The 142,500-nt window shown below is 37.7% G+C and overlaps 3 protein-coding genes across 5 annotated transcripts; 1 reads left to right on the forward strand and 2 right to left on the reverse strand.

Annotated features, from left to right (window-relative positions):
- Positions 1-21,644: 21,644 nt before the first annotated feature.
- On the reverse strand, positions 21,645-87,437 carry TEKT5 (tektin 5). Its single transcript, XM_074280537.1, has 7 exons — positions 86,782-87,437; positions 83,036-83,119; positions 79,318-79,388; positions 76,056-76,199; positions 67,614-67,836; positions 26,072-26,226; positions 21,645-22,054 (listed from the first exon to the last, which is right to left on the reverse strand). Exons 1-7 carry the CDS (start codon positions 87,343-87,345, stop codon positions 21,838-21,840), a joined length of 1,458 nt encoding a protein of 485 aa, XP_074136638.1. The 5' UTR covers positions 87,346-87,437; the 3' UTR covers positions 21,645-21,837.
- A 25,734-nt stretch (positions 87,438-113,171) lies between these two features.
- Positions 113,172-123,717, forward strand: NUBP1 (NUBP iron-sulfur cluster assembly factor 1, cytosolic). Its single transcript, XM_074280542.1, has 11 exons — positions 113,172-113,314; positions 113,387-113,491; positions 114,135-114,268; positions 115,076-115,144; positions 118,336-118,368; positions 121,017-121,107; positions 121,579-121,733; positions 122,253-122,363; positions 122,666-122,768; positions 122,951-123,034; positions 123,399-123,717. Exons 1-11 carry the CDS (start codon positions 113,296-113,298, stop codon positions 123,455-123,457), a joined length of 963 nt encoding a protein of 320 aa, XP_074136643.1. The 5' UTR covers positions 113,172-113,295; the 3' UTR covers positions 123,458-123,717.
- TVP23A (trans-golgi network vesicle protein 23 homolog A) lies at positions 120,930-139,864 on the reverse strand. Of its 3 annotated transcripts, none has more exons than XM_074280539.1 (8): positions 139,650-139,864; positions 138,051-138,130; positions 126,969-127,005; positions 126,039-126,128; positions 125,701-125,829; positions 125,205-125,333; positions 124,656-124,752; positions 120,930-121,084 (listed from the first exon to the last, which is right to left on the reverse strand). In XM_074280539.1, the coding sequence occupies exons 1-7, from the start codon at positions 139,776-139,778 to the stop codon at positions 124,693-124,695; spliced, it is 654 nt and encodes a 217-aa protein (XP_074136640.1). In that variant the 5' UTR covers positions 139,779-139,864; the 3' UTR covers positions 120,930-121,084; positions 124,656-124,692. The 3 variants fall into 3 exon arrangements, with proteins under 3 accessions (XP_074136640.1, XP_074136639.1, XP_074136642.1); XM_074280538.1 differs by having other exon boundaries at positions 126,861-127,005; XM_074280541.1 differs by lacking the exon at positions 125,701-125,829 and having other exon boundaries at positions 126,861-127,005.
- Between the last annotated feature and the right edge of the window lie 2,636 nt (positions 139,865-142,500).

Below are 142,500 nucleotides of genomic sequence, written 5' to 3' on the forward strand. Positions count from 1 at the left end.
GAAGGAAGGAAGGAAGGAAGGAAGGAAGGAAGGAAGGAAGGAAGGAAGGGAGGGAGAGACAGAGGGAGGGAGGGAGGGAGGGAGGAAAGAAGGGAGGGAGAGAGAAAGGGAGGGGTAGAAGAAGGGGGAGGGAGGGGAGGGAGGGAGGAAGGAAGGAGGAAAGAAGGAGAGAGGGAGGGAAGAAGGAAGTTTTGGTGTAGACATTCCCCTAAGGCAGGTTTGGGGCCTGCTGATTACTTTCAACCTGGTTTAGCCTGTCTAAAAGCATGTATATGCTAACTGGAGGCATAATAAACCTAAGGTAATTTTTTTTCAGGGAGGGAAGCACTGCACTAGCAGTTGAGGAAGATCAGGAAAGAAGGTTCCCATATAAGGTGTCAGACAGAGTTAAGAAAGAAACAAGGGATTTTTAGCAGCAGGAATGAGGGGAAATGCACTTTAAGCCTAAAGGACAACCAGAATTGGGTGTAAAGGTTCAGAACTATGTGAGGAAGAAGACCACTTTGGCTCAATAGTAAGATGTGGGAAACAAGAGTTGAGAATTTTGAAAGGTTGAAAAGCTCCATTGGAACAAGCAGGTGAAGATTTAATAGCTAAGTTGAGTTTATCTTTGATCTTAGAGGCAATAGGAGGTCATTGGAATTTATTGAGTAGGGGAGTGAGATGGTTAGATCTGAACTTTAGGAAGTGATCCATCCCTCAGACAAGTGATTTAAGATAAGAGAAGCATCTAAAATGAGAATTGGGTCAATGGGACTTTGAATGAACACTTCTTCCCTTGGATAACCAAGAGCCTCTCATGGCAGTCTACCTACCTGCACTACAGTTAATGCAGCTTTACTGAGACCTACCTTCTCCCTCAGTCTCAGCCCAACTGTGGCTATAGCAATACTGTCCCTTGGGACAGTGATGCCCTACTTCCAACTGATATTATCCTAAGTATAAATAACTCCTGTTTTGTTTGATGTCCTCAAATGAAATATTTATAAACCCTATAACGTAACACCTCACACATAGTAAGCACTTAATATTTATTTCTTCTCTCCATGATTCTGTTGTCTTTTCCATAATTACTAAAAATGTATCCTGTCTGAGGTATGGCTCAGGTATATATTGGAGTGGGTTGAGGTTAGAGGGGGAAGATAGGAATGTATGGAGGTAAGTACCATCTATTTTTCTAGCCACAATCACTCATGGAAAAGAACAGATGATGAGCATTGTGCCTGCCTAGGACTTTTGCCTTCGAGAGCACATGGGGTACATATATAAGGATATCAATACAGGGAAGTTCTAAAAGAGGCAAGTTGAGAAGTAGAAAGTCTAAGGAAAGATATTTGCCACTAGCATCTGTTGACTGATCCTGTAGCTAAACCACCTGCTGGGAAGGAAATTTTGCTGTGGGAGCCCAATGAACAATCCTGTCTCTGTGGGCTGCGGCTCCCACCCCCTCCCACGAAATATGTCTTCAGAACAGGGCTGAGTCTGTCTCCCTGAAAAGTGATTAACCCCTTAGGGTTCCATGCTGCCTCCAGCTAAACTTCCTCATCCTTTTTCTGCAGCCCATTCCATAGATGAACAAAATAAGGGGTTGAGACGAGGAGTCAATGTGAGGACAGAAATTTGAACAGGTTCTCCCTTGTTCTGAAGTATGAAAAATGGAGGAGGGGTGGTTGGTGAAGGAGTAGCCCAGAGATTTGGGCCTGAGTAGGGCAGATTATACGTTGCATCTGGAAGCGATAAACCAGCAGGGTGGTTTGGAGGAGTGAATAGGGGGCTGCCTGGGGTTTGGCCAGGGTTGCCAGTTCAGGCCTCAGCATGTGAGCTGTGTTAATTTATGATCTGAAAGATACAGAGGGCCCTGGTGCTGGGAGGGGGGTTAAGATAACTTTACTCCCCCACTTTTTTCTCCTCCTTCCCCCTTCCCCTTTTTTATGAGAAGTTCAGGATTCTTGCCAAGTTCAGAATCCTGAGAAACAAGTAGAAGCTTGTCTTGGATCCAAGTGTAGTGATCCTGGGGATGGGGACTGCTTTGGGGGAAGAACTGTTTCACTTTGGGATGGACCTTTATCTCTCTGTGACTTCTCTGTCTTCTTCTGATGTTCTATGGCAGGAACGGAGAGAAATGGCTCCAGGTGGGAAGGGGTAAGGGTCAGGACCTGGATTGTGAGATCGAGTGTTCTTGGTGCTGTGGAAGAGGAATTTTGGCAGGGTCCTCGAAGTTACTCAACTATTCTTCCCCCTTCCTCCCCTCTCCAACCTTTGTTTCCCCATGGGTGGAGATAGGACAGAGAAACAGTGTGACGTAGTAGTTAAATGTGGCCTCTGATTCATGACAATGTGTCCCGAATCTGCCTGCTTAGTGGCTATATGATGTTGGGCAAATTAAACTTTTCAGCTCCCTCAGCAACCAAAAGACCAACATCTGTACTGGCAAAGGACTGTACCAGGTTCTGGTGAGACAGGGAGGGAGGGAGAGAGACGGAGACAGACAGAGACAGAAATAAGAGACACAGAGAGAGACAGAGAGATTGGAAACTTATTCAATTCCTCTTTAGATCAAAGCCATAGCTATCTTGCTTAGCAAAGTGGCTGACATACGCAAAGTGTTTAATACATACTTGTTTGTCTGGTTGCACAGGGGTAAAGAGCTCTCCCTCAGAGAAGAGGGATGGAATTTGGATACTTTAGACCATAGATTCTTACCCTCTCTCATGAACCTTAAAAAAACAAGCCCTACGTTTCAATATAACTGACTTCACTTTGTTAATTTTAGACATTTTATTTAGGCATTTAAAAATATTTTTCCGAGAAAAGCTTCCTAGGCTTCGCCAAACTCCTAAAGGGGTCTGTGACACAAAAAAAGAACTGATCCCCCTGCTTTGAATGTCTTTCTGCATTTTCATGCAACAAATTCAGCCAGGAGAAAATTGTGTGTGTGTGTGTGTGTGTGTGTGTGTGTGTGTGTGTGTGTGTTTATTTGGGGGGCAGTGGAAAAGAGACTGATCAAAATTCAACAGTGACCCCATGGAGACGACACATTTCTCATCAATAGGTCTCTGGTGGGGAATATAAGTTGGTGCCTGTGGTAGTAGTAGAAATAGCCACTGCAGCAGTTGCAGCTAGCATTTATAAAGTGCTTGCTATGTGTCAAGCATCATGCTAGGCCCTTTATAAATCATATCCTCACAACTCTGGGATGTCATTATCAACCCTATTTTATAATTGAGGAAACTAAGGCAACCAGTAGTTAAGTGATTTGCTTAAGGTCACACAGCTAGTAAACATCTGAAACTACATTTGAATTCAGATAATCTTTACTCCAGTCCTCTCAATCTATCTATTTAGTTACTTCTGTCTATTACTTTCCCCTTTCTTTAGAATGGCCCTAATAAGTCCCCAACAAAGCTATAAACTTACTGTGCTTAATGTTCTCTGCTATGATTTATTACTTGCTATGTAAAAAAAAAAAAAAATTGATGTACTTTTGATCCCCTTAGTTGCTATTACCTCCACTCTGAAATTTTCATGTATTTTAATCTATTTTGTACATATTTATCTTATCTTTCCCTATAGAATGTAAGTTCTTTGAAGATAAGGACTGTATCATTTTTGTCTTTATTGTCTTCAGCACCTGGCAGGTACTAGGTGCTTAATAAATGTTTATTGATTGATTGATTGATATGTTAAGACACAGTCATCCTTCAAGATCCAGAAAGACTTCTCCATAGTTCCATGGATGTTTGTTTTCTTCTCTAAATAGGATTTTAAGCTCATTGAGGTCAGGAGTTTTATATCCCACAAGCAGCCCTGTCATGCACACAATAGTAGCTCAAGCTGCTCTGGTTGGCTGGAGATAGAATGTGGCTGAAGTGGGTTTGGAAGCTCAGAGGAGTTCTGGGATACATACCTTCCCACCCCAATGTCAAGGCTTAGACAGGAAATCTCGGGCAAGAGTTTGTCGTGTTTTCCCTCTTCATGCTGAGATCACCATCTTCAACACTTCATAACTTATAGCTGGCTCTGGAAAGGGCTGGAAGCGGGAGCAACATGGCAAAGATCTCTTTTGAACTCACCAGAATGCCAAACTCAGACCCGGTGTGTCTGGATACCTCCAGGGGAATTCCACCCTCACCCCATCTTCTTCCCATCACTTCCTTCTCATTCCCTGAAACCAGACAGGCTCCAGCCCACCCAGTCACCTGTGACCAATCCTGGCACGTGTCTCTGCGAGCCAGGGACACGAGGAGTGCCAGAAATTCCAGACCCCTCACGTCTGCCTCTCAACCTAATTTCTTTACCAGATTTAGACCTAGTTTTTCCACACTTTCTCAGCACTGAGCAAAGGAGAGTGTGTATATTAGGGGAAGGGGAATGATTCTTGGGCTAAATCGAGCCAATACCATCTTTTATTTTAGCAGGGATTGGGAAGGGATTCAATATCAGACTCCAGAGTTACCCCCGAGTTAGTATACATGTAACAGGTCAATCAGAGCTGGACATCAGAGCCAACAGAATTGAGGGATGACTGCCAACTCTGGAGTTCCTGGCTAATGTTATCAGCCTTGGTGAGACAGCCCTAAGCCACAAGGACACAGGTAACAGGGGACTGCTGAGCATTTTCTCCACATGTAGCAGTAAGAAAAAATTTCAGTGTAATAAAAACCACTTGAATTAGGGTCAAAAGACCTGAGTTTGAGTTCTGGTGCTGCTATTTACTTGCATTACAACATTTTTTTGGACTTGAAAGAGTCTTCAGAAATGATCTAATGCACTCCCTTGTTATTTCAGATGAGGAAAGTATTAGCTATTCCCTCATCTTGCACCATTAGTAAGTCACTTAACAGCCCTGCAGCTCTGTAGGCAACACTCTAAAATTATACTAAAAATATCAATAGAAAGTGATTCCACCCAGGGAGTTCCCTATAACAATAAAATCACGTGCCCTGAATCTTCCCTTTTCCCTTGTCCCCTCTCCCCCAAAAGACACTATCTCAGCTATTTCTGCTCTCTTTTTTGTAAAAATAAAATAATTCGGATATGTGATTTATAAAGTCCTATGGAATTCTAACATTCTGTAATTTTGGATTGAGGAGAGAGGTAGCACAGCACATGGAGTTCTGGGACCTGGTAGCCTGCCCTACATTGGTGTCCTTAATGGAAGGGGCTCATCATTTGTTAAATCCCACCTATGACACTCATTGAAGAATCCTGGACATATCCCTAAGCCTCAGTTTCCTCACCTGTAAAATTGTGGGATGGAGGGAGAGACTAAGTTTATCTAAAGTCTGAGTTTTCTAGCGTTATAGGATCAGTAAGCCTCTAAGGAGGAAAAGACTAAGCAAATTTACCTAAATGGTCAATTCAACATGAATTGTCTGTCTCTGTGATCCCCTGAATGATTGGTTTGGCTGTCGGCAGACCACCCCTGCTCTGCTTCTCTTCCCCCCAGGCACACAGCTGTTCGTTAGGCAGGCTTGGGTTTCCTTCCCAAAGGGGGAGTACTCTAATATGGCAGATGGAAGGTTATAGGTGTCCTCTGATTTAGTCTCAACAGGTGGTCATCTTTCTTCCAAATTGTTACGACCTCTATGGGTACCTGATTACTCCCCCTAATCCCCACCTGCTTACTCTGTGATCCAGTACTGCTGGTATTCTTGTTTCTCACACAAGACATTCCATCTTTGGAATTGTCACTGGCTGTCCCCCACATCTATAGTGCTCTCCCTTCCAGCTTCCTTGACTTCTTTCAAATTCCAGTTAAAATCCCATCTTCAAAATAAAGCCTTTTCTGATTCCCCTTAATGCCAATGCCTTCTCTCCGTGATTATTTCCAGGATGCGTGTGTTGTTGTTCAGTCATTTAGAACACTAGCTTCAGGATCTCATTTGGAACTTTCTTGGCAGAGAAATAGGAGCAGTTTGCCATTCCCATCTCCAGCTCATTTTACAGATGAGGAAATTGAGGCAAAGAGTTAAATGACTCACCCAGGGTCACACAGCTAGTGTGATGGTAGATTTGAACTCAACTCTTACTGACTCCAGGCCCAGCCTTGTATCCATTGTACCACTTGGCTGCTCTGTTTGTACTTAGTGGTTTGCATAGCATCTGCCCCATTAGACTGTGTGCTCCTTGAGAATCAGGATTGTCTTTTGCCTCTTTTTATACCTCCAGGGCTTAGCACAGTGCCTAGCAAAGAGTGTGCAGGTATTTGATAAATGCCTATTGACTGGTTGATTTCCCAGGGTCACACTTAAGGCCCTTCCACAAACTATGGATTTCCTCTCTGCTTAGCTTTGGAACTCCTGGGCAGTTCTGTAGGTGTGCATAAGCTTAGTAACAAAAAATTGTGGGGGAGTAAGGAAGGGAGGACTCTTCCTGGAATCTAGAGGCAGAGAAAGTGGGAGGTAGGAAGTACAATTACTTCCCCCCTTCCCCGGGGCGGGGGGAGACTACGAAAAGGGAAAAGATGCCTTCTGGGAGGCCCTTTCTGGGAATAATAACCTGACTTGGGATTTATGAGAAATGTGGATGCTGGGAGTGGAATCCTGGTTCCCAGACAGCTCCATGTGTCAACACAAGCTTCTCATCTTCTGGGGTGATTTTTTAAAAATAGGTTTTTATTCATATCTTTTGTTTCTATATCACCTAAATTTTTCCTGTATTCTTCTCACTCCCTCTCCCAGAAAAGTCATCCCTTAAAACAAATAATTTTTTTAGAGAGAGAAAAATTCAGCAAAACTAATCATTACAATGAAAATATCTGATATAAGCAATGTTCCATGACTGCAGACTGCTCAGACTTTGCAAAGGAGTAGGGAGAGGCATTTTCTCAGAGTTAATATTATTATGAGATTTAATTATCCTCCTCCACTGCAATAAATAGAAGATGGAATAAAAGTTGATTTTTTTTTTAATAACCAGTTTCCCATTTCTAACTGGATGTTATACAATAACTGAATCTTGGAGCAAGAAGGTACTTAGGGCATAGGAAGGAAGACTAGGTCATTGCATTCTGTTTTCTTCCTCCAGACAGGATCACAAAGAGCCTAACCATGATTAATAATTCTTACACCTGCATTCACATTTATTTTATTGCTGTTATTTATTTTTAATATAAATTTAAAAGCATTTATTTAGTATTTACTATGTGGCAAGCACCTTGGTAGATGCTTAGGCAAAAAAAAAAGGGAAAGAAGGAAAGAAAAAAGGAAGGAAGGAAGGAAGGAAGGAAGGAAGGAAGGAAGGAAGGAAGGAAGAAAGAAAGAAAGAAAGAAAGAAAGAAAGAAAGAAAGAAAGAAAGAAAGAAAGAAAGAAAGAAAGAGAAAGAAAGAAAGAAAGAAAGAAAGAAAGAAAGAAAGAAGAAAGAAAGAAAGAAAGAAAGAAAGAAAGAAAGAAAGAAAGAAAGAAAGAAAGAAAAAGAAAGAAAGAAAGGAAGGAAGGAAGGAAGGAAGGAAGGAAGGAAGGAAGAGAGAGAGAAAGAAAGAGAGAAAGAGAGAGAGAGAGGGAGGAAGGGAGGAAGGAAGGAAGGAAGGAAGGAAGGAAGGAAGGAAGGAAGGAAGGAAGGAAGGAAGGAAGGAAGGAAGGAAGGAAGGAAGGAAGGAAGGAAGGAAGGAAGGAAGGAAGGAAGGAAGGAAGGAAGGAAGGAAGGAAGGAAGGAAGGGAAGGAAGGGAGGGAGGAAGAAAAGGAAGGAAGGAAGGAAGGGAGGGAGGGAGGGAGGGAGGGAAAGAAACGATTCCTTCCAATAGGGAGCTTTTTCAGTTTGTGAAAAGAAGGGAGAAGCAATTCAAATTAACCAATAAGACATTTCCCAATCCTATTTTTAAAGACCATCCTACCACCCCTACCACCAGGGGAGATCCCGGGTCTCCAAAGAGACCAATTTTATTCCCTTTCTGGTTCTATCACTCACTAAGTTAAGTTACTTCCAAGCTACTAAGTATCTAAGACTGGATTTGCTTACAGTCCTTCCTGCATTAGCCACCTCCTCAGCGGACTATACTAAAGAACAAAAAAGATCAAGATGGAACAGAACTGAGATGAACAGATTCTCTACCTTAATATTCTATTTTTACAAATAAGTACTGATGAGTTTTCCTCTCTAAAGTTACCAATCTTTGACTCTTTATTAATCTTGTATGGACCTATTTAAACATCTTCTCCCCCCTTCCTCCTATTAAAACATAATCTTCTTGAGCACAAAGACTATATTTGGTTTTCTTTATATATAGTGCACACAGTAAACACTTAATAAATGCTTGTTAGTGGACTAATTGATAGTAGTTACCAACTATTTGGGAAGGCAGGATGTCAGACCCCAGGGCATAGATGGCACAGTGGATAGAGTGCCATACCTGAAGTCAGGACGATTCATCTTGGAGGATTCAAATCTGGTCTCAGACATTTATTAACTATCACTTTGGGTAAGTCACCAGTTTGCCTCAGTTTCCTCATCGTAAAAGGAAATAGCAAATCCAAATGGCACACCAAGTAAAACGGGGTCACAAAGAGGCAGACATACAGCTGAACAGCATCGTCTCAGAGTCCAGTTTCTTGGACATGAAGGTGTCTGAGATGGGGTACAGCAGAGAACAATGACCAGTTAAGTAGGCAGATTAGAAAAGCCTTTTCTAACAACACTGCCCCCCATTCCCATCACTGATGATGTCCAAAACTCAGCATCCCTGTTTTAATGAATCCAGGACTGGCGAAAAGGACCGGACCACAGCCCAGTTGGGACGTAGCCTGGATGGGGTGAGGCTGGGCAGGCCACAGATGGCACCTCCCCTCGCATACCCCACTCTAGACAGCTTTTAGCCAGACAAGGAGCTCACGCGTGAGTGCCAGCCAGTGCCAACGCCCTAAGTCGTTCCTTTGGGAGGGGAGGGAATTCCAAGCAGCTTTGTTGGGGAGAACTCTGACGGGACACAGAGGATTTCGTTCTTCCATCACATTCTGGGACACATGACCCAGAGGGAGAAGGAGGGAGGCGGGGGCAGAAATGGGAGTGCCTGTGGGAGGGTCTCATAGAGCCAGATATAGAGAGATACCAACTCAGCCTTAGTCAAAAAAAAAATGTTCTGTATGTTTAAGGGGAGGGGGGCAAGGCCCCAAAATAGTCAATTGGGAATTTTAATTGCATGTTTTGCACCTGCCTCTCCCATCCTCTTTAAGTCATCTCCCTCTCCTAACCCCCTCCTCTCAACCCTTTCCCTGTCTTGCCCCTGCGTATGAGGGGAGACTTGTTCAGCGTGCTCTGAGAATGCACAAGAACAAACAGCCAGCACTTTGTTTGCTGTGGATGGGCTGACATTTCTGGGCAAGGCCAAAAATGCAGCTATCTCATGCTGGACTTTCTGTCGCCCTGTCCTGGCTAGGCTGGAAAGGGAGGAGTTATTTAGCTTTGGGAGGCAGATATTCCCACCCTGCCTACTTCTTCCTTTCTCCCCTCCCTCCTCCACCCCACGAAGAGCTCTTTCAATCAGCATACAAAAAAAAAAAAAAAAAAAAAACAGTAGGAAAAAGACCCCTCCCCCATCTCTGAGCTAATTTGGAGGATGGGGGTAGAGAAGTGGAAAGAATTACTCTGAGCCAGAGAAGTCTAAATCGAGATCCAGTAGTCTTTCTGAGGTACCATACAGACAAATCCTCTTGACTCCCCAATCTACAACTTTCCAGAAGTTCCTCCTCCTCCTCCTCTTCCTTTTCTTCTTTCTTCTCCTCTTCCTTCTTCTCTATTGTTACTTATATTTCTTACTGCCTTATTTTCCTCCATAGGATTCTTTAAAAGAACTCATTTGGATAAAAAATGATTAAACAAAAAAATGTTAAGTACTTACTACGTGCTAGATATCATGAAGCACTAAAGATATAAAGAAAAGAAATTGTTCCAGCCCTCTAGGTGAGCTTGGGTACGGTAAGGAGTTAGACCACTCGTGAAAAGATAAGCAAATACAAATAAACACTAAGTAAGGGCCTTATATCTAGCTGGAAGGAAATTAGAAGGCCGTCTGGTCCAATCCCTCCATTTTACAGATGAGGAAACTGAGATCTAGAGAGAACTTTTCCATGGTCACATAGGTTGTAAGTAGCAGTAAGTAGACATGTTGAAAGCACAACCATGTCTTGTGCTTCCAAGTTAAATGCTCATTTTACTGTATTAAGGTAACAAATATAATCAGGGGGGCAGGGACCTTGTGGGGAGAATCCCGTGGACCAAATGAAGATGATGGACCTTGGTCCTGGGCCCTCCAAAGGGGGCTATTATGTAATTCCATTACAGTAGGGCCCAAAGGATCCCTTGGCCCTAACTGGAAGAGGAGAGCACAGCACTATCCCCCCGTCATACTCTGGGAGTCATCCTGGCCTCCTCACTATCTCTTACACCAGTCCCCCCACCTCCCCATATTGTCAAGGCCTTGTAGAATCTCTCTAGTATTTCCCCCTCCCTCCTCTGACCCTGTGACAGATCTGGTGCTGGTCCTCCTCACCTGGATTATTGTAATAGCCATTGGGGATCAGCCTGACTCAAATCTCCCTTCACTCCAATTCATCCTTTATTCATTCACTGATTATGTCATTCCTCAGTAAATTCCAGTGGTTCCTAATTACCTTCAGGAGCAAATACAAAATGTTTTAGTATTCAAAGTCTCATAACCCAGCCCCTAGCTACCTTCCCAGTCTTCTTACACCTTACTCTACACTATTCTACCCAGTGACCTCCCCACCTCCTGGCTGTTTCATCAACCAACCCATTCCATCTCTCAGCTCTTGGCGTTCTCTCTGGTTATCTATCCTCAATACAGGGAATGCTCTCCCCCTCTACTTCCTGACCTCCCTGGCTTCTTTTAAGTCCTAACTATAACCTCAGCTCATCTAGGAAATCTTCTTGGACTACATTTAATTCTAGCACTTTCCCTTTTAAAATTATTTTTTTCATGAATTTAACCTACACTAGATTGCTTGCTATCTATGGGAGGGGTTGAGGGGAGGGTGAAAAATTTGGAACAAAAGGTTTTGCAAAGGTGGATATTGAAAACTATCTTTGCATGTATCTGGAAAAATAAAAAAAAATAAAAATTATTTTCTATTTATCCTTTATATGGCTTGTGTTGTATATATTTGTTGTCACATTGTCTTTCCCATTAGATTGTAAACTTCTTAAAGACAAGGACAGTCTTTCCTCCCTCATTCCCCCCTTTATTTTTTATTCCTAGCACTTAACACAATGCCTAGCCCATAATAAGCATTTAATAAATCTTTATTAGATTGAATTGAATTAATGACAGGGGAATCAAGAAAAATCTATTGTATATTGCTTTATACACACATTTATGCATATGTATATATAAAGCATACATACTATAACATATATATATATTTATATGTATACCTTATGACAGAGATGACATTTGTGTATATATCCATCTTCCCTATGAGAATAAGAATAAAGATTGTTTCATTCTTTGTATTTGTATTCCTAGCGTCTTAACACTGTATCTGGCAAATTGTAGGTGATTAATTAATGTTTGTTGATTGGTGGTTTAATGGCACTTGAGCTAAACTTTGTTCATATAAGATTTGATAGAACTTTGAAAAGGATAAAGTGCCATAATGGAAGAATCTGGGGAAATTGCTTGGAGAATAGAAGGAACTTTGGGTCTATTCTGCCTTTAATTTGCTATGTGATCTTGAAAAAAAATTCCTTTTCCATCTTTGAGACAAGTTTTCTCATCTGTAAAATGAATAAATCAGATCAGAGCTTCTTAATTTTGTGTGTATGTGTGTGTGTCATGAATGTGTCAGTCTGATGAAGCCTATAAAACTCTTTTCAGAATAATGTTTTTTAATATACAAAATAATTAGGATTATAAAAAGGAAGCCAAGCATATTAAAATATAGTAATCAAAACATATTTAAGGGAAAGCATTTATACGTCTATTATGTCTATTATGTGCCAAGCCCTGTGCTAAATGATTTTTTAAAAATATATATTATCTCATTTGATCTTTACAACAACTCTTCAAGGTAAGTTTTATAATTTTATAATTGAGAAAACTGAGGTAAAAAGATTCAGTAACGATAATGATAATGATGATAACTAGCATATATATAGTACCTACTATGTGCCAAACATTGTGTTAAGTGCTTTACAAATATTATCTCATTTGATCCTGATAATAATCCTTTCAGGTAGGTGCTATTATTATTCCCACTTTACAGATAAGGAAACTGAGGCAAACAGGTTTAAGTAACTTGCCCAGGGTCACACAGTTAGCAAGTACTTATCTAAGGTCACATTTGAACTCAGGTCTTCCTGACTGCAGGCCCAGTGCTCACCGTTCATAAACCCCAGTTCTAGATCATAAACTAGATGAGCTTTAGGGTCCCCTCTGGCTCTAATATTCTGTTACAGTACTGTTGCTCCTAACAACCATTGTACTTAGAGGGAAAAAAAGCTCTTTGTGTGTGTGTGTGTGTGTGTGTGTGTGTGTGTGTGTGTGTGTGTGTGCCCAAGGCAAGGAATGATGCCCAGAACCTAGATCTGGACCTGGACCTTCTTCCTTCACCAAGAAGCAGCAGCCAAAGGAGCCATAAGGACATGGGCTGAGCCCCAACCCAAATGTGTTTTCCATTAGCCTCTGTTAGTGACCCACCCTAGCAACCTCTGCCAGGCTATTTTCAGTGAGAGCTTAACCTTCTCCTTTGAGCTGAGGTGCTGTGCAGCAGAGAGAAAGCTCAGGCTGGCCCATCATTCCATTGGCTCCTGAACTCAAATCCTGGAATTTAGAACAAATTTTAAAGACGATTCAATTCAATACTATAGGTCAAAGCTTCTTAAAGTATAACTGAATGTGGGGGTCATGAAGTTATGATTTATTATCAATAAATGTTTGATTTGTATACTTATTTCATATACTTATATATCCAGGGAACTATAAAAATTTCTCAGGCAAAAAGGAGTCACGAGGGGAAAAGTTTGAGAAACTCTGCTGTAGATGAGGAAACTGATATCCAGAGACACAAATTGACTTGTGTAGTTCACCAGGACTCCCATCCCCTCTTCTTCTCCTATACCCTCCCTTCTTCTCTCTCATCTCTCCTCCTTTTCTCTCTTCCTCTCCCCTCCCCTTCTTCTCTCTTTCCCTCCCCTCCCCTGTTTCCCTGCTCTCTCTCCTTCTTTCCCTTTCTTCTCTCCTCTGTCCTCTCTTTCCCGTTTCCTCTCCTCTCTTTCTCTTTCCTGGCCTTCCTCTGATATCATTGTGATCAATGAGAATACTATTCTCATTATGCTGATTTTATTTCACATCATTTCATGTAATTCCCCCCCCATTTTCCTCTAAGCTTTCTATTTTTCATTTTTATGACACTATAATATTCTTTTACGTGAATATATTGTGATTTAATGAGCCATTTTTCAATTGTCAAACATATACATTATTCCAATTTTTAGTGCTAAGATGTTTTGAAATATTTTCAACAAGTATCAAAATTAAAAAGGAATTTTATGGAAGAACAGAATCTCAAAATTAATCTCCTGGGTTATCCAGTCCAATTTTTATCTGAATCAGTCACTCATCAAGCATTTATCCAGTGCCTACTGTGTGCCAGATGATGTGCTATGCATTGTAGCTAAAAGCACATAGAATCAAACAATCCCTACTGACCAGGAACATTCATTCTAATGGAAGAGACAGCAATATCAACAGTAACAGTAACTTCCATTTACTTTGGCATTCATGGAACAGTTTAAGATTTGCAAATGACTTTACATGCATTATCTCACTCAGTTCTCATCACAGCGATGAGGAAACTGAGGTACAGCAAGATTAAGTGATTCATCCCAGGGTCACACAGTTAGTACAAGTCCAAGGCAGGATTTGAATCCAAATCTTCCTGACCCCCAAGCCCAGCACTCTATTCACTGTGCCATTTTGCTGCCCAATTCTCATAAGCACAATCATAATAGCCAACATAAAGAGCTGTAAGATTTTCAAGTGGGCAATAAAATAAGTAAAAAGGAGTAACAATTTATCTTTATGAGAAGTTTCCATTCTAAAGGAGAATTTGGCACTAATGACAATAGCTGACATTTATATAATACTTTAAGATTCCCAAAGATATTTACATGCATTATCTCATTTGATCCTTACAACAACCTGGGAGATAGGTGCCACTATTGTCCCCATTTTGCAGATAAGGAACAGGCCGAGTCAGAATTTAAACTCAGAATTTCCTAACACCAAATCTGAAACTCGAGCCATTAACAAGTACCTATAAAAACATATAGAAAATAAACACAAAGTTAATAAATACAAAATAGTATGAAAATGAGGGCACTACCAGTGAGGAGGAATAGGAAAAGCTTCATGAAGAAAATGATATACGAGCTGCACATTAAAGGAAGAGAGAGATTCTATGAAACAAAAGATGGGGAATGTACCTTGCTTTTATTTGTTTATTTTAATATCTGAAGCAAGCAGTTGACTAGCCTCTTGAGAGAAATCATAGCTTCTCAAAACCAATTGCTTGCCTTTTTGATCACTTTAATTACTAGGAAAATTTTCCTTGCATTATGCCTTAATTTACCGCCCTGAAATTTCTAGCCATTGATTTTCTATCTGGAAATAAGAAGAATAATCTCATCCTTTTTTCCATATAATAATTCTATACATACTTGAAAAGATCTCTCTCTCTCTCTCTCTCTCTCTTTCTTTCTCTCTCTCTTTCTCTCTCTCTCTCTCTCTCTCTCTCTCTCTCTCTCTCTCTCTCTCTCTCTCTGTTTGTCTATCTGTCTGTCTCTTTCTGTCTCTGTCTCTCTTTCTCTCTCTCTCTTTCTCTCTCTCTCTCCTGAAGATACCTATCCCCAATAAGTCTTCTCTTTTCCAGATCAAAAATATCCAATTCCTTCTGCTCCTTTTATTAGAGTGAAAACTCCCCTGAGTTATTATTGTATTGTGCTTTCTAGAGCCCCAATCTGGGGTACCAAAATATACCGTCTGGAGTAGCTCCCTAGGGGATCTTGGGACCAACCTGAGTCCTTGGTCTTAGTGGAGGAGTGATGAGGTGAGAACCCACATGGATGGTCAAACATGGGCCACTAGCAGATTGCTCCCGTAATCATCTCCAGAGCATGCTTTACATCCCAGGCAGCTACCCTCAAGGCATCAGAGGTACTCAATGCAAATATCTTATCTTTTTTTTTTTTTTTTTTGCTTCAACATCTACACCTTCCTCCCACTCTCAGTTTTCTATCTCCCCTTCTTGCTAATCAAATAGAGATTAGCATTACTTTTAGAAAAGGGTATGATAGAAAATTGTTTCCCTTCACAGGTCTAACAACAGCCTTATATCTTCATGATGCCCCTTTTTGTATCTGTCTATAGAAAAAAAGGAGAAAGCTTTAATTTAATCTCACACAGGTATAGGCTATGGGTGAGTGGCTTCCTCAATTATGTGGTCAACTCTTTTATGGAACAACGCTGGCAAAGAAAACCAGATTATCTTCATCAGGAGACAAAACCCATCATAAAAGTACAGAAAACAAATAAAGCAGACTTAAGAATAAATGATCCCAATTTGCCAAGCAGTGAAAATACAGGACAGAGAAAAAAAAATAGAAACTACACTTACCCAACTCATGTGGCAGCAAATTCTGTCTGGACAAGTCATGTTAACATGACATGATTGGGTTAATGAGTCAGATAAGGGTCATTCATGATTACACTCTGTTCAGTAGAAGTAGAAGTAGTGTTCTTTTCTTGCAATCTGTCATTGATATTCTGAAGGCATCTTCGTCACAGAACTCCAAAGTTCCCCAGCACTGCTTCCATCTTCTATGATCCTTAGTTCCTTCTTCCAACTCAGAAAAGGTGTAATTTCCATAACTTTAGATGGAAATGACATTTTTACATTTAATTTTTGTTTTATTTTTTTCAGCTACATGTAAACAATAAATTTTTACATTTTTTTTACTTTGTTTCATACTCTTTTTCTCCCTTCCCCCCATATTGAAAAAGCAAGGAATATGATATAAATTATAAATTTTATATATATATATATGTACATATATATATATACTGTACATTCAAAACTTTTATATTAGCCATATTGCAAAAGAAAACAGACATAAAAACAATAATAATAAGAAAAAAATTTAAGTATTCTTTAATCTATATTCAGACTACATTAGTTCTTTCTCTGGAAGTGAAAAGAATTTTTCATCATAAATCCTTTGGGATTGTTTTGGATCATTGTATCATTATCCAGAATAATTTGGTTTTTTTTTCAATTATTCAGAGTTTGACTTCATTGAAGTGCTCTTTTCATTCATATTATAGTCATTGTGTATAGTATTCTTTTGTTCTGTTTATTTCACTCTGAATCAGTTCACAAAAAAAAATCTTTCCATGAGGAAAAGGGACCCACATGTACAAAAATGTTTGTGGCAGCCCTTTTTGTAGTGACAAGAAACTGAAATTTAGTGGATGCCCATCAGTTGGAGAATGGCTGAATAAATTGGGGTATATGAATGTTATGGAATATTATTGTTCTGTAAGAAAGGACCAGCAGGATGATTTTAGAGAGTCCTGGAGAGACTTACATGAACTGATGCTGAGTGAAATGAGTAGAACCAAGAGAACATTGACAACAAGATTATATGATGATCAATTCTGATGGATAGGGTTTTTTTCAACAATGAGATGATTAAGGCCAATTCCAATGATCTCATGATGAAGAGAACTATCTCACTTAGAAAAACGACTGTGGGAACTGAGTGTAGATCACAACATGATATTTTCACTCTTGCTTGCATTTTGTTTTCTCTTTTTTTCCCCTTTTGACCTGATTTTTCTTGTGCAGCAAATAATTGTGTGTGTGTATACATACATATATTGGGTTTAATATATATTTTAACATGTTTAACATATATTCAATTATTTGCCATCTAGGGAATAGGGAGAAGGGGGGGATTTGGAACACAAGGTTTTGCAAGGGTCAATGTTGAAAAATTATCCATGCATATGTTTTGAAAATAAAAAGCTTTAATAATAAAAAAACCTTTCAATGTTTTTCTGAGTTCCTCAGATGTATTTATTTTTTTTTACTGTACAACAAAATTTTATTATATTCATAGGCTTTTGAAAAAGACCTTATGTTTAATTACTCCAGCTATCTTCCCAGTGATAGACACCAACTGCTTCTAGTTCTTTTCTATCACAGGGAGTGATTTTATGAATCTTTTGGTACATTTTGAGCCGCTGTTTCTGTTTTTGATTTTTGAACCAATTCACAACTTCACTAACAATGTCTTTCCTATTTTGTTTTGTTTTAATTTGCATGGATTTTTCTTGGTAAAGCCATCCAGCCTTTACAAATCATCCTTTCATTAAATAGTTTAGAATTTGTGACTCCATTTGAAGTTTTCCTAACAAAGCTGCTGGAGTGATTTGCCATTTCCTTCTCCAGCTCATTTTACAGATGGGAAACTGAGACAAATTTAAGAGCTTAAATTAGAAAGGGTCACACAGCTAATGAGTATCTAAGGTCAGATTTGAACTCAGGAAGATGAGTCTTGCTGACTCTACACCTGGCACTCTATCTAGATGCCCATTGAATTATGATTGGTGCTAAATAAAAGCTTGTTGAATGAATATTCAAAAGGATCAGACTTCAGCAGTGATATGATTGAAATCACAAGTCCATCTTCATTTTCTTGTGAACATCATTCCCAGATTCTTCATCTACTTCCAAATTTTCCTGATTATCCTCCATGCATCCCCTAAACTCTGCCTCATGGTTTCCTTGGCTTTCTTCAAGACTTAGCTAAAGTTTTACATTTTGCAAAAAAGCCTTCTCAGGTCTCCTTAGTCTTAGTCCCTACCTTATGAAATTACTCCATATATGTGTGCATTATATATGTTTGTTTGTATGTTGTCTCTTCTATTAGGCTATGAGCTCCTTGAAAGCAGGGACTAGAATTTTTCGCTTGTTCTGTTTTTTTGTTTGTTTGTTTGTTTGTGTATTGTCTTTCTATATATCCCTGGTGCTTAGCACAGTGCCTGTCACATATTAGATGCTTAATAAATACTGACTGATTTACCAGATATTAATGAGCATATTAGGGGAGAAAGAGGGCTATGTTGTATTGCAATGAATTATCTCCTTTATAGGGAAAAAGGCAAAAGCTAAGGAGGTGACAGACATCTAAGGAGATTTAATCAAACAGCAAGCATTTATTAAGTGCCAACTCTGTGCCAGGCACTTTGTTAGGCAAAGGAGTCTAACAAAGACTAATCAGAGGAGCTTATATTCTATAGGGAGAAGCAATCAATACACATAAAAGTGAACAAATGAATAAGGATTTATTAAACTACTGTGCTAAGAATTGGGGATATAAACACAAAATTGAGATAATCTCAATGTTAGTCCTCAAGGGCTAATCATTCTAAGAAATAAATGGCCAGAGAGAAGTGAGAAAATATAGAGACGGTAAATACAGACTAAGAGACATTGATTGACATGTTCTTGGATTACTGTTTCCCAAAGTGGGATGGGGTGAGGTATATTCTTACCTGTGACTTAACAGGAAGATGATTGGAGAGTAATTGCTTGGTGAACCTGAGGCTACCTCAATGGGGTAAAATGGAATATAGGGTGCTGGGGCAGGGGATGGAGTACCTGGATGGAGGTAGAGGATGAAGTTCGGCAGCTAGGCCAGACTTAAGTGATAGGGACTATAGCTGTTATTTCATTCATATAGGGAACTCCCAGGGGAGAAACCTTCCTCTACCAATGCAAGTAGGGCCCATCTTTGCAATTGAAAGTCTTAAGTTGCCTAGAGCAATGTGTACTTAAGTGTATTGAGTCCCCAAGTTCACACAAGCATATGTCAGAATGAGAACTCTAGCAAATGAAATTCAGGCCTAATGAAGATTCCAATAAATGAAAACTCAGGAGACTCGGTGGATCGAATGCTAGATTTGCAGTCAGGATTCAAATCTGGGTTCAAATCTGGCCTCAGATACTTATTAGCTGTGTGACCCTGGGCAAGTCACTATTTGTCTGTTTTTTCATGTGTAAAAAAAATGATTTGGAGATTACAAACCACTCAACATCTTTGTCAAGAAAACCCCAAACGGAGTCATAAAGAGTTAGAAATGACTGAAATGACTGAACAACAACAAATGAAAAGTCATTGCAAAGTAAATGTAAGGTAACTTTAGTAGAGGAGGTACTAGCAGCAGGAGAGCTCATGAAAGACCTCACATAAGACAAGTACTTGAGATGAGTTTTCTGGGAATCCTGTCAGTCAGAGGTGAGAAGGAAGAGTATGCCAGGAATGAGGCACAGGTTGTATAAAGGCATGAGAGGAGTTGGGATGTCTTGTCTGAGGAAAAGCTAATTTGTGAAGGGTTTGGGAAAGGGAGAAGAGGCAACAGTAATACATAAGCCCAGGAAGTTAGGCTGGAGCCAAATTGTGAAGGACTCTCCTTAAATGTCAAATGTCAAACCAAAAAGTTTGCATTTTATTCAGCCCTGGAACATTTTGAGCAAAAGAGTGGCATGGTAGGCCCTGGTCTTTGGGATTATCACTTGGGCAGCTTTATGGAGGAAGGGATTGAAAGATCTTGGAGAGCTGTCCCAGAAAGTCTTTACCCAAGAAACAGTTTGTTCCTCAAAGCACAATAGAAAAGATTGTACTTAAGCCAAATGGGGAAACAGGTCAGTTGGGAAATTCTCCAATTTTTCTCCCCATTTATTTTCTGTCCTGGCAGGACACCAGAACTGGATTGTGTCTGGGACTTCCTTTTATCAACTGGCTTTTTTCTCTCCTCTGAAAAGATAGAGAAAAATATCGTCCCATACCCACTGAATTAATTGCCAAAGGGGGAAGGGGGAAGAGGAGTATATACCAGATTAGAAGCACAGAATAATTTCCCAATTCTGTTCCTTTCTGACTTCGTTATTCACTTCTTCACTTCTCAGGTCCCCAAATTGGGAAATTATTTTCTGTCCAGTATTCCCTAAGGAAAGGACCCCTTGAATATGTGGTCATGCAGACCCTATAAGTACAAATCCTACAGGAAGTACTAAGGGGGGCGGGGGTGGGGATGTGGAAATATAAAGCAAAGGTCTGGCTCTCCAAGAGTTTACCTTCTATTTGGAGAACTAACACTAACACACATGAAAGAGTAAAATAATAATCTAAGGAAGTAAGAAATTAAGTATCAGAGTGAGCCATGTATTGTAGACAATAAAGGACATTGGGAAAGGGCCCATCGCTCCTCTTCAGTTCCCCAACAGTTTCTGGAACCAGCCTAAAAAGTCACAAAAAGTCATGATGTCCTTTAGAAGGTCAGGGGAGACGCACCAGTGGGCCAACTTCCAGTCTCATAGTATATAATAAATAAGCCTAGAGCCAACATATATAGATAAGAGTTTGTTTAAGCTATTAAAGCTTAAAACTGTACTAAGGCTTTGAAGACAACATATTGCAAAATATGTTATCTCATTTCTCATTTGATTCTCATACCAACCCTGTGAAGTAAATACTATTACTATCCCCATTTTTTTGGACAAGCAAACTGAGGGTGAGAGATATTGAATGACTCACCAGAGATCATAAAGTTGGTAAATGTCTGAAGCAAGATTCAGATTTCAGGTCTTTCTCACACTGAAAAATGGGTTTTAGAAAAGGTTTATCAGCTTCTTTTCCCTAGTAACTCATGGAAGAACATAGAATACATCAGATAAATGTTTGGTTTTTTTTTCCTTTGGGGTGTTTCCAAGTAACCAGACAAGGCAAGGAAGTGTTGTCCAACAGGGGCTGGGAACTACCTGAATTGGAGATTTATAAGATGAGGTAGGATAAACTAGCTAAAATAAGTTTCTGTTCAGAGACAATGAAATGGACAGGATTTTTTTTTTTTACATTCTGTCTGTGATTTTATTTGTCAATTAAATAATATATTTTCTCTCTTTCCCATCTCCCTACCCTTTGGGAAAAGAGACTGAGAAGGAAAAACAAAACTTTGTGACAAATATGCATAATCAAACAAGCTAAACTCCCTCTTTGACCCAGTCCAAAAATATACATCCAGCTCTGCTTCTTGAGACCATCCCCTGGGGGGAAGACAGGGTGCAGCGAGGGAAGTTTGCATACTTTAGCGTTGGTCTTCCAGAATTGTAATTGCTTCTTAAAGCTTTCAGGGTCCAGAGGCTTTCTCCCACAGCTTTGGCCTATGCAGATTATCCTTTCTGTGGATCTCTTGGTATTTAACATTTACAGGCCTCAAACTGACTTCAATTTAACTTTCCAGCCTGATTCTCTCCCCACCCCAATCAGACTTGTACCATCTGTTTCAGGTCTAGCACCACCATCACCCTGGATTCCATTCTCCTCCCCAGCCTTCCTTGAAACATCCTCCCAAAAAGACTCGTACCTGCCTCCCCACAAACAATTCATCCCCCTCCCTTTTGTCCCTTTCCATCTCTAAACTGCTGTGATTACATGAGTGCAGGAGGTCCCTTCTAACCCCAGAACCATGCAAAATTCTGCCAAAATCTTTGTGGGGACATTGCCCTCTCTCATGGCCCGCCCGCCAGGAAGTTGGCTCTTTAAACAAGAAATAAGCTCCAAAAATGTGGTTTTCGTATATTTATTTGACTTTATAAATATTTTTTATAATGGGAAAAAAAGTGAAGATTTCTTTTTTTTCTGATTTCCAACTTTTTGTCACATATTTAACAGGTGAAACAAGGAATGGACCGCTATCTGTGCGCAATGAGGAAGGGAGAAGGAGGAGCAAGTTAAAAGTACAGTGGGGCTCAGAGATTCAAGTGTAACCCACGAGGCGAGGGGTGCTGGGAAAGGTCTTTCGCATTGCCATACATTTTTCTTTGTCGAGGAAGAGAGAGTTGGCCTTGACAGAAACGTCATGTTCCAAACGAGTCTTGGTGAGGACCAGAAGATGCAGGGTATCCTGCGCCTCACACAGTCGCATCTTCAGCGTCTTCAAAGTGTCATCGATGGTGAAAGTTTCATTCACTAGCCTAAGGCGAGGAACAGAGGACAGGGGGTGAGCCAGGCAGGGAAGGGGTGATGGAGAGGGCACTGGCTCAGGCGGGTGATATATTGCAAACAATAAAGGCCATTATCCCTGTGGAGCCTTGAACATCACTGCACCTCCCTGAAATTGAATTAAGCTTCCCCATTTGTAAAACTGGAGGACGGGGATGGAAGGGGGAAGGCAACTTGGCTGGCTTCTCTGAGAAGCCTTTCCATCTCTAAGTCTCTGCTCCTATGAATCTAATACTCTCCATCTCTCAACAAGAGCAAAGGAGAATACAGCTAAGGCTTCTTAAACTTTTTCCACTTATGGCCCTTTGGCATCTGTGACCCCAGGTATGTAGGTACATAAAGTAGATATAAAAACCAAATACAGATAATGTCATAACTTCATGACCACCCACATTCAGTTATGATACCCACTCTGAGGTCATGAGCCACAGTTTAAGAAGCTGGGATATAGACTATATTTGGGGGGAATCTGAGTTAGACGTCCAGGTGAATTTACCCCCTCATGTGTCTCTGTTAGACTGAGATGACTGAGGCTGAGAACTCTCTATCCTTAGAAATCACTGTGGACAGCGCCTCACTTGGAGCCTGAGTGATGACCAAGACTTGCAGGGGTGGGAGGGGATCTAAGATAAGGCACGTGGGTATAAAGCTCAGAATAAGAAAGCACCACCTCTGCTTGGATAACTGCAGGCACTTAACCTCTCAGTGCCCCAGCCTCCGAGCTGTAGGGTAGGTGCTGCCGACCTTGGTAAGGGGAGTTTCCCTATCAGTAGTTTTCTTTTAAACCAATGACATTTCAGGGCAAGTTTCCCCCAAAAAGCAATGGGGCTGAGTCAGATGTCTAAGCATTTTGGCTGAGATGAGGTGAGAGGGGGAATGGCAGGGAGGAGGCCCTGGGACATCCATTCAGAACAAAATGGCCAAAAGCTGGGAGAGAGCAAACTTTAGGACCTGGATAATACACAGAATGGCCAATTCAGCTGATGGATAATCTTGACTCTTTCCACCTCTGTGTGTCCCATGAGGAGACTGGGATGGCATTTCTCTTCCACCCCGCCCTGTTTAGAAGAGTCCCCTAGGAATTCCTGCGCCTTGGAATATAACCCATCAGGAACTCCGGAAGCAGGGACTGTTTCCTACCATCTCCCCTCCTCCCCCAGCCTTGTTTCTGCCCCACCTCCATATCCAAATTATTTCAGAGGCCTGTCAAATGCACCTTTGCAACATACACTGACTACACTGCCATCATTCTAGGCCATCAGCTCATGCCTGGTTATTGTGATTGCTAGCTGCTGGGCCTGACTGCCTTAAATCTCTCCCACACCAATTCATCCTTCAGTCATTAAAGTGATTTTCCTAAAATGCAAGTTTGATCATGTCTCTCACACACACACACCGCTCAATAACCTCCTGTAGCCGCCAGGAACAAATACAAAACGCCCTGTTTGGCATCCAAAGCCCTTCCTAACCTGGCCCCCTCCTTCCTTTCCAGCCTTCTGACACCTTACTCCCAGCATCTTCAATCCAGCATCACTGGCTCCTGACTGCTCCACAAACCAGCCACTCCATCTCTCAGCTCCAGGGATTCTGACCCCAGGACTAAACGCTCTGCCCCCTTCTTTCTACCTACCGACCTCTCTGGCTTCCTTTAAGTCTTATCTGAAAAGCCCAACCCCTTTCAATTCCACCACCCTCCTTCTGTTAATTATTTCCTGTTTATCTAGTATATAGCTTGCCTTGCATATGTTTGTTGGCATGTTGACTGTCTCATTAGATTGCAAGCTCTTGGAAGGCAGGGATAGTCTTTTTGCTTCTTGTACCTTCAGCACTTATTGAAATGAATTCAGTTCTGCAATCCAGTTACAAATTACCCTTCCAGAGAAAGCACTATAGGCACTTGCCAGGTTCCTCTTTACAGCCTCAGTTGAGCTCACTCCTAAGCTTAACTAGATGTCCTTTGCCCATTTCCTTTTGGTCCTACAATTGGAAGCTTCGGAGGGGAGCTCAGCCATAGCAGCATTTCCTTTGGAACAAACAGCACATAAACTGACAAAATGTCTATGAAAAAAACTTCTGGCTGGTCTCCCCCAGGGAATTTGCCTTAACCATCACTGGGACCCCTTTTCTCGATTGCCTGCAGAGTAGTCAGTGCGTTATGCCAAAAAGCAACAAACACAGTGAAGTACAGAAACTGGAACTGAGATCAGGGGTTAATAGAAGCAGCTCAGAGAGAGAAAGGAACTTTTCTCCTATGTGGGCCTGGTTACTTAATCTCAGGAGGCCAAACTGCTGGCCCCATTCCAAACATGTCATGGAAGGAAAGAGACCATCCCAGGTGGAATCAGACACCCATCCAAAAGGGAGCCCTCTCCCTCACGGGCTTTCCAGCTTTCCATCTGGGCAGGTACACACACCACCCCAAATGTCAAGACTTTTCCACTTCCCACTGTTATTAAACCTTTGACAGGAAATAGCAGAAACACTGCTAAGGGTTATCTCTTTAGGCATCATTCCTATCAGGGGAGCACAGAGTATTTTTTTTCAGAAGCTCTCCATGCGGCCTCATTTATTTCTCCGCCCTGTGACTCTCCCCGGTCTCTGACTGTACCACACTGCCTCATTCCTGGCATTCTTGCTCCTGCATCTGCAGTATGAGGAAAAGAAGTACCACGAACCTGATCTGCTGGGATCTGGGAGCTTAAGAGCAGTCCTGAGAAGAACGAGAAAGGCAACTCTGAGATCGGGAGCGTGGAATCTTCATAGGGGATTTCTAGATCGAGTTCTAGACTGAACCCAAAGTTCTGAGCTTTGTCTGCCCCAGTCAGACTCTGATTTAGTACGTGAGACACCTGGAGTCCGGCTCACAGATCATAGATTACAGATGACACATGTGGAGTTGGAGCTGACCCTAGAGGATCCCACTCATTCCATAGATGGGGGATCCCAATGTCAAATACAATTAGTCAATCAAATATTTATCAGGTACCTCCTCTGTACCAGGTTCTGTGCTAAGCCTTAAGAATACAAAGAAAGGCATAAAACAATCCAAGCCCTCAAAGACTCCCCCGTCTGCTGAGGCTATAACCCATAAAAATGCATTTTTACAAGACATAAAAAGAAGCTGAAATGCAGGAGGAAAGGGTCATGTGTAGGGGAATAATGATGTGAAGCCTAGACATATACAACCAAGTGGGAAATGATGAGATGGCTGTCCTGGGGTGCGCTCATTACTGTCCATCCTCTACCCATCTCCAGTCAGAGGGAGGGAAGTACTTCTAGGGGCAGGATGTATCACATGAGTATTACGTGGCAGTGGTGGGGCCTGAACGTAGATCCCATGATTGCCAAAGCATCATTCGTTCCGCTGAACTGCTCTTCACATTACATTTCTGGATCTCAATTTCTCATGTCTCCAAAGAATAGTCTAACCATATAGAAGTCGTAGAAGCTTGATGAAATTAATGGAATATCTTTTAAAGCCACAACAATGTTTGATCCCACATTAGACCAATATGATTTTCTCCATTAATGAAGGAAAAGAGAAAGCTCTAAAAGGCCTAATTTGTAGCTTTCTTTGTCCCCTACCTCCACCTTCCTGCCTTCAATCCCACCCAGTTCTCTCATTCCTTTTTTCAGGTTAGTAGCAGCTTTCTTTCTCTTTCTCTAATAGGAAGGGGGAACACCCATTGGGGAACTATTTAGATTATTTGAAGCACTCACAATTACAAACATGCACATTTTTGTGGGTCTGAAAATTGGCAGCAGAAATCAGAAGTTCAATGGATAGATACTCTGATCTTATTCTGAAGAATCTCACTTTCTAAGGAATTCCCAGGACTTACTACCCTTAAGAAAAGTTGTTGTCTGACTTTGGGTGCCCAGGAACTCTAGAGGTGCTTTTGACTTCCCAGTGCTGGGCCATGCTCCCTCCTCCCATATATAATCCTCTTCCATATAGCCAGTCCTTGCAGCCACCCCCTGCCACTCACTTGCAATGAGGGATATCCCGACAGAGTTCTACATTAGGGCGCCGGGTCCTGTGATGAAGCCTCGTCTGAGCCACCTTCAACGGACACTCCTTGGCCATGATGGCCCTCTCCAAAAGCATGATGGTATTCTCAGTCTGAAAGATTTGCTGCAGTGTCTGGACAAACAACAAAGCCTCATTAGAAGCAGTGGCCTCTCCTCACTTCATCTCTTCTCTTAAATCTCCTTTGCCCCTAATTATGGAGCGTTTAATAAATAAAAATCTCTAGATCTTTTTTTCCACAAGATATTTTACTGTTAAATGGTTTTTTATTTCCAAAATTAATTTTAAAGATTTTATTCATATTCATACACACACACACACACAGAGGTCATTTCTGGATATTACCCATCTCCCCACTAGGTGCCATCGCCATTATCCTCATCTATGTCTTGACACTGGACCCTCATGATGCTGGAGGAGAGAGTGAGGCTAGAGACTGCAAAATTTGCAAAATTCATTTCAATTGGGAGTCAAGACATCACTCTTCTGATGCTTTTGAGATTGAGAAGGGGGACCAAAAGTCCCTGACCGAGGGGTCTCAAAAAATTTGCAGGCTTGGACCCACCTCCTGGTCAAGGAACAAAGTTTATTAAAAGCAACATGATGCTATTACTGAACCTAAGAGAATCCAGTAAAGAGACTGAAGCAAGGAGGTACACTTATTCTGCTTTCAATTGTCAATATGTTAATTCTATGATCCAAAGGTTAGGCTAGGAAGTAATCTCCAGATGATTAAGGGTGGTCTTCAGATAGATTGGGTGTGCTCAGTTTCCTGAGGCAGATTCCAAAGCCACAAGACCAAGGACACATTTAAACAAAAGCCCCAGGGTCAGGGGACCCCAAAACCACATTATATCAATGTTCTAAGTCCCTCTGCAGAATGAAGGACAAACACCTTCTCCTTTCCTTAAATGTTCTTTCACTTCTAACAAAGGATAACCTTTAAGCAAAACCAACTGATACATCACTTTTGGTCTGACCACATATGTACCATTCTACCCCCATAGGCCTCCATCTTTCCAACAAAAGGAGGTTGATACATTTCCTCTTTTCCTTTCTGAGGCTGAGATTAGTCATTATAATCACAGAACCATTGAGTTTTGTTTTATATTTTCTTTTTGTTTCCATTATTGTAATTCCAAAGCTATTTTTGGTATATAGTTAACTAATTTTGACTTATTTTCTCCCCTAAGAACAGTTAGTCCAAACATTTGACTTCTGAGTCATTCTGTAATTTTGAAACAATATCACAACTGATAGGAAGGTAATAATAGAATTATCTTCTGTGACTTTCCAGAGAAAACATATGAGACCCCTTTTCAAGGATGAAATTACATTTCTCTGTGACCTTTATCCACCCAGTAGATCTCTTTGAGATACACTAAGCTTAAATCAAGGTAACAAATATGAAGGGGTTTTTTTTGAAAAGGTAAAAAAATATGTGAAGTATTTAAGTAAGGTTAACTAACAAAATATTCTATTTATATCTATCTACACATCAGGAAATGCTTCATCCTATGATGAAATTCCCTTAGCCTGTTCCACTTCAGATCAATTATATCTACATTTCTGAACTACAACCCTAAATGGTCTCAGATTTTCCATTCCTGATTACAGACTTTGCCCATCTAAAGAGGACTTTTCTTTGTGAGGGCCATGCTGAGGAACTAAGGGAGAAATTAGGAAATTTCCTAGAAACAAACAGCTACTGGGGGGATGTGGGAGAAGGAGCAAAATATTTCCCAACACCATTCCAGGAGATTGATGAATGGAGATTGAAATGATGATTTCCTGAAATTATGCTGTTTAAGATCTAATACAGAGGGTTGCCAGGGAAGAATTGGTCAGACAGAAGCAAGAACTGGCTTTATCAATGAAGAGGAGGAGAGCTGCTGAATTCCAACCCCAAGAGCCAGCACAGAAAGCAAAATTGTATAATTTATCCTCAGTGATCCCTGCTTTTTTCTCTTTTCTCTTTGCCTCTGAACCCTCCCAATAGACTCCCAAGATCTTATCCTAGGAGCTGATTGTATGAGACCCTTAACTTTCTAGCCCGATCCCTATATTTCAATTTCTTTTCTCTCCCCATGCCCATTAAAAATATCCTGTTCTACTGGGAAGCGAATGTAAATTGTTAGCACTACTATCTATCTACCCAGGTTACTTATACCTTCGGAAGCTAATAATTAATGTGCAACAAGAAAATGGGATTTACACACATATATTGTATCTAGGTTATATTGTAACACATGTAAAATGTATGGGATTACCTGCCATGGGGGGAGGAAGTGGAGGGAGGGAGGGGATAATTTGGAAAAATGAATAAAAAAAAAAATATCCTGTTCTAAGTTACACTTAATTGTCCCTATTCTAATCCTTATTTTTCTATTCTATCTCATTTATAAATTGAGTTGGATGAGGGCAGGAGTACTTATCCTGTTGTCTGCAAATAATTGGTTTCCTTGGGAACCCTATAATTTTATACATTTAAAAACATTATTCTTAAAAGGGATCTATGGGCTTCTTCAGATTACCAAGGATTCCATGATACAAAAAAAAGGTTTTATACCCTTAAACTAGACAACCTTTATTGTTCCTTTTAGTTCTATATCTCATACCTAATAGACAACTAAACTTAAGAGTCAGACAGACTCAAATTCAAATCCCCACCCCACACACTGTGTCAAGTCATTGGTCAAATCATTGAAAGGTCCATCACCTCACATTTCTCATCTGTAAAATGAGAGTGTTAGATTCAATGGCGACTAAGATCACCTCTACTTCCAAATACTAAATAACAAAATCTAAATAAGACTATGATACCACGAAAAGATCTGATACAGAGGGGCAGCTAGGTGGTGCAGTGGATAGAGCACCAGCCCTGAATTCAGGAGGACCTGAGTTCAAATCTGGTCTCAGACACTTAACACTTCCTAGCTGTGTGACCCTGGGCAAGTCACTTAACCACGGCCTCAGGGGAAAAAAAAATTTTTTTCCTGACAAAATTTCCATTTTGGAAAATGGAAACAAAGAGAGGTTAGGTAAGCAAATCACACAGGGAGTCAATGACAGAATGAGGATTTGAACCCATCTCTTTTGACTATAGAACCAGTTGCCATTGTATTAGGATGAATAGAGTTGGATTTCAACAGACAAATAAAGGCAAGGAAAAACATTCCTCAATACTTAATTTATTCAGGCTCTTCACCAGAAAACACCCTGATGTTGGGAAAGATTGAAGGCAAAAGAAAAAGGGAATGGCAGAGGATGAGATGGATAGATAGCGTCATAGAAACAAAGAACATGAGTTTGGACAGATTTCAAGAGATAGTGGAGGAAAGAAGGGCGTGGTGTGCTATGGTCCATGGAGTCACAAAGAATTGTCCATGACTGAATGACAACATGAACAGCAGAGCATTCCTCCTTACTCAATAAACTCTCCCAGTACCTATCACCTCCAGAATCAAATATAAAGTCCTCTCATTGGTATTCAAAGTCCTTCAAAACCAGTCTTTCCAGTCTTCTCACACTTTACTTTTCCTCCAAGAACTCTGTGATCCAGAGATAGTGACCTCCTCTCTGTTCCCCACACAAGCCACTCCATCTTTAAACCCCGGGCATTTTCATTGTGTCTCCCAGAACTGGAATATTCTTCTTCTTCACTGCCCCACCTTCTGGTATCCCTGGCTTCTTTCAAGTTCCAGCTAAAATTCTGTCTACAGGAAGCTTCTCTCCAACTTTCTTACGGCTAGCTCCTTCCCTCTGTTATTATCTCCAATTTATTCTGTATTTATCTTGTTTGCAAATACTTGTTTGCATTTTGTTTCCACCTTTAAACTATGAGTTCCTTAAGACCAGGGCTTGCCTTCTAGCTTGCCTTGTAATCCCAACTGTCTGACACATAGTAGGCACTTGATGTTCACTGACTCACTTCCCCTGGAAGAGTAAATGGGTGAGAACACTGTTCCAACAGTCATGAAGGCTGCTAAAGCAGGCGCTATAGAGGGCTTGGAGCTTGGACAGACACTGGAGATGTCACTTCCATCCACTGACTGCATCCAGGGCCAACATCTTGACTGTGTCTTATGAATGCCTCTGGAAGAGAGACTGATGATTTTGCCCAGAACTGCCTCACTTAAATCCAATCACTCACAAGTCATCGTTCATGATGTCATTGGTAGTATGAGGAATAAAAATGGTGAATATGGGATCAGAAAGAGCTGAGTTCTAATCTGGTCTCAATTACCAGCATGTGATTCTGAGCAAGTCACTTCACCTCTGCCTCAATTTCCTTATCTATTAAATGACAATAATAGTAACACCTGCTCCCCAAGGTAATGGTGAAGATCAAATGAGATGCTTGTAAAATGCTTTGGAAAACCTTAAAGTGTGGAAAAAAAAAGTTTTGTAGGGGTGAATGTTGAAAAGTATCTTTGCATGCATTTTGAAAAAGAAAAAGCTATTATTAAAAAAAAGTCTGATTTTAAAAAGAGCTGTCAAGAGTACTACCACTGGGGCAGCTAGTTAGTGTAGTGGATAGAGCACCAGTTCTAAAGTCAGGAGGACCTGAGTTCAGCTCTGGTCTCTGACACGGAACACTTCCTGGCTGTGTGACCCTGGGCAAGTCACTTAACCCCAGCCTCAGGGGGGAAAAAAATAATACCATCTCACCATTGGAAGGAATTAAAAGGTCATCTAGCCTATTTTATATATAGGAAGTTGAGATAGAGGGATTAATTAAGTCAATTATTTGTGAGAACTTGGATGGTGAAATGTGATCAGGAGGAGCCAGAATTGGCTGTGTCTTGGAAATGAGCCTTTTTATGACAAGGTTTCTTGAATGGTGGATTTGGGACAACAATTCATTTCAAGAGTTGTTATGTACTTTGTGTAATTCACTATACTAGATGAAATTATTGGAAGTAATCATAACAATTTAGCATTTGTGAACTTTTAGCTTTATAAAAATGCTTTATTTATACTAAAAAAAAGAGAAAACCTTAAAGTGCTACACAAATGCTAGCTCTCACCATCATCATTATTATTGTGACCCTAGAATAATGAATCAGAACCAATGGGTTGAAATGACAACAAATCAAATTCCAACTCAACACGAGGGAAGAATATTCTAACAATGAGAACTGTTGGGCAGTAGCATTTCCTAACACTGGAGATGTGGGCTATTTGTCAGAAATGACATCAATAGATTTATTAATCAAGAAGAATGGTCTCTTCCAATCCTAAGGTTCTGTGGGCATAGGACAGAGGTTAGGGATGAAATAGACAGTTGGAAGTCATCTATATAGAAATGATAAATGAAGCTGCAGTTGATGAGATTGACAAGTGCGTGTTGCAAGAGAAGAAAAGAGGACCTAGAGGAGGAATACTTACATATCAGGGGTGAGACAAAGAAGAAAGGCTCTTAGAAAAGGAGCAAGATTACTCAGGGGGATGTGAATTTGGCCACTGCTTCTTGCTGTCATTTCATGATGAACCACCGACACTCTCAGACCTATGAGTGCCCCTTTGAGGGGCCTTCAGCTGCTCTCCATAGGAAAGTGAAGAATAATCTCTAACAGTTCAGTGTTGGCCGAAGAACAATGCAAAACTACTGTCCCAGAATCTAGTGGGGGGAGGAGTGGCAGTGATGGGATTAAACAGACCTCTAATTCATCCCAACTTCAGAGAAGGAAGACAGGGAGTCAGGAGGGTGAACTGTTTCCCTTCCCCCACCCATTCATCACATATCTGCCAGATCATAGTCCAGATCCTTTGCAGCTAAGCTAGAGGTGTTTAATGGGAGTGTTTGGGAAGTGGAAGGCACTGAAGATGCTAATTTGGAGTAATGGAAGTCAAGCAAGCACTTAGTAAATGACTCCTATGTGCCAAACACTATCATCAGGGATTGGGGATACCCTCAAGGAGCTTGCATTCTATTGGGAATTTTGGGAAGACAACTTACACAAATATTATCATTCACAAAAGGATACCAAGAAATATGGACAGAAAGGATAGTATTACCTGGGAGAATCAGGAAAGGCTTTATAAAGTAAAAGATGGGGTTGACTCTTTCCAACAATGAGATGATTGATGCCAGTTCCAATAATCTTGTGATGAAGAGAGACAGCTATACGCAGAGAGAGGACTGTGGGAACTGAGTATGGATCACAACGTAGCATTCTCACTCTTTTTGTTGTTCGCTTGCATTTTGTTTTCTTTTTTTATCAGATTTCTCTTGTGCAGCCAGAGAATTGTATAACTATGCTTATACATATTGGATTTAACATATTTTAACATATATTGGATTGCTTACTATCTAGGGAAGGGGATGGAGGAAAGAGGAGAAAATCTGAAAGACAAAGTTATTCAAGGGTCAATGTTGTCAAATTATCCGTGCATATGTTTTGAGAATAAGATTTATTAAAAAAAAAAAAAAAAAAAGATAGGATTGAGCCAAATTTGAAAGAAATTACATATTTTTAGATGCACATGTGAAAAGAGTGGATTACATGCTTGAGAAACGGCTAGTGCAGTCACAACATACAAGATGTTATGAAGAACATCAAGAAAACCAAAGCAGAGCAATATATAAGGTTGAAAAGATATATAAAGTCTTTTAAAAACCAATTAGACACAAAATAGAAAAAAATATATTTATTTCTAATATCAATAGGTAGTCATTAGAGTTTATTGAGTGCCATAGTCAAGAACTGAGCATTAGGAATAGCATGTTGGCACCTGTGCAGAGAATAGATTACAATAGGGTAAGACTTAAGGCAGGAAAGTCATAGGCTATTGCAATCATACAGGCAAGAGGTGATGAAAGCTTGAACTGGGATGAATGCAAGAGAATTTAGGACAATGGGAAGGATAAGATTTGGCAACTTGGATATGCAAGGTGAGAGAGAATGAGTAATAAAGGATAATACCAACATGGATTTCTTGGAAAGATGGTTTTACTCCTGATGAAAATATATAAATTCATAAGAGAGGTGGGCTTTGAGGAAAAGAGCATTGAACCTGCTAAATTGAGAAAACTGATGGGTATCAGTAATGAAAACACCTAAATCTGTCCACATGTCTCTACCCCAACTTAACCTCTGAAGAAGAAAAATATAACTTAAAGAGTGGAATCAGAAATATGGAGTACTCCAATCAAGGCTGAAACCTCCAGTTAATTAAAGAGTTTAGGATCCTGATAGATTCAAGTCTTTTGCCAAGGTTTAGATATGGCAAACAAAATTCAGGAGGCTTAAAGAGGGACTGTGATTTACCCTGAATCACTGTAAGATCCAGGTCCTGGTTCCCAGGTTAATATTCTTTATATAGCACCATTTAAAAATTATTTTCGAGCCTTCCTGAGACATTTTTGAACCTCTCTTTTTTCCTTCATGTCTTCTTTTGCTTACATCCCAGAGCTCCTCTAGCACACTAACCCATGTCTTCCTAGGTTATATATTTGCTTCCTGAAAAATTCAGTTCTGGATCCCAGGTATTACTTATCTTAGTGAGATAGCTAACAAGACTAGGGACCTAACCTTTGGTTACTTTTCATTACTTTCCAAATCACTTACCACTAACCTCAATTTAAAGCCCTTCAGCCTCTTTGGCTTCCTGGATTTGTTGATTCATTACAAGAGAGTTCTAATTTGTCTTTTTTTTCCCCTTCCCCATAGTAACTTAATGCAGAGTCTGACATACTAAATCCAATAAAATTAAATAAAAAAATTATTAAATACTTTTTAGTATATAAAGCATTGAGAAAACAAAAGACAAAAAAAGATAGTTCTTTTCTTCAGGAACCTTACATTCTCTCCCAAGATATATGTTATACACATAGATAAGTAAATATAAAGTATTTTTGGAGAGAGAAAACACTACACCAAAACTGGGAGTATTAGAGCAGGTTCCATGGAAAAGATGGCACCTGAGTTAGTTAGGTCTTGAAGGAAGAAGTCTAAGAGCTTTTCTCTCTTAACCCTTATGTAAAAAATACATACTGCAGGTCATCACAATGAGTTAGAAAATCTTCTGGTGGTCTGATTTATTTACAAAAGAAAAGAAAATCTCAATTTAGAACAATACTTCTAGGTAAAATAATTATGGGAATTAGATACTATTATTATCCTTATTTTACAATAAGGAAACTGAGGCAAACAGGGTTAAATGACTCACCCATAGTCACACAGCTAGTAAGTATTTGAGGCAATATTTGAATTCAAGTCTTTCTGATTCCAGATTTAGCACTTTATTGACCCTACTACTTAGCTGCCACGAAATTAATGGAATTAAATAATTACATTAATGTAATATTTCTCTTGAGGACAATGGTATTTAAGAATGTCATCTGAAGAGAACAGATTTTAATGCAAAGGAAATTTGGGGTCCTGGAAAAGTTATGTGGAATAGTTTTTTGGGGGGGATTCGAAAGATAGTTGCTGAGTTTCCTTTACCCTCCCTCTTGCATGAACCAGGCTGAACCCACGCCACTTGGGGTACAGCCTATTGGTTAAAAATTTCTCAGGCAAGAATGCCCATATCAAAGATGCTGGGTGGACTGACAAATACTCAATGGGCACACCCTCACATTCCCCATGGAGTTTCCCTGGAAACAACTCTAGGTGAGGGGAGAAGGCACGAGGCTCGATCAAAGTACCACAGCCCTAATATAGAAGAAATATGCATCTCTCTGTGCGCTGTTGTCCAGTGTTTCTTTCGGCAATGGGAGAGCAAACCCTTGGCTGGGACACCAAAGTGTTCCCCATCTGGAATAAAGAAAAGTGGTATTGACATTTTGGGGGAAAGCATCCTTGGTGAAGTGCTGCTAAGGGCAGAGCCTGTGATAAGACTAGATTTGCTTTTCTCCACAGACATGGGCAGGGCCACCTGGGGAAACTCAGAAAGCTCCAATCCTAATAACTGGGGGAAGGGTGGCACAGCACTGGACCCTGAGCACCTGAAATAGTGCCATTATCAGCGGCTCCTTTTCTTTTTTCCCCTTCTCTCTTTTCTTAATTCAATAATCTTACTAAAATATTTATTAAACACTTACTATATGCCAGGCACCATGCTGTGTACACAGAAATAGAAAACATACACACAGAGTAAATGTGAGGTAATTTGCAGGGGAAGGACTGTATGGGGGGTAAGTTAAGAATGGGGAGCAGGTGACTAACTTTTTTTCTTTCCCTTCTCTGTCTCTTTTTTTGGATTAGCCTACCCAGCCTCAGGTTTGCTCCTGACACACTCAATTTATGATTGTTCAGGCCCCTCAGACTGAGGGGTAAATAGGTTAGTGTTCTCATTGGCTGGAGTTTTCCAGCCTCGGCACTCCAGAATAATGCAGACAAGATGTTCCACTGGGAAATATGGAACTAAGGAAATGGCATTAATTCACTCATTGGAGCCAGCCCTACAAATAAGACTTTAAAGTTTCCAAAGCATGGAACCCGATCGATCCCAACAACCTTTATGAAATATCACAGCACTTTGTCTGCTTCTTGTATTAATTATATTTACCCCACCAAACTGTAAGCTCAGCACAAATGCAGCTAACAAATGGTAAGAAAAGAAACATGATCATCTCTATTAAAGAACTGATAAAACAGAGGCTCAAAGAATCCAATCGACTCTCCTAGGTTTGCACAGCAACTAATTATGGAGCTGGCTGTAGACCCAGGTTTCTTGCTCCCCTTCGATTACACTGGGGTGACACTACATTAAGATGCTCTCTTGGCTTGGATGACTCACTTTCAGACCTGGGCACACTAAACAAGTCAACTCCAGGGGGTGTTGCCATGGCACACATACCACTGATAATCAGCTTCACTCCACCTTTTCACACTTTCTCCTTCCCCCCAACACTTGTCAGCTTATTTGTTGCTCTTAACAATAAATACTATGATTCAGTCCCTGGAAGTCCCTGGAATGCTACTCCCAAGAGCTTGCCACAGGCCTGATGCAAGGGCTATTCACTGATAATGGGCAGGATAGGGAGGCCTGAGAGAAGAGAGCAGCATTTGATCTTGACTTGAAGCAGTTAAGAGTTAGCTCATTTAATCCCAATTGCTTTGCCAAAAAAATAAAAAAAATAAAAAACTTAAAAAAAAAAAAGAATTGCACGTTTAAAAATAGAGTTCAAACACAGTTAGCACAAAAATTCAAACTGCAGTCTGGCCAACCTTAAGTTTTGATTTTGACAAAACAAACCCTTAGCAGAAGCCTTCCCTCCAGGTCTTTTGAGTCCAGAAGGTTTGAGTTGTGAGGGTAGGAGAACTGTGACAACTTCCAGAACTTGGTTCTTCAACTGGGACTGAAAAGACATCTATATTCTTGAAGTTTTGATGGCAACAGTAGCAACAATAAAATTCTCATAGGGAATTCTCATGAGATTTAGAACCAGGAGAGCACACAGAATAAGAGATTTGGAGCTGGAAGAATCATTAGAGGTCATATTCAATATTCTCATTTTACAGAAGGAAACTGAAATCAGAGAGATGAAGAGTCACAAAGATTTCTAATAGAACAGCCAGGACTCCAAAAGTACAGCCAGGGTATCTGGCTTTTCTCATCCTGTCAGGCTAAGGTGACACTACACACCTGGCACTGTTCTCAGTGCTAGGTGATTTAAAGATCATTAGGACACAGACCCTGCCCTCACAGAGCTTACAATCTAACAGGGGAAAGAACAAGTTTTAAATCCTGTATCAAAATGGATTAGTTTGTGTGACCCTGCGTAATAAAGATAATATTATTAGTAATAACAGCTAGCATTTTATTTAGCATATTATTTCATTACCTTGTTACAACCACCCTGGAAGGTAATTACCATTTATTTTTCCTGCTTTATAGATGAGGAAACTGAGCATATAACAAGTCACTTTTTCCCCCCCAATTACATGTAAAGATAGTCTTCAACATCCATCCAAGATTGAGTTCCAAGTTTTTCTCCCTCTTTCCCAAGACAGCAATCTGATATAGACTATACGTGTAGAGTCATGTTGAATATATTTCCATATTAGTCATGTTGTGAAAGAAAAATAGGAACAAAAGAGAAAAACTTTGAGGAAGAAAAAACAAAATAACAAAGTTTTTACAAAGTGAAAATAGTATGCTTTGCCCTTCATTCATACTCCATAGTCCTTTCTTTGGATGGGGATGCCATTTTCCAACAAGTCTTTTGGAATTGTCTTGGATCAATGTATTGCTGAGAAGAACTCGGTCTATCATAGTTGATTCATTGCACAATCTTCTTGTTATTGTGTACAATGTTCTCTTGGTTCTGTGCACTTAACTCGGCAACAATGTATATATAAGTCTTTCCAGGTTTTCCTGAAATCTGCCTGCTAATTGTTTCTCATAAAAATACATTCATATACTTCAACTTGTTAAGCCATTCCCAAATTGGTAAGACATCCCCTCTATTTTCCAGCAGAAAAGAGTTGCTAGAAAAATGCTATGAAAAATATAAATAGGGAAAGATCAACTGACATCAATTAACAAATTTTAATTTGGAGCTTATTTTAATTTTAGCACTATGTTGTACACTATGGAACTTATAAATTAGTATGAATTTTGATGATGATGAAATTGAAACTATTTCCACTCATATGAAAGAGTGTTCCAAATCACTATTGATCAGAGAAATGCCAATTAAGACAACTCTGAGGTATCATTACACACCTGTCAGATTGGCTAAGATGACAGGAACTAATAATGATGAATGTTGGAGGGGATGTGGGAAAACTGGCACACTGATGCATTGTTGGTGGAGTTGTGAAAGAATCCAACCATTCTGGAGAGCAATCTGGAATTATCCCCAAAAAGTTATCAAAATGTGCATACCCTTTGACCCAGCCATACTACTACTGGGCTTATATCCCAAGGAAATACTAAAGAAGGGAAAGGGACCTGTATGTGCCAAAATGTTTGTGGCAGCTCTTTTTGTAGTGGCTAGAAACTGGAAAATGAACGGATGCCCATCAATTGGAGAATGGTTGGGTAAATTATGGTATATGAAGGTTATGGAATATTATTGCTCTGTAAGAAATGACCAACAGGAGGAATACAGAGAGGCTTGGAGAGACTTACATCAACTGATGCTGAGTGAAACGAGCAGAACCAGAAGATCATTATACACTTCAACAACGATACTGTATGAGGATATATTCTGATAGAAGTGGATATCTTCAACATAGAGAAGAGCTAATCCAGTTCCAATTGATCAACGATGGACAGAATCAGCTACATCCAGAGAAGGAACACTGGGAAATGAGTGTAAACTGTGAGCACTGTTTTCTTTTGTTTTGTTTTGTTTTTCTTCCCAGATTATTTTTAGCTTCCGAATACAATTCTTCCTTTGCAACAACAACAACAACAAAATTCGGTTCTGCACATATATATTGTACCTAGGATATACTTAATAAGATGTTTAATATGTATGGGAATGCCTGACACCTAGGGGAGGGGGTGGAGGGAAGGAGGGGAAAAATTTGGAACAGAAGGGAGTACAAGGGATAATGTTGTAAAAAAAAAAATTACCTATGAATATGTACTGTCAAAGAAAATGTTATAATTATAAAAATTAATAAAAAATAAAAATAAATAAAAATAAATAAATTAGTATGAGACACATCAAGAAACTCACAATCTAATTATGAACAGAGGTGACTGGGAATATGAGGCAATACAGGATAATGGTAAAACAAAAGGTGCAAACAACAAGTATGAAAGGAGTTCAGAGAGAGCTTACTTCCAACAAAAATGGTCAGGGGAAGCTTCACATAGCAATAGTGTGCATTTATATCCCTCATTTGATCTTCACAAAACCTTAGGAGGTTAGTGCTGCTGTTATCCCTATTGTACAAGAGAGAACTCAAACAGGCAGAGATGTAGCTTTCCCAGAGTCACATAGCTTGTAAGTGGTCTGAGATTAGATTTGAACTCAGACTCCTGATTCTAGGGCTAGTAGCACCTAGATTCATGGAGAATAAATATTGAGCTGGCCATGAAAATTAGAGAGGATTTCAATAAGTGAGGAGAAGGGAACAATTTGTAAGCAAAAGAAATAGGAACAGCACAGGAGCAGGAACGGCAAAATATAAAGTATGCTATCAGGATAGTCAGTGAACTAGTTTGTTTAGGGGAATGGGGGAGTTCTAAAGTTGAAAAGATAAGTTGTAGCTAGACTGAAGACGACCTTTGAAACCAGACTGGATTTGGGGGCAGTGAAGTGGTACAATGGATAGAGTGCTGGCTCATCTTCCTGCACTCAAACTGAGCAAGTCACTTAACCCTCTTTGCCTCAGTTTCCTCATCTGCAAAATGAGCTGAAGAAGTGGCAAATAATTCCAGTATCTCTGCCAAGAAAACCCCAAATGGGGTCATCAAGGATTGGACAGGACTGAACAGCCACAAGAAGGATTTGGGGGTTGTCTTAGTTAGAGACATTATTATTAGGATGGAAGGAGAATTGGATTTGAATCAAAAGTATAACACTCCTTTGTGCACAGAAACCAGATTAAATTGTTAAATGAGGAAAAATTAAATGAAATTATAATTAAATAAAAATATAATAAAACAGATAATGCTATCAACATATGGTAGCAGAGATCTTGAATTTGACACTACTGAAAGACCTGGCTTCGAATGCCAGCCTTCTCCTTACTACCTCTTCTGATCTTAGATAAATTATTTCACCCTTCGGGGCCTCAGTTTCCTTTTCTGTAAAAATGAAGGGATGAGACTAGATGAGTCCTTTCTTAGATCAATGATCGCGACTTCCTCCCAGCCTTGGGGGAGGGGAAAGAGATAACACACTTTGAAAGAACTAGATTTGGCCAGGGGAAGGGGGACACAAGTAAGGAGAAGGTGAAACTTCAGAAGGGAGGAGAATCTGCAGAGCAATGGGGCCTTGTTACTCTATAGTCCAAAAAAAAAGCTGACTAGGAGGAGAATCTGCAGAGCAATGGGGCCTTGTTACTCTATAGTCCAAAAAAAAAGCTGACTCCAGTCAGCTGTGGTTCTCAAAGTGTGGCAATCCCTGACCGCTGCTCTCCCAGGCCAAAAGCGACCCCCTCTCCCTCACTGCTCACACTCCTAAGATGGCCACCCAGGTACAGCTCTGGGTGGTGCACAGAGAGGTCTGAAGGGCTGTGGCTCCAGACAAGTGTCCACACGCCTGGCATGCACACCAGCAGGTTCAGAGCCGTGCTGTTTGCCTTTCTTCCTCCGATGCCCTTTATACACAGACTGCAGTGGTATACACGCGTCTGCCCCACCCCAACACAGGGGTACTCCCCGTGCCTTCCCCCTGCCAACGTCCCGATGTATTCTGTATATATCTTTCTTGCCCATCCTTGGGTGCATGCTGTCTCCCCATTAGACCTTGAGTTACCCGAGGGCAGGGACCAAGTTTCTGGCCTTTACAGGCTCGGCACACAGTAATGGTTTAATAACTGCTTGTTGACTTCACACACACACTCCACCCCTTGTGTTTTGGATAACCTACTGTCCACCCTAGAATGCAGGTTTCCACCTGGGAGGATGTTGCCCAGCCCCTTTCCCCCCAGACCTCAGGTGATGTGCTTCCAGGGATGTGGTTAAGCTAATTCTGCAACTCCTGGCCCAGGTCCCCATTTCTTTTGAAACACTGTCTTTCAGAGATGTACAAAGAAGATGAGGATTTAAAAAAAAAAAGAAAGAAAGAAAAGCCTCAGGGGTAAGCACCTCGGGAGGCAGAGCAGAAACCTTTTTATAAGTCACCCGTTCCCCTGGCACGTGCTCCTTCCTCGCTGGCAGGGGCAGGGCTGCCCTGGGCTTGTTGGGCCTGGATTGGCAGAGGGGATCACCCCATGGGAGGAGCAGTGGCTCACCCACAACAGACTCCTGCACAGACAGAAAGACCCAGAACCTGGCCTGGCAGAAGTACGCAAAGTGTGGACACCCTGGGTTCCTGGAACTGAGAGACAGGGACATTTGAGGGAGGCCTTTAGCCAACAGTCTGGCATCGTGCCCTTCCAGGAAACAGACAGGAGTTTGTCCTGCCTGGTTTTCTCCATCTACCTGGCCCTGCCCAAGCAGAGGGGATACTCTCCAGGAGAGGGTGGTCCACCAGCCTTAACTTTTACCTTAAAGAGTCAGATTACATTGTATTAAAATAAAACTCTGCAACGGCTTTTTAAAAGAAACTTTTCTTTCCATTTTTCTCCAGATCTAACTCTCTCTTTTCCCCCGTAGCGAACAGCCAGTCTACTTTAAAACAAACAGCTCTGCCTTCCATACCACCCTAGGGACAATCTGTAAGAAGACAAAAGACCTTCACTGTTGGTCAGACAGTTGGTCAGACCAATTCCCTTGGTCTACTCCTATTGGGGAGTTTGACATTTGTTTTCTGTTCTTTCCTAACGCTTTGCCTGTTAGGGTGCAAATCTCTGAGCTCAGCAGCCTGTAGGGTTTGCATCCAGAAAGATTCATAGCCACTCATCAGTATCAAAGTCTAGCACAGGGGTCCTCAACCTGCAGTTGGTAAGCTAGTATTTTGAGAAAAGTGATTTCAATCTAACAGGTTTCCTTTACAATCCACTTTACAATTCACTGCTTTAAAAATATTTTGAGAAGAGACCCATAGGGTTCAGCAGATTCCCAAAGGGCCCATGACCTTTAAAAGGTTAAGAAGTCTAGCATGTAGCTTTAGGACTTAGCTTATAAAGTTTACTTTTCTTGTCTCCTGTATTCTTGTATTTCAGTCCCATACTAGCTGCCAACAAAAAGTCAGAGGCCATTGCAGAGTCACCATCATCAACTCATAAGTAATGTTTTTGCCTTTCTTTTTTGAGCACTTAGCATTGTGCCTGAATTATATTTCTAAATAAATACGTGTTGATTAGTAAGCATTTATTAAGTGCCTACTGTGTGCCAAGCACTGTACCATGTGGTGGGAATACAAAGACAAAAACAAAAAGAACCTTATGTTCTCTTAAGAACAGATGCAATTTGTTCTTGGAAAAAGTTATGCAGGATGTATTTCTTTAAATACATGGTAATGAGGGCACTGGTTCCTAAGAAATCAAGAAAGGAAGATTAAAGGAGGCAGAAGTAGCACTTGAGTTGATTTTTGAAGGAAACTATAGAGTCTAAGAAACTGAGGTGAACAGGGAGAGCATTCTCCACCTAGGAGACAACTAAGGCAAAGGCAGGAGGCAGGAGGGCCTGTGGGGAGCAGCAATAAGGCCAGTCTGGCTGCTACAGAAAAGTAGTATGTGAGGTGGATTAATGCATTATCAGATTGTAAAGATAGGCTGGAGCCAGACTGTGAAGAGCTTTAAATGTCAGCCAGAGGAATCTGGGTTTTCTCCTAAGGGTAATGGAGTACTCCTAAAGCTTCTTGGTCAGAGCTGTGCTTTAAAGCTATCAGTTTGACAGCTGTGTTGGGAATGGATTGGGGGGAGAGAGAATACCTCCTTTCCATTTATGAGGGGCATCAAGTCTCCTTTTTAAGAATCAGGATACCTGGAAAGACTTACATGAACTGATTGCTGAGTGAAGTGAGCAGAACCAGGAGAACATTGTACACTGCAACAGCAAAATTGTGTGATGATCAATTATGAAAGACTTGGCTCTCCTCAGTAATACAGTGATCCAAGACATCCAATAGACCTCTGATGGAAAATGCCATCTGTATCCAGAGAAAGAACTATGGACGGAATACACATCAAAGCATACTATTTTCACTTAAAAAAATCATTTTTTTGTTTTTTTGTTTCTTATGGTTTTTCCTTTTTGTTTTGATTCATCTTTCATGTCACTAATATGGATGAAAAATGATTGTGCATGTATAATATGTATTAGATTATTTGCTGTCTTGAGGACAGGAAATTAGCCTAGAATGAGATGATCAGTGGCTCTAGTAAAGAGTAGCAAGATACAATTACATTCTGGAAGAATTGCAAAGTAATTCCAATATGCGACATTTAAAGTACCATAGAGCTGGATAACACTTTAACCTTTTTTTTTTATCTTATGTGTATTTTTTCCCTATAGGTCTTTCCCCCTCCCCTTTTTAAATAAAAACAGATGTCAGAGGAAAAAAATAGGATGAGTTTGAAGAAATTCACATTGCATCCAAATTTGTTGGAATTTAACCAATTCCGTAAAGCAAGTCTACTTTTTATTCATTATATCTAACCTTCTTCCTTATGAAACTCAAAAGCTCATTCCACTTAGCCTGGTGCCTGGTACATAGTAGAAATATTATAAATATTTATTAACTGACTGATTCATCTGCAAATATGGGAGTTGTGAGCAGAATAGTACTAATATTAAGGGTTATCAAATCACCTCTGTTCCTACTCTAACCCGGTACCATACTATTTCTGACAAGTTAAGAAAGCCTGCCTGGACCCTATGTCCTGCTTCTTCCTGTCCAGCTGAAGAATGGTAGTGTCAGGATGGGTGGAGTCTGGCAGCTTCCTAGGGGCCTCCTACCAAGACTCCAACAATGTGAGAAGCCCACTTTTGGCAAAGAAGTAGTACTTATCTTTCAAAATTGTCTTTCTTTACATTATTTGGATGACTGTATTATCCTTCCAGTTCTGCTCCCTTCACTATACATTAAATTATTCATCTCCCAAAATTCTTCAGTATCCTAAGACTCAGAGTTGGAAGAAGCTTCAAAGGTCATCTGCTGCATCCTCCCCAGTTTTAGAGAGAAGACTGTTTAGGCCCATGAGACTTAATGATTTGCCCAGGTCATAGGTAGTAAAGACAGAACTCAGATTGAATCCAAGTCTTCCGACTTGGATTCCAATACCATTGGGAGAAACAATGTCGTGTTGCATTCATACATAGCAATTTGTTCACTCATTGCCCACTCAAGGAGCATTATTTTCAGTACTGGCACAAAATGTCCTGCTCTAAAATTTTTGTTTATATAGGGCCTTTCCTTATGTCTTTGACTGCCTGGGTGTATATCCCAAGAGTTTTACCATAGGGCGAATCAAAAAGAATATGTAAAGTTGGCTGACTTTTTAAAATTATAATTTGTAATTGTTTTCTGGAATGATTGGATCAATTCTCTTCTCTTTGAACAGTACATTTGAACTGTGCCTGTATTCTCACAGCTTCTTCAACATTTATTGTTTTTATCTTTTGACATCTTCATTAATTTGATGGATGTAAAGTGAAAACTCATTTTCACTTATATATCTCTAAGTATTAGTACTTTGGAGGATTGTTTTTGTGATTGCTGCTCACTTGTATTTCTTCTTTTGAAAAGTGTTGTTATCTTTTAAGGAATGGCTCTTATCCCTATTTCAGGTTCCTACAAATTTTAGTTATCAGAACTTTATCAGAGATATTTGCTATGTAGATTTTTCTAGTTAACAGCTGCTTTTCTCACTCTAGAAATTTTGATTTTTTTATTCTGAAGATTTTATATAATTGATATTGTCTATTTTATATTTTACAATCATCTTTATTCCTTGTTTGATTAAGAATTCTTCCTCTTAGCCAATGCTATGTAAGAATGAAGGAAATAAACATTTCTTAATTGTCTGCCATGTGCTAAGTACTTTACAAATATATTTGATTCTTGTCATTTATAGTAGTTGTTTTCTGTCACAAAAATAACGAATTAGCACATACTGAACCACTACTCCTTGGGGAAATACAGGGTTAGGTTGCTGTGGGCCTCACATTTATTTTAGCTCTTTCTACAGTGGCTCCTGTACAATTAGATAGATTTTTTTCTCCCTTTTCCTAGATGCACCATATTGATAATTCATTAACATTGATCTCATAGCAAATAGCATTGTAACTCATGCCTGAAATAAGCATATCTAACACATATATTTTCTCTGTAAGGCATATCACTGCCTTCTTGAGCTTAGGAATACCAGCCCTACACTTATGGGTAAAGTTATCAACAAAACAGCAAAATTACCCACATAAAATACAAAAATGTGGTACTGAGTAGAATACAAAAAGGATACTTAAGTTATGAGAGCTAAAACAAAAAAGCAGAGCTTCTCTTTGTTGAACCTCAACAGGGCACACATGTATGTACATCAAGAGACACAAAATTTTTAACACTGAATCATAGAACACCATGAATATTAATTTTGGGCTTACAAATTTTAATAAGTAGGTAAATTCACAAATATGGAATATGTGAATAATGAGGATCAACTGTATTACCTCATTTCACCTCACAAAAATTCTGAAAGGTAGGTGCTATTAAACATTATTTTCATTTCACAGTTGCAGAAACTGAGGCAGACAAAGGGTTAAGTGATTTGCCCAGGGTCATACAATTAAGAAATCCTTAAAGGCCAAGTTTGACCTCAGGTCTTCTTGACTAATGGTTTATCTGTTGTGCTGCTTGGCTTGTCTAGGAGTAAGGTACTTTTAATCTGATCTAAATTTTTTGCATATGCTATGAACTTTAATATTTACATAATATATCCATTTGGATAATCTATTTTGTTAAATGACGCAAGATATTGGCCTAAAATTGATATATGTGTGTGTTTTTTCTTAAATCAGGAAAGCAACATGATCATTCTTGTGTTTTAGGAATATAATTTGACAGCTTTTGAAAAATGAATTAGAGATTAGAATCAGAGACAATTAGAAGTCCATTTTCAATAGTTCGGGCAAGAGGTGAGGAGGGCCTAAACCATGGTAAAGGAGAGATTTGGGAGAAAAGAAAAGGGCACAGATGTGAGAAATATTTTGGAGACAGAATGGATGACTTGGAACTGATTGCAGACTGAGGATAATGAGTGAGAGGGAAGAGTCAGGGATAAAACAATTTAATCTCAAAAATAGAAATTAAGTAAACTATGAAGGAATTACAAAATAAAAAAATCCCTTGGGACAGCTTGGAAACACTATGGATTATCTAAAGAGCAATATATACTTTGTGTCACAAAATAATCTCAAAAAAATAAAGAAGACATTATCAAACAACTTTTATGAGACAACTATGGTACTGATATAGAGGGAGAAAAACTATACATCAAATATATAGACAAATTTCACTAATGCATATTGATTTTTTAAATGTAAAAGCAGCATCTTAGTGAAAAGTATTTGCTATATCCAAAATAACTAAAAACAAACAACAAAAAAATAATTTCACTGTAATAAAGTTGAATCCATACTAGGGATACAAGAAGAATTTAACATTAAGAAAATGATTAGCATCATTGATTATGTGATATGATTTCAATGACATCGGGATTCTCCAACAAGAGAATTTTTCAACCAAAGAAAATTGGCTTCTCTGTAATATAAGACCAGAAAGAATTGCCCATGATCACATAAACAGAATGTGGCAAGACTTGAATTTGGGATGTCCTGATCTGAGATCACTTCTATATCCACTGTGCTGTGCTGTATGTCATTAATTATATAAACCACAAAACAAAATTTGTCATCAAAAATATGATTTTATCAATATACAAAAACTTCTCTGACAAAACACAACATTCAATTACATTATAGAATCTAAAAAGCATAGAAAAGCCTATTTTCAATACATTCAAAATATATATCTAAAATAAAGAGTTATCACTTATTTGCAATGAAAAAATACAGGAAGATTTCCTAGTACAAATAGGGATAAAGCTAACATAGTTCACCAAATACTAGCTAAAAAAAAAAGAGAGAAAAAGGCACAAATATTAACAAAGAGGAGATAAAATTGTTCTCAGATGCAGATTACCTGATGACCAAAAGGCAGGGTATTTCCCCTCACATAGGCCTTCAGAGAAGGTTGGATGATCATTTGTCAGGAATGTTGTAGGAGAAATTCTAATCCAGGCATAAGTTGGATTAAATAGCCTTCTGAGTTTCTTTCCAACTATGATTATGGGATGCTGAAAAATGTCTATTGTTTAGATGATAGTAATTTGGACAGGCAGTCACTGAGTTGTTAATATATGTGCATCTTGAAGATGGGCATTGCAAGTGGGCTCTGCAAAATGGACAATGAACTGGGCACAGAATTGATCTAAAGAAAAAAGCCTGGCTAGACTGCTTTTGGTGAATATTGCAGCATTTGCAATCATCCCAGGTAGTTAGTTCCCTTACACAAAAATAATAGCCAACATGTATATACAATACTATGAGATTACAAAAGTATCATGTTACCAACTGCCTATTGGTCACTTCAAGATGGATATCCCAAAGACACCTCAAACTCAACATGTCTAAAAACTAATTACATGCAACTACATATGCAATATTGAACTGGGAGTCTGGAAGACCTGCATTCAAATTATGTCATAAATATTTACTAGATATGTGACTCTGGGCACTTTACTCTCCCAGCCTCAGTTTTTCCTTATCTACAAAATGGAATAATAATAGTACTTATCTCACAAGGTTGTTGTGGAGCTCAGTAAGATAAAAAATGTAAAATACTTTGCAAGTCTTAAAGCACTATATAAATACTAACTTACATTAATCTTATTTGATCTTCACAACTTTGTGAGAGAAGTTCTATAATTATCCATTTAATAAATGAGAAAACTCAGCTCTGAGATATGATCTTCAATAATGGAAGAAATATCCTTTTATCAATGAAATCACAGATCCATCAAAGTACCATAAGATCATAGGCCTAAAGCTTAAAGAGACCTCAGGGACCATCTAACCTCATTCTTTTATATTAGTAAGTTTGGGTTCATCAGCTAACAATGAACATTACTTTGAGAAAACCAAATACAAACAATCTGAACTTTAAAAAACCCCAAAAAACAGAACAAGCAATTCACATTACAGAGAGTCTTTAGGAAATGACGTTTCAAATAGCAGTTTTCCCACCGCAGCTGTGTTCTTTCAGATCATTAACTGCTTGGGTGAATAGCTAGCACAGGAGCCTTAAGCACTCAATATATATTTGTTAATGGATTTTTTGACTAAGAGATGGAGAAACTTTAAGCTCAAGTATTAAGAGCCAGGGGCAATCGAAGACCTGTCAGTAATGAATCAGAATACATTCCATAGCACTTCAAGGTCTACAAAAGTTTTTTTTTTTTGTTTTTTTTCCCCCCCGCAACGACCCTGTGTATAAATAATATATCTATTATTATAAGGGTTTTGAGACTCAAAGATGTAAGTTAGGTGGCTTACTCAGAATAGGACAACTAGTAAGTATTGGGGGTAGGAATTAAATCCAGGTCTTTTGACTCCCAATGCTGGTATTCATATATATCAGGAAAAAGAACCAAGATCAATTGGAAAATATTCTAAAGTCAAAGAGAATTTTAGATCTGGAAGGAACCTTAGAGATTATCTCACTTATCATTTATTATATCATTATCTCTTTTACTATAGCTAAGAATGTTGAAACCATGAGAATTATAAAAAATTGATTTCCCTCCAACTTTTCAGGAAATCTGCTGTAGAAAATGAGGCATATCAGTAATTAATTATAACAACTCACTTATTGACAATGAAGACTTGCAAAGTCTTTTCCTCAAAACAACATTGTGAGTCAGGTAGTATATTATTTTACCTCATTTTTATATATTAGGAAAGTGGGGTTCATAAAAGTCAAGTGAATTAACTGGGACCTACACAGTGTCAAAAGGAATACTTGAATCCAAATTTAACTTGACTCCATGTCTAATATAAACTATGCACTGTATCACAAAAAGGTGCTTTTATATACCTATAAATTATTTGGGATCATTTAAAAATGGCCTTTAACTGTCTACTATAATGGGCCAACAAAAGAAACTGAGCTGAAGTGAAAGATGGGTTCAAATCTGTTATATAATCCCACTCTATTCTCCTTTTAACCTGGTCCTTAGTAGGATCAGGACTTAAGTCATTTAAGGTTCTCCCTAAAAGGAGATGAGATCAGGGCTACAGGAGACTTGGTCAATTTTCCTTTCTCTACCTTCCACATCTGATACTCTCTACAGCAGCAATTTACTGAGTCCCTGATACCACCCTATTCCTTCAAGTTAGAATGAGGCCTTTGTCAGCTCCCCATCTGACCAGGTTCTGTGTATCTAATCTTCCAGGTAACTTAATGAAATGGGTAATTTCTTTTTCCCAGAAGAATGTCCCTTTCTGAGGATCAGAGGGCATGAGTTCCAGACTTAGCTCCAAAACTCCCTGTTATGACCATTGACTGCTTTTAAAAATGTTTAACTTTAATTATATATTTTGTTTTCATATCACCTTTGTACATCTCTCTCCTTCTCTTTGCCCAATGAGCCATTCTTTGAAACAAAAAATTATTTTTAAAGAGAAGGGAAAAAACAAATCATGTTGTCAAAACTAACATGTCACTGGAGTCTGACAGTATAGGTGATTAATATTCCACACTTATAGCCCCTCACCTTAACAAAGACAGACAGGAGGTACTTTTTCTCATCTCTTCTTCAGAGACAAGCTTGGTAAATATAAACTTCTGCTCGTTCACCTTGTTTTTCTCATCCTTCTACAATTTCTTAGCTTTCTAATTTTTAAAAATGCATTTTCAGGTCACTAGTTCTTATTCTATTTTATTAACATACATCTGTTGAGATGTGATATTTTCCTCAGAGTTCTGCTTTAGCTGCATCCCAGAAATTTTGGTATGTTGCTTCATCATTATCATTTTCTTTCATGTAATAATTATTTCAATGATTTGCTGCTCTTGACCTATTCATTATATAGGATTTCATTCTAAATGTATTCATTTGGTTCTCTGTGTTTGGTTTGTGCTCTTCCATAGCTTCTTAATCATAAAGCCTGTCTCTCTGTATCTCAGGGATGCTTTGGAACACCAATGAGTTCAGAGTTAAAAGTATTCTATAGATATCAGAGGTCATTCCACCACTCATTCCCACTGTAAGAAACAGCCTTTGTCCAGTGAGGCAGCTGGTTGTACTATAGTAAGGACAAAATATCCACCCTGGGTTAATGCCTTCAACCTCTGAATCTTCAATTACACAGGAGCTCTCATCTCCATCTTCAAGAATATGTTGTGATCTTGGAGAGGCAATAGACCATTACCATAAGAAATAAAGTTATAAGTCCCCCAAAGCAGGCTCACCTCACACAAGGCAGTTGCTCCCTGTGATCTGCAGCAAAGAAAGAGGAGGGAAGAGGTAACTGTGTAGAAGATTGGAGGTTTGGGGTTATTAACTTGGGATCCGTAGGCCTCCAGAGAATTTATGGACGGGTTTCAGGGCATTGTTGAACTTAAATGGAAAAAAATTACATTATTATTTTTGATATAATAGGTTTTCTTTGTAATTCAATGTATTTTATTTTATGCATTTAAAGATAATGTGGCAAGAAGAGATCCTTAGGCTTCACCAGATTTGTCAAACAGGGTTAAGAATCAAGATCATAAACTGGGAGAGCCAGGTGATAGAGGGAGATGCTGAATCTTATGTCCTGAGCTTTGACCAGGCTATCCCTGAGAATCTTCACATTAGTAAAATTTCAAAGATTATTTTGTTGTGTAATTGTTTCAGAGTTTTGTGATTCCATGGATTTTCTTGGCAAAGATACTAGAGTGGTTTGCCATTTTCTTCTCCGGATCATTTTGCGGATGAGAAAATTGAGACAAACAGGGTTAAGTGATTTGGCCAGGGTCACATAGCTATTGTCTGACATCAAATTTGAATTCATGGCTTCCTGACTCCAGGGCTAGTATGAGAGAGAGAGAGAGAGAGAGAGAGAGAGAGAGAGAGAGAGAGAGAGAGAGAGAGAGAGAGAGAGAGAGAGAGAGACTGAGAGAGACAGAGACAGAGACAGAGAGACAGAGACAGAGACAGAGACAGAGAGACAGACAGAGACAGAGACACACAGAGAGAGAGACAGAGAGACAGAGAGAGACAGACAGAGAGAGAGAGAGACAGAGAGAGAGACAGAGAGAGAGACAGAGAGACAGAGACAGAGAGAGAGAGAGACAGAGAGACAGAGAGAGAGACTGAGAGAGACAGAGACAGAGAGAGAGAGACAGAGACAGAGACAGAGACAGAGAGACAGACAGAGACAGAGACACACAGAGAGAGAGAAACAGAGAGACAGAGACAGACAGAGAGAGAGAGAGAGACAGAGAGAGAGACAGAGAGAGAGACAGAGAGAGAGAGTGAGAGAGAGAGAGAGAGAAGGAGGGAAGGAGGAAAGGAAAGAGGGAGGGAGGGAGGGAGGGAGAGAAAGACTTACAGTGTTAAATAGAAGGAAACTTAGAGATCGTCCTCTCATTCAAAAATTAAGGAAAACTCTTTTCTTCTGATCTGGACCTTAAAGGTAAATTGTAGGCAGTGATTGATTTTCCTTATTTTACTTCCTGAAGAGAAGGCTTGGAGCTTAGAGAGGCTGAAACTCTGTTTTCTTTAGGATTGGGGATCCCGGAAGTTGTGGGCTTCTTCTCCTCCTGTTACTTCCTTCTCTTTTTTCCTCCTCTTCATTTTCCTCTTTCTCACTCAACAGGGCCCAGCCCACACGCCGCACATGGCAGCACAATCCGGATGGGTGATGACTGTCCAGCAAGCTACTTTAAGTGTCTGTTGGTTTCACAGTGATTTTTTTTAAGTCAAAATATTTTTTTCAATCAATGGTCTTTGCAGCAGCTGGCTAACAGGGAACAAAACCTGGGGAAAGTCAGGGCTGTCAAGTGTTTCCTCTGCACCCATTGACATCCGGGGAGAAGAAGGGGAAAAGGAAGAGAGGGAAACAATTTCCAGATTTGCTTCAGATGAAATTGATCTCAGCTCAGCAGAAAAGATCTTTGCATATTCCAGATCATTGCCTGGATGGAATAGAAATTAGCCTAAAGGTTTTATAAGGAAAAAATGTGCTGGCAGAGTTATCTGCCCTGTAAAACAATCTGCCTACGTGTTGTCTTGTGACTAAAGATTGAGAGCCCTTAATGCCGCTGAATTATTTTGATGTGGAAAAAAGGACAGAGTGGTGCCAGCGGGGTTTAGACTTCTGGATTCTTTGTGCAATCTTGCATATTTATTGTTTTCCAAAAATGCATAAAGCCAAGAGGTTTCCAAGGAGATGCCTGGCTCAGCATCACTTTCCCGGGAGCTTCTTTGATGCCGAAAAGACCAATTTGGAAGTCTGAGTTCTTTTCACTGGATCAAATGCTGGGAGACTGTGCAATATCAGGAGACAGGAGAGGTGTACGGAGAGTTGGGAAACAGAGGGTTAGAGGAGAAGGAGAACAAAAACTAGACTTCTCACCAAAGAGTTAGGAACCTTAGCTGGAACTTCTGGTCAAATGCCAAGCAACAATACCAGTGGACATCGTCCAGCTCAGCTCCTGATGGCTCTTCCTCAGAGCTGTCTCAGCTATCTCCAGGACCATGGTTGCTTGGGGGAAAAACCCCTTTTCACGCCCTTTCCTGACTTCTCATGTGGAAAGATTGTCTAGGATAGAAAAGATCGACTTGGAATTTGAAAGGAGGCACTTTTCTCTTCCCAGACATTGTTTTGTGTCAGGTAGGATCCTTAGAAGTCATTGAACTATTCATTTCCATTGAATAAGGAAGCAAAGAGATTTAGCCGAGGCTCACATAACTAATAAGCAAAGCCAGTCTTGAAACCAGGTTCCCGAACTGAGTCTCTCGTTCTTTCTTCTATGCCTTATGGTGTTGAGAAGTAGGGAAGGGAAGAGAACAAACGGATTACCTTTTGCTTGCCAAAACACTGAGGCATGGATGGTGATGGGGCAGAGAGCCATTTCATAGAGCATTTGAACTTTTGAAAATGACAAATTTAAGATCTATTCAAGGCTAGTGAACAACAGCTCATCAACCTCAAGCAGGCAGGTATGAATCCAGATGTACATATGAATTAAATGGCAAGATGCAGTGGGAAATCAGAACCCATAAGTCAGGACAGGTATAGGAAAACTGGGCAGGTTATGAATGCATCAGAAATCAGGAAAGTAGAAAGATAATCCAAGTGAAGAAAGACAAGATATAGGAAAACTAAAGATTGATCAAGATAATAAGGAATAAGGAGATGTAGAAGAAAGGACTGTGCAAAATGGGCAGGAGAATACATATGAGACATCAGCCTCAGAAAGACCTTGATTCCAAAGCAATCTTTTATCACAAACTCCCAGAATCTCAGACATGGAAGAAACATTAGCGGCCATCTAATATAAGATAACATGGGATACTGGATTTGTCACATTGGATTTGAAATCCAAAGTCCTAAATTCTAGCTCTGCTACTCATTGGTTCTGTTACCTAGTCAATTTTTGTGGCTAGATTTCTTTCAGGTTGCTTATTTGCACAGTGAAAGTAATAATACTTGAACTACCTACATCTTAACACTGTTTAAGTTTTAAAGCACTCTACATAAATGTGAATTAATATTGTTATCTGGACCAACCAAAGCTGAGTTCCTTTTATGGAAATCCTTTTATGGCATCTACAAAAAGTAGTCAACCAGTCTAGAGATAATAGCTAGGTTGTGCAGTAGACAAGAGTAATGGGCCTGGAGGAAAGAGGACCCGAGTTCAAATGTGGCCTCAGATATTTAATAGCTATGTCACCCTGTGCAAATCCTTTAGCATCTGCTGGCCTAAGTTTCCTCACTTCTACAATGGGCATAATAATACTGCCTCCCTCTCATGGTTGTTAGGAAGATTAAATGAGACACATTTGTTAAATGCTTTGGACAGTGTTTAGCACACAGTAGGCACTTATTATAAATGCTTGTTTCCTGCTTTCACAATCTACCTGCCTTTATGGCATATTCCTAAAGATCAAAGCAATGGGGAACTTGGTCTATTCCACTTCTGAAAAGCTCCAATTGTTAGAAAGTTTTTCTTTATATTGAACTAAAATCCACCTTCACTCCCCTTTCTTAGTATTACTTTTAGTTCTGTCTTCTCAGGCCATGTAGAACAAATTCAACACTTCTTCTACTTGATAATTCTTCAAATAACTGAAGACATTGATAATTTCCAGTCCTTTCCCTAGTTTTTTGTTCTCCAAACTAAATATCCCTATGTTTTTAACCTGATTCCCCCTGTAAGATAGTCTCAAGACCCATCATCACTCTAATTCTACTCCTCTGGAAACCCTCCAAATGGTAATGCCCTTTGTAAAATGTGACATTCAGAAAAAAGACAATATTTTGGATAGGATTTGGCTAGGACCAAGTATTGTGAAAAATACTGCTTCCATCAGTTTGCACATTCTATTTCTATTCACATAGCCTAAAATGGCATTAGCTTTTTTTTGACTGCTACAACATACTGTTGACTCTTATTAAATTGTGGTCTACTAAAACCCCCAGGTCTTTTATATATTTACTGCTCCTGACCAATCACTCCCATCTTGTATTAAAACTGTTTTGTTAGGATTCCCCATGCCTGTTACAGAAACACACTAAGATCAATCAGGAAAATCTCAAAAGGTGCTGTCAATGACCTGGGTACCACTGATCCTGTGACATGAATTAGCCACCATCACACTTTTAGAGCTTTATTGTACCCAGAATCTTGGGCAGCTCAGTCAACACCATAAACAAGACTTCTGTGACATGTAATGCAAGAAATACACTAGATTCCTCCCATGGCTACACTATTTTGCTAGGAAGAAGTCTCATCTAACATAAGAGTCTCACTGTCCTTGTAAGACAATTAGCTATACTACAGGAGTATGACAAAAATAGTTTTTAGCCTTGATTTCTTCATGCTTTTTTCTGTAGGCTACTTTAGAAAAAGCTAATGCACCACTCATTATTATTGGCAATCACAATTCACAAGATGACCTTATCTTGGGAAAAAGCCCTAGTCATCCTACCCTAGAGATAGCTTCTTCAGATTGTTGACAACTGAAGTGGGTATATGACAGCTCCAGAGACTACTAAAATGTCAGGTAAGTCATAAAATTGTTGTAGAGTCAGTTTAAGTCTCCCTATACAGCTAAGACATAGTAGAAGGATTTGATAAAGGATAGTAATATACTAGGATCACCCTGGAACTTGGGGTCGTGGTGTTAGAGCACATATTGCCTTGTACCTTTTTCTTCTCCTCAAAGATTAATCTTTCTGAGTTCAAATCTGGCTTACAACACTAACTGTATGACCCTAAGCAAGTCATTTTATTCTGTGTCTCTTAGTTCTCTAATTTGTAAAATGAGCTGGAGAAGGAAATGACAAACTGATCCAAGAAAATCCCAAATGGGGTCACAAAGAATCAGACTTGACTGAAAAAATGACTTAACAACAGCAGCAGCAGCAGCAGCAACACTAATATACAAATATCAATAGCTCAGGGTTAATACACAGGGCTCTGCTACAGAAAACACTGGTAAGTGAATAAAGTCCTTATAAATAGGGTCTGATCATCCTTACCATGTCAGCCTTGCCTAAATACACTCTAGCTTGTCATTGTTTTATCTAATATATGTCACCTGGAAAAAGATACTTCAGAAGTGGACTAACTAGGGCAGAATGGATCAGTCCCTAAGACCCCAGTTTTTTCATCTACAAAAATAAGAGAATGTGCTCATTGATGGGAGATTTTTTTTCTTTCAGAAAAAAATTTCTAGTCAGTAAACCCCACTATATCACTGGGCAGTTAAGTGGCACTCTAAATGAGAGCACTGACCATAGATCAAGTTAAAATTTGGCCTTAGATACTTGACACTAACTATGTGACTCTGGGCAAGATTTAACAGAAAAGACTATAATACCCAAAAGGAAGCTAAAAGTGGGAAAGAGAAAATAGAAGACGTTATCAGTTTGGGATGTGATAATGATGATGGTGCAGTTGACACCAACCAAATCAGAGGAAATTTTTGTTCCTTTCTCCAGAGAAGTAGAGGTAACTAAGAATAATGTAAAATTTATTCAGATCCCAAATGTTCCACACCTCATCAATAAAATACATTCTCTCTAAATTAAGGATTTTCTGCCAAACAAAAACAAAACCTTGTCAAATTCTTTGAAAAGTCTATATAAAGTATAGTTGATGGGTTTTTCTATGTACCTAAAAGACCTTCAGATAATTAATCAATTTCAACTTACAGAGAATCCTTATTAACTCTGATAATAGATTTCTGTTTTTTACTGATGTTCTACTTTAAGTTCCATCCACCTTCCACATGGCCAACCCTCCCATTTATTTGGCTTTCTCCTCAAAGGCTTCTTATAGCACTAATCCCATTTTCTGGTCCTTCTTGAGGCATAGGTTCCCTAGGTCTCAATTCCTGATGGCCCCTTTTCTTTCACAGTTCAAATTCTAGAAATATTGACTCCCAATAATAATACTACACAAAGAAATAAACTATTCTCTGGGTACAGACTAGAAACAGTGAGAACCAGAAAGTACATTCTGTAGCCACTGCCAAAGAAATATGCCAGGATAAATGAAAGGATGGTAAAGAGGACCCATAACCTATCCTTGTCCAAAACTTGCACACTCCCTGCATGATCAAACAGGATTTAGTTTTTTTTGGTCATCTATATGCTTTTCTTGATAGAGATATCAGACTTGTCTTCCTGGGTACAGGGGAAAAGCGTGCGATTCACCAATTAGAACCTATAAAACCTCTTATTGGTGTAAAGGAATGCCTTTTATCAAAGTGGGTCAATACATCTGTTCTGCAATTTAGAGTCTTTAGAGAGGTTTAGGACACTGAGTGGTTAAGTGACTTAGATTACATAGTCAGAGAGGCAGGATATAAGCCAGACTTTTCCTGCCTTCAAGGCCAACTTGGTAACCACTACCCCAAGGCTGCCTTTCTGGGCATCAGTGATCCTATAAATAGAGTCGGGGTTAGTCAGAGAAAACGTCCTGCATGGGCACTGAATGGGAGGAAAGAAAAGGGCATTCCAAATGGAAGGTAAAACAGGGACAGAGGCTTCCAGGCAAAGAAATAGAGCCAGTTTTGTGTGAAGGGAGGGTACCAATTTTCTTTGAAAAAGAAGAAAAGTAAACTGGTAAATTGGGAATAAGTACCTAAAATGAGTGAATCATTTAGGGAGCCTATTTAGTTCAATGTCATATAGGTCATGTGCTTAAGAACACTTAACAAGCAAAAAAAAATTAAATTTATGGAATAAAAATTTAAATCTGTCAATCCTTTTGCATACCTCCTCTCATTTGGTCTTTCCCCTAGTATTGGGAGGTAAGTGCTTTTCTACTTCTGTTTTTAAAAATTAGGTAATCTGATGCAGACAGGTAAAGTACTTTATTGAGGGTCACACAGAGAATGTCTGAGGAGGTTTTTCTCACTCTAATTTCACACCATCCTAATGGTGGATAAGATACAACAAAGTGAAAAAGGACTTAGGATGGGAGTAGAACTTGGAGACAAGATAGACTTAGAGAAGGGAGGAAGGGTATGCCTTAGTTGAGGAAAGACCCAAAAGACATGATTCTGATTGGAACATTTAGTCACATTTGTGGATGAATAAGAAAAATGGCAGTAGGGAAGAGCCTTGGGGCAACTAGGTGCTCCAGTGGATAGACTAGTTGGGAGTCAGGAGGACCTTAGTTCAAATCTGGCCTCAGACACTTATAAGCTGATTAACACAGGCAAGTCAATTGACTTCTGTTTGTTCACTGGAAAAGAAACAGTGAACCACTCCAGACAATATGAGTCATAAAGATTATGGACATGACTGAGCAAGGGGAAACTCTACTGTGGGGGAATATCCAAACTCAATCACTTTTAAAGCAAGCCCAGCCTAGACTCCCAATGGCACTGCCCAAAGCTCATCAGATGTAGAAACTGAACTCAAATTTTGAGTTGAAATGGTATGATAAAAAGTACTAAGCAGGCATAGGAATGGTGAAGAAAGAGATTATCTAACCAGGAGAGAGACTCTCTATAGAATATTTGTTTTGTTTTTTTTCAGGATGTGACTGTTCCTAAGTCAAAATACATGTTCACCTGAATAAATTAATCTGCCTGACACTTGAGACAATATGAAGGACACTAGTACCAGGGTATCCCACAACTCTCTTTCCCAGGGGTTATTTGAGTGCCATTGTCTGGGGGGATCCCTCATTTTTAAAAAAGACTGGCTGAAGTGAATTGGCTAGGCTCATGTTGTTTTGGAAGAGATCTGGCTGCTTGCAAAGCAAAAGAATTTCTCATTCAGAAATGGGTTCCAAACTGAGTTAAATAAATAGACTGAGTTGGCTTTGAAGGAGCAAGCTGAGTTGGAGGATGAGGGGCCCTTGCCCTTTCAGGCAGTTTCCCTAGCTAATTACAGAGGAATTTGGCCTTCACAAGAAAGTGAAGTTTTTTGCTGGTGCTGATGGTCATTTGAAAATCAAAAAAACAAAATGAACCTCCAAACAAAAACAAAGTGACTCCTTTTAAGAATAGAATTCATGCACTTTTGAACTCTGAATCTCATTTAGGAATTCTTAAAACTTTCTTTCCTTTCTACTAATTTTAAAGGTTGTATTATCCTCTGTTAATTTCCATACACACAATAATCTTAATTTGCTCATCAGTATCATAAATAATTTTATTATAGCTTTTTTTGAAAGATATATGTATGGGTAATTTTTCAGCATTGACAATTGCAAAACCTTTTGTTCCAATTTTTCCCCTCCTTCCCTCACCCCCCTCCCCCAGATGACAGGTAGACTAATACATGTTAAATATATTAAAGTATATGTTAAATACAATATAAATCATCAATAATTTTAGCTTTTGATTTTGATGACCTAAGAGTTGAATTTTAAGTAATATTATTTTAGTTATATTCCCTCTTCTAGGAAATTTTCATGAACTACACAAACACTGGACTTTACCTATTTTAAGTGCATAGTAGTGGTCTTTTTTAAACAGGATTTAATATTGTATACATTTCACTATTTATAGCCCTAATAAAGAATGAATATTACCTAGATCAAGATATGCAATTCAATGGATAGCTTACTGAATTAGTCCTTCAATACAAACATTATAAATAGATGTTAACCTGGGACCATAAAAGAACAGAAACAGAGTGGACTGCATTGCATTTAGTGAATTTCTGGATTTTCAAGGATTCTAAGTTGCTGCTGACTCAAATTTTTTTAAAAAAAAGATCTTTTTTAACACCAATATTCTCCTGGTTATTTGATATGGCTGCTAATTATGGAATACTACAGTCTCCAAAGAATTAAGATTGTGAGTCATCCAAACGGCGACAGAAAGGCATTTGGTGGGAGTTAGAAGACATATCATCTGCCAAATCTTCCTCCACTTTAGTATTTTTAAATTCTGAATCAATTATTCTTTCTTATAGAGCATATTTAATTTTTTTTCTACTCTGGTATTTGCTTGTTTTTAATTCTGTGTTAAGAGCTTTGATTTCTCTCAAATTCACTTTTAATTTTTCAAAAGAGCTTTCTCTTTAGAGATGCTATTAAATTTCTTGCTATTGTCCCTTGATCTCAAGGAAATTCATAGAATCTGGATAATATTGATTCTTTCCCTTTTAATATTATAAAATTTGTCCAAAATGTTTGATTTCTTATGAGGCTTCATTCTATATCTCTGTCTTTCTGTTGGCTTATCTGCTAGTGTGCTGGTGTTTTAGTTAAGTTATTTAGTTAAGTTTTCTCTCTTGAATTTTTGGAATTTCAGTTTTTTTTCTTTATTCCCTGCTTGTCACTCACCTTTGAAAAATCATCCTCAATCTTTTGTCTCTTCCTCCTTCTTCTGAATGGACTCATGGAAGTACTATTGATTTGGGCCTGCTCCCCCCTCATGTTATGGGATATTGGAATCTCATAGGCCTACGTCTCTACCCTGAGTAATCTCCGGGGATAAAAGATAATCACCAATCAGCTTTCCAGATGATTTTCACCCAACCCATCACAATGTTCTTTGTTGGTTGATGATTCTGGACATATCACTGTTAATCTTCTGTCCTTTCTGAAACTTCTATCCCTTTCCTCCTATTCTCCTTTGCTGATAATGGCTGGAAAGGATCAGTATCTGTTATCTCTCACAGATTGAGTTCAGTCCTATAGCCATACCATGAGTCATAAACTTATGAACTTGTTTGTATAGATTGGGAGAGGTCTCAAGAGTTGCTTAGGGGTAAGAATTCTGAATGAGAAGTTTTTCAATATTCATGAGAGTTTTAGCTTTTATGAGCGTTCCATATTCTTATCTTATGGATTACACAACTGTAATTACTCTCTATCTGGTACATCATCTTTTTCTTTTAAGATTTTGAAGTTGGAGAAATTTATAGAAAGCAACTATTTGGCTGTAGAAAGCAACATCAAAAACATTCACAGGAGAAATGTAAAGAAAATCATCAAAGAGACATATAATTGGAAAAGTTATGCAATAAGAGTGAAGGATCACTGGTCAGGTGAGAAGAAGAGGTAGGAAGAAGGAATCAAGCATTTATAAATACCTATCATGTACCAGGCACTATACTAAGTGTTTTATCTGAGAGATTACCTCAAAGAGCTTACTCCATTAGAATCCATACAATGTCAAGAGATCTAGAGGAAGACCTCCACCGTGTACCTGGATATCCTGAAGAGGATGTGTGGGAGAACATGGAGTTACATAGGATAAAAAAGTATGGATGGATGTAGTGTGTACTATTGGAGGGAGAACCAACAGTAGTGAGATTTCAGGTGCATCAAAGTATTAAGATATATTCTATATCAGGATAAGTCCTAGAGTATCATGATCAAGAAAGAATCAAGATTTCAGATCAATAGGGAGACTCATGAAATGTGTAAGTAGGCTATGTATCACCTTACTGATGGTGACTTGTGCAAAAGAATTAGTAATACGTCATCAAAAATGTATGACAAGAAAAGTTATTAGGCTTACCACATAGTAAGGGCAAAGGATAACGGACAAAAAGTCCATATATTGCAGTGGTACCCATAAAATATTATGGAAGTCTTCAGTATGTTAGATAGGTTCTCTTGGAAAGATTTGTGGGAGAATATGGAGGAGGATTCAGAAGGGAAAAAATAAGTACATGAAGAATGCCTATATTAAAAGACTATGACATCTTGGGCATCTTGGACTATACAGTCTTGGACAGACTTGTAGGTCAACTAAGTTGATCCAGAATTGGGTTTGAGAAGGAAAGAGATCTGGCTTACATTTTGGAACTGAATGGTGCTTTGAATGGCTCTGAACTTCCTTCAGAAAAAAAGTCTTTCATTATTTTAACATCAATGTTCTATAGTCATGAAATACCACTCTCTAATGAATCAAATTCTGGCTCATCCAAAGGTCAGTAGAGAGGTGATTGATAAGAGTGAGGAGGCTATAATATATTACTATTGAGGAAAGGAATATTATCAGAGACTTGCAAGACCAAAGAGGAGATGGGATAATCCTGTAGTGAGAGCATGGGATAATTGATTGGATAGACTGCATATTCCTGAAGTATCCAGTAGAGTAGGATCTCCAGAATATTGGAGATGGACATGAAAAATGCTGTAGAGATAGTGTTTACAAGACTTCAAAGCTCAAAATCTCTTCTAGCTTTCAGCTCCTTCCAGCTCCAAATCTATAATACCATATCTGTCAAATATCACTAGACTTGAAATCACTCCCATACACATAGTGCTTTGAGGTTCACAATGTGTTATCTTGTTTGATCCTCACAACAATCTTGGAAGAGAAGTGCTATTATTATTCCCATTTTACAAAATGAGGAAATTGAGGGAAAGAAGAGTTAGGTGACTTGCCCAGGATCATACAGTTGGTGAGGCAGGATTGGAACTCATGTCTTCCTGACTTTGAGCACTATGGCCTGCACCACTGGAAGCAGAAGAACTGAGTTCAAATTCAATTCTACCCCTCACCAAACCCCTATGTAATCTCTACAAAGTCACTACCTCTTTAGCTATTGTTTCCTTCCTTAGAAGCTCAAGAAAGCAAAACTTACTCTACTGATCTGAAGGTGTTATTGTGATCAGATTAAATGTTAGAAACTTTATAAACATTAAAAAGCAATATAAATTAATAGACAAAGTTGTTTGTAGTATAAACACCATCAATAAGCCCACTGGGAAGGAATGAGTTTCAAAGTTGGGTCCATGCTTTCTTCCATGTTGGAAGAACCCAATGCCTCTGCCAATACCCAAATGGACATTAATTAAACACAAATTGTGGACAACAAGGAATAAAAGAAGGAAAAGATTCTGACTCTTTCCCTGGCAGCCTTGGAGAAGCAAGTCCTTCTCAAAGATGGGTACAAGTTCTGACTGCATCTGTTTCTTCTGTCATTTTTCACTACTTGGAGTCTCACATCACTTAGGATGTGGGAGATTTTAGAAGATGAGAAATTAGATTGATATATTTGACGATACGATGTTAACTATGTTTCAGGAATGTGTGGTTTATTATGATTCCCCTGTGAAGGCTGTCAGGGCTTCATATCGCTAATAACAAAAGTAGGCAAATTATGATGCAGTTAACTCATAAGAGCTGCTGAATTGCAGCAGAAATGGGGAAGGAGTTTTGCATTTATACAAATTGGAAATTACACACATATACCATAAATATGTGTGTATCTAGGTGTGCACATGAATACATACATATATGCACACATCCATACATACACAGATTTGGATAAGCTAACCAGGAAGAGATCTGGAATGATTTGCTTGGCATGAGTTTGGAAATCAAACTCAAATTAGATCAAATCTCCTTAGAATTAGATGACTATGATTTGCCCCTTGGAGGCAACTTTATTCTCTGAATAATCTGAGTATGACACAGCAGAGTTAGAGAAAAGGCCACATTGTGTTCAGATGTTGGTTAATGCCAATCCGGGCTGATGCATGTATGTATAACTAGAACACTGTTGGGAATGCCAAGCTCCCATGCCCTCCTCTGTGCCAAAGGGCCTTTCAGCAGAGTATCCAGACTGGGTAATTAGATGCATGTGGAAGGAACTCTCACACATGTACATCTGTAGTCTCCACAAGCCCCAATTGTCAGGTCAGCCACTCTCTTCAAAGGCAGCAGCTCTGGTTACAGACTTTGTACTTCTGGGCTATTTTAGCTTAGAGACTTATCAGCCCTTTCCCAACCACTGTGAAATACACTCTTAAACCTGACCTAGAAAGGCTCTAGGGGTGGGAAGCACTGCTTGGCTATGGCTTTCCTGGAGACCACAAATGGAGGGATTATTAAAGGCCAAATGTCTTCAAGCACTGGCCTACTACAAAAAACCTAGTTCCAAATGAGCCCTAAAGGTGTACCTGTGCAAGCCAGGCAGTGAATAAACAGCAATTCTAGCAGCTGGGGGCAAATTCAGTTCAGAGAGAGTAATGAGGTGATTCAAAATATGACCACTTCTGTGCATGTCTGAGGTAGACTGGAGACTGGGGTGATGGGAGTTGAGGGGGTTGAGAACTGAAAGATCAGGGTGTCTTAAAAGGAGCAGAGAGTTAGGTGGAGAAGAGATCAAATTTATTGGGAAAATGGAATAATGACCAAGAAGTCAAGAAATAGAAACAACAGGATCTGATAGGAATGATTGAAATTTTAGAGGAGAAGAGCTGACTGTAGAGAAATTATAACAAAGTATATGTCAGGAGGTAATAAGAAAAGGAGCAATCTTGGACCAAGGGATGTGGTCTTATCAGAAGAAATCTAAATTTCAGTGAGCACCTGGGATGGAAGGAATATAAGTAGTAGTTAAGAGTGTATGTGTACACACACAGACACACACACACACACACACAGACACGAGGCAGGGTGAAAGAGAGAGACACAGAGACATAGAGACAAAGAGAGAGAGACAGAGACAGAGAGAGAGACAGACAGCGAGAGAGACAGAGAGAGACAGAGACAGAGAGACAGAGACAGAGAGACAGAGAGAGACAGAGAGACAGATAGAAAGACAGAGAGACAGAGAGAGAGAGACAGAGAGACAAAGAGAGACAGCGACAGCGACAGAGAGTTTGTTAGCAATAGAGAAGGACTGAGGATGGGGAAGATGCAATAGGAAAAATGGCAAGATAGAAGAGGAAGATGGATAGGATCTAAGGAGCTGGTCATACTATGGATATGGTAAAAGAAGAAATTAAGGCTATCAGATACTAAATGCTAAGCCCTCCTCTACATTCTCTTATCACAATATGAGTGTCCTATGTTCTTCCCAGACCAGGTGGCAAATCAGGAGCAGCCCACCCTTTTGTGAACAGGAAGCCCCAGGAAAGGAACATGATAATTTCTGATGCTTAGTTGTGGGTGAAAGCTCAAAATGAACCAGGAAGGGTTTATTTATTATTATTATTATTATTATTATTATTATTATTATTATTAAAGCATTTTATTTTTAAAACATATGCATGGATAATTTTTCAACATTAACTCTTGCAAAGCTTTATGCTCCAATTTTCTCTCCCCTTTGCCCACCCTCTCCCCAGTTGGCAAATAATCCAATATATGTTAAACATGGTAGAAATATATATTAAATGCAATATATGCATACATATTTATACAATTATCATACTGCAAAAGAAAAATAAAATCAAACAGGAAAAAATGAGAAAGAAAACAAAATGCAAGCAAACAACAAAAAGAGTGAAAATGCTATATTGTGAACCATACTTAGTTCCCACAGTCCTCTTTCTGTGTGTACATGTCTCTCTTCATCAGAAAATCATTGGAACTTACCTGAATCATCTCATTGTTGAAGAGTCACATCCATCAGGAGTTAATCGTCGTATAATAATCTTGTTGAAGTATACAGTGATCCCCTGGTTCTACTCACTTTATTCAGAATCAGTTCATGTAAGTCTCTCCATGCCGCTCTGAAATCTTCCTGCTGCTCATTTCTTATAAAACAATAACATTCCATAACATTCACATACCATACCTTATTCAGCCATTCTCCAAATGATGGGCATCCACTTAGTTTCCAGTTTCTTGGCCAAGAAGGGTATGGGGTATTCTAGGAGTTCTTCCATATCGTTCAGTCATGTGTGACCTCATTTGGGTGTTTTTTTGTTGTTGTTGTTTTGTTTTGTTTTTGGTTTTTTGTTTTTTTGACAAGGAAACTGGAGAAGTTTGCCATTTCCTTCTCTAGCTTATTTTATAGATAAGGAATTGAGGCAAATAGGGTTAAGTGACTTGCCCAGGATCACACAGCTAGTAAGTGTCTGAGGCCAGAAATGAATCAAGAAGATGAGTCTTCCTGTTTTCAGGCTCTGCATTCTATCTACTCAGCACCCAATTGCCCAAATTATAGCTCAAAACCCTGCCTGCTCCCAGCAACTTTCAAATCTGATGCAATACTAAATCCCTAAGAAACTCACAGTTTCCATTCTACATAACCCGGCCTTGAAAATCATGTTCACATGACCAGTTTCTTTCCAGGGCAGTAGAAGTTTGAAAGTCTATATTTTCAGGATGTACTCAGTATTTCAGATCAATGGAAAAGGAATAGGTGTCAACCTTAATAAAAGATACAAGTTAAAAGGGGGCACTTAAAAACTACAATAACAACGAACTGTTGAAATGGTGAAATACTGAATGCCTTCTCCACTCACCCACTCTCCTTCAATATCTTATTTTTTATCTAGAAGAGCACAAAACTGATAATCATCAAGAGAATGCCAAGCTGAGGCCTGAACCCTATCTTGTTTCTTTCTTTGGCAAATGGCAAACAGATCTCGTTAGAGCTTAATTTATTCAATCTAGGCAATGACTTATTAACAAAACAGCTGGTGATTAAGTAATTGAGATTAATATCAGACCCATGAGGCAATGGGAAACTCTGAATGGCGGGAAATGGGAATTTGAAATTAAAATGGTAAAAATCTTAAAAGAAAAAAAAAGTTGACTCAGAATAACTATTCTCTTCATGAAAGACAGCTATACAACCAAGAAAGAAAGATAGAATAAACATGAAAAACCCCACCCAGCCCATGAACTTTGTGCAGTGGTAATACATACAATGCAATATTAAACCGTGTTTGATGTAGCAAATTAAATGCTTGTAAAAACAAAAAGCCCTGGTTTTATTGTCATCCTTGGCAAGGGGGTAGGGTGGGGTCCAGACTTGGTGATTTCAGTGGTCTAAGAAATTTCTTGTAAGGAAACCCCTTTTACCAATGCAGATCTTCAATAACTATGAAATTTAAAGTTGTCTCAGGCTTCAGAGATTCTATGACCTGCCCAGAGATGTGACTTGAAAGAGTCTTTCTTATTCTGTGGCTGGTCCCTATCCACTACATCATGCTACTTTTATTTTTATTAACATGTCTTAAAAAAAAAAAAAAGAATGTAACCAAAAGTGATTCACAATTTCCCTCTAAATTCTTAATCTCAAAATCTCTCAAGAAATCCATTAACCAAAATCATAGTCATCTTCTTGAATCTTTAAAGCCAGAAGATTAGGTTTTCTAGGGTACCAACATAGGCAAAGTGGATCTGCTGTGTCTTCCTTAAAGAAGCTATGGCTTCACATGTACAAAAAAATGTAGCAGCCCTTTTTGTAGTGGTCAGAAACTGGAAAATGAATGGATGCCCATCAATTGGAGAAAGGCTGAATAAATTATGGTATATGAATGTTATGGAATATTATTGTTCTATTCGAAATGATCAGCAGGAGGAATACAGAGAGAGCTGGAGAGATTTACAGGAACTGATTCTAAGTGCAATGAGAACCAGAAGATCATTATACGCAGCAACAACACGATTATATGATGATGAATTCTGATGGACATGGCTCTCTTCAACAATGAGACTGATTGAGGCCAGTGGAAAGCCATTTACATCCAGAAAGAGAACTGTGGGAACTGAGAGTGGACCGTAACGTACTATTTTCACTCTTTTTGTTATTGTTTACTTGCATTTTGTTTTCTCATTTTTTGGATCTGATTTTTCTTGTGCAGCATGATAATTATGCATGATTATGCATGCATTTATTTTGAAAATAAAGAGCTTTAATTAAAAAAAAAATAAAAGGAGCTATGGTTTGAAAGATCACAGATCTCCTCTTCTCGCTTATTTTTTTAATTTTTATTTTATTTTTTGAGTCTGGGGTTAAGTGACTTGCCCAGGGTCACACAGCTAGGAAGTGTTAAGTGTCTGACACCAGATTTGAACTCGGGTCTTCCTGAATTCAGGGCTGGTGCTCTATCCACTGCGCCACTTAGCTGTCCCCTTCTCCCTTATTCTTATAAACGTTAAGCAATCACACAAAATGGAGGACACCAACAAACTCTGATATCATTGTTCAAAATACCAACGTGTACTTGCTTTCTTTGAGTAGAGCACATTATTAAGCAAGGGAAGAATTACAAATAAATTTGACTGAGATATAGGGAGAGTAAGCCAATCTATCCCCACCAGGAAGCTCATATCTAACTGTGGGTCACCACCTACAAGCTTCTAGAATCACAGATTTATGGACTAGGTGGGTCCGCTCTAGATGGGTCATTCCCTACAGTCTCCTACGTCTGGGCAGGCTTTCTCCTAGATGGAAGTGGAAAGATAAGGAGTGGGGGTTTGTCCCAATCTGAAGGATCTCTTTAAAGGTCTCAATGATAGCTGGCTCACCTTTGCCAGTTGCAGCTGAAGTTTATTTTTCACATCTGTCACCTCAGAAATTCGAGAGCTGAAAGCCAGGTTGGTATTAGTATACTGCTTCCATATTTGATCTGATGAGGCTTCCAGTAGTCTCTCAGCTTCTTCCCGAAGCCGGATGGAGTTGGCTCTCATACTTTGAGAATGCTTAATGTTATCATCACTAAACTTGGCCAATGTCTCAGGTACTGAGACCCTGGAAGTAAAAATACAAAAGAAATTCAAATAAGATCAAACAGGCAGACATCAGCACAGACCTTTTCACCTAAATTTTTTAGGACTGAAAAGGAAATGATCCCAAATGACATCTTAGGCTTTTCTGTAGTCACAAAGATAGGGTCTATCATGTTTTCTGATTTAGTTCAAGATGAGCAATGTTTACTGATTACTCTGTAAAAAGCTCTAGCTTTCCTTACCCATGAAGAAAAAGTCAAGGAAGTGGAACCTCAAATTAGGGAAAAAAGAAGAACAATTTAAGTAAAACTTTTATGGATATAAAGGTGACAAACAGATTTTCTCTGCTAGGCAGTACAAGAGAAAATGGACTTAAACTTCCAAGAATTTAAAGTTAGAAAGGATCCTGTTAGAAAGGATCTAGCGCACTCCCATTATATTACAGATGTAGAAACTGAGGTTCAAAGAGGTTAGATGTCGGGCAAAAGGACATTTAGGTGCTAAGTAGCAAAAATGCAAGTTAGCTAATAGGGAGGACTTATTGGCAAAGAGAATAGTTAGGAACAGGAATGAGTAGCCAGAAGCAGCAGTGGAGTTTCCTTTTCTGGTGGACTTCAGGAAAGGGACAGACCCACATATGTTTAGGCTGATTTAGGTGCCTGGAGTTCACTTAAATGTCCACCCAAGCTCCCTTCCAGCCCAAGGAGTCTTTAGTTCATAAATAAAAGCTGTTTTCCATTCTAAGGAGGAAAAGGAAAGGGGATTCAATTTCCTGAAGCTCTATTGCAGGAGAAGGCTGGCTTTTCCGGAGTTCCTAGAGCTTATTTATATTTCTCAGCAAGTAGAAATTTAAAAATACACAGGATTGCATTGTTAATCTTATTTGGTGGTCATTATAAAATAGCAGCACACTACATATCTTTGGCCTGGTCAAATGAAACTTATAAGCTGCTCAATGATTAGAAGAGACCTTAGAGATCCTGTAGATAAACTTATCATATTTTATTAATGAGGAAAAAACTGAAGCCCACAGAGATAAAGCCATTTCTCCTAGGCCATAGTGCTATACAATGGCAGCATGCCTCTGCAGAATAGTGTTAAGGGCTAAGCAAAAATTTCATAGAGGGAATTTCTTTTTAATCTGTCTTCAAGGCTCATGAACAGACTAATAAATTTGTGGTTGCTTTGGAGCCATTTACAATGTCAATGAACAGCAGTATTATTGCAACTGACTCCTAATCAGCCTTCTTTCTTCCAGTATCTCTCCCTTCTCTAATTTATTTGTCATGGAGCTTCTAAAATAACCAAAAACCAAACAGATAGACAAACAAAAACAGGTCTATTCTATGACTTGGTGGGTTTTTTTTTTTTTAGGATAAAATAGAAACTCCTTGTTTTCATTTAAAGCCTTTTACAATTGGGCTCCAGCCCTATTTCACATCTCTTCCCATCACATATGCCAGAGTTTCTTTGCTATTTCCTGAACTCAGCATTCCATATCTCCAGAATTGCCTTTCCTCTTCTACATTTCTGGAATGTATACTTTTCTTTACTTATCCGTCTTAGAATCCTTTATTGTTGTGGTTCTATAGTTTTTCAATCATGTCATATTCTTTGTGACCCCATTTGGGATTTTCTTGACAAAAATACTGGGGTGGTTTACCATTTCCTTCTCCAGGTCATTTTATATTTAAGGCAAAAGAGGCAAATAGGGTTAAGTGACTTGCCCAGGATCACACTGTTAGTTCTGAGTTCTGAGGCCAGATTTGAACTCAAGAAGATTCTTCTTGACCCTACGTCCTGCACTCTATCCACTTTGCCTTCTAGCTGCCTCCTAGAATTTTTTCCTTTCTTCATTTTTCCACCTCTTAAGAAAAAACATTTCCTGGTCTCAATCAATCAGCATTCGATCAACAATCAATCAACAAGCCTAATTAATCTTAAATGGGAGGCACTTACAATGCAAAAGGAAGGGTTGCAGCCCTCTAAGGAGTTTACCTTCTGTGGTTCTCACTTCTCTCAAATTAGATTGTTTATCAGAGCATTTGCCATTTCCAATGCCCTTTCCCCCCTTCAACCACGCCTACCCCATCAGTCCCATTTTCTCCCCTTACTGACCTTTTACAAACTCCTATGTCATTTTTCCCCTTTTTTACATTGTGTTAAGGACCTAGCATAATGTCTTGCACACAGTAAAAAATTAATAAAGGCCTGAATTGAACTGCAATGATTGTACAAGCTCTCTCCTCTTGGTCCAAGGTCAGTTGACTATCCCTGGATAAATAACCTTTGGGTATTTCATTTTGTCAATAGGTTCCCAAGAATTGTAGGCAGTATGTGTCACAGTATTGTAGAAAGGAAAAAAAAAAAAGATTGAATGTAGAAACAATACAACTTGAAATCCTAAGAAATATGTTTGAAATCTTGGCTGCAGAATGTATTAGCTACAAAGCACTGGGTAAGTGATTTCTGATTTACCTTTCTGAATTATAAGTTTTTTATCTCATCTAAGACTGAGATAATGAATAATATTCATTATTCATCTGTCATATAGGGTTGTTGTAAGGAAAATATTTTGCAAATAAAATATAAAGTGACATTATTATAGTGAATGAAGAACTCAATATTAGATTTCTTTTAGATGTGCCCCCTAAAGAGGAAAAGGAAAGAAAAGATTTGCAAGACAGGAAATGAAGATAACTCTCAATAGCAATGGTCATGTAGAAAAGAGTGAATAAAGAGAAAATGCAATGTAATGCAAAGCAATTCTGATGACATACATTTTTAAAAGCCTGGATAGATGTGCCTTATTTTGAGAAAGTCCAATATAGGAAAATATGAACTTTCGATAAAGCGAGTAAATGTGGTGGTATAGCAGGATGAGAGACAGTGTAACATAGCAGGTAGCATGGTGGATTTTGAGTGAAAAAAGACCAGGATTCTAAATTTAATATGTGACCATAGGCAAGTCATGTAATCCTCATCAGCTTTAAGGTTTTTTATCCATAAAAACTGGGAAAATAGAATGTATTTAACAATGTTGCTGAAAAAAAATCAAATGAGTTAATATGTAAAAAGGACTTTGCCAACCTTAAAATGACACTAAATAAATATTAACCATAATTATTATTTAATCTCTCTCAGCCTCAGTTTCCTTGTAGAATGTCTTTAAAGATGATTCCACTATAAAAAATACAACAAAACACTTTCTAATAAAGTTATCCCTTCTACATCTTAAAAGATCAATTGCTTATCCTCCCTTCTACCCCAAAGTAATCTGAAAAATCCGAGTAAACTTTTTTGGCCTTTCTTTCAAACTAGAGAACAAATCTAATTTTTTTTTAATGGGATGTTTACAGTACCTTACTGTAAAATTTGGGTTACGTTATACACTATTATACATATATTTTATGCATTTCTGAATTTCTAAACTTTTCCTATATCATCCACAGGTCCTCTTATATTGTCTGTGGGTCTCAAAACTACCCCAAAATTTCCACTTAATTATGCTGCCGAAAACTTGATAGGGAAAGTAGCAATGTGGAAGGGATAATTGTACAATGTAATACAGTGTAATACAGAGTTTGGCCAATAGTGGACACTATAAATGCCGGTTGATTGATATTAAGAGGAATATTTTCTTTGTGAGATTATTGTAGGATTCAGATGTAAAGTACCTTTGAAAACATTACATCTGTATGTAAATATCAAATACTACTGTCATAAGTTTAAAAATGCCTTTTGAGGACATCTAGACTAGCTCACTCATTTTACAGGTAAAAGAATAGAGCAGAGAAATGACTTCCTCAAGATTACCCATAGTTAGGAACAGTTTTAGGACTTGAACCCAGATCTCATGATGCTACATCTAATATTCCACACACCACACTGCACTATAGTTATTTATGTCAAAATTGGCAACTTATTTTTTATAAATAAATCCTCAGGGCAGGCTCACTCTGTGCATTTGAAAGAGGATTACTGAAACTGAATTTCACACCACATCTTTCCAGAATACATCTCTTCTGTCCCTAAAGTCCTATTCTGATGCCTTATTGTGGAGAGGGAGAGAGCTGGGTTTTTAAAACTCTATCCTCATGGGAAATAGCATTGAAGATTCACCCAGTGATGGATTGCAGGATCCAAGGAACTTTTGGCCTTGTGGCCAGTAAGGTGATGAATTTTTCAACCACAACAACTTTTTTAATTGGAAGCCTGCCCGAATTATAGAGGAGTTATGGTCTGCATAAATGGAGGAAGTAGCCACACCTTTGCAATTACAGCTCCTTGAAGTACAAATTCTGTCAGGTGAGAAATAGGGAAATAAACAGTAGGTTCAAACAATTTCTCCCAACCAAGTCTTCCCAGAGTTGTTCACCAAACAGTCAAAATCCCCTCTTTTATTTGTTCCTCCCCAGGGTAGGGAGCCCTATAAATAGTGGACCAAAGGGGCAGGGGAATTGGAAAAGTTGCTGTGGAGAACAACTACAAAGATCTCTTTGATCTTGGGAGAACTGGGTGTGGGGGAAAGAGAACATTTTACTAAGAGTTCATGAAATCCTATCAACATCCCTGAGAGATGATCTTTGCCATAAAACCCCAAATGTCATTCTGGCACAAGCCTTTTATTATGTGATTTAGAAACTCACAATGGTAGTTTGCATGGAGGTTTCCCAAGGACTGAAGGTGGCCCCAATCCCACTGGTCACTTCCCAGTGTTGTAGAATGATAAAATTTTAGAGCTACAAGGATCTTCAGAAAACATCAGTCACAAGACTCTCCTTTCACAAGTGAGAAAAGAAAACAAACCTCAGAGAAATCATGCGATTTTTCCCAAATCACATAGCTAACAAGTACCTGGAGCTGTCAGAGGCTAGAATCATAAATTTTGAGTAGGAAGGATCCTCTAAACCCATTCTTCAACCCCCTCAATTTTATGGAGAAGGAAATCAGAGGCCCAGAGAGATGTCTAAAGGAAATCAGGGTGGCTTGGAATCAGAGCACTTAGCTGATCTGGGATAATCTCTTCAGGTCTCAGTTTACTTGTTTGCAAAATGAACTAAATGTCTCCTGAGTTCTTTGAGAGCAGGGACTATTCAGGGCCTTGTATTTCTTGTGCTTTGCACAGAGGAGATAATAACTATTTGTTGATTTGAGTAAATGATCTCTGCGGTCTTTTTCAGCTCTTCAAGGTCCTAATGTATAGCAAACTAAGATCAGAACAAAAGTCCTATGGCCACCACTGGTTAACCCACACTGTCTCTTGCATTAGAAAGAAACCATATCTACTTTATGTTAGCGCTATCAAAGCTGGTTTAGAGCATGTTCTCACAGCATTCTTGGGTGTGTTTGAAAGCCAGGAGTATATTTTTTGGCTGGTATGGTTAATTTAAAAATGTTTATAATGTGTCATATGGATTTCAAACATGTTTTGGAGTTTTCCTTCTACCAAACTCAGGGGGGAAGATGAAAACAAAGATTAAATAAAAGAAGAGCTCCTCCTGAGGTATGAGCTCCCTAGAAAGAGCTGGCCCTTCCCCCAAGCCCCTCGCCCTGGTACCTGAGACTGCGGGGAAATCTTACACTATAGAGTTGCGGGAAAAGTCATTACATCTCCTGCCGCAGATACGGTGCCACGGTTTCCCTCCAAAACTCCCAACTTCCTGGCAGCCCGCCTTTGCGGGCAGACCCTGGGAATCCCCAGGTGCGAGCCGAGGCCTGGCAGCTGTCCTGGGCGAAGGGCGTGTCTTGCCCTGTCTCTGCCCGTCCCAGCCCACCCCACCTGCCCGCGGAGCCCGGGCGCCTGGAGCACCCTGGCTGCTCTCTCCTGGTAGAACAGGGACATATGGCAGCCGGCTGCACTTTTATTCTCCGATTCTGCTCCCGAATCTGAAACTCCCGGGTCTGCACGTTGGCTCCTGGGAGTTTCATCAGCGATTCCTTACCAGCCCAGTCACCTCTCCCGGCATTGTTCTGTGCCATCTTTGCTACCTTTCCTCTAGTACCATGGTCCCCAACACCTTGGGCTCTCCTGGGGAAGGCAGTTAAGGGCACAAAGTCAGTGGTGAAATGGAACTGTGAGGGAAGAGGGCTTAACATTCCCAGCCCTGGGTTTGCCTTGGCAAAGAATGCCCATTCCAAGATCGATCACCCAAATCCAGCCCCTTAGAGCTGTGATGCTGCCCCGGGGCTGGGTGGAGGCAGTGGGATTTCCATCTGCCCAGCACGACTGCACGGCAGCATGGAATTCGGGGCACCCCTGGGCCACCTCCTCCGAGGCTTTGCAGTAGACATAAGACTGCTTAATGACGACTGCAGGCCCTAAACACGAGCCCTGGCCCCTGGAGTGCCAACGTCAGCAACTCTCACAGCCCATTCCTTCTCCAACCCATCACCCACAGCTTTGCAGCCACTGAAGCCAGCTGGCAACTGCCATCCGACCTGCCAGGGCCAGTGGCAAACAGTGCCCTCTATAGCCCAAGTGAATTTCTGTAGTTTTGACTTTTTTAAAAGCAGGTCTCGTTTCTCAGGGGCTTACTTAAGGCTTAACTCTCTGAGTCGGTTTTCTTTACTTATTGGGAGGCCCATATTAATGATTCTCATTCATACAGAAGGACTGCCACCAAATGGTTTACATACAATATTTCACAGGAACCTTTTAAGCCTCATGATGTTAAGTCTCAGAAGTGATAAAAATTTGATTTTACAGATTAGATATTAACTCGATTTTACAAATTGAGGTTCAGAGAGGTTGTGGCTTGCTCAAAGTTACATAACAATAATTATGTAACAATAGTGACAGCCCAACTATTCCAACTTTCAACCCAGTGCAGTTTTCATTATATCACCATTTCCCCTCTTTCCCTTACCTTTTGGTATTTACTTTTATCCACTATGGAAACAAAGAAGAAAAAAAAAGAAATATAAAAGAACCCTAGTTAGCAGTTCTTAATTTTTATTTATTTATTTATTTATTTATTTATTTATTATTATTATTATTTTTTTTTTTTTTTTTGGTGTGTGTTGAGTGTCAGAAGCTCCTTTGGCATTTACTGGACCATGAAAAGGGTTCATGGACCCCTTTTCTCAGAATAATGCTTTTAAATGCATAAAATAAAATACATGAGATTCCAAAGTTATATTGAAATACATTTATCAAAAAATATTTTTTTAAATTAATGGGCCTCAGCATAACCTTTGTCCTAGGATTTTAGAATTATAAATTTAGAGCTAGATGGGACCTTAGTCCAAACCCCTCACTTTACAAATGATATAAATATTTGTAAAAGTGCTTAAATAAAGTTTCTTGGTACAAAGTAGCCACTATGTAAATACTTATCTCTTTCCTTTTTTCTCCTACTTAGGAGAAACTGAGGCTCAGAGAGGTAAAATTACCTGCCCAAGGTTAAACAAGTAGTACACTGGCACAAATGGGCTTTGAATCCATAATCTAGGAGAAGTTGATTTCCCAGAACCCTTAGAGAAATTTTTTAAAGGACAGCTTGGACTGTCTGACAACTCTTGGAAGCTAAGAAAAAAGGAGGGCCTATGATAGGAAGCCATGTACTTCCTTTAAGCGTTTAAAGGTTTGGGGACATTGAACTAAAGGTGATGTCTGCACATTTTCCTGCTCTGAGGATATCAGAGCTGTGGAGAACGTCCACCCTGGATCAGACTCTAAGAGTACAAAAAACCTCATCCTACAACTATTAGGGAAATGGAGATGAGCCTGGAGCAGTGTATCTGCCCTTGCTTGAGACAGAAGAGAGCAGAGAGCTGAACTGGACCCTTGGACACTGTGCTCAGTGAATTAGTATCTTGCAGCTGGTCCTGGTCAGCTCCACAACAATTCAGGCCAACTTTTATTAAGTAACTATTGTGTGCAAGGTACCAGGCTAGGCACTTGGAATTCAACAGCACAAATGAAATAGTCCCTGCTCTCACGACTTACATTTTACTGCTACTCTACTCACTAAGAGAGTGACATAGCAAGAAGCATAAGCTCAACCAGGACCTTAATGGGGCAGAGGATCCATGGAAATATGAAATTTTAAGTGCAAGACAAAGACTGGGAAAGGGGAGCATAGTGATCTTCCCATTGCCAATTTCACCATCATCTATGAAGCAACTCCACCACAAGCTTCATCATCCTTCTGATGGCAAATACTTTTCTATGGACACCATCATCATGGAAATTAGGAATTTCCTATGGCCAGCCAGGTAAGAGAGTCACACACTTACGCGTCATCTACTTTCTCCACTCCATGGAAGAAGGTGATAGCATCTGATGTGTTTCTCAGGTTGAAGCACTTCTCTTCAATAAACTGGGCAGAATTTTTATCAGCTAAGTCTTTCTCCAGTGCATGTTGGGCATCTCGGTTATCCCTGAGGAAAACAAAAATCTCTCATAGCCAGCTTTAGGCAAAAGGATTAAGTCTCTGGTTTGTCTTCCATTTCCCCTACTAGTTTCACTACTCCACTGCCTACCATCTCCCTACCGTTGGTAGCATGGTGGGCAGTATCTCCCTGCCATTCACCATGTATACTATCTCACTTCTTTTCTTGTTAGAACATACTTTCATAGTTAGAAAGTGTAGAAAGAAAGATATACCTTCTAGTTAAGGTGTAAGTGACTGATAAGAGATTAAAGTGCCCCTATTCCAAGTGATATTTCCATTTCAATAGAAGACAATTCAATAAATCAATAGAGGTTCTATTGTAAGTTGGCAGAATTTTGATTATTAGGAGAAAGATAAAAAGAGAGAAGACCTTAGGTACTCCTATAACATTCCCCATTAAAGCCATTCCTGAAAGAATCCTTTTGCCCAATTTATCCTTGAAACTATGAGGGAGTGGGGTCTTCCTCATTGTAGTTTTAATTCTTCAGTAATACCTTTGTCTTTGGTCAGTCTGTTTTAAGGAAATGAGAAAAGGGAAATTCATCTAGATACCTGCAGTAGAGAATTCTATAATCCTGCCAGTCCTGCCCTCTTTGCTTTGCTCAAGAGGGAACAGAGAATGACCTTAACTAATTTCCCACTCTAAATCCCAGACTGATGGTGAAATGTGAACCAGAAAATACATGCTGACCAGAGAAACCCCAATTTAACTCTCCTACAATCACAGACTGAACTTTCAGTTCTCCTGGAAGAAATGAAGGAATGTCAACTTCTGGTAGGGACACTTCCCCATCCAGATGGGAGGCCCCAGGATTTGCTGAAAATACCTACAAAGTTCCCACTCTCTTCCATGTGCCAACGGCTAGAATGGGCTGGCAGCAGTGCTTCCCACACTGAGGATGAGGAAAGATTGCATTCTGTTTCCTTAATTGGGCTCTGGATCTGCACTAATTAAGTTCCCCCAAGATAGCATAATGTTCTCTGAAAGCAAGAGATAATCACTTGATGATGACAACCTTCTTTTGACATGCGGACTTTCACCTGAGAATTTAAATTGCTTTTTGTTCAGAGGGATCTACCTCAGATTTTTAACTGAGGGGAATGTCTTCCTCCTACCAGCGCTCCCCACATTCTTGCCCCCAACTCCAGCCCCATCCCCCAACCAACTGTCTTTCTGATATTGAGGTCATTTATTTATTTAGAATCAGAAGAGACCTTAGAGATAAGGACTCCCCACATTCTCTCCTCCTCCCCAATATTTCACACTAGAACCACAAAATCTAGAAGTGAAAGAATTAGCTAACTGGCCCAGGGTCATAGAAGCATTAAATAACAGATAGATTTTAAACCTAGATCCATTTACTCCAAAATCCTGGACATTTTCTACTCTTCAATTCTCTTCTACTTTTTGGGTGTCTCACTCTCATCTTTCCCCATTCCACAAATTGTCCACCTCTCCAGCTCTAAGGTGCAATAATTGAATTAAGCATTGTGAGCACTGCCTGATCCTTTCCTGGCTACTCTCTCCCCCTGCTGGTTGTCTCCAAATTGCAGCAGATGGATGCATGTGTAAAAACACATTACTGAGAGCAGAAATACATCAGTTGGGGTGATCAAGGCCTTATGCTTTTGAGGGACTATCACACTCATGGAGAAAATAGGCTACTACTAGCCCGCTGGGTTGACGCTACTAGCTGGTGCTAAGAAAACATTTTTCCTAAGGTTTATAACTGAGGTAGATCAGTAAGGCCAGAGCCAAAATTTGCAATTTTTGTACACTGAGCAAGTGGGATGAAACTTGTGTTATGTGTGTGGACAGGGTTTGGGGGAGGGGTATGGTGGAAGTTGGAGAGTAACTTCTGATCACTGCTGATGTGTTGGCAGTTCTAGGGCTGTGCCAATTTGGGAAGCAACCTCCAGGGAGAGAAAGCATATAAAATTTCCTATTTTATCTAATTAGTCTCGCTAAGTTCAATTGTCTCTATGTCTTTTGAAGTATGGCAAAGTAGCCTCTAAAGCCTCTAAAAGTATGGCACGCTGAAGCCTTAATAACCTACCTCTAGTGATTCCTCTGCCTTAAGCCGCACACAGGGAAGTCTCTCTATAGTCTGGCATCTCAGTATATTGAGTCGATCTATACCCCACCTGCTTCACCAACAACTAGGCAAAGTGAACATCACTGTCTTTCCTATTTCATCCCAGGCTGCATTTGGTACTTTCGTGACTTTATTTCTCCTTTGAAGTTGCTTGCCATGCTCATTTCTCATCTGCTTTGACCTAAATCCAAATATTGGAGTAAGGAAGAAGTGGTAGAGGAAATGAAATGCAATTGGCCCTGAATCTTAACCCTATTTTCCAGAGATGATACTGGCTTTGGAATTAGGGTACAAGAAGACCGTGTCCTTTTAAAGATTCCAGGTCATGTTTGTCCTATTTGCCATTCCTTATGTCCCAAATATACAAAAATAGTGTGTAGGCCCAGTGGGCTGATAGCTATGCCTTCTGAATACAGAAATTGCTGGTCCCATGTTAAATAACTTTTTTCCTGAAGTAGTCAAATGTCAACTTCCTACTATGAAGGATAGGGCCAGGCTACTTCCCTCAGTACAAGCCATGGAGCTGCCGCAATTGCAGCAGTAGGGACCTGTAAAGCTTGATTTTCACTTTAATTATGTCATGAGAAGCTTCTTAACTTGTCACGATGTGGTTACATAATCATCTGAGCATCAGAGAACAAAAAGGTGATTTCTTTTTAAGACTCCTGACTCCAGTCCTCTACTGACTATCCTTTGGCACCATTCCAGTCAATGCTCCCAGAAATCACAGGGTTCTGTTTCATAATACTCCATTTTGCCACATCTGCAGTTATAATTCATATATACTGTCCACAGAGTATGAGATCATTGCAGACTATCTTCCTCCATCACTTTCTCTCTTTAAAAAAATAACAACAATTAGATAATCATCATTATAATAAATTAAAGGGGGTGGGGTAGGGAAAAGAAATGGTGTCACTCCTGCCAGTTTTGTCCAACCTTAGGAAATTATATTAACAGAAAACAGAAAAGGAAATTAGGGAAAGAAAAAAAATGGCAAATACTCACCGCAGCTGAGCATCACATCTTTCTACAAGTTTTTTTATTTGATCTTGACAACATTTTAGCAAATCAACCTCCTGCAATGCAAAATGTCTGCCAGTCAGAAATGATAGCAATTCTCAGAAACTGACTATTCTCGTCTGGTCTAGTCTCAGAGCCTTCTCACTCAGCTGTTAGAGAGGGAACTTGAGAGATGGAACAGAGAATATTGGCATCCAAAATTCACCTTTATTTTCTTTAATGTGACAACAAATGGAAGCTTATTAACAACAAAATAATTATATGATGTGGGCCTAATGAATTAATGGAAACCCACTTGATCTATTTCCTTTTTGAACTGATAAGGAGATGGACCTACTTGTCACAAGCCAACTGAAATTTCTGCAAAAGATCTGAAACTAGACTTGTCAAAAACTGAAATGACTGGAGGAAACTCTATCTTGTTGGTTTTTCATTTTAGTAGAGTTCTGGATTTGCGTATTTTTCATGTTTCATAAGAATGATTTTTTTTTGGAGATCAATAAAGTCTTCTACACACTTCATAGGAATACACATCACAGAAATAAACCAGTGACCATTGCAGGAGATAGAATGAGATGAGATAATATTTATGGAACACTTTACAAATAAAACTCTCTCACTTACATGAACTCATTTATTCCTATGATCACCCAATGAGATGGGCAGAAAAGGAATACTTATCTTCATTTTACAGAAAAAGAAACCAGACATCTACTCAGTGAGACAATAGCAGAATCAGGACTAAAATCCAGTCTCCTGATTCCCAATTTGGTGCTCTCCCACAAAATATTATCTATCCTCTGAAAAGGAATTTTGAACACAAGAGTCAGAAGCTGTGAGCTCTGATATTTATTGGTGGTGGACCCTGAATAAATCTCTTAATAATAGTGATGAGAGTTAGATAAGGGGTACCTAGATGAAATTAGGGTTAACTGAGGTCTAGTGGCAGGTTCGGGGTACTGGGAGTCAAATAGAGCTCTCCTGCAACCCCTTTGGATTCAGTGCAAGGATACAGAGTTAAATAAGGTCTAGTAGTGGCAAGAGAGTCCCCTGTAACGGAATTTACAGACTAAAACCTAGATTAATAAAAGAGATTTATTTGGGGCCTGCATAAGCAGGCCATGTTTGAGGCTCCTGCAAAGAGTGGGTTCCAAGGTTCCCTTTTTATAATGGGGGCTTTTGGTAATATTGAGAGAGGCCCTTGAGCAGTCCCAGATTGACCTCTGGCTCGAACTTCAGCCAGGGTTAGAATTTTTTTTATTATTAATTTTATAATTATAACTTTTTTGACAGTACATATGCATAGGTAATTTTTTACAGCATTATCCCTTATACTCCCTTCTGTTCTGAATTTTCCCCTCCTTCCCTCCACCCCCTCCCCTAGCTGGCAGGCATTCCCATACATACTAAATATGTTATAGTACAGGGTTAGAATTTGAATAGAATTCAATGGGTTTTTAGATAAGGAGGAAACTGTTTGTGGGGGTTGGGGAAACCTGAGCAAATTAGAATGGGGGCTGGGACAGCCCAAGTTAGCTCAGATCCAATTGGGATTCATGGGGGCTGGGAATTAGAAAGGAATCTTTAACTCTTAATCTCAGGGTCGTGGGTTTGTGCCCCACGTTGGGCGCCAAATGCTGGAACTCTATCTTCCCAGAAATCAGCAGGAGTCAGGATCACTAAATGTCTTTATTCTAGATCTTTACCATCACCTCCAACGCCAGGTCATGAGTGCAAGTGAGTGTGAGTTCCACCACCCAAGTTTCTCTTACTCCTCCCACACAAGTCACTTCCCCCTCTTTGTCCCACCCATCAAGTCAGCACAGAACAGCTGGGGAGGGTCAACCTTCAAACAAGTTAATAGGGAATCGTCCAATTGGCAATTAGTCTCACGTGCTTCATTATCCAAGTGCATTGCTCAGTTCTAGCCCTTTACACCATATCAATAGCAGTAGTGATGAAAACAATAATAACTTTTTTATATATGGGTAGCTAGGTGCCACAGTGAATAAAGTGCTGAGCCTAGAGTCAGACACTTCCTAGCTATGTTACCCTGAGCAAGTCATTTAACTGTTTGCCTCGCTCAGTTCCCTCATCTGTAAAATAAGCTGGAGAAGGAAATAGCAAACCACTCCAGTATTTTTGCCAAGAAAAGCCCAACTAGGGTCATGAAGAATCCAACTGAATAACAACAGTTACACAGCACTTAGAGGCTTGCAAATCATTTTACTTCTTGTATATCATATCATTTGGTTTTCCCAACAAACCCAAGAAATATAATTATTACGCTCTTTTTTTGTTTTTAATTTAATATCTTATTTTTCCTAATTATATGCAAAAACCTTATTTGTAAAGATAAAAGAAATGGAGGCTGAGAGAACTTAAGGGACTTGTCTAGGGTCACATAGCCAGTAAGCATCTAAGGTAATCTTCTTTACCCTCTTTTTGCCTTGGCTCCCTCATCTGAAAAATTGGGTCAATAGTATACTACTCTACAAATTTATTCTGAGGAGAGCACTTTGTGAATCTTAAAAGCATTGTAACATCATGTGCCTTATTTTCTCTTTTTTTTCCTCCTGCTCATCCATGTCTTACAATATGCATTTCCCCTCTTCCTTCTCTACCCCTCCCACATGTTCCAGGTGTTACATAATCCTGCTAAAGTCACATAAGACTAAGGAAGTTGTTGAGTCCTTCATGTCTATCAATGTGTTCTATTAATATGGATGCAAGACTGGAAAGAAAAATTTAAAAGAAATCAGTAATCAGGGCAATTGAGAATTTCAGTAAAGAATGAAAACAATCAACTCCACCTTTGTACTTTCCTTTTGAATGCTAGAATTGATGTTCCTGCCATCTGTTGTATCTTCCCTTGTGTGACATAGTTTTGTTTTGTTTTGTTTTCTGGTGGCCTAATATACTTATTCTAAATCTTATCTTAATTTACATTTTGTTTATACGACAACTTTTTATTCCTCTGTCTTTCCCAAAGATGACAGAACTCATCTAATTGGTCATCCATAAAGCAGACATGGAAGGGACCTGAGAAGCCTTCTGGTCAAAACACTTCATTTTGTGAATGGAGAAAAATGACTTGATGTCACAAAGTTACAAAGGTAATAAGGTTCACAGGTGGCCTTTGAACTCAGGTTGTCTGATTCCTGGGCCAGAACACCTTTGTTTGATAGGCGAGTAAATGGAAATTGGTCCCTTGACTCCCAATTTAGTATTCTTTTCACTTAATCGCATATAGCACTGATGAGAAAACTGAGCCCCAGAAAGGCAAAGAATTTTTCCAAAAGTCACCCAGCTAGTTGGTTGTACCTCAGGTTCTCAAAGTCTTATGTCTTGTTTAGCAACCTAGTGTTTTTTTTTTTTTTTTTTTTTTTTTGTTTTGTTTTGTTTTATCATGTCACACAACCACAGATCTGCAGTGTGAGTGACTTTCTTATGCCTTTCTAAAGCCAGGCATATCCTGGAGAGAAATGCAATGTCTTTACTCAAGGAGAACTGCTCAGAATTTTCTTTTTCCAACTCTCCCTCTGATTTATTCCTGCTTTCTCCCATAACCTGTTAGCTGCACCCAACCAAACAAAATAGCCCTAACGTAGGAATCTGCAGCCAACCCCAGGTACTCTTGAATTGCCTATTACCCTATATATAATCTTGTGGGGAGGATGAATGGGTGGATGAGATTTCATACCTGGATAAGGTTTTTTTCAACAATGTCATGGACTAAATCGACACCTATCCGCTTTTCACGATGGTACAAACATTCAAGGGCCACCTGCAAAGGAGGAAGAAAAAGATAAGACAGTGTGTTCTCTCTCTGATTATATTTAGATCACTGTGCACAGAGATGACTCACATCTACCTCTGCCGGCATTTGTTCTTTTTACTTAGGAAGTTGTACTTTGAGTTTGGGATTTGTATTTTTGGCTTCATTGGGTTTTGTAACTGTGCCTTTGGATATGAACACTCCCTTTTCTCCTCATTTTGAAGCTGTAGCCTTGTCACCCAATCTGACTCTTACAAATATAACATATAAACATACTCTTGGGGCATTTGAAGACCACCTCTTTATCCAGACCCTTATCCAAAGCTCCCATTCCATCTCTTTCAGGAAGTTTTCCTTGACCATCTAAGCTTACACAGATTCCTCCCTCTGCTAAACTATTTTGCTCAATGTTTCCATTTTCATTTAACCCTCAACCAAATATGAACAATAGTTTTTATGTTATTAACTTTCATTTACTACATATCTTTTATTCCCAATGAGCTTGAAAGTGTATCTTATACTTCTTTATATCCCTCTTAAGGTCTGTTACATTATGGTCTCATGACCTTAATACAGGCATACTCAATGGAAAAGGAAAGGACTCCAGCTGAACTTGGCATATTGACTTAAATCACCATTGTCCAGCTTTTTGGAATAGTCTGTGCCTAATAATACCTCAGGATAGCTTAAAAAAACAATACAAAAACTTCCCAGGGATACAATTACAACTCTGGGGGACTGTGAGACAAGAAAAGTCACCCCAAAAAACAGATACTTCATGGCCATGTAGTCCTACAATGTTAAGTCATTACCTGTGCATCTCCTTTTCACTCCTGTCAAGATAAATGATTATATCTGAAATATAAAGTCAATTAATCAATAAATATTTGATAAGGCCCAATTATGTTCTGAGAATACAAAGACAATCAAATAATCCTTGCTTTTGAGGAAAGATTGCTATTGGGCAAGCCACAGTGTACATATATAACTACATACAAAGCACAGAAAAATTGAGAACCTATAAATGCAAGATTTGAAGAAAACTTCTTGTGAGTTCCTTTAATATCCAGCTTGGTTCACTTAATTATGCATGAAATGAAGGACCTTTAAAGCTGGATAAAACATTGAAAGGACATTTAGTCTGTTCTCCAATTTTTAGACTTTAGTCATCCTCAACAAAAGAAGGCTCTTATTTCTTTTGAAAGATATCTAGAAAAGCAATTTCATGACTTCTTGGTTACCTTCCAGTAAGTATTAATAATTATTATTATAACTTGCTTTTATATGTACATACCTTAATGGCATCACACACTTAAGAACATACACATTTATTTGTAGAGGGCAGGAACTCTAAAATGGTGTACTTGAATCAAGGACAGCAGGGTACTTATTATAGTTAAGCACCTATTCAGTGTGAAATAATGGTTCTCTAAATATATATTTAATGATATGGTGATGTAATGGTTGGGCATGCTCAGTGTGTTGTAGTGATATAAATGTACTGAGGTATTTAAGGGAATCTCAGATACAGACACAAGAGAAGACTCCGGACCCCATCTTTGGCCATCCTCATGGGTCTTCATCGCTCCTCCACTAAGACCAAGGACTTGGGCTGGTTCCGAGATTCTCTAGAAAGCTAGCAGGAACACAGGTGATCTTGCCCTCCCTGACATCTCATGAAGGGAGGTTTTATTAAACATAACTTTTAAAAATTGTTGCTTATTACTCCATCTCCAAACCTCTGCATGTTATGCCACAGGCAGCCATGTTACTTGATCACTCTTTATCTCAGCCCTCTACCATAGACTTCTCCAAGGAGGAGATGGTCAGAAGCAGTGTAAGCAGGCACCCTTCCAGGCTCTTTCCAAGCAAGCTTCATAAGACTATGCCTGGAGAAAGGGACCTCTATGTGCAAGAATGTTTGTGACAGCCCTCTTTGTAGTGGCCAGAAACTGGAAACTGAGTGGATGCTCACCAATTGGAGAATGGCTGAATAAATTGAGATATATGAATATTATTGGAATATTATTGTTCTGTAAGAAATGACCAACAGGATGATTTCAGAAAGGCCTGGAGAGACTTACATGAACTGATGCTGAGTGAAATGAGCAGGACCAGGAGGTCATTATATACTTCAACAACAATACTGTATGATGATCAATTCTGATGGATGTTGCCCTCTCCAGCAATGAGATGAACCAAATCAGTTCCAATAGAGCAGTAATGAACTGAACCAGCTCCACCCAGTGAAAGAACTCTGGGAGATGACTATGAACCACTACATAGAATTCCCAATCCCTCTCTTTTTGTTCTCCGGCATTTTTTATTTCCTTCACAGGCTAATTGTACACTATTTCAAAGTCCGATTCTTTTTGTACAGCAAAATAACTGTTTGGACATGTATACATACATTGTATATTGTATACATATATTGTTATATTGTATTTAACTTATACTTTAACATATTTAACATGTATTGGTCAACCTGCCATCTGGGGGAAGGAGGGGAAAAGTTGGAACAAAAGGTTTTGCAATTGTCAGTGCTGAAAAATTACCCGTGCATATGTTGTGTAAATAAAAAACTATAATTAAAAAAACATTTTAAAAAAGACTATGCCTGGAATTAAGTCACATGTTTGCTTGGACAGAAAGAGTTGCACCAAAGAGGCAGACAAGAGAAGGCTCCTTAAATGTGATAAAGGAGTTATTCATTAAACCTTGGAAGACCTGACAGGGATCAGCCCTGAACACTAGATTAAAATGGAAGCTTGCCAGCCACCAAAGAAGGCTTTGAAATTTCCAAACTAAAGAAATGCTTCTGAAAACAATTAGTCACTAACCTATGCTCAGAAAACTGCTGACGTGTTCCTCCATGGAGGGGAATCCTTTCAGTCATAGATATTGAGTCATAAGCCTCAATGAAGTTTTTATATGATCATGTATCTATCAATAACAGAATAATAACTAGGATTCTATTTTTTAAGGAACAGAAGGTTAAAGGGGGCAGTATATTAGAAGAATTTTTAAAGGAAAGGACAGGAGAGAATAATGATTTTGAAAGAATAACTGCTGATTGGTTCACTTATCTGTGTTGTCATAAAGATCACTAGAAGATAGGTATTAGTGATATAACTATACCATTCAGGTAAAGACTTTGAAGTTAGAAGAGAATAAAAGAAGATGGTACACCAAGGATTGTAGGGAAAGTGCAGATCAGATCCACACTCATTGTGTGCTCAACCCAATCTTTGATCTGGCACTCAGACACGCTTCTCATATTCCAAACTTCATGCATGGAATCAGATAGCCAGCTATGTGAATTCTTATGAGATATTCAGTTCAATTTGGAAGAGGTAGGAATTTCAATAAATAGTGCTTGGATTAATTAATAATTTCAGGAAACTCCTGGAGGGCAGGCAACATTCTATTTTTTGTCTAATGCCTGGTACATAGTGGATATTCAATAAATATTTCCTCTATTGAAAGATCAGGCTGGATTATTTTATAACATTTTTTATAATATTTTCTACTGTCTTTTCAAAGCTCTTCTACTTCTGACATACCAAGTCAGTGACTAAGTTGGCTCAGAAAGCAACCAGTTGTCATTGGATATAACTATTTTTTGTATGTTTGATATAGTCTGCTCACTCTATACATCTCCATGTACTCACCTGCAGTGGATTTTCTAGCTCGTCAGCTGCACATACCAGTCGCTTCTTGACAGTGCTCAGTGCATGGCTCTCACTCAATAACCTGTCTAGTTCATAGGTCAGTTCTGATTTCCAGAAGCCAATATCAGATAGCCTTTGGCACAGGTTTCTGCAGGTGCCGTCCTGCATCTGTTCAGTCAACTGGCCTTTGTCCTGCATCAACCTCATAGAATCAGCTGTCATCCTGTTGGCCCACTGCCGACAGGTTTCAGCCCCACGCAACTGGGCCATGTTCGACTGGTCCCAGTCATGGTGGCTATACCGGGAGAATAGGGCAGTGCGCAGGGCAGGCAGGATAGTGGGAGGCCTCAAGGGACTCCGGCCTCTGGTCCCCTCAACAGGACAGCTCTGGTTGGCTGAGGCTTTATATAAGTTAGGTTTCCACGAGTTAAGCTGTCGGTATCCTGGCAAATGGTAAGATGGGTAACTCTCCTGAGTGATAGTAGCAGGAGGCAGCTCAGACAAAGCATAAGATTTTTTTGGGCTGCAGTAACTGGCCGTCTGAGTCGTTCCAAGAAACTCCATCTTCTACCATAAGCTCTTATCAACTAAACTCTGCAGAAGTCACAGGCATCTGGAATTATTGTGCTTGGTTCTATAAGCTAAGGATTTTTTGTATTGTAGGAACTGAAAGTACCTCTATGACTCAGAGCTGTTGTCATAAAGCCCTAGTGGAGAAGACTTCTGTTCTTCATTCACTGAGTTTTCAGCAGGCTAACCGATTGACATTATTACTTAAGAACAAGACTAGTTCTTTCAAACCATTTTATTTGGTCAATAAACATTTTCTAAAAAATAAGATTTTTAAGGATATCTTATATATCTCTATATATATCTATATATCTATATCTATCTATCTATCTATATATATTATATATAAAAAATAAGGTTTTTAAGGATATCTCATTATCAAAGTCATTCCAAATATCTCTCTTCCAGGGAACCAACCCATATAACAAACAGTTTTAGAAAGAAAAAAAAAAGCTCAAGAGAACTGATGAATACATTGAAAAAGTCTGAAAACATGTGCAATGTGTAAAACCTATAGACCTACATCTCCACAAAAGGATGGGTTGAGTATGTCCTTTCATATTTCTTCATTCAAATCCTACTTGAACTTTATCGTTTTATTACACTTATTTTTTAAATAAGTTTTTATTAATATTTTCTGTTTCTCATATTATCATGGTATCCCATGATACCATCTCCCTCCAAAAAATCACTCCATATGACAAAAAGTATATTTTAGAGAGGAAAAAAGTCAGCACAACAGCACAACATTGAAAAAAGTCTAAAAATGTGTGCAATGTGTAAGTTACATTTACTTGTGATTTTTTTGGTGTGTAGTTATTACTATTTCTATCATTGTAGTTTATCTATCTATTCATATACTCATATGTATGTATATTTTCCCCCTGGTTCTACTTATTTCACTCTACATCAGTTCATATAGACCTTTCCATGCTTCTCTGTACTCATCACACATATATACTTTCTTACAGCACAGTAATATTCCGTTACATTCATACACCACAATTTGTTTAATGATTCCGCAGTGATGATCATCTACTTTATTTCCAATTCTTATCCACCACAAAGTATTTTTAATATAAATATTTTGGATTATATGGGGACTCTCTTTTCATCAAGGACTTCCTTAGCATATTGGCTCTGTAATGGAGTATGAATTTTATTTGCAAAATTCATAATTTGCAAAGGGTTGGCACATTAGTTGCATAATTTTGAATGGCTTTACAAAAAGCTTGTACCATTTCATAGCTCTATCAAAATTGTATTTGAGTGACTATCATCCTATAATTCCTTCAACATTGACTATTGTCATTTTTTGTCTTTTTTTGCATATTTGTAGGGCATGAGGTAAAACTTCAGGGTTATTTTGATTCATGTTTTTCTTATTAATGATTTTGAGTATTTTTTCATGTGGTTGTGAATATTTTACAGTTCTTTTGAGAATTACTTTTTCATATCCTTTGGATAAGAATTCTTACTTTGATATAATTTTTCCATTGATTTTCTCAGCCTGTATGTTAATTTTATCTGCTAAATAATTTTCAAGAAATCAGAATTATTCTGGGAGATGACTATGAACAAAACATAGAATTCCCAATCCCTCTACCTTTGTCTGCCTGCATTTTTTATTTCCTTCACTGGTTAACAGTACATTATTTCAAAGTCCAATTCTTTTTGAATAGCAAAATAACTCTTTGAACATGTATACTAATATTGTATTCAATTTATATTTTAACATATTTAACAGGTATTGATCAACCTGCCATCTGGGGAAGAGGGCGGGGGGAAGGAGGGGAAAAATTGGACAAAAGGTTTGACAATTGTCAATGCTGTAAAATTATCCATGCATATAACTTGTAAATAAAAAGCTATAATAAATTTTTTAAAAAGAAATCAGAGTTATCTGATTTATCTTTTCTAATTGCTTCTATCTCTTATTTAGTTAAGAATACATTTCCTACCCATAGTTACGAGAAGTATGTCATTTGTTTTGCTTCTAATTTTTGTTGTTGTTGTGTGTTTTTTAACATTAAATTAACATATCCATTTAAAATGTATTGTGGAATACAGTATAAGATGTTGTTCTACATCTAATTTCTACCAGACTTCTTTCCAGTTTTCCCAGCAGTTTTTATCAAATAAGATAAAACAACTATATTTTGTTGCTTATAAGAAACATTTTAAAAACAAAGACATGTAGAAAATAAAACTGAGGGGGTAGGAGAAAAATTTAGCATGCACCAAGTGAATTCAAAAAAGCTGGTTCTGCCATCATGTTATTAGACAAAGCAAAAACTTTAAAAAAAAATTAAAATTATGCTAAATGTAAAGGAACCACAGGGCAGCGAAGTGGCATGACAGTTTTCCTAGGTGATTTAGATTTTCAACTTTATTAAACAGAGTTATTGAATGTAATGTTCTTTTTCTCTAAATTATAATCGTTCACTGGGAGCAGATCTCTTGGGGAGCTTCTGGAGGCAGCCTTAGTTTCAGTTCAGTTCCAATGATCACCAAATGCAGCCAGGAGTTAAAGTCCAAATCCTTTATTATCTGTTCCAAAATCTTATCTCCTTCACTTGTGACTCAGCTAGTTTTCTGGAGGCCTTCCTCTCTCCTTGGTTCCCAAGAGCTCTTGTCCAAATGTCTCCAGCCAGCACAAAGGTGGAAATTGGAATGACTCTTGACTCTGAATTTCCTAAAGTTCTCCTTGGCCTTCTCCTGAAGTTCTGAGAGCTTTTTGCTTATATGTCCCACATTGAATATACACCAATCATTATATCAGGAGGAAACCATTATTTCTTGTAGGATTAAATCAATGCTAAATTAGATTTAACCATTGTCTCCTCAATTTCACTCAGTACCTTGTTTCAAGTTCCGGTCCGTAACATCTCCTTGTAGGGTCAGATCAATCATACTGAACCATGCTAAATTAGATAATTATTGTCTCTATTCATTCCAGTGACTTAGCACCTTGTAAGAATCCTAACAATTGAATTTTGTTGTTTCTGATTTTTGATCATCTAGTCTGTTCCATTGATTTGACTATTTTAAAACAGTACCAGGTGGTTTTGATGATTGCTACTTTATAAAATAATTGAGTTTTGAAAATTTATTCCCCTTTAATACTTATTTCTTTTCATCATTTCATGTGACATTTTAAATCTTTTGTTTTTATGAATTCTGTTATTATTTTATCAAGTTCAGTAAAATATTGCTTTTTTAATCTAATAAAATACCTTCAATTTCTTGAAAATTGAGTGTAGCAGATAAAATTAACACAGAGACTAAGAAAGGTCAAATGGAAAAAAAATTATATCAAAATAAAATTCTTATCCAAAGACTAGCATTAACACATAAATTAATTTGGGTAGTATTAACATTTTGTTACATTAGCATAGCCTAGTCATGAGCACTGAATATTCCTCCAGCTATTTAAGTTTTAGGGTTTTTTTTAATGTCTTTACACAGCATTTTGCAATTGAATATATCAAGTCTTTTGTGTGCTTTCAGAGATGAATCCTCAGATATTTAATAAATTTTGTAGTTATTTGGGGGAAAGAGATATATAATCAAATAAATGCAAGTCAGAAAAAGTAATAAGCAAAACATCAAAGGGAAAGGTCAAAAATGAAAGGAAGAAATCAGGGATGAGCAAGTGGAAACAGAGCCATCTTTAAAAGAATAAAATAAAGTAAATGAAGGAATTTGACTATGTTTGGAGCAACAGAAGAAAAATATAACTTGAAAAAAAAACAATATTAGACACAGATGGAGGAAAACATAAATCTTTTTCCCCCCTGAGGCAATTGGGGTTAAGTGACTTGTTCAGGGTCATACAGCTAGAAAGTGCTAAGTGTCTGAAATCAAATTTGAACTCAAGTCCTCCTGACTTCAGAGCTGGTGCTCTATCTACTGTGCCACCTAGCTGCCCCGAAAATATAAATCTAACATAACTTTAAATGCAAATAATACTTAACAATCCAATAAAACAAATTAACAAATTGGATAAGGAAAAAAACTATATTTTGTTGCTTACAAGAAACATTTTAAAAACAAAGACATCTAGAAAAGAAAACTGAGGAGATAGAAGAAAAATTTAGAATGCATCAAGTGAACTCAAAAAAGCTGGTACTGCCATCATGTAATTAGACAAAGCAAAAACATTAAAAAAATTAAAATTATGTTATACTTAAAGGAACCATAGGGCAGTGAAGTAGCATGACAAAGAATTAAGCTTGGTATCAGGAAGACTAATTTTCCTGAGTTTAAATCTAGCCTCAGATACTTATTGGCTGTATGACCCTGGGAAAATCACTTAACCTATTTTGCCTACCTTTGCTCATCTAGAAAATGAACTGGAGAAGAAAATGGCAGATCATCGAAGAATCTTTGCCAAGAAAACTCCAAATGGGATCACAAAGAATTAGACACAAATGAAACACCAACAACAATGAAAAGAACCATTTACAGCAAACCACCAACAACAAAAATTTAAATGCTTCAAATGCGTTAGCATCCAAATTCATAGAAGAAATATTATCTGAGCTTCATGAAGACATGGACAGTTACAATTACACAATAGCAATAGGAGACTTCAATATCTCTCTCTCAGTTTTGGAATAGGTGAAAAAAAGCAAAAGGAAAAATATGGAACTGAATAAATTGTTGGAAAAACTAAAGTTCAGAAAATGATGGAGTCTTCTAAATAAGACAGAAAAAGAAAATACATATTCTTAGCACCACATGGAATTTTTATGAAAATTCACCAAATACTTGCAAACAAATGTAAAAAGAAAGAAAAAGTAAATACATTATTTACAGATAACAACGTGATAAAATTTTTTAATTTAAATTTTTTTAGGGCTGGATTCTGAGTATAGGAAAGACAGACCTTGATATGTAAAAAACAATTAAGCAAATAAGGCCAATTAATTAAAAGGAAACAATACAACATTTAGTCATCTGATTTCATTAATTCTAATGAAGAATTAGACAGTAATAAGATAAAGATGTAATATAAAAGTTTTCTAATTAAATGGATATGAAGTTCTAATTAAAAACAGAGGCGTTCTAATCCCTGTTTGTTGGGCAATTGACAATAAATCAATATACTCAGAAAGCCAAACCTTTGTTTTCTTCACTCATTTCATCTTTTATCAACCACAATATTAACAACATAGAAGAGTATTAATGAATTGAATAGCATTTAAAAAATTAGAAAGTGAACAAAAATATTAAGCATAAAAGAGAGGATATTAAAAATTAGAGGGAAATAGATAAACTGGGAACAAAACTCATAAAAATAGTAAATAAAACTAAAAGGTAGTTTTTTGAAAAGACTAACATAATCTTTAAGCTTATGTTAGGAGAGATCAGAAAATCCACTGAATAAAATAGTAAATAGCAATAAAATAATTTGAATATATTATATACCTTTATATGCTAACAAAGTTGAGAACACAAAAGAAATAAAGGAATATCTTCAAAAATACATAATACCTAAATTATCAGAAAACATTTAGAGATCTTAAATAACCCCATCTCAGAAAAGGAAATCTGTCTCCTGTAATGGAACTATCAAAGAAAAAAAACAACTGAACTTGATGGATATGTGCTCCTTTCCAAAAGGGAAATTCTTTTCATTCTTTTCATTATTCATCCTTCCTTTTTCTCTACTTTAAACTCTCGTTCTCTGATTCACAATTCCTATAATTATTTGGTCTCTGTTTTCCTTCTATTCCTCATTCAATCAAAGTTCCCAAGGGGATCCATTCCACACTCTACCCTCTGTGCAGTTTCTGACACTATCTTGTAGAGCTTGCTCAGTGAATTCCCTTCTTTCATTGTGCCTAGCTATAAGAACAATGTCAGATATCAAAGAGGACAACACCCTATTGTAAGACTCCACCAAGTTCTTAACTATGCAGCCCACAACTAATCTTTACCCTTTGCCTCAAAATCTCCTCCATAGGTCCATGTTCTCTATTCACTCATTACAGGTACCATTACATTCTAGGATTTCCAGCTCTCCAGCACTCCTCTCCCCCAAGATAGAACAAATAAACTTTTCAAGCACCAAATTCTCGAGGCTACACCCACCACAAGGTTCCTATCTCCTTTAATAAATTATCTCATATCATTACACACCTGTCAGATTGGCTAAGATGACAGGAACAAATAATGATGAATGTTGGAGGGGGTGTGGGAAAACTGGGACACTGATGCATTGTTGGTGGAGTTGTGAAAGAATCCAACCATTCTGGAGAGCAATCTGGAATTATGCCCAAAAAGTTATCAAAATTTGCAGTGCTACTCCTGGGCTTATATCCCAAGGAAATACTAAAGAAGGGAAAGGGACCTGTATGTGCCAAAATGTTTGTGGCAGCTCTTTTTGTAGTGGCTAGAAACTGGAAAATGAATGGATGTCCATCAATTAGAGAATGGTTGGGTAAATTATGGTATATGAATGTTATGGAATATTATTGTTCTGTAAGAAATGACCAACAGGAGGAATACAGAGAGGCTTGGAGAGACTTACATCAACTGATGCTGAGTGAAATGAATAGAACCAGAAGATCATTATATACTTCAACAATGATACTGTATGAGGATGTATTCTGATAGAAGTGGATATCTTCAACATAGGGAAGAGCTAATCCAATTCCAATTGATCAATGATGGACAGAATCAGCTACATCCAGAAAAGGAACACTGGGAAATGAGTGTAAACTGTGAGCTTTTTTTGTTTTGTTTTGTTTTTCTTCCCAGATTATTTTTAGCTTCCGAATACAATTCTTCCTTTGCAACAACAACAACAACAAAATTCGGTTCTGCACATATATATTGTACCTAGGATATACTATAAAATATTTAATATGTATGGGAATGCCTGCCATCTAGGGGAGGGGGTGGAGGGAAGGAGGGGAAAAATTTGGAACAGAAGGGAGTACAATGGATAATGTTGTAAAAAATTACCTGTGAATATGTACTGTCAAAGAAAATGTAACAATTATAAAAATTAATTAAAAATAAATTAAAAATAAATAAATAAATAAATTATCTCTTTCCTGATAGGAACAAATAATGATGAATGTTGGAGGGATGTGGGAAAACTGGGACACTGATACATTGTTGGTGGAGTTGTGAAAGAATCCAACCATTCTGGAGAGCAATTTGGAACTATGCCCAAAAAGTTATCAAACTGTGCATACCCTTTGACCCAGCATTGCTGCTATTGGGCTTATATCCCAAAGAAATACTAAAGAAGGGAAAGGGACCTGGATGTGCCAAAATGTTTGTGGCAGCTCTTTTCGTAGTGGCCAGAAATTGGAAGATGAATGGATGCCCATCAATTAGAGAATGGTTGGGTAAATTATGGTATATGAAGATTATGGAATATTATTGCTCTGTAAGAAATGACCAGCAGAAGGAATACAGAGAGGCTTGGAGAGACTTACATCAACTGTTGCTGAGTGAAATAAATAGAACCAGAAGATCGCTGTACATTTCAATACTGTATGAGGATGTATTCTGATGGAAGTGGATATCTTCAACATAAAGAAGATCCAATTCACTTCCAGTTGATCAGTGATGGATAGAAACAATTACACCCAGAGAAGGAACACTGGGAAGTGAATGTAAACTGTTAGCACTACTGTCTATCTACCCAGGTTACTTATACCTTCGGAATCTAATACTTAACGTGCAACAAGAAAATGGTATTTACACACATGTATTGTATCTAGGTTATATTGTAACACATGTAAAATGTATGGGATTGCCTGTCATCTAGGGGAGGGAGTAGAGGGAGGGAGGGGATAATTTGAAAAAATGAATACAAGGGATAATGTTATTTTAAAAATTTTACTCATGCATATATACTGTCAAAAAATTTATAATTATAAATAAATAAATAAACAAATTATCTCTTTTCTCCCAAAGGAGCATTCATCAGTTCAATTCCCCTGACCACAAATTTAAGCCTCCTTCCTTCTCCCCTTTTTTCAATCCTTCCCCTTTCTCACTTATTCCCTTATAGGCTCTTCTCTTTCTGAGACTACAGGATTCACCTTAATATCATTGCTATCCCTTAGTTTGATGTAGGCAAATCATGCATTCCTCTTTATACCCCCTTCATGTATATTCCCACATTGTAATGTCAAGATAAAACAAAACAAAAAATATCATTATATTCACTTATAGGAAGGATATTACCAGGTACTGCCCATAATGCTCCATGCTTTCCTTTTCACTATTACTTCCACCAAACATCTTCCTTGACCCCTGTCTCCTTCTGTCATTTAGAAAGAAGTTTCTCATTAGTATCTCTGCTGTTGTGTTGTTGCACCTGATATCATGAGCAGCTACATTTATTCATGTTTCCTGCATTCTGTTATTTATGGTATTCAAAAGAGCAAATGATTTCTTCAGTTCTGATTTTTCTTTCAAAAAATGTTTCAATTGCCTCTTTATTGTTGAACATCATCTCCCCCCCCCCTTTATGGATGGTTAAGCTCATATTTGCAGAGTAGCAAATCCTGAACTACATTATTCTTTGGCACACATTATTCTATTCTCCCCTACATTTTTTGTTGATACAGAATAGTCTGATGTTATTCAATTTTTTCCTTTGTATTTGAAAATCTTTCTCCTGATCAATTGCAAAACTTGTTTCTGAATTGAATAGCTTAATTTAGCCATTATGGGTCTTGAAGTTTGTAGCCTTGGGGTTTTTCTGAAAGTGTCCATGAATTTTTTCAAGTGATATATTTCATTTTCTATGTTCAAAAGTTGTGGACAGATCTCTTATTATTTCCTGAATTGTGGTGTTAAGGACTTTTTGTACTGTCTTTTTTCTTTTTTGAGAGAACTACAATCCCTAGGTTGTATTTATATACTAGGTCTTCAAGATCAGTATGATTTGTTTGCATAATGAGCATATTTTCTTTTTTTTTGTTTTTTGCTTCTCTTCTAAATTGTCCTTCACTTCTACACATTTGCATTCCCAATTTTTTGTTTTCACTTTTATTTCTTTGGTGAGATTTGCCCACAAATTTTTTGCTATTCAGTCTATAAATGCTGTTCTTATAATTCTATCTTGTTTTTTGAATCACTCAAAAGGATTGGGGTTCCATGTTCTCCTCATATTCTCCCAGGCTCTCTGTCTCATCAAATATTGGATCATTTTCCTTTACTTTGCAATAGTTATTCATATATGCCAGAACATGTTTACAAGATCTGAAGGACATATATTCTTCTATTGCTACTTTTTTCTGTTGATTTATCTATTTATGTTCAAGATTTTTGAATTTTGTTTTTCCTGAAATCTTCAGTAGTTTCAATCTTTCTTTTCTATTCATTTTCCTTATTACTCATTTTCTGACTCCTTCCCCTCTAAAAGTGGTTTCCTTGATGGCTAGATCTCAAAGAATATTAGTCTCCTCCCATGCTGGACAATTCATGGTTTATCTAAGTTCAAACTATGTCTCTGCCTTAGATGAATTTTTGACTGTCAGAACTGGCCTCAGATGGATGCTATGTTTTTCCCCCTCAGACTTAGTGGAATGCTGCCCAAACCTAACACTTGAATTCTAGAACTTAGTATCTGCACTTCCTCTGCTTCTTAGTTCTCTAGCCCAGAATCAACAATTCAGAGCTCTGTAGCACTAGTACTATGGTGTTGTGGGCACTTGCTCCCAAAAGACTACATTTATGATGGCTTGTTGTCATGACCCATGCAGATTTCTGCAGCCTAGAGCTAGGATCTCTCAGAAAAGAGGGAGAGAAATCAGGGTGTATCAGGAGAGTTTTTTATAAGCTTATATCAGGTTTTTGAGTATAGCCTTGCTGATGGTAGTGTGGGAAGTGGAAAAGTATTGAGTAAACTCAGAATTAGTGAGAGTCAGTTTATGGGGTTTTGTGAGAATTTTTAAAACTTTATTTTGGATTCTTATTGTAGTAGACCTGGAGACAATTAAAGTTGCTTTATCTTTGGCATGTAATTTCATTTTGCAGAGATTTGCTCACATGATGAAGTTTAATGAGCATTTGTTGTATGCTTACCAGATATGCATTAGGCTAAGTGCTAGGGACACAAAAAAAGTAAAATATACAAAAACATTCCCTGCCCTTAATGTGTTTTAATATTCTAATAAGAGATGGGGAATAGCATGTAAATAACTAGTTATATAAAATACATATATATACATATATGTATATATATATACACACATACATACATATATATATACAATCAGAAAATAACTCTCTTACATATGAATGTGCATATATATGTATATATGTGTGTATTTATATTATATCTATCTATCTATAGATAGATAGATATGCATATATGTATAATGTTATATGCAATGTCATATACTTGTTGTTTCCTACTTTGCAAAGGATCTGAATTTATCAAAGGCAAATAGGTACCCTCTTTGACTCTTCTCTTTACCACTACAGTATTTTGGGGGAGAATGGCTCAAACTTAAAGGGAGATACTACAAAACTTTTGCAATCCCAAGTTCCTTTCCAAATGTAGCAACTCCAGTGAGGAACTTCTTTGGCTAATACAGATCAGCACTTTTTCAGTAATTTATGTTATTAGAGAATCACTAATAATTTAAATTACTTGTAGAGGGCCTGAACTTTAGAGAAGTATACTTGAAACAAGGTGTTAACTCAGTGAGATAAGAAGATAATGGTTCTCTAGTTCACATATATCTAGAATGATACAATAATATAATCCCTTTAGATTGATATAGTGATATAATCACTCTGGATTAGCTTAACTCAGCATACTGTAATGATATAATTGAAATAGGGTATTTAAGGGCTAAGAAGGACTGGAAGAGGGCTATTTTTTACCATTCTGGTTGCTCTCCTGCCTCTTCCACTAAGATTCGGGCTGGTCAGGAGATCCTCCAGAAAGCTAGCTCGGACTTTACAATTACTTGCTTACAGTCAGTAGGAATCAGAGGTGGAAGATGAAAGAAAGTACCCCTCTCTTTTAGGCCAGTTCCCAAACTACCAAATGTCTCTCAGTAACTATCACAATTAAGGAGTGCATAACCTTTGTATCTATTTTTTTATGGGAGAAATATATAAATTTCACCTTTTAGAAAGCATCACTATTTATTTCCAGTCTCTCAGAGACATACACAATATGGATTTAATGATTGAATTGGACTAGATTAATAGGAAAAAGATCCATTTTGTGAAACTGCTAGTTTGGGAGGAGGCAAGCATGGCATGAAGAAAGCAATTTTTCAACAATTTTTTGTTTGAAATAGAGCCTTAAAAAATAGTGAGTGGTTTTGTTTTAGCATTGCGTGGAAAAGTTGATTTTCTAGTAATCCTTATTATTAGATTATTATATTAGATAATCACTGTATTGAAATCATATATTTGACAACTGGAAATTAAGCTAAATTATAGAAGATTGAATCAAATACTCAAATCTAGGCTAAATTTGTTGGGCCTATCATTATTGTTAAGGTTTTTCTCTTTGTTTTTTCTCTGAGTCTGGGCTCCAGAGCAGTACCAGATGTGATGATAGATCTACAAATATTCAAGAACTTTTTTTTTTCTGCAGGCAATCAGAGTTAAATTATTTGCCCAGGGTCACATAGCCAGCAAGTGCCAGGCTGAATTTGAATATGCAGGATTATCAGACCCACCTAATACAGCAACCGAAAACTTCCTAGACCTTCTTTCACTCTTTATTCTCAGTGTCTCACAGACACAAGTTCCCCCCAACACACAGACCAAACATACAACTGTGATTTTCAAAATTGATCAGCCACTGATTGTATCAATGATCTGGTTTATTTCTTTTGTTGTACCTAAAGTGAAGACATACCTTTTGGAATCCGTTTTCAGTACCTTAGCCATCTTCTTACCATCATAGCTCTTAACAGCTACATTTTACACATGAGACAGAGGTATCATTTTGGGTACAAAAAATAGATGCTGAACTGCCTGAGCAGAGTGGGTAATTAGATGGGGGAAGTTCAAGAGTATAGATAGTAACTTCAGTGAGTTTATATGTTATTAAAACATGGGAAGAAATCATAGGTTCTATACACAAAGAAGGTTATTTAAAAATATTTTAAAGGTAACCTTTTCCTACAACTCCCTAAAATTGTCCCTTAGTCCTGACCCTAGATGAAAGTCTGGTGTTTTCCTTTAGGCTTGGTTAAAGAAAGCCCTTGATTCAGAATCTGACCATTCCTAGTAAGGCATGGTGACTCCAGATGGTTGATCTTGGCAGTCAAAACTGGTTGTAAACTCAGGCATGAACTCTGAGAAAGAAAATGTTTCCCAATCATAGCCCACCCAGCACTATCTGCAGGCCTGATTTGAAAAGGGAAAAATATTCAGACCCAGATGCCTAAGGACAACAAAGGAGACCAGAAGAAAAATACTCAGTGTCTTGCAATCTATCATTAATGGTGGCCAACTTTTCTATGATCCAGAACAAACTGTGTGCTTACTCAGCTCAGTAGGGGATTGCAGGGGGAAAGGGGGAGGGAAATTCTCACCATTTCTCGCTTGACAGATTTTGTGAATGATGTCAGTGCAATTCCTATTTAAAGTACATCATCCATGAAATACAACAAAATTGTCATGGGCCAATCAATGTCTGCCTTTTTAAAGTTTGGGGGTTTAGTTTTTGTTTCAAAAGCAGCTTATGCCATGAAAGAAAAGATTAATCTTAAATTCTGTTCTTGGCTAATGAGTCCCTATTTATGTCCTGCTCCCTAGAAAAATATTTCATGGGGACAAGAGGATGCATCCTCTTTAGAATTGTGCCATCTGCAAATTTGATAAACCTCCTATCTATGCCTTTATCCAAGTTGGGGAAATGGATTTAAGGAAAAGAGTCAGCAATATGTTATACTGTAATGGGACAGAATACTTGGGAAATGAAATGATTAAAAAAGGATAGTAGATAGAACATCTAGACTCTCAAAAATGTGGTTGTGATCATCAGGGAAAACAAAATGTCATAATTTCCCATAAGTTACTAGATAACCATCTTGATCTGCCATTTCACCATGGCACTAGAAAAAAATTCTTAAAGTTATAGTGAGGAAAAGAGTAAGGTCAAAGAAGGAATATAACCACATTGCAGAGATAGATAATGTAATTAAGAAGGGAAAGGGAAGGGAAATAAGATAGAACTATTTAAGTCTTATTTTGAATGTTTCCTCTTCCAAGAAGAATATTCTTTTCATTGGAAAAAACAGGACAAAAATTGTTTCTAGACAGTTGAAATACAAAATAAATGTAAAAGGAACTGGCCGATGAGGGCCCAGTTCTGGGAGCATACATAAAGGACTTTTGGAATAAAGGAGCCTGCCTCTCCACTTCAGAATATGTACATGTATTTTCTGACTGTTTCCTATCTGCTTGTTGTATGATGAATAAAAATATTTTTGATAGATTAGAGAGCTAGAATTGAGCATTAATAATAAAAAAGGCACTGACTAGTTAATTCTTCCTTTTTCCTGATTGCATTTGACTGAAAGGATGACAAGCTGTAAGCCTTCAAGTGGACAGAAAGACCTCAAACCTTTGTTTTCTACCCAGGCTGTTGCCACATGATCTATGAATGCATGGCCAGGATGATTCTATTCTTATTGGGTCTGTTCTTTCCTGGTCTTAGAGGAAGAAGTGACAAAGATAGAATAAACTAGGCTATGATTTAATGAAGGTTAGGGGGCCTCTAGAGGTCCAGTGATGGGGACCTATGGCAGAAACTGTTGTAGCCCCCCTAGCTCAGCTGGATGTTATGCCAATACAGCCCTGAAGAATGATCTGTGAGATCAAGCCCAGCAGTAAATTAACCTGGAAGCTGACATATCAACCCCGGAAGCACAGGAGGGACTCATTCAGTGATTATGTTGCATTTGGAAGTGGACTTGAGGGTGACAGAAGCTTTATAGCAATCCCTTTATATTTGAGTCTATTCTTTGCAGAGACTAAGGTGGAAAGGGGGAAAGTAAAGAGCACCTTGTTTCCCTTCAGTAAATTCAGTTATCTACTTTGCACAAGTCAGGAATAATGCCTATGTGAGGCAGCACATAACATCTTTTTTTTCATATATTCTTTAAGTTTTTCCCCCTTTTCTTCATATTTTATGATAAAAAATGGCTATTGGGGATATGATGGAGAGGAAGGGATTCACTGGGAAATGTAAACCATATAAAAATAAAAGCTGTAAACACAATTTATTGCTAAATCTTGTTTTTAATTATAGGGAATAGAATCATTTCAGGAGGACTGAAGAAAAGAAAACATACTGAATTTCAAAAAGGAAGTCTATAAGGAAATCCACCAGACCAGGCAGCTTGACTTTGATTCCTGGCAAAATTCTAGAATTAATATGTTTATAAAAGGAGATCACTAAGAAAGCAGAAACCACAAGGAGCTAGAATGTTTTTTTTAAATCAAGAATAGGTCATATTAGACCTTCCAGATTGAGGGATTCTACGGGATTCTTAACTCGGAGTCCGTAGAATCCCATGAGATCCATGGGATCTATCAATGGATATATTTCAGGATGTCTACAATTGGGATGGGGGAAATACACCTTTATTTTAAATGACTTCTAACTGAAATTTAACATTACCTTACATTATTAATTGGCTCCATAAACATTCTGAGGAGTCCATAAGACTTCATCAAATGTTCAAAGTAGTTCATGATAAGAAAAATAAAGTTGAGATCTTGTAATAGACAAACCTCATTTGCCTTTTTGATGAAGTTACTAAATGAGTAGATCAGAAGAATGTTAGAGATATAATTTACTTAAATGTCAGCAAAGTATTTGACAAACTCTTTCACATCATTCTCATTGACAAAATGGAAAATAAGTGGGTTAAATATATAGTTAGGTAGATTTGGAACTAGATTACCAAGTAAATCCAAAGAATGTTGCAAGGAATTCTATAGTGGAATACCCTAGGTATCTATTTTACTCGGTGCTATTTAAAATTCTTATCAATGACTTAATAAAAGGATAGGTGAAGTGTCTAACAAATATGCAAATGATATGAACTGGAAGGTATATGAATGTGCTAGATTACAGAAATAAATCATATTTACTAAGATGGATCATAAGGATCGTTCATTTAAAGTTGGAAGGATCTTTAGAAAATATGGAATCCAACTCCCTCATTTTACATAGAAAGAAAACAAGGCACAGAGAACTTAAGTGACTCCTATACAACGAAGAGATTCTAACTTGGATTTTGAACTGAGTCTTCCTGACTTCCAGGACAGTGTCCATCCATTATATCACACTTAGGAACAACCACTGACAAAGAAAGGACAAACTGTCCCTTTTTGTAGCTGACAGAAGGATATTCTTGACAAACTCCAGAGAAGCATCAAAGGAACTAATTGAGACAATAGCATCAGCTTAATAGCCTTAGCATGATAGCAAGATACAAAAAAAAAAAAAAAATTAGCATTTACATATAGTAATAGCAAAAGCCAGGAATCATTGACAATAAGAAATATTCAATTCATACAATTATAGAATTCATCAAGTGTCTGAAGTTGTGTCAAGCCACATGAAAGTTTTGCATAACCATTCTCGCATAATAATCTTTATGATATAAAGGGAGAAAAGTACCTGAAAGATAATCACTGCTAGAAGTTTAAATTATGCTAATTTAATAAAAATGAGAGCAATACCTAAATTAATTTATAAATTTAGAACTAAATCAAATTCCAAGGGGATATTTCATTGAACTAGAAAATAAATAATAACAAGAAACAAAAGTAATCAAAAATAGCATCACAGTTTTTGATAAACTCCTAAAATCTCAAATTACTCAGAGAAGAACTTTTTATTTGATATGAACTGGTGGAGAAAGCTGAAAAGAAATTAATTAAACAATAGGTTTAAATCTTATCACATATTACATTATGATGAAAATGAACAAAAGACATATATAAAAGGTCATAGCAAAAGAAAGTTAGAACACAGTGAGGTCAAATATATTTCACAACAATGATTAGGGAGACAATATTTAAACAAGAGACAATGATAAAATAGAAAAATTTTACTGCATTGATTTAAAAAACTTTTGAATTAATAAAATGATTGAAAATTAGAAATATAGTAATTTGCATCAAATAAAAATGGAAGTGTTTTAATACAAGGACCCTAAATGCTGGGGTGGGGGAGGGGATATAGCAAAACAAAGGGTTGTTTTTTGGAAGTGGAGGAAAGAGCTAAGAAAGACTTCATACAGAAGGTAGTGATTAAACTGAATTTTGAAAGTAATCAGGAGTTCCAAGAGGTATTGGTGGAAAATGAGTACATTCTGACAACTAATAAAATAGGAGGGCATGAACCTCTTGGGATTTTCAAGGCAGAGAGGATGATAATGTCAATAAGTCAATAACAAACTGCACAACTGAGGTCATGTGAAATTTCTACCATGGGGCAATGGGAAAGAAGGAAGGGAGAGAGGGAAAGATGGAGGAAGGGAAGGAAGAAAAAAGGAAGAGGAGAAAGGAAGGGTGGGAGGGAGAAAGGGAGAAAAGAGGGGAAAAGCGAGAGAAAAAGGGAAGGAGAAAGCAAGGGAGAGAGGGAGGAAGGAAGGAATTCTTTGCAGTTAAAGAATTCCTTTAACTGCTACTTAGCCTTAATCACTGAATGGATCAAACTGAGACTTGTTAAAAACCTTAGCTTGAAAAGGTGAAGGTCTCCCATTGCATCCATGTCCTGACCTAATTCTAGTCTGACTATTGGCCCCAGATGGCTCTGGAGGGAAAAGTAAGGCAGGTGACTTTGCCCAGTCCTCCCTCACTTAAATTCAATTCACTTACATAACATGGTATCACCTCTCTGATGTTATGATCCTCTTCGAGAATGAAGGACAAATAACAACAGCATTGCAGTAATAAGTCTGAGGGAAAAAGGCCAGCATCTAGTTGGGGACAATCCCAGTCATTCAGAAGAAACCTGAGGAAGGGACCAAGTCTAATGAACTGCAAAATGCCCAGCATGGGAGGAGGCTAACACAATTTGTATTACAAGTCTCAGAGAAATTATTATTAAAGGAAAGGGAGTCACAAAAATAAGAGAGAAAAATATTGAAATTAACAAAGATTTGACATTGAGAACAAATAGATAAACTAACAGGGAAGATACTAATAATAACTGAAAATGGTTTCCAGATCAAGTCAAGGAGTCCTGGCATAGATAAAGAAATACTGCAAAACAAAGAACTATGAATCAATATCTGCTAAGGCACAGGATCCTATGAATTCCCAAGAGACCATGGAACTGTAATAATATGTTGCTGAATGGTTTAAAAGAGAAATAAGGATTGTGAAAGCAGATAGTATGGCCTACACAGCAGAAATAATTGTCAGAATTTAGAAAAACTTGAATATACAGTAAGTTTTTGCCATAAAAATGAAAGGGAGAATAACTATCTGGCAATGCAAATATATAGAAGTAAAGAACCATCTTAAAGAAAAGCAGCAATAACAAGAAAAGAAAGCATATTCAAGGGGCAGCTAGGGGGCGCAGTGGATAGAGCACCAGCCCTGAAGTCAGGAGGACCTGAGTTCAAATTTGACCTCAAACACTTAACACATTCTAGCTGTGTGACCCTGAGCAAGTCATTTAACCCCAATTGCCTCGGGGGAAAAAAAGCATATTCAAGCAAAACATATTAACCACAAATATAGGATTCACAGATCCATTTAAGGATAGTTCTCCAGAAAAGCATGGCAAGTCAGAAATCTGAACATAATTCAAGAAATAATTCAAGAAAACTGTCCAAAACTTCTGAACATAGAAAATAAACTTCCAACAGAAAGAATCTATACAGATTGTCTCCAGGTGTGTGTGTGTGGTGGGGGTAGTGGGAAACATACTGCAAACTATGCTATAAACTCCAGGACACGTAGTATTTAAAATGAACAATTCTACTGAAAAATTCTGTAAGTAATCAGGAGAAAGATATTCAGATATAAAAGAAAGAAGACTCAGATAACTTAAGACTATTTTTTATCCACCAGAAACCACAGAGGGGAATGGAATACTGCATCCCAAAGAACCAAGGAATTCACAGTGCAACTTAATGAGACAAAAGGAAAGACAAAGTGTCTGGATAATTAAAAATCAATGAATTAGGCTAGCTGTTAATCAATAAATTGATCATCTACTTAACCAAAGACAAAACCATGGAGATTATGGAATGCTTAAATATCTTTGGAAAAGGGGGTGCCTCCTGATGGATATAAATCAACCATAACTGGTGAACAAATAGCGAGAGGGTGGACTTCCTCCCACCCTTCTTTCCTTCCTTCCTTTCTCCTTCCCTCCCTTCTTCTTTCCCTCCCTCCCTCCCTTCTCTTCATTCCTCCCTCCTTCCCTTCTTCCTCCCTTCTTTTCCCTTCCCTTCCTTTTTCTTTCCCTTCTTCCCTTTCCTTCCTTTTTTCCTTCTCTTTTTCCCTTCCCTTCCCTTCCTTCCTCCCTCCCTCCCTTCCTTCTTTCGTCCTTTCCTCCTTTTCTCCCTCCCTTACTCCCTTCTTCCCTGCCTCCCTTCCTCCCTCCCTTCCTTCTTTATTTCCTTCTTTCCTCCCTCCCTCCATTCCTTCTTCCCTGCTTCCTTTTTTTTCCTTCCTTCCTCCTTCCCTCTTTCTCTCCCTTCCTCCTTCCTTCCTTCCTTCCTTCCTTTCTTCCACCTTTCCTTTCTTTATCCCATCCTTCCTTCCTTTTTCTTCCTTGCTTCTTTCTTTCCTCCCTTCCTTCCTCTTTTACTTCCTTCTTTCCTCCCTACCTCCCTCCATCTCTTCCTTTTTCCCTCCCTTCTTCCCCCTTTCCCTCCCTCTTTCTTTCCTTCCCTTCCTTACTTCTTTTCTCCTTCCCTCCCTTCCTTCTTCCCTTTCTTTTTTCCCTCCCTCCCTCCTTCCTTCTCACCCTCCTTCCCTTTTTCCCTCCTTCCCTATAAGCCAATAGCATAGAAATTATTAAGAAGACCCCCAAAATAGGGAGTTAATTCATTGAGAAATACAAAGATTAACAAGGGACTAAATAAGTATAAAGGAGATGAATGAATTAATAAAAGTCTATTATAGACAGAAAAGATAGATAAGTAATGAAGAGAATGAGGGAAGGAACTCTTTTTTTTTTTTTTTTTTTAGAAATAAGTTCAAAAATGACATTTTATCAACTAACAACAAGTCAAAGGAAAGAAAAGCCACAAAGAATTTTACTTATCTATTTACTGATGGGGAAAAAAATGAAGAATTAAATAACTAGAAAAAAAGTAAGCAAGAAAAGCAATTCATAAGTAAAACTCCAAACCTAAGGGAAAAGGTACCAAATTGGAAAGGGCAAGAGGTTGAGAGTGAGGGAAAGAGAGCTAAAGGGAATCAAGTTGCTTTAAAATAGATTAAACTAAAATAACTGAAAAACTTAATACTGTGTATGGAAGAAGGGGAAAATTCTTATTTGATAAGATAAAAAGCAATATTAGAAAAGAATGGAGAACTATAATAAGTTCAAATGCAAATGGACTGAACAAAGCAATTAAAATGAAAAGGAGTCGCATATTGGATAAGAAAATGAAAGCCATCAATATATTGCTTACAAAAATACATTTAACAAGGAAAGACATATATAGAATAAAAATGAAGAGCTGAGGGAAAATAATTTTTAAAAAAACACCAGGAGTTGCAATCATGCTAACAAGCAAAACAAAAGCAAACATTGAAATAAAAATGGATAAAAGAGAAAACTACACTATGCTAAAATCAAAATCAGTAAGCCAATATCAAAATTAAAATATTAAAATATCTTCCATTTAAATGTCTTAATATCTAAATTCATAAACATTAACTGTATTATGAAATACAATAGTTTGTCTATAAATCTGAGTTACATTCTACATGCACATTGTACATGAAAAAGAGCAGGCATACATAGACATTTAATAGACAATTTCCAAATTTTCAGGATAAGATGTCCTTGGTCTCTTAAACAGCTATACAATACAAAGCTTCTCCCTTCCAAACAGTTCTCTTCCTGGTCCTCTCTTGATCAGCAAAGCTAGCTTTCTGTTCTTAAGCCAATGAAATAATGATAAGCTTTTTAATCTTAACAGGACCCTGAGAAAAATGATGTCTACTTCTATCAAAAACATATCAACATTGATCTTGTTCAATGACAAGCAGTTCCCTTAAAGTAGATAATTGAAAAGTTCTTCAGGATGACTCTTTGTGCAGTACAGAAAAAAGTCCAGCTAGCTTTTTAATAAAAAGGATTCTCTTTTCTCCAATTATTGCTTCCAGTAAGCTTCTACAATAGGTATAACACACACTAAAACATATACTAAGCCTGCCTTTTCCTCTCAAACCACAGAAGGCAGTAAAAACCAACCAGACACACCTGAAAAATTTCTTCTCTCTTAGGCTGTAGATATCACTAGAGAGCAATTAATGAATCACTAAGCACGTATAAAACTCTTACTATTTGCCAAGTACACTACCCAGTGTTGGGGATAAAAAGGCAAAATCAATCTAATGGGGAGGACAACATGCAAATAACTTTGTACATACAAGATCTATTTGCTGAACTGGAGGGCAATCTCAAAGGGAAAGGACTAGTGGCAAGAGGAAGGAATAAACCAGGAAAAGCCTCCTGCAAGGTGGGATTTAAACTGAATCCTGAAACAACTCAGGGAAGTCGGAGGTAAAATAAAAACATTCCAGGCATGGAGTTTTAACAGTTAGTGCTCAGATAACTCTCAAATAACATCGAAGTGGCAGAATTAAATTCTTTCCCAATAAACACAGCAACTGAAGAATTCTCCCAGCTAATTCAATAATTCCAGCCAATCAGCCAAGAAATTCCTTTCTTCCAAACATCAGATTCCCAGCAAAGCACCTGAAGAGTCTATCAGTCAGCTTATTTCTTTTTCTATGTCTTTTTGTGACTGTTGCTTTTCCCAATAAACACAGCAACTGAAGAATTCTCCCAGCTAATTCAATAATTTCAGCCAATCAGCCAAGAAATTCCTTTCTTCCAAACATCAGATTCCCAGCAAAGCACCTGAAGAGTCTATCAGTCAGCTTATTTCTTTTTCTATGTCTTTTTGTGACTGTTGCTCCAGCTTACTTATTCTCTTGCTTCTTCCCTTGTCTAACTTTTCCTATATTTTCTTCTCTGGCTTCAATTCCTTCTCAGACACAAAGACTCATCTCTAACTTATGATAGGAAACTCAATCAGGTATGATGTCAATCCTTGGATGACCTCTTCATAGCCTCCAAACAGTTACTTGATTTCCAATTTCTGAGTTATAATTTTCTTTTTTATTATCATTATTATAGCTATTTATTTACAAAACATATGCATGGGTAATTTTCAACAGTGACCCTTGTAAAACCTTCTGTTACAACTTTTCCCCTCCTTTCCCCCATCCCCTCCCCTAGATAGCAGGTAGTCCAATACATGTTAAATAAGTTAATTCCAATATATGTATACATATTTATACAGTTATCTTGCTATACAAGAAAAATCGGACATAGAAAGAAAGAAAAAAATCTAAGGAAAACATTGTAAGCAAACAATAACAGAAAGAGTGGAAATGCTATGTTGTGGTTCACATTCATTTCCCATAATTCTCTCTCTGAGTGTAGCTGGTAGGCTTCATTACTGAATAATTGGAACTGGTCTGAATCATCTCATTGTTGAAGAGAGCCGCATCCATCAGAGTTGATCATCCTATAATCTTGTTGTTGCTGTGTATAATTATCTCCTGGTTCTGCTTACTTTACTTAGCATCAATTCATGCAAGTCTCTCCAAGCCTGAGTTATAATTTTCAAAGCTCTTTTGAAAAATCACTAACATGCAAAATAACGCCATTACCTTAGTTCATTGTTCTGCCTTCATATGAGCTGAGGGGCAGATTCTAACTGGTCCTCAAAATAATGTGCCTTTCAGCATTTTATAGGAGAAGCTGTTTCTTCTTAAAATTCTCAGTTTTCCCAGCGGGATGAATACAAAGAGGCTTGGAGAGACTTACGTGAACTGTTGCTAAGTGAAATGAGCAGAACTAGGAGATCATTATATACTTCAACAACAATGAAGATGTATTCTGATGGAAGTGGCTATCTTTGGCAATGAGAGGATCCAAATCAGTTCCAATTGATCAGTGATGAATAGAACCAGCTATATCCAGCGAAAGAACACTGGGAAATGAGTGTGGACCACAACATAGCATTTGCACTCTTTCTGTTGTTGGCTTGCATTTTTGTTTTTCTTCCCAGATTATTTTTACCTTCTTTCTAAATCTAATTCTTCTTGTGCAACAAGAGAACTATAGAAATATGTATACACATATTGCATTTAACATGTACTTTAACATGTTTAACATGTATGGAACTGCCTGCCATCTAAGGAAGAGGGTAGAAGAAGGGAAAAAGTTGGGACAGAAGTTTTTGCAAGGGTCAATGTTGAAAAATTATCCATGCATATGTTTTTTTCAATAAGCAGCTATGATAAAAAATTTAATTTAATTTTTTTTCAGTTTTCTTTACGCAAAAGTTCTTTTTCTGTCCTTTTCAGGAAGCAAACTAATCATATATGAAAGAGGTGATACCTTATAGTGTCACTATTGCTAGGAAATATAGGAATTACAAAAATAGACTATAAGTAGCAAGATTTGGAGTCAGAGTTTCTAGACTTAAATTCTGACTCTTGAGCAACTTTGGCTAAGTTACATCACCTTTTCAAGTCTCCTACATAAAATAAGAGGGTTAGACTAGAATGACCTCTAAGGTCTCTTCCCATTCTATATCTATGACATTCAATAAAAATTTTCTATTGAAAAAAATTTGAAGATTTTGAATGCATTTACTGCTGAATATTGAAGGGGAATCTTTTTGTTTAGCAGAGACGACTATTGAGAGTAGCTCAAAATGACAGAATTGGGTCCCTTTTAGAACATATATTCACTCTTCAGATTTTGAAACTTTATGTCAAGATTCTTGCAGTCAAGTCTATAGAAGGATTTCTTATTTGCTTGGGTGTGATGATTCCCTGTCCTGGAGCAGGCAAACTGATTTGAATTCACAGTTCATCTTTGATTAGCCTTACTCAGAAACTGTCAAAAATGAGAACTTGAGAATTATGGAACAAAGAAAGCATTTTTTTCTTCAATTTTTTTTTTTTTAATCAGTGAAACACACCTTTGGGGCTACTTCCCCAGTTCTCTCTTACAGGTCAGGTCTCTAGTGGTGAACTGATTATGACTAATCCTCAGAGTTTTACAGGATAACCCTGAGGGCTTCTGGGGTTTCTAGTATTAAAACTCCTGAGATCCCACCAGTGTGCTGCCCATTTTCAAAAAGAATCAGTTGGAACCTATCAGATTTAAAAAACCTGTTTAGCAAGAATAACAATATAAAATAATCCTCCCAAACTAAGAAAATTCTCCAGTTCAACACACAAAGACTTGTAAGGAAAGTGGGGTCAAAGTTAAAAGTATAAAAGTAATCAGGCACATGAAACATTCCTTTTCTCCTTTCATGGGGTCCTCATGAAGTTCCCCTTAGGTGTGCTTTTGTGCTCAAATTTGAGATTATAGCGATAACCAATATTTCCCTGTCATAACGAATCATAATCCTTAAAGTTTCTACTTTCTACAGGCACTTTCTCTGTAGTTGGCTACAGACACTCTATGAACATAAAGTTGTGCAATTTCTTTGTTCTCTGTTGTTCACAAATATCTTATCACATTTTTAATCCTTACCTCCACAATACATTTTGAATCTGGCTCCTTTTATTCACTCACCTGAGTCCCACACTAGTTAAGGCCCTTATCACTTCTTTCTAGAACTTTTATTGTAATCAATTAGTTGATAAGCATTTAGAGTAGGAAATGCACAAAGCATTTATCAGGTGTCTATTATATGCCTGGAACTGTGCAAGGTGCTGGGAATAAGAGATAAAAACTGGACCTGTGATTTCATGGACACAAAGAACTATCAGATAAAGAAATTCCCTCTGCCAAAGCAGGACAGTACCTTCATCAAAATTTTTAGTTTTAGAAAGAATGGGAGCTCCTCTCCTATGAAATCCCCAGGAAGACAAGAAGTTTGTCAAAAACTTACAGGGAATATAACTACATTATCCTATTGAAATTAATTAATCTTGTTCTATTTCTTATATGCATATTCATGGCAAATGCCAGAATTTCTACCCTTTCATATTGAATGAGGTATGAGACGTTTTATTGAAAGCCAAAAGATATAGGGATTAAAAAAAAAAAAAAGATGCATTAAAAGGTTTAATGACTTCCGCAGTCTGGGTAAATGATGTTTAATCATGGCAAGGAGATAACAGGGACAGGACAATTAAAGTCTGATTGGCTCTGAAACTAGTTTTTCATACGTTAACCAGGGGTTCTCAAACTACGACCACATGTGGCCCACAAAGGACGTTTATGCCCCGGCTGGGTTATGGCAAATGGGCTGAGGGGCGGAGACAGAGTGTGAGCTTTTGTTTTTACTATAGTCCGGCCCTCCCACAGTCTGAGGGGCAGTGAACCGGCCCCTATTTAAAAAGTCTGAGGACCACTGCTAGGCTATCCTGCTTCTCCACTATGAGGGATTACACTGGGCACTCATTTTTTTAGCCTGAGTGATTACGAGGATAGTAGTACTGATGACAACAATAGGGAAGTTGGAAGAGGGAGGGTACAGAGAAAAATGAAGAGAATAATTCAACTTCGGACTTAGTGAGTTTAAAGATGTCTACACCTGATCACATTCCCCTCCCTTGTTCAGGAAGCTCCAGTGGTTCCCTGTGACATTTTTCTGCCCCCTGTCTACCGTTACAGAATTACGGCCCCTTGCTCTTTACAGCCTAACCGAACTGTTTGCAGTTCTCCCTACAGCACCTTCTTGCGCAGTTTGCCCTCCCTTACCTATAATGCGCGCTACCCAGCTTCTTTATCTTTAGGATTCCTCGAGGGAAAGGTCTGTTTCATTTCGGTTATTGTTTCTGCAGCCTTTAGCACAGGCACCTGGCACGTTTGCGGTTTAGTCATTTCAGTCCTGTATGACTCTTTGTAATCCTATTTGGGCTTTTTTTTTTTTTTTTTTTTTTTTTTTTTTTTTGCAGAAACACCGGCGTGATTTGCCATTTCCTTCTCCAGCCTGGTACAGAGTAGAAGCCTCATAAATGCCTGTTGAATTATTTTGCTAATTAAAACAAAATGCGATCCAAAACGCTATTCAAATCAGCTCATTATGGGATGGCCAAGGACTAGTGGAACTTAGATTGTATTGTAGGATCCTATTTCTGTCTGTAACACTTGAAATGGTTTCGGTTTTAGGAGCAGCATGGCGTTAGGAAAGAACACTGATTGATTCAAAAGATCTAGATTTTGATCTCAACTTTTCCCGTTACTTCAGTTGTTCTCATCCGCATCTGCTCTAAATCTTACGATTGTAACATTAAAACCAGATTCCAATTCCACTCCCCATGTTTAGTTGGCACCGACAGCTCGAGGGTGACACCTCGTGGCGGCCGAGGAGGTTATGTCTGCATTCTAAGCCAGTTCTTGAGGGCCCAGATTAGATCGTCTACAAAATGGATGATTGAAAATGAACTACGCGGTTAAACTAGCGAGATTTGGTAAGGGAAGGTACGTAAACAGTCCTCCGTCCTACATAGAACCGCCACCTCTAGTCATTGGTCCCAAAAGAGAGCAGAATCAGGGATGACAACTCCCCTTAGAGCAACCCTCTCAAGGCGCGCGTCGGCGGAGACATTCACCTGCGCGTGCGCACAAGGCCGCTCGTCTCCCGGACAGCTTTCACCCCGGACGGGCTGAATGTGGAGTCCCTGGCCGGAAGTGCAGCTGCGGCAGGTTCCGGCGGCTGGGAAGGTGTTGGAATGGAAGAGGTTCCGCAGGGTGAGTCCGGGAGAGGGAGCGCTGCGTGTTGCAGGCGGACAAGATTTTTAACAGAGGTTCTGTTCCCTTCAGATTGCCCCGGAACCAGCAGTGCCCAGGCGGGCAAAGGGTCCTCATGTCAGGGATGCCCGAACCAGCGTCTGTGCGCCTCCGGGGCTGGCGCCGCCCCCGACCCGGGTGAGGACTGCGCGAGGGGGACTGGGGGGGGGGGGCGTGGAGGGAGAGGGAAGAGAGGGAGCGGGGAAAGAAGGTTGTGGAACAGAGAGGAGAGGGCGGGCTCTGGAGGAAGACGGGAAAAGAGGGGGTCGAAGGAGGGGATTGGCAGGTCCCCGAGAAAAGAGAGGAGTTAGGGGAGCGCTGTCAGGAATAAAAGGCTAGATTTTGGAAAAGAAAAGGAGGGGTGTAAGAGACCGAGGGGCTGGGAAGGTTTAGCTTGTGACCCAGGACAGGATTTGGAATTTGTAGTATTATGCCCCACCCACCACACACGCACGAGCACACGCAGCTTGCATATTTTTTACCCCTTTAGATTATGCCTTCCTCGAGGGCAGCTACTTTTTTGTATCCTCATCGCGTAAAAGAGAATGAATGAAATGTTTCTTAAACCCTTACCATGTGCACGCATTAAGTATGTAATGGACACGTGATGTACACTAACGGAAGGTCCCTGATGAGGGGCATGGACGCACCCCTGCTCCCAGTCCTGAGCCTTAGACTAGGCACTTTTAAAAATCGGCCCGAGAAATGTAGCGCTGGAGAGCTGGCAGACAAGGAGGAGCGCTTGTTTCTACGGTATAACAACCTAAAATGTTTTCTGCAGCAATAGAGGAAATCCAAGAAAAAATGAGAACTGTGAAACACAAAATCTTGGTCCTGTCTGGGAAAGGCGGCGTTGGCAAAAGCACGTTCAGTGCTCATCTTGCTCACGGCCTAGCAGAAGATGAAAGCAAACAGGTGGGAAGCTTTTGGAAAAACTCCCAAGATACATTTTGTGGCTTGAGTTATTGATTAGAAGCTTTGCACCCTTTACATCTCAAAGATCATAAAGGAAACAAGCAAGTCTGGTCTATTGCAGTCTTTTATGTTTTAATGGACCAGCAGAGGGAGCTAGAGTTAGAAAGCTGATCTATGTTATGAATATTGTACTAAGAGTATACATATGTAATGAAAATGAGGAACAAGAAACTAATTTTGAACACATAAAAAGAGTTTAGAAACTAGAGCCAGAACTATTCCGTTTTGGAATGGAAACATGATTTTCAAGAATGACCACCGCCTTTTCAAAGATTTGCAAAAAAAAAAAAAAAATTATTGACTATTTTATTGTCTTTAAGACATTGGAATTAGAAAGTCTTTTGAGGCTGTTTCTAATTCACTCTGAAGAGTTTCTGCAGCAGGTCTCCTTACTGACCTGGTCATTGCTTACTCATAGGACACCAGGAAAACTTAGGCAGATGCAAAGTTCAGTCAGACTCAGGTACCTTTTACAAGGGTCTGAATAGTTGGGGTAAGCCCAAAATCACCTTAGGACTAGAATAAGGTCCAAAATAGCTTCTGCAGTCAGTAAGGCATATAGGGAACCCTGTTTCATTTTCTTTAATATTTCTTTATTTGTATAGATGTGGAAGGTGAATGTAGTTAATTATAAGAATCTTCCAAATTGACTGTCACTTCTTGATTCTTCCTCCCTTACCTCCTGCTTTACATAGTATGTTTGTACATTTTATTATGTAAATAACCTGATTCATCCATCATTTCTAGATTGCTTTGCTGGATATTGATATTTGTGGACCATCAATTCCCAAAATGATGGGACTAGAGGGAGAACAGGTATGACTTCAATAGAATTGTGAATTTAGTATGTGCCTCTTTATGTGAATGTATTAAATCTGATAAATTTTGCTTAATAATTTGTCTTTTAAAATATTTTTAGTTTGAGATTTTTCAATATCTAATTTAATATATTTCTTCCATGTTTAAGAGTTATATATTGTAACAAAAATAAAAGCAAAGGAAAAAAGGTTTTTTAGCAAAATCTGAATTTGGCATGATGTGTAATGTTCTACATTCAGAGTTCCTGACCTCTGCAAAAGAGGGAGGAAATTGCATTTTCTCATTTCTTCAGGGAGAAGCTTAATCATTAAAATTATACAGCCTTCAGTTTAAGTTTGGTTCCTATTTCCATTTACAGTAGCCATTGTTTTCTTGGTTCTGCTAACTTCACTTTTCATCAGTTCCTACAATAAGTCTTCTCAATGCTTTTCTGTATACACATTTCTCATTTCTTCCATTATACCATAATGATAGTCCATTATATTCATATATCATAGTTTATTTAAACATTTCCAATTGATAGACATTTACTTTATAATTCTTTGCCATCATTTAAAAGTCCTTCATTGAATAATTTGGTACATGTGGGTCCTTTCTGAATTTGACCCCTCTGGAATACTTGGCAGTAGTTTGGTATGGGTATTTTACTTCCTTTATTAGTGTATTTCTGAATTACTTTCTAGAACAGTGAGGTCAATTCACAATTCCACCAACAATGTATTAGGATACCTGCTTTACCATAGTTCCATTTAAATTGACTTCCCATCATTTGTGATCTTTGACATTAACTTTCTCTTTAAAAACAATTTCTCTATCCGAAATTTATTCTAAAGGAGCCAGCTAACTAAAAGTGGTAAATTTTGTAAATCCATTTTTTACTTATTTTTTTTATTAAAGCTTTTTATTGACAAAACCATATACATGGGTAATTTTTCCATATTGACCTTTGCAAAACCTTCTGTTCCAACTTTTCTCCTCCTTCCACCCACCCCTCCCCTAGATGGCAGGTAATCCAATACATGTTAAATATGTTAAATACAATATATGTATTGTAAATCCATTTTATTAAAAAAAAATCCCAAAAGGCTATTTGGGAGTGTTCAGAAGAGATTACTAAAGGGGAAAAAACAATGTAGTACTGACTTAAAACCCACAGCTTTGATTAGGAAGTTGGATTAGGATTTTCAAGGAGGTTATACTAGAAATGAGAGGCTTATGTCCTAATGATATTTTAAAAAGCTTCAAGACTCAGAACTGGACCTGTACATATCTTGAGAAAAATTAATGAGAAACCAATGCCTCCTTTCTGACCAGCAGGAAATAGAGAAAAAAATACCTTACTAGAAAGTCAGTTAAAACCAGAAATTGTGATAGGCTACCAGAGGTTTTGATGTAAGCCTAGAAAAGATGCAACAGGGAGCAGTTTTGACACTGAATTAGTGAGAATAAATGTGAAGAATCCTGAAAAGGCTGTCAGTTTCAAAAGACATATTAAAGAATCATGAGTTTTCCTATTTAATTTTCTTAAATTTGAAGAATTATCATTAAATTTGTTGCTTTTTAAAATTAAATTTAATAACTTAAAAGATAATATTTTTGTACAGATTAGAAACTTGAAAATTTGTGATTACATAGAAGTAATCACAGTCCTGATCTATGAAAAGGCTGCTGCCTATTCAAACCACAACTTTCTCTACTTAGCAGTAGCAAAGGGTAGCTGTTAAATGGAATTAATGTTTTAAGTGTTAACAACTTCCAATCTGTATAAAAGCTTAGTTGTGCATAAATTAATTTAGTGGGTAATCTTTTGTTTTAAAATGAAATATCATATTGTTGAAATATGGGAGTTGTTGCTCTTTTCATTTTGGTGCTCCCATTATGTTCTTACAGAGCTTTGTTCTTACCACAATCCACAGGAAAAAGGAAAAAAACTTTCTCCTTTATGCTGCTCCAGTCTCTTTCTACATTATCTGTTATAATTTCTCTTCACTTCCTTCACTGTACTATTTTTGTCTAGTTTAATATGTAACTAACATTTACCACCAGGCTGAGAAGATCCAAAGCTTGAGATTATTATTTACATTAGATTCATTTAGCCAACTTCCTCACATCTAACCCCTAGTTATACAAAAAAACAATTTTTAGGCCATTCATTAAAAAAAATCAAAGGACCTTTTCCCATCCTCTGTTATTAGTCTGCTATCTTTCTGCTACCATCCTCTCCCCTTCATCCACCTCTCCTCCTTAGCTTTCTTCATTGCACAACTTGTCCCCTCCATGAAGCCTTTTCTGTTAGTTATTTGTGCCTCCTCTTCACCCCCAATGACTTTATCTTTTCCTTTTTTAAAAAACTTTTTATGTATTATATATGTCATTTTGTGTATATACATGTCCCCTCCATGGAGCCTTTTCTATTAGCTATTTGTGCCAGTTTTGATTCCATCTTATTTTCTTCCCTTTTTTAGCTTGTGAGTTCTTTAGGCTTTGCTGGCTCATTTTTGTTTTCAGGCTTATGACACTCTTAACATCCCATCCCATCCCTTTTTAAAAGAATTATATAGTAGCAGTTTCATTGCTGTGTAATGATTTTTGCATTTTTACAATAAGTTTACTGTCCCAACACATAAATTGCTTTTTAAAAATAATGTTTTAGACACTTTACTTGTATTTGAATTTACTTGTATTTTTCACACCCTCCTTTATTATCCCTCAAGTTCATACTCTATTGAAATTTGGGGGGGGGGGGGAGTTTATGATACTAGTACTAAAATAGAGAAGTGATCTTAATTCAGAACTTCCCTTCAATGAAGCATCTTGCAAGGTATCTATGCTTGCCCATCCTGTGAATTTCTCATTTCTCTTAAAAGTTAACTGCAAAAATCCTACTCCTCTGTGCCAGCATGTCATGGAGGGGACCTGGCTTCTTGAAGGCTATACCAGAAGAACTCACATTCTGACAGATTCCACCATGTTGGAAATACTTCAAGAATGGGCCCAGGAATAGACATAGTCTATTTTCTATCCCAAAAAGGCCCATCATCTATAACCTAGCTACCACCTGGTAGTGAAATTTTTTTTGGCCATGATAACCCATGACTTTGGGGAAAATGAAGCTACTATTCTATGGAAATGTATTATATGTCACAATGTGTATAATTCATTCACAAAAATGATTCTCATTTGTTCAGGTTCATCAAAGTGGTTCTGGATGGTCTCCAGTGGTAAGTTTTTATTTACATCTACTTTGTTTTTGTGATAATTTGTCATGTTGCATTTACAGGTAAATATATATATTATACAAACACATATATATTTTATATATATGTGTTTGTATGTATAACAGAAAAGGCTAAGTATCTGCCTATTTGACAACATTTTTTCAGAACTTAGCTATTCATTTATTTTTAACTATTTTTATTGTAGTGGCAACAGAATAATCTATAATGGAATTCAGTTCAACAAATAGCAGAGCACTTTTTGAACTTTAGAGGTCTGTGTAAATGTTAGTTATTGCTAGCAATACTACTGAAAAAGTGTAATCATTTTTCTCCTTAAAAAATTTACATTCTATTGGGATGGATTACTTACTTGATTATAAAAGAAAAGGGAATAAGCATTTATATAATGTCTACAATGTATCTAGCATTGTGCTAAGCAATTTTAAAAAAAGCAATATCTCATTTGATCCTTATGACAACCTTGCTACATACTTTTTGTTAGCTTTATTTTATAGTTTAGGGAACTTAGGCAAACAGAGGTTTTTTGATTTGCCCAAGGTCACACATATAGTAAGTTTCTGAGACTGGATTTGAACTTGGGTCTTCCTGATTCCAGACCTAGTCCTCTATTCTGTGTGCCACTGCTGCCCTCTGTTGAGTTAGATATTTGTATTAAGTAATTAGGAGAACAAGGGGGGGAAATCAGAAAAAATCTATAGGAATAGTTATGAAGGGAGAGGCCCTGATCATTTGAAGGGAGAAGGAGGAAGATTGGCTTACATAACAAGTAGTTCCTGAAGTGAAATCATGAGTTTTATGAAAGGTAGAGAAGATAAGAGTTTGTTCAAGGTGTAAGGGAAAGATGCTTTGTGCAATTGAATGGAAGCAGAAGATACCCTGTTGAATTCTTACTGTTCTGCTATCACATAGAGAAGTAAAACTACTAAATGACATGATGGAATATGTGGCTATTCTGTGACTACTAATGTACTTTGGGGAAATCTGTCCTTCATTATCAGTTTTATGGGGCAGAAGTAAAATATGCTTCTTTTCCCCATCTGACTGGAATGTTGAGAAATAATGTTAAATAGGGCTGAAGATGTAGATTGGATCCTAATTGGGGAAGGTCTTAAATACTAGGCAGAAGTTCATATTTTCTCTTAGATATAGTAGGGAGCCATTGAAGTTTTTTGAACAAAGGATTTATATAATGCTACCTTAGGAACATCACTTTGGCAGCACTGTGTGAAAGATAAATCATATATCAATTAAGTATCTTACAGTAGTCAAGGGAAGTTGTGATAAGGGCCTGAATTACAGCGGCAGCAATGTGAGTTTATCTAACATGACAAAACATGGAACAGTTCAGCAGAAAGTGAATCAACAGAACTTGGCAACTATTTGGATGTTGTGAAAGAAAGAGTCAGGAATGCTTTTAACATCATAGAAATCTGAGGGGAACATTCAGGAGGAAAGTTCCTTCTATGTGCAAATCCATATCTGCAAGAAACTGAAATTCTAATGGAGGGAGATAATACATATATATATAATATACATATATAATACTAATACATGGAGAGTGGTTAACTATAAAGAAATATGAGAGGGAGAGCACTGGTAGTTGGGGGAATCAGAAAAAGCTTAAGCTATATCTAGAAAAACTGCAGCCATCTTATAAAGCACAAGTAAAGAAGGAAGTATATTGCAGGCATAGGATATGGCTAATGCAAAGGGATGATGATGGAAGAGGGGGCCCAATTGATCATATGACAGAGTGCTGGTGAAACAAGGGCTTTAGAAGCTAAATGGGACTATTAATTTTATCCTGGGGATAATAGGGTAGCACTCAAGAAGATTGAGTAGGGAGGAGAGTGCGGCAGTCAGTTCCGTGTATGCTTAGGGAAAAATCTCTGGCAACAGTGCAGCGTTGGGGAGCCTGGAATGGGGAGAGATTGAAGTAAGGAGACCAGATAGGAAGCTTTTGCTATCTAGGGTGAAGGCCTGAATTAAGGAAGATGGAAGGCAATGTTGATCCTGGAGGAAAGTCAAGAAGGAAGAAAGGTTCTTTGTTGCAACATGAAGAACTCAAGAGAAATAAGATTGGAATGGAAGAGTGGTGGATTTAGTGGGAATTTTGGTGAGTTTAATTTGTGATACATGAAATTTGAAGTGCTGACAGAATCCAGGTGGAGGACATAAGATCATAGATTTATAGCTAGGAAGGGCATTAGGAGTTCATATAGTCCAAGTCCCTCATTTTCAGATGAAGGAAATAAGACCTGAAATAGCTATATTTGTGAACCAGGACTTAAAATAAAAAGTGTTCTGACTTCAGATGCATGCTTTCCACTATACCATATGTCCAGACTTAAGTCAATTTAAGATGTAGGATTCTAATCAGAAGAGAGATTAGGACTATATGAACAAGTTCACATAACTTTATCCCTGGAAAATGGTGGAATCACTGAAAGGATTGCCAGAACCCAAGATAGAACTTTAGGGCATACTCTTCCTGAAGGTAGCGGGAGCTAGATAATGATACAGAAAAGGAGAGTTTGCAAGTACCTTTTCTGCTCTTTTTTTGTTTTTTGTTTTTCCCCCAGTAAAGTATTTCTCCTGTGATTATTTCTTTTTGCCTGTTCCCTTTGTAGTATGTTGAAGAAAATCTTGGTGTGATGTCAGTAGGCTTCTTGCTTGGCAGTCTTGATGATGCTGTTATCTGGCGGGGACCAAAAAAAAATGGTTTGCACCTAAGTCTTTAAACATTTTGGCTTATTATTTCAGAACACACTGTGGCTCTCAGTTGATACACATATCTTATTAAACTCAGTTATAATTATCTAAGTATTTATTTCCCTTGCTTTGTCATTGCATTTAGTTTAGTTTAAATATAAAGAACTAATGACTGTGAATTTTTGTTTACGAATCTACTTGCATTAAATATCATTTGTAAGAATTTTACTCCTTAAAACACGTATGAGTTTGACATTTATGTATGGCTCAAGAGGCATATTTAGCTTTAGAGGTAGGAACGTAAGCTGTGTAATCAGGAGCATCCCTACATTATTTTCATTTAGTGGGATTTTATTGTAATGAAGGAACAAATGTTATTTACATGAAATACAATGCCATATCTTTTTTTTTTTTTTTTTTTTTTGTAATCAAAGTCATAAAGGTGGGAATGCTTTACCTTCTCTTTTTTCTCTTTCTAAGGTATGATCAAGCAGTTTCTCCGTGATGTAGATTGGGGAGAGATTGACTACCTCATTGTAGATACCCCACCTGGCACTTCAGATGAACATCTATCCATAGTCCAATATCTCAGTGCAGCACACATAGATGGAGCAGTAATAATCACTACTCCTCAGGTGAGACTAATGCCATTTTTATTTTCTAAAAGCTATGTACTAACATTAAACATGGCTCTGAAGCAATGTAAAGAATATTGGATTTGGAGTCAGTGGGTGTGAGTTCAACTCTTAGCCCTTCCAATTTATGTGCTTGGGCAAGTCACTTGATCTCTCAGGGACTTGGTTTCCTCATCTATAAAATGAGAGGTTTGGATTCGAGGACCTCTAAAGTTCCTTCTAGTTCAAAATCTATGTGGGTGGGCAGAAAATTTTTGCCCAACAATCTAAAATAGGCCAAAAAAGTTATAATGTCCTATTTCCCCTAGTGTTTTTTTCTAGTTTAGCAATCTTATATGGAAATTAAGTAATCATTAGTTCTTAGTATATCTTTTGAACTTTTTTTATACACTAAGCAAACAAAAACTATAAATTCTGGGTGATAATAAACTGATTGATTATCTAGTCATTTTCTTTACTATGGAGTTATACTGTAGTTCCTTTCATTACTTCTGAAAACTGGCTGTATTCCTTTGATAGGAAGTATCACTACAGGATGTTCGAAAAGAAATCAACTTTTGTCATAAAGTGAAATTGCCAATAATTGGTATAGTAGAGAACATGAGTGGCTTCATATGCCCCAAATGTAAGGTAAGAAGTGTACTTTTAAAATTCCTGTTGTTGCTATATGTTTTTTAAAAAATCTTTCACAACTGAAGAAATAAGTTTATAAGAATCTTTCTTCATAGTGCTGACTCTGATTTCTATAATTTCAGAAAGTAGGTCTACAAATTTATTATGGATTTCATGGACAAATTGCGTTAATTTAGCATATTAAATGTCCAACAAAGGCTATTTCAGAGATGATGTATCCTATTTACAAGAGTAGTCACTTAATATGCTTTTAAAACTTAATGTTTTTAATTCCATTTATGTTCTAACTTTCTTTATAGAATGAATCGCAAATATTTCCTCCAACAACAGGGGGCGCAGAGGTAATGTGCCAAGATTTAAAAATCCCCCTCCTAGGTAAAGTGCCTCTGGATCCACAAATAGGTGAGTGGTTCTACAAGTATGTGAAATAACTATAATGTCTTAAAATAGGTCAGATGTGTTTATAGATGAATTACTCCATTATGTACTTCAAAGCAAACCCTTTATTTTATAAAATCACTAGAACTAAGAGAACAGAAATGTCACGTTCTATTCATGTGCTTAAATTTGACTTTTTTTCCAAGGTAAAAGTTGTGATAAAGGACAATCCTTTTTGACTGAAGTGCCTGATTCACCAGCTACGTTAGCATACAGAAATATAATCCAAAGTAAGTATTTTTAAAAATATGTTCATAATTATCTCGTTAAAGGTATTTCTCTTTGGTTCACAGTTCTGTCCTGTGATACCTTAACTAAATGAGTGTTTTGTCCAGAGTATCCCAAAATTTAGAGTATATAATGTAGATCCTCCAACCATGTGATAATAACCAGTTGTTGAGCCAGAAATGAAAAGGCCTTTTTTGTGTAGAGACAGAATTAGCTATGGAATAAAACTTTTAGTATAGTTATCTCCTTGTAAATAGTTATCCCTAGTAAAGTGTGATAAATGTGTAAGCCAAAAAAAATTATAGGAAATCAGTAGTAGTGGATTCTATGTTGTATTAAGGCTTATATGAATATTTCTTTCCCTAGGAATTCAAGACTTTTGTGACATACATAGTTCAAAAGAAGAAAAGCTGATTAGCTGCTGAAAAATTAATTTTTATGGACCCTAGCTATAATCATAAGCAATCTGAGAAATGGACCAATAGTATGTATAATAAAAATGTCTAATCAATTGCAGGGATAAGAGTTAGAAATTCAAAAGTCTAACCTGGTTTTGAAATCACTTTTTAAGGACACTTTAATCAGCTAATTTTGATACACATTTTATTAGGATATAAGTTAATATAAGGCACTGTATTTACAGATAAGCCATTTAAAAAAAATAAACATCTTTCCTCCTCTAAAACTTGACTTCTGATACTTATTTCAAGCAATATACAAAACAGTCATCACTTAAATTCTTCCTAAATAGCAACAGCAGCAGCATGCAGTTGGAGAACTTTTCATCTAATTTCCTCAACTCACTCTCAAAAAAAAATTAGTCTGTAGGGAAAACAAATTTCAATTGATATATTCAACTTTTTTTTTTTTTTTTAACAATCTGTCATTTTCATGGTATGGATATTTCTTCCACCTATTAGATTGCATCAATTTGTACCTTAATATAAGGTGTATAATAGTTGCAGCTTATGTTTTCCTTGGATTTTCTAAGATCAAAGTTTACTAGGTAGAGGGGAAAGAGAGGTAAGCTTTAACAAACATTGTCAGCTTTTGAATATTGCTGCTATTTGTAAAACTGCTCAACAGTTTCACAATTACTATTATGCTTTTAATCAAGAAAATCCAACAAGTGGTTATTTATATGGCACTTATGTGCCATACATTGGGGAAGATACAGAAAAGGAGTATACTATCTGGTTTGGACAATGACACTATTTTGAATTTATTTAAAATATATTCTCCTTTGATCCTCAGAACATATCATGTAATATCTTCATTTTTCCTGAAAGGAAGCTTATTCTTTATAATAATAAATAGTTTAATTCAGATTTGAACCAATCATCTTAGTCCAGCACTTTTCCATTATTCCATCAAGAAGTCAAAGGATAGTATATAAGTATCAAATAAAGTGGTACTTATTTAATATGAATTCATATGAGGACAGTATAATACGAACAGTTAAGAAAAGCTTCAGTGGGATGGAAGGATGTGGATTAAATGAAATGCAAGTCAAGAAGTATGCATAGCTTGTTCAAGGTACAATAAGACCAGAAAGATTGACTAGATAAATGGAGCCAAATTACATAAATAGTGGATCACAAATGCTAATTTAAGTGTTAGAACCTTATTCTGGAGGTAATGAAGGGCCTCTGCTTCTCATTTAATGTTTGTGTATTTCCATTCTCTCTAGACCAGGCTTTTGAAATTCATCTTGACACTCCTGTAAAATAGAAACTATGTTGATGTTTTATTACTATTTCTGTATAGAAAGAAATAAAATTTAAGCATAAAACATTTAATAACTTTACCAATAGTTCATTACTTACAAATTAAGAAAGATTACTTATCCACAGGGCTGTGTGTTAATTAGCTTCACCATAAAACATTATAGTTTGGAAATATAAAATAAGATATTCCCATACCTAATTTCTTCAAAATTTAAAAGCAACTTAAAATTAGCTATATTTATCAGAAGATACTAATCTTATTAAGTTTGGGGTTTCATATTTCCTTCTTATTAGTACTTAAATCTTTTGAACTAAGAATGCTAGCTTGACTTACATGCAAACTAAAAAACTTAAGGTATGATATGTGGTTACATGAAGTAGCTCTTTCAAATATACTTCAGGGGCTTTGGCACAAACTCAAGATATATAACTACCTCTAACTTACTCTCTGAAATACTGCCTGGGATAGAAACCTCGATGTGACTTTAGTGATACTTTTTTGTCCTCCTATTTTACAGTGAATGTATCCATATAGATTAGCGGTTTGGAGGGAGATGCCAGCAATCACAAGTGCCTGTTCAGGAAAAAAGAAAAAAGTATTTTTATTTTTAAAAAAATCCTAAGGTTTTTTTTCACTTCAGCCACTTTGATCTGATCTTAATCTATTCTCATTCTGTTTTTAAGAAGAATATGAAATGCGGTTTGATTATACTATTAATATTTTGTTTCAACATTAGATAAACCTGATCTTCGCAGTAAATAAGCTAATCTTAAATTATTTATTATCTTAAATTATGTTTAAGTAATTTGATTTCTGCAAATAATGTGCTTAGTAGAGACAGGATGCAGCTTTAAAATGGTATTTCAAAACCCCACAGCTCCTGTGACTACTTGATTTAAGAAGATAACAAAAGTTTTGAGTGAAGATGGTAATGACTTACTAGCCACTTAAGCTTCAGGGAGAATAAGGTGCTAAAGAAGAATACAGTCCAGATCAATGGACAGATAATTAGACCAAGCCAGAAGATTCTAGCTTCAGCTTCTGTTCCAGTTGAATTATTTAAAGACACCTGTTAAGAATAAGTGGTTCGAGTTAAAATGTGATATGTTGTGGTTTGTGTTGATTTTACTTGTACTATTCACAATATGCATGTACCAGAAAAGAGGCAGTAGGAATACATCTTGTGCAGGGCAGGAATCAAGACAGGTACAAATCCTGGAACAAACCAATATAAAAATTTAACAATTTTTAGTTTCTCCTTAACTCAATTCTTAATACCTTTTTGGCTTCAAAAATCCAATGACTTTTTCCATCTTCATCTATCTGGTTCCACCAGCGTAAGCCAACCATGAGTCTTCCTGTCACATTCTAATGAAAATGGACAAATTAACTATAAGATGCAATTTTCCTTTAACTCACTATGTATGTTATTACAAACATACCACACAGAAAGAGTTAACCCCCTTTAATGGCAGGTAAAATGTAAGTAATGTAAATTAATAACTGTCATGGGGACAGGAAAGGAAGGGAGGTTCAAACATGCTATTTTCTTTAAATTAGTTTTAGTGATACCTGATTTTAAGTTTTTTTAAAAAAAGGTGATAAAGTCTGACCTATCTATTATTTCAGGATAACTTCTAAAATAGGAGAGACACAGAATCACCCAGAATCTGACAGATAACAAAACTTCCATCTGAGCTAAAGTTTATAAATAAGATACTTTTATTTGTTGCCATTAGTAAAGAAGTAAATGCTTTAACTTTTCCACCAGCTTTTGGTAATAATTTCCATATCCTTAAATAACTAATTAGCAATTTTGACCAAAGTAATACTTTTTAGGGCTGAACCTAGGGAAGGCTTGGGATCTGGCGCACACTGTCTATGGGACCTGAGGCAAGTCACTTAATTTCAGCACCCTGGGCAGCTCTCTAACCATCCCACATTGATAGAAGGTGCTTCCTCATCCTACCATTCCCTTTTCAGTAAAATCTCAGGTGTAATCTATATCTTTGTCCAAATTGATCAAAAAGTCACAAGCAGCCAATAAGAATTATAAAATTATTGGAAACAAATCCATTGCTGGTGCAAGATTTGCCTTACCTTGACAGACCAAAAGTCAAAGGACAGAAGAAGAAGAATAGTGACAAAACAGGCAACAAAGCTTTTGCTGAACCAGTCACAGAACAAGTAGGTAATGATAGCACTCACTCGGAAAAATAGGTGGAAAAAGGTGGCCAGTGGATGCCTAGGAAAATAATCCAAAACACTTACTAGCTTTAATAGGTAAATATGAAAACATCATTTGTTAATACAGAATTGCAAAATCTATTTCTGAATTTTTATCATTCAAATGTAGACAATTCATTCCTTAATATTTTATGACAGCTAGAAATTTAGACTATAGATTTTATGGAAAAACACTAAATGTCTAAATAAATAGCATTATTGATATTAATGTATCTTTTGTTTTAATTGACTTTGAAAGTTGATATCTTTTGTTTCAAATGCCCCCATAGTATCTTTTGTTTTTACATTGCCTAGATTTTCCCCATGCTTCTACTCCTCCTCCCTCCCAATGAGTTATCCCTTTTCTACAGAAAGTTTAGAAAAGGAAGAAAAGGGGAAAAAATTTCAGCAAAATTGATTCATCAAAAGAAAGTTGAAATTATGTACAATGTTCCATACATATCTAACTGTCGAAAAACAAAATTAAAGGAAGGTATCCTCTCATATCTCTCTTTGAAGTCAAGCTTGTTTATTATAATTTTGAATGCTCCTTTTTCAGGTTTTTTTTTCTTTTATGCTTATTCTGTTTGCATATATTCATTTTGTATATATATTTTTTCTTTTTAAAAAATAACTGATCCTGAGCCTTCAAAATAGATGCTTCAGAATAGGATTTATTTAAAAGCTAAACCATCATTTTTTCTCAGCCAGAGTATGATTATTCATTATTTTGAACAAAGAAAATAGTGAGTCATTAAGAAAAAATTTCAAATGAAGATCAGTCTTCTCTCCCTCCCACTCTCTTCTGAGAAAGCAAGAAAAAGAAAACCTCCTACAAATAGACATAGCAAAATGAAAAAAATCCCATTTTCTATGACCAGAAAAAAAAATATGGCTCATTTTGGACTCTGTCCATCATTCATTATCGGAAGGTAGGTAAGATGTTTTATTATGATTCTTTTGGAATTGTGATTAGTCATTGTAGTGATCAGTGCTCTTAAATCTTTAAAAGATGTATGTCTTTACCATGTTGCTATTATTATAGAAATTGTTTTCCTAGTTCTGCTCACTTAACTCTATATCATTCATACAAGTTTTCCCAGGTTTCTCTGAAATCATCCTCATTGTCATTTCTTACAGTGCAATAGTATTTCATAATATTCATAAATCATAACTTGTTCACTCTTTTGTCAGTTAATGGCTACCCCTTCATTGTCTGATTCTTTACCAGCACATAAAAAGCAGCTATTGGAAATATTTTCATACACATGACTTCTTTCTTTCTATGATCTCTTAGGAGTTTGCATCTAATAAGTGGTTTCATTGGATCAAAGGGTTTTATAGCTTTGGAGGCATAATTCCAAATTGCTTCCCAGAATAATTAGACCAATTCTCTGCTGTTCTAGCCATGCACTAATATACCTATTTTCTCACAGCCCCTCCAACATCTGTTGTTTTCCTTTGTTGTCAACTTTGCATTCGTGTGATAGCTGTAAAGAGAGATCTTATGACTAAAGATCCTCCCACCTCTTATCAATGTGGAAATGACTTCTTTATGCAAATTTAAACCTCTTACCTATGCATCTTGTAAATGAGACCTTTTTCAGAGAAACTTGCTACAAGAAGTTTTCTCCCATTATTTTCTCTTCTAATTTTAGCTTCACTGGAAGTTTTGATATTAAAAAATGTTCTAATTCTACATAATTAAAATCGCCAATTTTATCTTCTATCTCTAACCCTTGTTTGGTCCCCTATTCATACATCTAATAGGTAATGTTTTTCTTGCTCTTCACATTTGTTTATCATGCTACCTTGACTTAATGCCACTGTTTGAACATAATTCTTGTATCCATTTGGAGCTTCGTATATGAGATGAAATCTTGGTAAGTGGTGTGAAATATAAACACTATCTGTAGTTTCTTTCTTCCAAGCTGCTTTACAATTTTCCCCTTCGTTTTAGTCAAAAAGTGAGTTCTTGCCCTAATTGTTGGAATCTTTAGGCTTATCAAACACTAAGCTACTGTGCTTTTACTTCTTTATATTGTATACATCATAATGTGTCGTTGATCAAATTCTGTGTTTCTTTACTAGCACCAAATGTTTTTATGTAAACAGGCAAAGTAAAAAATCCAATCTATCAACAACCATTTGAAAATGCAAAAAAGTCAAAGCAATTCTAAAGTTTTACCTCACAACCATTGTTGACAAAAATGATAAAAAAGGAAAAAAATGTTCATTGTTGGAGGGGTTTCTAGAAGTTGAGTGTAATCTTTGTTGATGAAGCTGTGAATTGTTTTAAGCTATTCTGGAAAGCAATTTAGAACTATATACCCCCCAAATCACTGAACTGGATACCCTTCGCCCAAGTGATGATGGAATCTGGATGCAGATCAAAGCATATTATTTTCACTTTTTTTTTTCATGGTTTTTTTAACCTTTTTTTCTGTTTTTTTTTCACAAAATGATTAATGTGGAAATATGTTTAACATGATTGTACATGTGTAACTTACATCAGATTGACTGTCATCTTGGGGAAAGGAAAGGAAAACAAATTTGGATCTCAAAATCTTAATTAAAAATGAATATTGAAAACTATCTCTACATGTAACTAGAAAAAATAAGATATACTATTTACATGGAAAAATAAAAATTGAATTCTCACAATTTTTGGCAGTTCTCTTGTCTTTCTAAGCTGACCTTGAAATATATATCAAATGCTTAAATACTAGATAGTGAGACTTTAGTCAACCCTTATTTGATTTAAATGTTCATTAGATCAAATGAGGATTGACTCCAAGGCCTTTTTTGTTCTATTCTTGTTAATTCTTCCTACTGCATTGTTTCTTGCTTTAATTTGTACAGTATATTAAGGATTATAAGATCATAAAAACAGGTTTAAAAGGGCCCTTAGAGGACATCAAATTCTACACCCTCTTTTTACATAAAAACAAATAGGCTTAGAGGAGTTATTTAAATAACTATTAATTTTTGATCTACCCTATTTCCTTTCATTTCTATTATAATCTAACCTCTGAAAAGATCAATCAGCCATGGCTGAGGGCATGGCTGACAGATTTCATCTAGCTTTCAAGGCACATGCTCATTCATTAGGTTGGGTGGGATCCCACCCAATTGGGAAATCTAATTTTTGTTCAGAGTATAAACAGAATCCAGTCTGTATGAGCTTTTGCCTGAAGGAAGAATCCCCTGTCCTTGATTACCATTAAGAGTTTAGGGCAGCCCAGTTCATGAAAAAGAAAAATAGCCAGACAGATCATGGAAATGTCTTGCAGCTGCTGAGTTTCATAATCAAGCCTCATTCTCAGGAGCAGCTGAAAACTTTTAACCCACCTCCTCATTAAATTATACCAATCAGGATTGAGTTTTACGTGCCAGGGGAGTTCCCCTTCAAAAGGGATTTCAAGGGTCTTTCTTAGACTGGTTACTGGGAGAACTCCCTGATCATCAATTTATTAATTGCTGGCTAGCTTAATTAATAAATTGATTATTAATTACCCAGAAACAGTGCCTCTTGGGGATTTTTGAAGTGTTAAGTATCTGAAGCCAGATTTAAACTCAGGTCCTCCTGACTTCAGAGCTGTTACTCTATCCACTGTGCCATCTAGCTGCCCCTCAGAAGTTTGCCAGTTTGGTAAAACCCTATGGTTATTTCCTTCAAAATGGTGCTTTTAAATACATAAGATAAAACACAATATTTTAATGGAAACCAATTATATGGAAATGTAGTTATACATATGTGGAATATTATATATACACAACAAGAACCTCTACTTTACTTTAAGATTCCAAAGTGCAGACCAATGGTTGTAGAAATGGTTTCCTTACCCTACGCCAGTGAAATCACAAATTGGAACCAAAAAGGGAAATGATAACAACAGAAATAAATAAGATAGTTATTTAAGAACATTTAAGTTCTTTCAGAATAGATCATATTAAACATTCTTTAGGATCAATTTGTATCTCCCCTGATCTCTAGAATCTGCTTTTTCATGCTGATATATCTTGTATTAGTAAAGTTTGTATACCCAAGAGGTTTAAGCATTTTCCCTGCTTTCACAAAAAAGGATATTGTGCTAAGACAGAAGCAAAATCTTACAAGTCAATCTTTTTTTTTTTTTTTTTTTTTTTTTTTTTTAATGTGTTTCTTCACAGAAGGGAGTAGATTTGATTCTCAGCACTGCAGAAATGCATAGGTTTTAACTTGTAAAGGGAAGAAGGACAGAGCTTTCTTAGGACAAGGCTTTCCTTCTTTTTTTTTTTTTTTTTTTTTTTTTTTTTAACATATTCTCTGCCCTATTCCTCAAAGTAAAGTGAGTTATTCACTCTTATTTATAGAGTACAATCTAAACTCAGCCTGGCTATCTTCTGCTATCTCCTCCATACCTACCTCTTCACCACACCATCTTTCTTTTAATTTTTTCCCCCAGGGGAGCCTTCCCTTTTTTACCAATAAGAATTCATCACTTTCCTTATAACAAATTACTAACAAAATAATTTGTTATAAATTTTAAGTTATGAGCCAAGCAATTCATCCCTATTTGACCAGCTTAGTATGTCAACATCTAAATGTGGGGACAGATGTTGAAAGGGGGAAATGAAATCTCTTAATTAAATCACTGTCAAGGTTGACAACATTATGTTTGTTTCTCCACTTTTAAAACAAATGTTATTTTCTCCAGAGGCTGAGTTACTTGACTAATGAAGAATAGTGTTACAGTCCTAAATACTGTAGGAAAAAAAATGCTATTGTACCTAGCTATCATAATAAAGGAAAATACAAAGTTAGTTGCCCCTTCAGAAATCAGCTGCTCCCTCTAATTCAGCAAAGCAGGTTTATGTTTTAAAGATATATTAAATGTAAGAGAATCAATATTCATCAAGACCAAAAAAATTCTGTATCCTTAAATTAGAAATAACAGAAATCAGATTATAATGGACAAACTTATGCCATATCTCCACTGTTATTATTAATGATTTTTATTGTGTTGACTCAAAGAATTTAGTCAAACAATATAATTGACTAATTTTTTTACACAACTGTCCTGTTTGAATTGATTAAATTTATTCTTGCATTGTGTAGCTGTGGCCTAGATTCCATTTTCCTTCTTACATTTTACTTGTCATACCTCCTCATTCTACTTCCTCCTTCCAAATTAGGAGAAATGTTCTATTTCTGACCTACGTGGTACTCCTAAGTAGGTGACATAAATGACTACTCATACTTTTTCACTAAAGATCATAATAATAAAGATTTGGGCATGGAAATGAGTAAAAGCTGTGCTCCCTTTTTAATCATCATACATTATTTTTCTTACTTGTTTCTGTACTTTATTTTAAAGTGACATCTTGTTTTTAGTGCCTGTGGTAATTCTCTTGGCAGGTAAATGAATAAAACTTATACAAGTCAATTAAAGGGAAACAAACAGATTTGGTTTGATCAATCTTTTCTTTATGTTAACGCTAGACCCTGCAATCATTCTAATGTCTTCTATGAGTGAGGGATAGGGAAGTACTAATCTAGTAAAGACTTCAACTATGAAGTTGTATGGTAGCACAAAGCCAAATCTTTTATTCATCTGACCAATATTAATACATTAATATAGTGACTTCAAAACATAACATGCCATAGAAGTATGATGGTACTCAAGTACATAGACTCATTAGAGTAGTTACAGAAGCAAGAGGATACCTTAAATGATTTGTTTCAAATAAGGACTGACTTGTGCACAAGTAAACAAAATAAATAGAAATTTTTAAATGGGATTAAAAAAGGATAGGACATCTTATAGAGCTGCAGTCTATCATTTTACTTTAGGGGAGTGGGCTTTAAGGAGGAACCTGAACATAATTAAGATAACTCATTTTTATAGATTCATCAGGAATTTATTAAATACCTATATGTGTGGGCTTTGGAAGCTTTTGACCCACAAGCTAAAGGGCTACACATTTTCTTCAGTCCCTCTAGCTCTCCAAAAAAAAAAAAAAAAAGGCTCATACATTAAGGTAAGGGTTAAGTACAGCTTAACACAGAATTAGAAATGGAGAAACCTGAAAAAAAAATTAAAAACTAACAATGAAGAATGCTAATCCATAACACCCCTATTTGATGGCTTTCCCCTACCTGTCTCTCTGCTATAACTGGGTATGCAAACCAATACATGGATTCTGCTTTGGACCCACTCAGGAATTTGCTTCCTGCAAGCAAAATCTTTGCTAGCACACCCAAACCTGCTATAATATGCAATGAAATAAGCAAAGCCTGGAGAAGAGACCAAAATGCTATAGAAGAAGGGAAATCAGGGTCCCTGCTGACTACAGGGGCCTGTAGGTTAGCAAATCTTGGGATTTAATAAAAAAGACTCTGTCCTGAACATCCAACTCAAACTCCACCAACCTCACAAAAGACAGCAGGTACTGACTGATTCAGCACAAGCAAGGAAGTAAAGAATAAAAGTAGGAAGCCACTGTACATGGCTGCATTGAAAAGGAACAGCTACTTAGAAACTGGAAGATGAATGGATGTCCATCAGTTGGAGAATGGTTGGGTAAATTGTGGTATATGAAGGTTATGGAATATTATTGCTCGGTAAGAAATGACCAGCAGGAGGAATACAGAGAGGCTTGGAGAGACTTAAATCAACTGATGCTGAGTGAAATGAGCAGAAACAGAAGATCACTGTACACTTCAACAACAATACTGTATGAGGATGTATTCTGATGGAAGTGGAAATCTTCAACATAAAGAAAAACCAACTCACTTCCAGTTGATCAATGATGGACAGAGGTAGCTACACCCAGAGAAGAAACACTGGGAAGTGAATGTAAATTGTTAGCACTAATATCTGTCTGCCCAGGTTACATGTACCTTCGGATTCTAATGTTTATTGTGCAACAAGAAAATGATATTCACACACATGTATTGTACCTAGACTATATTGTAACACATGTAAAATGTATGGGATTGCCTGTCATCGGAGGGGGGGATAATTTGGAAAAATGAATACAAGGGATAATATTATAAAATATATATATATATATATAATAAAAAATTAAAAAAAAATTATAAAATTAATAAAAAAAAAAAAAAGAAAAGGAACAGCTACTGAATTAAAATCTGGAAGAAAGTGGTATTGATTCTAAACATATCTAGTTCTGAACTTCCAGAAGATACTAAGGGCAGAGTTAGTCTCTGAAACTAGTGAAAAGCGAATTCTTCACATGGGAGGAGGCTGAGGCAGCAGCAGCAAATGGGTAAGAATCAGAAAGTTAGTGATAAGAAGGCTAAAAGCCCAAAAAATTTTAAGAAGAAAATGCAATTAAAAAACCAAAGAGATGAAATAATAGAGAAGATGCTAAAATGAAAATATTTGCCTATCAAAACTTTCAAAGGATTATAAAATCTTCTAAATAAATATTTTTAAACAAAGGAAATTGAACCATGAAGCAAAAACCCTATGAATTCCCAACAGAACATGAAACCTTAGCACAACGTTTCAGAATGGCTCAAGAAGGAACTCAGAATCTTGAATAAACTTAGAAAAGAACAAAATGGCAGAATTTATGGCTTGTACAGCAGAAAAAATTAGCAAAAAAAAAATTGTGGTAAATCTCTCCAAGAAGTGAAAAAGAAAACAAGAGATTAGGAAAGGAAAAAAAAAAAAGACTGAAATGAAGGATGATCTACAAAAAAAGAGAATCAAAAAGCAAATATATTAAAAGAACACATGATCTCTCTAGAAGAAAAAGCTACTGATCTCAAAGTGAAACTGAAGAGAGACAATTTCAGGATCATGGAACCTCCTAGAAGAACAAGACAAGTTGAAAAACTTGATCATCACAATGTAAGAAGTCATACACACACACACACACACAAAAAAAAAATACCCAAAACTTCTGAGTACAGAAAACAAAGTACCAATTAAAATAATCCACAAGTCTCCTTCCAATAAAACAATAAAAATAAAAACTTAGGCATTGAAGTCCAAAATGCAAAGAGCACTGTGCTAGAGAGAGAAATAAAGAGATTAGTAAAGCAAAGTCTTTATCTACCAAGACATTACAATCCAGTAGAAAACAACCCTATCTTAGCTTTCAGTTTAGATCATAAACTCCTTCCCTCTCATTTCATGCACTCCATAAACATTAAATCGAAATTAATTTTTTTTAATCAACAAATTTTTTTTAAAATCATCAACAAAACAATCATTGAGCATAATATATATTCTTTTTTAACATGAAAATGTTCTTGGGAGAAAAGACCAGTTCATGGGGGGGTAGGGGGAAAAAGTTAATTCTGGGCTATTTCCTTCAAGATTTGATTTTGTAGTAGAAAGACTTATTGGATCAGGGCCCTGAGTCCAGTTCCTGACTGAATAGGAATTATATTCAGATTCTTACCCCAAATTCATTTTATTTCTGTTTTCAGGCTCTTATCATATGTTTTACTCACTGATCCTGTGACTAGATAAATTATAGCTTGGGTTCATAAACTTTTTCCACTTAGGATCCTTTTTCACATAAGAAATTATTAATCGATCCTGGGTATATAGTTACATGTACCTATATATTTACTGATAATAAATCATAATTTCATGACTCCCAACATTCAGTTACAAGATTACAAATGGGGTCATGAACCACGGTATAAAAAACTGGGGATTATGGATTCTTCTATTTCATTCCAGGTTATGTGCTCTAAACAACCACACTCCACTGGCATTTATATACTCTTTAATATTTCTAGCACCCAAACTATTCCTTGTCTTTCCCTTCCCAGCACTGCCCCACCTACTACACAGTCATTCATACTTGAGTGAAAATTAGTTTCATCTGATTACATTCTAACTAACAGGAAAAGAACAGGAGTTTCTGTGCAGAGGCACTCTTGGTGCATCAAACATGGCAGGGTGTGGGAGGTGGGGAAGGGTATCTGGGTAAAAGTTTATTATGGGGAATGTTGGGTAGTACAGAATTATATGAGCGTGTTAGGTGGCTAGAGAGCAGGGACAAGTGAACACCAGGAAGAGAGAAGAAAAATCAAAATCAGACCAAAATCAGAGGCAGTATGCTACAATGGACTAAATTGGGACTTAGAGTTGGAAAACTTAGGTTTAAATGTCAACTCTGCCATTTATTACCTGGGTGACCTTAAGCAAAGCATTTCCGATTCCTGGGACTTCAGTTTCCAGAATATGAATATTTTCATATAATGGAAATTCCCAACAAGTCTATAAAATTAATTATGGAAATAAGTTTCCACAAAATGAATGGGTTGGAACTAATTCTTTAATCCTATAACCTCAAGAACCTTCAGAGTTTATTTAGTCCAATTCTATGTCCTATTTATATTTATCCAAATCCTAAACTCTAAAAAAGTCACAAATATGGCTACTGATAATTATAGTGATAATTATAGTGATGGGGAAGGTATCATAAAATAAAGCATTTTATTCCATAAAGTGGTAGGAAGTTTGCCTGCTGAACCAAAAGAAACTTGTTTCTTGTAATTTACATCTATTCTAGCTCTGCCCTTTGGAGGCAAGTAGAATACATTTAATCCTTCTAAGAAAGAAGAGAGAGTAATAAGTAACAAAGGAAAAAAATTTGCCTGTTCACCAAAAAAAATCTTGCTTTCTCATTTGTAAAAGCTGAATGGAAACATTTTTCTTCCTTTTGAAAATAAGGCCCAGGAGAGAAGAGAATAGCAGATAGGTGGTAAGCTACTTATCCCACCAGCAGAAAGTCTGCAAGAACAAACTGGATGCTCTAACCTTGGTTGGGCCTTCTAACCCTCTGTGATTTGAAGGAGAATCCACTCCTTGAATTGGAGTCAAGATCCTTCCCCTCTATTTGAAGATATTCCTTAAGAAATCTTCCCTAATTCTCCTTCATTCCCTTTATTAACTTTTCTAATACCTGCCAAACTGATGAGGTAAAGGTTCAAATATAGTTGTATTTAGATAATAGAACAAATGAGATAGTAAATGGATTTGGAGTAGAAGGGAGGGAATGGAAAGTATTTTCACTGACCTATAAGAAGGTACCCAACATCTAACAGTTACCCCATCTTCCAGATGGCTTAGCTTCCACAGTTTATTTCATATTTAGTAAACACAATATAAAGGGAAGTTAAACCAAAAGCTATGCAAAGAGTTAATTTCATAATATGCAATATCTTTAATCAACGAGAACTGAAATTTCTTTAGTTCCTTGATTCTGTGGGTTGTTTTCCTTAGTAATCATGAATGTTCCTTAAAATGAAATAATCTGATCTCTAACTTCTAACATTGTTACATTTATATATTTTTAAATAGTCTTCTTTAAGGTTAAGAAAAAAGTGACTGATTTATTCCCCAAAGTCAAAAATCTATGCAAATTGACTAAAACCTGCCAGGTCTGATAAAATTTAATCCTATTTCAATAAAACAGTGGCCTTCTAAAAGAGAAAAAAGAATGATCACCTGATATTATTTCCTTTCCATATTTTCTTTTATACTGTGCCTTCTGTATAAGAAGATATTAAATCACTCCCATTAGGGAAGGCACTTTGATTTATTTCTATTGCAGCAATTTTCCCACTGAGGACATTCACACTCTGGAACCTACTTCTCTTGATCAATATTTTGATTTGTTGATACCGCCAGCTAGAGTTAGAAGTGCCCCTTTTAGCCACAGGACAGAATTTTAGACTTTGGACAGGACCTTATAAATCATCTAATAATCATTTTGTAGAAAAAGAAATTAGGGCTTAGAAAAGTGAAATAATTTTCCCAAAGTCATAAAAATACATAGTTTATGACTCAGTTCTAAAGTCTGGAATGTCTAACCCTAAATAAGGATAGAAAATAGAAAGTATTTCTATTTTCCATCTTAATTGCAATGTGAGTTATAAAAGTTTGTCTACTCTTTATAGTATCTCTACTGCTATTACCATTTTATACTTAAGGCTCAGGAAAGGCAATGACTTCTCCCAAATCAAACAACGATTACTATCACATAGCTAGAACTAAAATTCCTAAACTAGGAAATACTACGTGAATTTACCTGATTTTAGCTTTCCTCAATGCTAATTCCTCTTCATTTCCAAAATCAAGAGACACATCCTCTGTGTCATCCACCAGGGACTAGGAGAAAACAAAAACAAAGAAAGCCATTGCTATAGTTAAAAGAATGTTGGATTCAGAGCCGAAATCAATCTATGTGACCATGAGCAAATCCTTTAAGTTTTCTGAGCCCTTTTCCTCAACTGTAAAATGAAGAAGCTAAACTAAATGACCTTTAAGATTCCTTTCCTCTCTAAATTGGGGTCCTAGTCTGTTATATCCTTTTGAACTGTATCATCTGTCCCATACCACATTAGTCCACAATTGTTTAAGTACACTGCCCTTTGTCTTAAATTTCTTCTGGCCTCTCATAAGGAATAAAGAATAGAAATCATAGAGGGAGCTATATGTGGGTAAGTGTGTATGTATATGTATATGTGTGTGGATATATATCTTTATATATACACTTATATTTGTTTATTTACACATCCACACACATATAATAAATATATACATGTATACATATGTATATGCAAATACATATACTTATAATAACCACATACACATATGTATAATACATACATATATACATACATGTGTGTGAGAGAGAGATTTAGAGCTAGAAGGAACTTTAGTAAAGATCATGGAGCTCAATCTCTTCATTTTACAGATGAGGAAACTGATGTCCAGAGAAGTGGCCACTTGCCCAAAGTCACATATAAGCTTCTAGTGTCTTTCCTAACTCTTAGTCCAATGCTTTATCTGTTCTATCATCCTGTCTCCAGACGGAGTTACCACAATGACAAGCACATACATATATTCGGTGTGCTTTTTCTAGTAAAAGCTTATTCTGTTAGAATTGCAAATTGTCCCACTTTACTGTTGAGTTCAGTATCTTTTTTCATAGTCAACTCTCAGCCCCATCACCCTCCCTGACTACTCCTCTGTGAACTGCCCCTTATCTACTTGAAACCATTAATCCCCCCTCCCCACATAATGTCATTGTCCTCTTTGAAAAAGAAGGATGAGCAACAACAGTCCTATTGTACCCCAAGCCTTCTTTTTTCCTTCCCTTATCATCAGTCAGCCAACAAGCAAGTATTAAGTGAAATGCCTACTATAAGCCAGACATGCCTTCAGTATGGGCTCAGCCCCTCCCATTTCCCTCTACCCCACCCCTTCCCATCCTTCTCCCGAAAAAGACTGAGCCCTCCCTTTGCCTTTTCCTCCAGCCTCTCCCTTTTTTCTCCTCCCACCTTACCTCTCCCACGCCTCCCCTTCTACCCCAGCTCCAGCACCTCTCATCCCTTTTCTTCCAGCCCATCTTCTCCCGTTAGTCCCTCCTCCCTCCATCTCCCCTCCCAATCCTTCACTCCTCTAGCTAGCACTAGCCAGCCCTACCTCCAGCCCCTCACATCATCCCTTTCTCGCTTTCCAGCCCCCCACCATTTCTCAACCTGGACCCTCCTATTTTTCGTCCCTCCAAGCCACAACAATCTCCTCCCTCTCCCTCACTCCCACACCGCCAATCCCTCGAGGCCCCTCCTATCACTCTCTCATTTCCCAGGGCGGAGGCGACCCCATTCTCCCATCACCTCACCTGCTTCATCTTCCCACCTGGCCACCTTGGGCCAGCCCACTGCGCAACGAGGTTAAGGCCTGTTTTGTTTTGTTTTTTTTTAATTTCTCTTGATGTCCGGCCGCCACAGGGCAGTAGGGTCAGGGGCATAGGCTGATTGAAATGGAGGTGAGGGGCAGCGCGTTGAGCTCAGTCTGCGAAGGTACCAGTTGCTAAGAGGCCGCCCTCCACACCACAGAGCGCAGGCGCAGGATTGGCTGCCCAGCGCACTGGCGACCTGGGCTGGGGGCGGGGCCTTGGAGAGAAGGGCTAAATAGCAAAGAGTGACTGACCAATGAGATGTTGCGGGAAAGGTGTATACTGACTGAGACCGGCGGGTGATACTATTGTCTAGGTGAGGATGAGGCTTTGGGGAGTCACAGAATCACTCTCAAAAATGTGGGGGAATCACAGAGGGGGCGGTTTTATTGTAGTTTGTCTGTCTTTCTAGAAGAGCACCGTAACATCGGGGAAGATAAGGTCATGACTTGCAGGTGAACTGGATTTTAGTGACTCTGCCAAGTCACCAGCTTCAGATCCAGTGGCGACATATAGATCGATGCCATCGGCGATGGGGCTGGATGCAGTGGGAGACCGTGACCTTTTTAAGCTAAGGTCTTTCCCAGGTGTCAAGCACAGTATTTAATGCTGAAAGGGACCAATGAGATCTAGTCCAACTCCCTCATTTTACAGATGAGGAAACCGAGGACCAATCAGTGAACATTTTTTAACGTTGATTACACCGGGTTCTGCGCTAAGCGCCAGTCACAGGAAGAGACAAGAGCCAGTCTCTGATCTCAAGGAGTTTACCATCAAATTCACCAGAGTTGGATTAATTTAGTCTCACCAGCAGTAAGCATAGCTGCATTAGAACACCGATCCTATGACTTCAGATGCATATCTTTTTCCGCTGTACCTCTTGATCTTGTCCAACAATTTGAACAGAAATACCCTCTTCTAATATCTCTACAAATGATCATGCAGACACTGCTTGAAAACTTTTCAGTGTATAGAAAGGGGCTCATTCCACTTTTGGATGGCTGGGTAGGAGTTGGGGGGAAGAAAATATTAAAGGACTATGAATGGGAGGCATCAGTAGAGGTGACATAATCCACGAAGGGTGAGGGTTTAGATAGATGGAAAATTAACTTTTAAATCTTATATCCTTAAAGTCTAATAGGATGCTGAATAATCCCCCAATTCACACTGACAGATTGGGCCCCTGGAACACAATTGACTCAGTTACTTTTTTTTAGGGTTTTAAAAATAACCCTGAAGTGTTAGGATTTTTCATTGATCACAAATTGTTAGCCAGGATGCTCCTCTCAATAGTTATCAACCAAATTATTTCAATCAGCTATTTTCTCAAAAGATATAAGGAACACAGAAGTTTAATAAAAAAAAAAAAAAAGTTCTTCAAACTAGGGAGGTACTGCTATCACCTTACACACAAAGTCCATGGGAATTAAGTCCATGGGTTTGAAGAATGGGCATGAATTTAAAGAATCACGCAACTACGGCGAGCATATAGAGAAAATGAAGCCAAGGGGGAAATCCGACCTTGAGAATCTGTTTCTTCCATCTCCCAATCTTTACCAAGTTTAGTTTGGGGCCAGATGTTGGTAATGAGAAAGTCACTGTGTTGCTCCTTATAGGATGCAGTGTACATCTGCATGGGTGTCTCAGGTCATTAGTCAATTCACTGCAGAGCTGGGTCAGACCAGGTCACACTTCTACATTATTGGCTCTGATGGTCTCTGCTATTAACTCAGGTTACTCAGGGGAGCTATGACATCAATTCTGATCTTACAAGCTCACAGCTCGATTCTGTCTGTGCTCATTCACCCCAAATCAGGAAGAAATAAACACAAAGTAAGCAGGTACCATATACTCAGGGACATGTGGGAACTACATGGAGAAAGAAGAGAGCTTTCTGACACAGAAAGTCTTCGTCCTCACTATGTAAGCTCATGATAATACTTCTTCACTTAAAAACCGCTCTATTCTAACATTCTGGATGCACACTTAGTACTGTGATCGATCAATCCTTCCAGTTCCTAATCCAATTGAGTCTTTTCATTAACACATAATATGGACTCCTGAGTCTTTCATGACCATAAGTATTCTTTCCAAAGTTCTACATGTTGGATTGGAATGATGTAATGAATATCAATATATGCTTCATATAAATAACCAATAAGGTCAAATCTAAGCATGCCCTAAGGCTTTCCCATTACAAAGGAATTAAATGGAGTGGTCTGATTAAGAAGGGGTCAAGAGCAAGACCATAATTGATAAAAGAAATCTGCACCTAATTTTCAGGGAGGAAAAAAGTGCTACACATACCTATACACATACCAAGAGCCACTACTAGAATTTTTCTTAAATAGTGAATGACCAAGAGGGTTAGAGTTGACTCATGGGCAGTCAGAGTAATGCATTTGGGTGAAGCAGAATCATCATTTTTTTTTTTTTTTTTTTTTTTTTACTTTACTTCATTAAGAAAATCTTGTATCCTTTAACCAAGTATCTCCCCCCACACACAATAGACATACACTCCTTGGGAGACTATAAAAAAGAAAACAGGACACCTTATTTTGGAGATGAATGGTTTATGACAGTCAGAATAGTGATTTCCACATCTTTCTGGAGTCTGAAAACAGGGTTTTCTAGTAATTTTGAAGAAAGTGGGTTTCATCTCTGCCAGAAGTTTTTTCTCCTACAACTCCTCAAAATGTCAGTCTGAAATGTAGAGACTGAAAGTTAGATATGACATGGCTGAAAAAAAGCTTTCGTCTTAAAAGGTCTTCAGTAGTGGCTAATAATGTAACTA

Source organism: Sminthopsis crassicaudata, chromosome 1 (genome assembly GCF_048593235.1).
Source record: "Sminthopsis crassicaudata isolate SCR6 chromosome 1, ASM4859323v1, whole genome shotgun sequence".
Classification (NCBI taxonomy): Eukaryota; Metazoa; Chordata; class Mammalia; order Dasyuromorphia; family Dasyuridae; genus Sminthopsis; species Sminthopsis crassicaudata.

Coding starts and splice junctions, on each gene's coding strand:
- TEKT5 (XM_074280537.1), bottom strand. CDS start 87,345: ATGGAGTTTCTTGGAACGACTCAGACGGCCAGTTACTGCAGCCCAAAA. Junction 83,120..86,781: donor AGCTAGAAAATCCACTGCAG/GTGAGTACATGG, acceptor CCTCCTTTGCAG/GTGGCCCTTGAATGTTTGTA. Junction 22,055..26,071: donor CGGGATATCCCTCATTGCAA/GTGAGTGGCAGG, acceptor TCCTCGCCTTAG/GCTAGTGAATGAAACTTTCA.
- NUBP1 (XM_074280542.1), top strand. Junction 118,369..121,016: donor GTTCTGGATGGTCTCCAGTG/GTAAGTTTTTAT, acceptor TTCCCTTTGTAG/TATGTTGAAGAAAATCTTGG. Junction 121,108..121,578: donor GCGGGGACCAAAAAAAAATG/GTTTGCACCTAA, acceptor TCTCTTTCTAAG/GTATGATCAAGCAGTTTCTC.
- TVP23A (XM_074280538.1), bottom strand. CDS start 139,778: ATGCCCCTGACCCTACTGCCCTGTGGCGGCCGGACATCAAGAGAAATT. Junction 127,006..138,050: donor TTGAGGAAAGCTAAAATCAG/GTAAATTCACGT, acceptor TTATTTTCCTAG/GCATCCACTGGCCACCTTTT. Junction 125,334..125,700: donor CCCTGAAGCTTAAGTGGCTA/GTAAGTCATTAC, acceptor TTTCCTGAACAG/GCACTTGTGATTGCTGGCAT.